Source organism: Cavia porcellus, unplaced genomic scaffold (assembly GCF_034190915.1).
Source record: "Cavia porcellus strain 051 isolate PalLab524CR breed Dunkin Hartley unplaced genomic scaffold, mCavPor4.1 scaffold_28, whole genome shotgun sequence".
Lineage (NCBI taxonomy): Eukaryota > Metazoa > Chordata > Mammalia > Rodentia > Caviidae > Cavia > Cavia porcellus.
In genome coordinates this window covers 29,207,992-29,352,170 of record NW_026947511.1, presented here as the reverse complement: position 1 = coordinate 29,352,170, position 144,179 = coordinate 29,207,992, and the positions used below count along the sequence as shown (strand labels likewise).

At 45.1% G+C, this 144,179-nt stretch overlaps 1 long non-coding RNA gene across 2 annotated transcripts; it reads left to right on the top strand.

The window, feature by feature from the left end:
- Positions 1-44,087: 44,087 nt before the first annotated feature.
- LOC134473645 (uncharacterized) lies at positions 44,088-109,924 on the top strand. 2 transcript variants are annotated; one of them, XR_010043996.1, is made up of 4 exons: positions 44,088-44,316; positions 44,683-44,773; positions 104,144-104,321; positions 104,922-109,924. It is a non-coding gene; the product is annotated as an uncharacterized LOC134473645 (long non-coding RNA). The 2 variants fall into 2 exon arrangements; XR_010043997.1 differs by lacking the exons at positions 104,144-104,321; positions 104,922-109,924 and adding an exon at positions 52,370-53,033.
- The last annotated feature ends 34,255 nt before the right edge of the window (positions 109,925-144,179 follow it).

Sequence of the window (144,179 nt, the reverse complement as noted above, 5' to 3'; positions counted from 1 at the left end):
CCTTGTTAGTGGCTGGTTTGGGGCCCAAGAACATCTTTTGACCCATATTTTGATCATGGGATATTCTAGCAGCAGGACTTGAGGATTTTTGTGTCCTTGAAACCTTTGGGCAATCAGGATTCTCATCTCACTCTGGCAGGATAGGATGGGGTAAAGGGTGTTAAAGTTCATGTTCTGGGTGTAGAAATCCCTGTGGTGAAGAGCGGGGAGCTAGCACTCATTACTGGGCTAGTGGCTCTGCTTGCTCTGAGAGGCTGAGCAGGCTTGGCTAGATTATAATTTACCTTTGCCTACAGAATTCCTTAGAAAGCAGACTTGGAGTTGGAGATTCATCTACAGAAGGCTTAGTAAGTATTTTCTTGGGCCAATTCCTATAGAAGAGAAGAAAGGGATACAGGACTTGGAAGAGGTGAGCTGAGATGTAGTCCACTGAATCCAGCCACCCTAGTGAGGTGATCTGAAACTGGATAGTTCTTAAGAGCAGGGACCACAAGTTTGGATCTCCTATGCTTGTATAAATCATTAAGGTGACTCTTCTGCTGAAGCAATTCTTGGAAGAGGCTGTTGTCATGGAGATAAGACTTCAGAAATGGTTTGGGGGCACAGCTAAGTGGCTTGTCATAAGGTCCTTCTGATGTTGTCCTGTTTAATGCCTTTTGTTCCCCTTCACTTAGCTTCCTTGAGCACTGCATTTTGGTATATTCACCCTAAAGAGATCAATCACTAGTGCTTGTCTATGAAAATGGCTTTACATTCTTGTTTCTTTTGGTTAAAACCTTCTGCGATTTGGTCCCATTGCTACCATGTGTCTAGGTGACAGCTTCTTGAAATGCAGGATGCCATTCAGAGCAGTCACCATGTTGTACTTACTTGGCCATGCTGTTGAGAGCTGAGAACCTCCATGTCTGTCATATACTTGACATCCGAGGAATCTACCTAGCCCCGGCACAGGGATATCTAAGGTCACCAAGTTCTACAACTCCAAGGGGAAGGTGGTCTTGCTATTTCCCTTTACATTATAACATGACCTTTCTAACTCTGTAAGAGATTGCCATTAGAAGCAGGTGGCTCTAATTAGTAAAACAGTAAATGCTGTGCATGTGAATAATTTGATTTCCCTTTTTCTCTTTCCTGAACTACCCATTGATACGTGCCATATATGCTATTGGCATTCTTTTTCACTTTGTAGGTATTCCTCACACCTTCTAAGTGTCATCTCTCCTTTGTATATCGCTGACAAAATCTTGCAGTAACCCCCCTAATTCTGATATGGCCAATAGACCCCTTAGTCTCTCATGACTTGATTTTTAGTGTTAATGAAGAATTTAATCTCAGGGTCAAACATTATTCTTTTTTTCTAAGACTTATGTAAAATAAACATATACAAATGCTCCTGAATTCTAATTTTTTAGGCACAAAAGCTAACCGATATTTCTGTGTATGTTGTGTGTTGGGTGGGGGCACAGAAATGGATTCTGTTCCAAGGGTGGTGGTTTCTGCAGCTTTTCCCTTAGGAAGAAAAAGAGGGATGTCTCTGACTTGTGAACTTGGGTGCAGAAGCACACTCAGAGGCAATCAAGGTGATCAAGGGGAGCATGGAAGGTTCTCTGAACTCTGCAGTGGCCCAGGGTCACAAGTTTTGAAGTCTATGGAAAAAGGCGCCAAATACTTCTCAGAGTTCTCAGTCTGCTCTGTGCTTCGGGCATCAGTAAGCTTTGCCAGGACCGGGGGCGGGGGCAGAACTCTGCCTTAGGAAGCTGCCAATGGAACAAGAAGAATCCTCTTCGTTTGCATTTACCAGTATTAAGATGCTTTTTTCAAACTTTTTTTTTTTTTTTGGTATCGAAGATTGAACTCACGACCTTGCGCTTGCCAGGCAGGCACTTGTGCAGCTAAGCTAAACCCCTGGCCCATTTTCTCAAAATTCTGTAAGGTTTTATGTTGTAAGATCTGAGGACAATGCAGGCACTCTGAGTACCAGCTTGTTCAGTCTGGAGGCACCAGTTAAGATTCCAGTCTGGGCTGTCAGTGCAAGCTTTTAAAGGTCCAGAAAGAGGTGCATTATGGGGATTCAAGGTCTTGGGAGGACAGAGTCTCTGCTGGTAAGTGAGTGCCATGTCTCCTGACCTTGTTGGACAGGCCTTGGCTTGAAGGCTTTCTCCTTTCCTTTGCTCTTCCTTCACTTTTTAACTCTTTGTTTTTTAAAAACAAAATTTTATAACACATCAATCAGGAGGCAACAATGGTACATACATTGCACACTGTCACCTCCAAATTATTCACCCAGAGCACAAGACATCTGCATTCAATTGTCCAAACAATACAGAATCTTTCTCTTCAGTGAATGCAGAAATCTTTCTCTTCAGTGAATTTTTTAACCAAACATATATGATTATGAATTGCAAACAAGTTTTTTCTTTTCTTTTTTTCTGCCTTTTGAGACAGAGTCTCACTATGCAGTTTAAGCTGGCCTTGAGCTCACTTTGTAGCCCAGGCTGGTCTCGAACTTGCAACGATTCTCCTGCCTCAGCCTCGTGAGTGCTGGGATTACAGGCATGCACCACATATCTGGGTTGCAAATGAGTTTTTTCTTTTGTTGATGCTAGCAACTCCTAGGTGACATAATTTACAATTGGAGTCAAACTGCAGAGGGTTTCTGACTCTGCCTTTTGACCAATGGTGAATGAGGTCACCCTGCAGCTTCTGCTTGGCTTGGCTGGTGGCAGGATGCTGTCTCCCTCATGTCTTCCCTGAGAAAAAAACTATTCCCATTGCAATAGTGGCTGTAGGGTTCCTTGGAGAGATAGGGTGGTTGCATTTTGGGTTTATGGAAGCTAGAAAATTGTTGAACAATAGTTACTATAATATGATTGATCCATCCAGAGATAATACCAGTAACTGGAGAATGAAGGCTTGCTTTCTGTAGTGGGAAGTTTTGAACATCCTTGCTCTTCATTTTTTTCAGATCTTCCTTCTGGGATAATTTTCTTTCTGGCTGAAATTGCTGCTGAGGGTTTCTTTGCTCTAGACGTTGTATTTTGCTGTCATTTTGGAACAGTATTTGTGCTAAATATACAGAATCATCATTTTCAAGTTGTCTTGTAGTACGTTAAAAATATCATCCTCCACTGACTTCCTTTGTTTCCCGCTGAAGTCTACACTAATTGTAGCAGCAAAGTTCAAAGAGCTAAAATTCTAATTGTTAGAACTGCTGCTTGTCTTTAGCCATCCTCAGCTACTAAGTTGGAATGCTGCAGAGAAACACGAGGCTTCTCATTTCTTTGGGTCTCAGATGAATAGCTATCAACAATTTCAGACAGTTTCAGAGTAATCTCTCCAGTTTCACAGAGGTCTCAGAAACTAATTTAATTGATTTGGCAAGTTATTGTGCGTGTGTGTGTGTGTGTGTGTGTTTGGTGCTAGGGATGGAATCTTTAAGTTACATCCTTGTGCTTTAGAACTGACTGGGTATTTAGGGCTATAGGAGTTATAGGCTCATAAGTGTTTCTCACTATGTGAAGCAGTACTTAGAAGTATACTCCATTGAAGTGAGGAGTGCATAAATCTGATTCTTTCAAAAACTTACCATTGGGTATTATACATTTTGTGTTCAAAGATCCAACAATGAAGTTCCTCTTCCTTAGAAGAAAATGAAGTTTTATGTCCTTACTCTTTAATCAATCTTATGGATGTGGCAGGCTATAAAATCTTTAATCTGAAGATTGATCAGAAGGAAAGGTAATAACTTAATCTACTTTTTCAAGCTACCGATACTATAACAATCAAGACAGGATGTCATGCCTCATGAAAGAGTTTGATCAGTTAGTTCTTATAGGTACCTAGTGACTAAAAGTGAATATAAATTGTTTTTGGCACCTTTTCACCCCTGCCTCTTAATCTGTTAAGTGAGGTAACTTATAAGTAGCCCAGAGTAGCTAACATTTGGAGATTGCACCTGTGTTTAAGATGCAGTTCTCTTGAGTAAGTCTGTGGGTTCTGTGATGTGTTATCTTTTCTGCCTCATATGCAGTGATGTCATTCTTTTTAGTGACAGAAACTTTTCTTTACATTGGAAGTGCTTGCAGCTTAGAAGCTACAGGAGACCACTGTAATAGCATCTGAAGGTTGAGTACATATGTTGTAGTTGGGTACATAACTCTTTCTAGTCTGATTTAGCTACTGTACAGTTTCTATTACTCACCACAATCAATGTCAGCACAATTAAACTTGCTTGAAAATGTGATTCTGCGCAAACATCCTGCCCGAAGATATGCAAGTTCTTACTATTCTTATTTAAAACTGAAAATTAGGTAATACAAATTTAATGAGATGTATTGCTAACACTCAGCAGGCTGGAAGTCTTATATCCCCACCCTCTTAGAATAAAAGTCAGCAAGGCTTTTCTCTAAAGGGTTAGATAGTAAATATCTTATGTCCTATGGGCAAGAGACAAAATTGAGGTCATATGGAGGTACTTATATAAGAGAATTTCCATAAAACTGTTCATTGTCCAAATTCAAAATACAATGGAACATAATTTGTCCCACAGTTCCAATAAGAACAGATTCATTTTGCAACAATGCTGAACAAGTGGTTAACATCCCTGATGCTGAAAGCGAGTTGTTTATGTTACCTGTTCAAGGTGGTGTACAATGAGACTCTAGGCTTCGTTTTTGGAAGTGTCTTTAGACTGAAAGGTCCTGCTACATACTAATTGTGTTCCTGGAAACTTATTAAAAGAAGCTGTCTTTAAAGTTATCAGTAAAAGCATTAATCTGGACTCTGTTTTACGGGTAAGCGATGCGGCTTAAGACAGTGAGGACAGGGATGTGAACAGAAATGAGGGAGCAGCAGGTACATCTTCCTGTGACGAACCAAATGGATTGACATAAGCAATCCGAAAATACTTCACAATCACTAAGATGACTAGGACAGACAATGATGGGTGTTGGTGAGGATGTAGAATAACTAAAATACTCGTATTCTACGGGGCCGTTATCTAAAATGTCAGAGTTGTGATATAATCAGAATACAGCCCTGGTGTCCCTGGCTAGCAGTGTGAGGTTTCTGCATAGCTTTCCCACTCCAAAGACTAGCAAAGCCATTATTTCCCTGAGTCACAGAGCAACCATTGGGCTGCCAGGATCTAGAAAACCAACCTAGATATGCTAGAACTTTCCAGTCTCTGATTTAGTCCTGAAAACAGGAGTTTGACAAGTTTTAGTCCTACTCTTCCAGATTGGAAGTCTTAAGAGTCCTCCTATTAAGGACCAGTCTTCCAGGTTGGTCTTGTCATTGAGTTCAAAGGCTAATCTAATTCCATGTGATCACTGGGGTGCAAAGGTGCTGTGTATGTGTATGCATGTGTGTGTGCATGATGTGTACATAGGTGAAAGCAATATAACTTGATTCTTGAAGCATAAGTGCAACTAAAATGCAAAGAGAAGTGGGAGTACAAGTGTGGTAGATCATCTGTCTTCTTGGCCATGCCACCTTCCTCCTGCAAAAGATGGAAATCTTATTTCCCGTATCTCTTATCTTCCTGTACTTTTAAGGCTATATGTGATCACATTTTTATCAACCTGAGGCTGGCTGTCTTTTGCTGGCAAATCAGGATGTAGATAGCATCTATTTGCAGAGATAGCCTAGTATCTGGTACCGGGTTGTTGAATCAGAAATTTGTAGCAGTGGCTTTCTTTTTTTTCCATGTTGTAGGTCATGGCAGAAGTATCAGCCTGGTGGACAAGATTCCTGGTGCTACTATGGTAATCATCTTGGAAGCTAGCCTAAAGTCTGTTTTTTTTTCCAGGCATTTATAACATTATAACTCTATGTTCTATTTCTGTTTGATGTCTAGATTTTTTTAAAAATCTGGACTCCTACCAATAGTTTAAGGTCATGTTAGGGATGTGTAGCCATTGAAAATAAGCAAGTATCAAGCGTCTTAAAGGTCACTCTGGTGGCAGACTAGATGAAGCTCTGTGGGGACTGAGTGGGTTGGATATATGTCAGGGAGTCAGTTAATCAGAAGTGGTGATTAAAACTGGAGACAAGGAAAATGGTGGGTGGACTTTAGACTGGCATAGCAAAAGTGTCAGATCCTGGTGGACAGTTTAACAAGAAAAGGAAGGACAAATAGGAGCAGCTAAGTACCCAGCGATCACAACTGGGACAAATGTACTCAGTTACACGAGCCAGGGAACACTAGAGGAATATCAGGTGCCAATTTGTGGGAAAGATCACCAGTTCAGCCTCGGGGAGCTTAATCTGTGCTGGTTCTGGGACCTCTGCGTGTAGATGAGCATAGATGTCTAGTGGGTAACTGGACAGCTGAGTCTGGATCTCTCCAAAGCAAGATCAGTGGCAGAGGGACAAACTTAGAATCCGCTGACTGGAAAGGAAGGCAGCAAGGAACTTCAGAATTGCCCTTGTGCCCAAATGGGGTGTGCACAGGAGCCCTAACATGATGGCTGTGTGAAAGCACAGGCATAGGTGGTAAAGGGAAATCTTTGAAGGCAAGTGTTGATGTGGTGAGGTGATGGATGGGAACACTTGTCGGTCCCACTTACCAAAACAGACAGCTGACTTGGTGTCCTCACAAAAGAGTGGAAATAGAAGCTTGACTGTAGACAAGGAGATGCACAGTAGAAGAAAAGGGTATTTCTTACTTAGAGGTTTTGTCCAGGTGAGAGTATTCACAGTGACAGGTAATAACAAGGAAGGTTGTCAAGTAGAACTGTCCTTCAGATAAGAGTCTAAGACAGCTGACTTGCCCCTTAAGCATCCATGATAGGTGGAAAGCTAGCCTTTCCAGTGGCATGAACATTGCTTAAGGCATAAAGTATAGCTTGAGGCCTGGAGGCTTGTTACAGGCAGCTCCTATCCTTGTGTGAGGATGACTTGGGTGGCCTGAGGATGAAAGGAAGTAGCTATGCTTGCTGTATTTTTTTCTACTTGCTGTCCTATTGGCTGTGGCTGCAAAGGCCAGGTAGGGTGCCAAGGGTGGGAGAAGAAGACCAAGATGCACTAGATTCTAATACTGCTTGATCCAGTAGGCCCTCTGCTCTATATTCCTGGAGGTGTGCATATGATTCTGCCTTAGATGTTTCTTGGTCCCTGACTTGTTTGGCCTACAGCAAGAGGGAAAAAATTAGGGTCTTATTATTGGAGGCAGACAGAGGAGTAAGTGGACTTAGTGGAGACAAGCCAACTTGGGCCTGGCCATTATTGACCTTACCTTGACATGTATATATGTGTGTGTGTATATATATATATATATTTTAAATTTTATTATTTTGAAGGTAGTAAAATACAACAAAACAAGATGGAACAAAGCCAATTGAGACAATGTAGTGAAATTGGTACAGAACTTCACAGCAGGTTAACAGGATAACAGTAATAGATTCCACAATATATCTCATTATCTTCACAATAGTTGTTCTTTCAGTCAGGTATAGCAAAATAAAATGAAATAAAGAACATTATAGAAATTATCAAAACAGAATATTGGAAAGAGCAATACCACTAATCAGAATAAAGCAAAACAGTGGTAAAAATATTTGCCTTCAAAGAGATGGTAGAAGGAAATCCTCCTTATTTGCTATATTGTACGTGGTCAACCTCCCAAGAGATGCTCAGATCTCTGGCTCCCATTTGCTAACAGGACGGGGTGGGGGGAGGTGGCATATTTGATTCTCAGCCCGTGCACCAGTAGGCTCACTACTGCTTAGCAGGCAGGCAAGCTGGTTGCTTGGTTTCCCAGCACCCTAAGTTCCAACATGGCGCGGATTTCAGGAGTCACTGGTGGTCTCCCCTTGGGGCGGTCGCAGCCTGCCACACCACAGCTGCTTCACCTTGACTTAAAGGTGATACTGACCTTCAGTTTAAGGTTAGAGAAGCAATATGATCTTCTGAATTTTGTTCTGGAAAGGTTCTCAGGAAAGGACTTTGAGGATGTCTAACTGGCTATCTCATGCTATAGGGTCCTAGGAACACACAGAAGGCTGTCTGGATTTTAGAAATAGAACAATAGTTGTTGGTTTTCTTTAAGCATCTCCATTTCTCAAGGATAGGATGTTATGGTTATACCTAGATGTCTCCTTCAAAGCCTCATGTGGTCAAAGGCTCATGTGGGGCTTTTTCAGAGATGGCTGAATCTAAAATGGGCGATGCTGAGATTAAATCATTCTACTGATTAGTGTGGTATAATTCTGGGTACGAGTGCTATTCACTCTAAGGGTAGATAGCCTAAGTAGAATTTTAAGGGACAGAAAGAAGCTGCTATTATCTCTTGTCACTTGGCACTTGCTTGCTACCTTCTGTCTGCTCTTCTTACACATGGACTGTTGTTTCTCCTCTGCAATGCCCCTTGCCTTGAAGCCAACAGATTATGGACTTAAGCTTTTTTTTTTTTTTTTTTTTGACTTTTTCCTTTTTTATCGGTACCAGGGATCGAACTCATGACTGCCTGCTTGCAAGGCAGGCGCTTATGCCGCTGAGCTAAATCCCCAGCCCCTGGACTTAAACTTCTACAAACTGTGAGCTAAATAAAACTTTCCTCCCTTAACTTTGAGTGTCAGGCATGTTGTCTCAGCAACAAGAAAAGTCACCTAGACACAGGGGTAACACTATTCCTACCTAAATAAACCAAGTAGAATTTTTTCAAAAATTAACTCAAAATGGATTAGATATCTAGATATAAAACAAAAGACTTTGAAACTACTGCAAGAAAACCACTTTCACTTTGCCCATTTCTGTCTTAGCTATTAAATTTTTGTACAAGATGAATGAAATCTACTTTAAAGTGTTTTACATAGGATATCCAGTATATTCCCAGCACTATTTGTTAAAGAGAATTTTCTTTTCTTTTCTTTTTCTTCTTCTTCTTCCTCCTCCTCCTCCTCCTCCTCCTCCTCCTCCTTCTCCTCCTCCTCCTCCTCCTCCTTCTCCTCCTCCTTCTCCTTCTCCTTCTCCTCCTCCTTCTTCTTTTTTTGTACCAGGGCTCAAATGTACGACCTTGTGTTTGCCAGGTAGGCGCTTATATGACTGAGCTGAATCCCTAGGCCTAAAGAGACTTTTCTACAACAATATATTTTTTATTTCTTTGTCCAGAATCAGATGGTTGTAGCTGTGTGGGTTTCTGTGTCCTTTATTCTATCACATAGAACTATGTGTCTATTTTTGTGTCAATATCATACTGTTTTTGTCACTATACCTTTGCAGTATAATTGAAAAATTGGTATTGTAGTGCCTCTAGGCTTATTATTATTTTCTTAAAGATTGCTTTGGCTGTTCACTGTTCTGAGTCTTTTTGTGCTTCCATATTAATTTTAAGATATTTTTCTAGTTCTGTGAAGAATGTTTTTGCTCTTTTGGGGATTGCATTGAATCTGTAGGTTGTTTTTGTAACATGGACATTTTAACATTAATTTTGGCAGTCTATGAACATGGGAAATCTTTCCATCTTTGGTTGTCTTTAATTTAGTGCTATGTAATTTTCATCATAGAAATCTTTCACTTCCTTGTTTAGCTTGATTCCTGAGTATTTTGGGGGAAGCGATTGTGAATGGAATTTTTTTCTGATATCTTTTTTAGCTGGCTCATTACTGGTGTACTTTTAGCACTGATTTTTGTATATAGATATTTTGCTGAATTTATTACCTCTACAAGTCTTTGGAAGAAGGTCCAAGTGTGATGGTGCGTGCTTATAATTGGGAAGTTGAGGCAGGAAGATTGCGATGAGTTTGAGGCCAGCCTGAGGCCCTATCTAAAAAACAAACAAATGAACAAAATCTCCCAACAAAAACAAAAATAAGAAATTGAAAAATAAATCTCTTGGTGGAGTCTTTGAGGGGCTTCTAAACATAAGATTGCATCGTTGAAAATATGAATAATTTGACTTCTTCCTCTTCTATTTGTACCCCTTTTTTCTATTGCTCAATCTCTCTAGCTAAAATTTCAAGTATTATAATAAGAGTATAGTCAGAGTAGACATCCTTGTCTCATTTCTGCTTTCAGAGGAAGTGCTTTTAGTTTTCCCCCGTTCAGAATATGGGCTTGGGTTTGCTCGATATATCTTTTATTACATCAAGATATGATCATTTAATATCTAGTTTCTTCAGAGAGTTTGTCATGAAAGAAGCTTCTTCTGTATCAATTGGCTTCTCTGGGTTTATCAGTTTTTGCTTTCAGAGAACAGAGTCTTTGTTTCATTGATCTTGTGTGTTCTTTTCATCTCTATTTCATTAATGTCAGCTCCAATCATTTACTTTTTCGATTTTGTTTGCTATTTTTATAAGACTTTGAGATGCATCATTGAGATTTCTTTTCTAGATGTAGGCACTCATTGCTATAAATGTTCCTCTTAAAACTGCCTTTGCTGTATCATAGAAATTTTGCTATGTTGTTTCCATTTTCATTTATTTCCAGGAACTTCTTAATTTCTTCCCATTTCTTCATTGATCTACCATGTTCTAAAAGTGAATTGTTCAGTCTCTGTGTTTGTACAGTTTCTATTGTTTCTTACTGCTGATTTATAGTTTAATTCCATTATGATCCAATGAGATTCAATCTTTTCATGTGTTAAAAACTTTCTTTATGGCCTGAAATATGATCTATCTTACAGAATGTTCTATGAGGTGCTGAAAAGAACGTGTGTTCTGTAGTTGTTGGATGAAATGTTCTGCAGATGTGTAAGCCCAGTTGACAGGTGCTGTTTTATTATAGTTGGTATGTAGATGTGCCCCTAAAGCCTCATATGGTCACAGGAAAGGCATTTAAGAGGCAGCTGGATCTAAGTGAGTGATGCTGGGGTTAAGGGTGTGTGATTACTAGATCAGTCCACTGATTGGTGTGGCATCTTCTGGATGTGGATAAGGTAAGGTAACCTGGATGTGAGTGCCACCTGCCCTAAGGGCATGCAGCCTGGCTAGAATACAAAGGACACATGGAGGGCTGCTGTTGCCTCTTGACATTCCTTCTTCTTCACTATTTCATCGTTTTGTGCCTTCTGCATAGTATGTACTCTTTCTTCTCTCAGATGCACCTCTGCTCAGCCACCCTGACAACTATGAGCTGAACCTCCATAAACTGTGAGCTAACATAAAATTTCCTCTTTTAATTTTAAGAATGTTGGGTATTTTGTTTCAGCAATGAAGAGGGGAACTAAGACAATGTAGTTTAACTGTTTCTTTTTTTCCCCTCCAGTCTGGATAGCCTGTCTATTGACAACAATAAAGTATAGAATTCTTCATGAGCATACCAATGTTCACTGTGTATACATTTAAAACTGTTATATCTTCTTAGTGGATTATTTCCTTTATTATTGTGTAGTGATTTCCATCTCTTCTAAACTTATCTTGAAGTCTGCTTTGTGCAGTATGAGTATAGCTACTCTTGCTTTTTTTGTTTTGTTTTGTTTTGTACTGGGAATTGAACTCAGGACCTTGTGCTTGCCAGGCAGGCACTTAGGTGGCTGAGCTACATCCCCAGGCTCTTGCTTTCTTTTTGGACTCCACTTGTATAGAATATTTTTTCCACCCTTTTGCTTTCAGTCTGTGTGTCTACTTTCAGCGTCTATGTCTTTGCTGGTGAGGTGGCTTATTGCAGGCAACAAAGAGTTGAGCTTTTGAAATCTGATCTTCTTTTCTTCTCTGTGTCTTTTAGCTGGAGAATCAAGAGAATTTACCTTCAAGGTCATTGTAGAGATGTCCTGTAATTTTGTTTTCTAATGTTTCATTCTTTCCTAATTCTCAATGGCTCATCTGTTTTTCATCTTCTGTGTGTAGAAATCCTTTAAGCATCTTCTGAAATGCTGGCTTGGTGGTCATGAATTTATTTAGCACATTTTTTTCTGATACTGATAGCCTTAGCCCTGAGCTGTATACTCAATCTCTCCCACCCCTTCCACTGTTCTGAGACGGGGTCTTGCTAAGTTGCTCCGGCTGGGCTCATTTTTGTGATTTTTTTCTACCTCAGCTTCCCAGAAGGCTAGGATTGCAGGTTGTGTCACCATCCTGAGCCAAATGTCTCTGGTTAGCATCTATTCTGGAAAGTCTTATCCAATTTTGAAGGATAGCTTTGCTGAATATAGCAATATAGGCTAGCAGTTAGTTATTTTCCTCCAGGGCTTGAACTACATCACTGTATGCCATCCCAGCTTCTCGGCTTTCTGCAGAAATCTGCAGTTATCTGATGGGCTGGCCTCTATAAATGACCAGTTTCTGTCTTGTAGCTTTTAAATTCTCTCCTTGTTTTGTACTCATTGAATTTTTAAGTATAGTATGGACATAGGCAGGTTGCATTCAGATCATGGCTCTTCGGGGATTCTAAATGCCTCCAATGCTTGGGTTTCATATCATTGACAAGATTTGGGAAATTTTGTTACTTCACTGAATAGATTTTCTATGTCATTAGTCTGAATTTTGCCACTCTTTGCTACACCAAAAATTCCAGAGTTCGGTCTTTTAAGTGTATCCCAGAGCTCTTGACTATTTTGTTCATGAGTTCTTTTTCTTTTATCATTGATCATTCATCAACCTTGTCTTCAAGCCCTGAAGTTCTGTCTTCTGTATGATGTCCAGTGTATTGGTAAGGTTTTCCACCGAGTTTTTGACTTGTGTTTTCCATTTTCCAAGATTTCTATTTGATAGTTTTTCAGAATCTGAGTTGTTTCTTCATATTCTGCATTGTCTTTAATTCATTCACTATTTATGTGCATCCCCTTTGAAGTTATTAATTTTAAAAATCATCCAACATTTCCTCCCCTTCAACATCACTTCTTCAGCTACCTGTGAGTTACAAATGTTTGGAGGAGTCATGTTGCCTTGTTTTATTTTTTCCGTATTGCTTTGTTTTTCTATGCTGAGATTTGTGTATCTATTGGATGGATACCTCTTCTATTTTCACATGAGGATCTTACTGTAGCTTGGGGCTCCAGTAATATTAATAAGAGGGTTTACTATCCAGTACTATTTAGAAGAAAAACTGCAGGAACAAAACCAACCAGATACTGACATCCAATAAAAACCAAATAATAGCAGCAACTAAACCATCCTTAATGTAGAAAAGACAGCAGCAATAATATAAACAAAAATCTAAAATAATACAGGTTAAGAGTTAAAAAGTAATAAATGGAGAGGGCAGGGAAAGGGAAAATGAAAGGATAAAAATCCTAAAAATATGTGAAAATGACAAAAATCCAATTAAAAGAATAAGTACATAAAGTTAGGTAACAGTAACAAGAAAAAAATCAAAGCAACAAAAAGAAAAGAATAAAGAACAAAAGCCACAAAACAAAAGGAAAAATGAACGAAACAAGTGCTCCATGCCAAGGTGACTGGATGGGTCCAGTTTTTCTCTGGGACACATGGAATACCCTACCAGGTGTGGGAGACGACAGCCAGTCCCATCTCTTTTTTTGGTACTGGGAATCCTACCGCATGTTGTGCTGGCCAGGCAGGCGCTTGTGCCGCTGAGCTATATCCCTGTCCCACGAGTCACATCTAGAGCCTCACAGGTTCCCGCCCTTAACGAGCTGTTTCTGTGGAAGTGCTGAGTGCTGCCTGCCTAGCCTGCTAGGTCGGGCCGGTCAGTGGTCTGCTGTCTGTCTCAGTGCTGTAATCACTCTAGATACTCTTAGTGTTTGTGTCCTTCTGTGAACCCCGAGCCACTGCTACGCCCAGTTAGTTTAGTGGCCTGTAGGTTGGTGAGATGTCCCACTTCAATTGCTCCAGATACCCCTACAATGTGTACCCAGGATGTGGCAAATGACCAGGAAGCATATCCTCAGACACACTGGTGGGTGAGGGAAGCAAACAGACCACTGACCCTACTAGAATGGGGCAGTGAAGGGAACCAAACATTTTTCTGGCATCCGTGGTAGCGCTTTCAGATCCAGCCTCCTCAGTGAACCACACTCACTGGGCCTGGAACCACACCACAGAGGGTTGTGCTGCTGACCTCCGCTCCCTCTGCATCCTGAGTCTTAAACTTCTCAGGGGGTCTGTGACTAGCCCTCCTCCTCCTTCCAGCTGCCCCTTGTGGCTGTCTCTTACCCAGCCTCCGAGGCAGGATGTCCTCCCCATGGACCCTGAGGTGTGGTTCTTCTGTGACTTCTGATCTCTAGAGCAGCTCAGTCTCACACAGCAAGGCCCCTCTTCAAATCAAGATGGCGCCTGCTTATACTAACATGAGAAGGTGAGTGCTGAAGTGGATTTCGTCTCCAAAGTTAGCCTGCTGGAGAGAGGAGTCCTTTCCAGAGTGAACACCCACACTGGATTTACAGTCTGTAACACCATGGGTTTTCCATTTCACTAGCACTGCTGGGTCAATGTTTATAACTGGGGCTGTGGCCCTCTCCAGGCTTACCTGTGCTTCCCCTTACCAAGGGAAGCCAGGGTTGGCTTCGTGGACTACTTTGTTCTTTTCTCTACATTGCTTTTCTGTTTCTGAGTGATTTTTCTTTATCCTTCCTGTGGGCTCTTTCTTGATTCCCAGAGCTCTTTTCTCTCTCCTTGTTGAGTAACTGTTTTCAGTGGTCTCAATTCTAGGTCCCAGAGAGACTGTGATCTGCTGCCTGCTTCTATGCCCATTAGTTTATATTTTAACTCTTTGTAAATCACAGCCGATCTGGGAGATACAAATCTTTACATCTTGAGAGGTACTACCTGACCTGTGACTTCTTCAGGGCTAAAGCCATGATAAATGCATAATTTTTAGTTCTCATATCTTGAGCAAACACTGTATGGCTTATTGGTTTTTATGTAGCAATAAAGCAGATGGGGACACTATCTTCACAGTGATAAGATAAACATATAGCAGATCTCTTAGAGGTGACTGTTCTACAGAATATTGCAGATACTCAAAAGTTAGCTCAAAGAGTACCAAGTGCTTATGAAGAAGCTTGTCAAGTGAGTAAATAAATCAGCATTAGTTTGTATAGGTCAAAGCTGCCTGGGAATGTAATTATTGACCTTTGATAAATGAAGAAGCAGGAAACCAAAACCTCCCCCCAAAGAATGCTGTCAGGCTTAAAAAGGAGGTAGTCTCTTTTAATCACTGCAATACCAGAAATAAGATTATGCCACTAGAGAGAAGCAGAGGGATGGTTCTTCGAAGCATCAGGGATATGTTGGTCCTGATTCCTGAAGTCACATCTTTTTGGCACAGACTATGTTCTACTTTATGTCACATTTGGATGTGACCATGTGCTAAGTTCTAGCCAGTAGGATATGATCTAGAATACTTCCTACTCCTAAGCTCTACAGTCTTGTCCTCTTTTTTTATCTATGACAAAGACCAAGGACCTAAAATACAGCAGAACCCCGAAGGTGAAGGAGGTTAGGTCAAGTACCAGGGTGATCCAGCCAGAAGCATCTCTGTTACTCCTTGTTGTGAATGAGTAACTTTTCAGCCCCTGAGGCTGAGTTTTGAGACCACTAGCATTGATTGCGATAGGTTACATTATTTTAGTAAGAATACTACTAACTATGCAATGATTATTTTCCTTGAAGTTTTTTCTAATTTTTTGTCTCTCAGGTGATCACTTAATCTTAACTATTAAGAGTAAGCTAGTTGTCTGAAAGCCTCAAACTAGCAGGGTGACTAAAAGGAAGAAGACAGAATTCAGGCTATGTTGGTAGGTTGGGTACACTCCAAGAGATTGGTCTCCAGTCTTGATTCTGGAATCAACTTTGTGAAACTTTGATGAATCTTGGTTTGGATATTAAGAAGAGTGACTTAGGGCCAGGGATATAGCTCAGCGGCATAAGTGCCTACCTGGAAGCGTGAGGTCGTGAGTTCACTCCCTGGTATTAAAAAAAAAAAGGAATAGTGACTTAGAAATATGCATATTTGTCTCAATAATTATCTTAAAATCTAACAGCAGAGTGGTTCCAAGCCCCATTCCATTTAAGCAGCTCGTGAACAAACATTTCCAGGGAAGAAAACGAAAAGATGTTTTAGAAAATGCCTATTTTTCTCAATACACCTTTATTTGTTTTTGTGTGTTTGTTTGTTTGTTTAGTACCTGGATTGAGCTCGTGACCTTGCACTTGCCAGGCAGGCACTTATGCCACTGAGCAAATCCTCAGCCCTCAACAGATCTTTAAGGGTTTCAAAATTCTTTCATATCTGGTCAAGTTGAGATTTTTAAAAACTTCATTTTTAATTTGTAGTAAAAGTTTACAACTTGATTTTTTCAAAAATCAACTGCAAGCACTTGTTGGTAAAGGTCTTAAATAATTGTCGAAAAGAAAGAAAGAAAACTAAAAGGAAGACTCTGGTCTATCACTTTGTAGCTGATCCAGCTGGAGGTCTTCCCAGTGAGGAATGATTTCCCCCTACTTCAAAGAAACAGTTAAAATGTGGGTTTAAACCAGATGTGGTGGTGCATGCTTATAATTCCAGCATTGGGAGGCTGAGTCAGGAGGATTGATGTGAGTCTGAGGGCAGCCTGCACTACAAAGTCAGTTCAAGATCTGCCTGAAACATATAGTGAAACTCTGTCTCAAAAAAGACCAAAAAAAAAAAAAAAAATGTGGGCTTTTATGGCCAGTTTCAATGGAACAGAGTGACAAGGTTCAAATCCAGAGATGATTTTTTTCATTAAGGTCCTCTTTTTTCCATGTCACAAAGTCATGGTCATTACTGGGGCCTTGATGTCCAGAACCCTGTAAGAGTGCCATCGCTTGTCCACCTATGTGCCTGTGGTTGGCAGGTAAGGCAGAGGGCGATAGGGAAAGTGGGGACCCAGAGGCCACTGGTCAAGGAACACCGCATTGTCCCCCTTAAAAGGACATGGAAGTCACAGGCAGATATTGAGATTGTGCATATTTTCTTTCTGGGCCTGTCTAGCATGAAGTCACAAGTGCCTATGAAGGTGGAGGGTCATCAGGTAAAGTGCAGGAACCATGTATTGGGTGTACTCACATTAAAGATACTGTCTATCTGAGACTCAAATTCACCTGGGCAGCCTTTAACTCCCCCTTTAAAGTTGACAACCCCATGGCACCACTGACCACGAGCTGTGTGGTTTCTTTTTGGTCCTTGGATGTAGGGCTGGGAGCTGACCTAGCTTCTTATACTTGCCACAATTTCCACTCATGAGGGTAACCAGAGATTTGAAGATAAGCCAGATGTTACAACTTTATTTAGCTCCTTTGAGAGTAGCTTCCTCAGTTTCTACTTGAGAAATTTCCAGAAATATACTCTTGAATACTTCCCTCTGGTGTAGTGGCTAGGTCTTGGCAGCATAATATTGATAGATTTGCTTAGACTTCAGACTTCGTGGCACTGGGTGTCGAACTTGAGCAGCTAGCAAAGGCCTGCGGAAGAATGTGCTGGTGCACGGCTTGGCTAGAAGCAGAGCAGGCATTGGTGTCTGCAGGTCTTGGCAGTCTCTGAATTTCATCCTCTGAGGATGTAGCTCTGATCTTGCAAGTCTACCTGAGAAGCTCTGCAGCTTGGTGATGCTGTGCGTCACCAGAGGCCACTGTACCTTTCAAATTCTGTTTTCACAATTTCTGTCTGATTGTAGTGGGCCTTTGGATTCCTCTGGAGTTCTGCACCTGTCCATTATGCTTAGGAATAGAAGTCCAGTTGACAACAAGAAAATGCAGTTCACTATAGTGCTGCCTTTGTCTCTGGACATTACTAAAGCTATATGAGACTATGGGGTGGAGAATAGTAGCTCACGTCAACTGATCTATTCTGGGTGGTTGATCTGAGAGCCAATCTACAGGTGATGGATTCTTGGCTTCCTAATTCAGGCTGTGGACTAGCAGAGGCTTCTCAAGCAGATGGGCCCATATTAGTGGTGCAGAGTGGCCCAGCAGGTGGAGGGCTGCTTTCGGCAGACTGAGGAAGAGAAGGTAGAAGGCATGCTCTGAGAACAGATGTAAGACCGTTACTTATCTCTCTGCCTCAGTGTTCAAAGATGACTCACATATAACTTGTTATGGATTGTGTCTAGATGTCCCTCCAAAGCTTCATGCAGTCATAGGGTACAGGCTTTTTAGAGATGGCTGAATCTAGAGGTTGTGATTGATTCATGGCCCGATGCTGGGGTTAAGGGTTTGAGTGCTACACCTGTCCTACGGTGGGTAGCCTGCAAACAATATAAGGGACAGGAAGAGCCTTGTCTCCTCTATTTTTTTTCGTTTTTCTACCACTCTGGAATGTTGGCCATTTGCCATATGTGACCCTATCTTGGAACCAGTGGATTATGGACTGAAACTTCTACAAACTGTAAGCTACCTTTCCCCCTTTAACTTTGGGTATTGGATATTTTGTCTCAGCAATGAGAAAAGTAACTAAGACAGGGCCAAATCTAGTTCCCATGCCAAGGTGGCAGACAAATCCCTGTCTCCAATGGCCAGGTGGATACTTGCATCTTCTCCTGAACATTTTGCCTCCCACCTAGCTGTTTTCTACTAGCACTGGTTGCCTGTGCTACTTACTCCTTGGTTCCTTGCTGTGCCTTTTGTTGGCCTTGGAACCTTCTCTGCTGGGTGAATCTTTGTTCCTGGTTCTCCTCCCTTCTAGTGGGACTGCTCAGTGTCCTTGGTGCTCGAGTGGCTGGCATGGTAGCTACCTCCTTGTAGTGGGGTTGAGCTGTAGACTGACCAAATATCAAATCATTCTCTAGAGAATATTTTTGCCCAACTGGGACAAATTGAACTCTTTTTCCTAGATATATCCCCATTGGCATTATTATCTATATTGTAGGTAAATTGCCTGTTTGTATCTAGGGATTGCAGTAGAAGGTATTTGGTTCCCATGTTCTCCACACTGGCTGGTGTTTCTACAGGTGGGTCTAATTTGCAAAGTTTTCCTGGCCACCTCTCCCACCTGGACTTTAGTCTTGTGTAGCAGGCTTTAGCTGCACCTATGTGAAGAGGCAATGCCTTCAGTAATTGTTGTAGATTTCCTACTGTCTTTTTTTTTGAAGTCATATATATATATATATATATATATATATATATATATATACATACATACACTGGTCACCTGCTGAGCTGCTGAGGCTGGTGGATATTAGGTGGTCATCATAGTAAGCCTCAAGGATGTTGGTTGAACCCTTGCCTCTGATCACTATTCTTCTGAGACCAGCTTCTTCAGATTCCACAAAAGTGGGATCACACACTATTTCCTTCTGTACCTTAACACTTAATATCCTCCAAGTTCATCTCTGTTGCCACAAATGACAGGATTTCATTAGTTATGGCTGGACAGTATGTGTTTATACTGCATTTTCTGTATCTAGTCATCTAGTGATGGACCCTTAGGTTGATTTCATATCTTGGCGGTTGTGGCCAGGACTGCAGTGAACATGGGAGAGTGCACGACGGGTACAATGATTTGATTTCCTGTGGCTGTGTACCTAGTATGGAAATGCAATTCTGTTAGCTTTGAGAAGGCTCCATACTGGTTTTCTAGAATGGCTGTACTTACATTCCCATCAACAGCATATAAAAGTTTCCCTTTCTTTACATCCAAACCAGCTGTAATTTTCTGGCTTTTAAATACTCATTCTGGTTGTTAAGTTTATTTCAACGTGGCTGGGATTTGCATTGCCTGGGTTAATGAAGCTGAGTCTTTTTTTTTTTTAAATCTATTTGTCAGCTACTTGGCATATCTTTTGAGAAATGTCTACTTAGATCTTTTACACATTTTAATTGGGCTACTTTCTTATCAAGCTGAGCTTCTTATATAGTCTAGATATGAAGCCCTTGTCAAATGCATGTCTTATAGATGTTCTCTCCTCTTTTTCTGTTTCCTTGGCTATCTAGAAGCTTCTTGGTTCAATGTGATTACACTGGTTTGTGTTTTGTTTTTTTCTCCAAAAAATACTTGCCAGTTCTAGAGTCCTAGTGTTTACCCATGTGCTCTGCAGACTGACCACCTCTAACTCCAAAACCCAAAATGTCCAAACTAAAACTTCGATTGCTGACATGAAGCTACAGTTGGAAAAATTCTATATTTGACCTCATGTGACAAGTCACAGACAAAACCCGGCACACCAAAAATGGCATACATTGCCTTCAGGCTATGTGTACAAGTATACATGAAATAAGAATTTCATGTTAAGACAGGTTCTATTCCCTCAGATATCCCATTATATATGCAAGTATTCCAAAATCCGACATGTAAAACATTTCTTGTCCCAAGCTTTTTGGATAAGGGATATTTAATCTGCAGTAGCTCTATTGTTTTGTATCTTTAGGGCTTACACTGATAGTTTTTGATTTTTTGGCATATGATGAGAGCCAAAATGATAGCCTCATTTTTCTATGAGCAGGTATCATTTTCTCAGTACCATTTATTGAAGCGATTGTCTTTTTTTCCCACCCGATTATACACACAAGCAAGTTTTTTTGTTTTTGTTTTTGTTTTTTGAGACAGGGTTTCACTGTGTAGATCAGGTTGATTTTAAGCTCACTACATAGCCCAGGCTGGCCTCAAATTTGCAGCAATCCTCCGGCCCCAGCCTCCAGAATGCTGGGATTAGAGGCTTGCATCACTACACTCGGCTATACAAGCAAGTCTTTAAAGGGGATAAAAGGAGCTTCAGTAAAAGGCCAATGATCAAGAAAAGGGGGTTCAGATTGTCCCCAGAACAAATAAAGCAATGGGCTTTCATAGGGTTTGCTGGGATGGGCTATTGTCCAGTAAGTTTCCACTGACTGAGGCATGATTCCAAAAGATGTTTCTTCTCCTGTGAGACTTAGTGTACCAGGTAGTCATGGTTATTGTCTTAGTTACTTTTTACTGGTCGCTGAGACAAAATACCTGATGCCCAAACTTGGGAAAGGAAAGGTTTATTTCTTACAGTTTTTGGAGGTTTCAGTCCATACTCAGTTGGTTCCAAGGCAGGCTGGCATGGCTGGGCTGCAGTTCCTGGCAGCTACAAACAGCAAGGAGGAAACAGGCAAGAGAGGAGACACACTTTCTTCTTGCCATTACATCACATTATGGCTCCACCCCTAGGCCAGTGTAGCACTCACACCCTCAATCCAAGCCCTAGACAATGAACCAATCACAAATGCACAATGCAAAGGCATGAAGCTTGGGGGCCACTGACATAAACCATGACAGTTATCTTACCCTAAGAACTGCTGAGTTACTCTTGAAGTTGTTGCCATTATCTTGTGAAAGTATTCTAGCCTTGTGGTTTGATCTGAGCCTTGTATTTGGGCTGAAAGGACTTTAGGTGCTCTGATTCTTGCAGCCGCCGAGAATAAGTCATCCCCTCCTCTAGGTTTCTTTCTCAGCAAGATTCTCTAACATCACATCTTTAAGAAATTCTAGGTATAGGGTCCAGGCATTGCTCCTCCTGTAGGGAAACCAGTGGTCACATTCCTGAATGGCAGCAGTTTGGTTTCTTGGCTTCTTGGATGTTCGTCATCCTCCCTAGGGATCTTCTAGCACCTGAGGGTCACAGAGCAACAGAGGCTACACTGCAGCCATCTGAGTCCCCAGAGCAGTGGGAAGGGGCCTGGCTGTGAATCCCAGATGAAAACTGTCTCTTCTCCATTGTGTTCTTGGGACCTTTTAAAGTTGGCTGTAGGTTTATAAGGGCTTTTTTTTTTCTGTATTATATTTTGTTGATCTGCCTATTTTTTGGTGCCAGTATCATGCATTTTGAGTTACAATCTTTATAGTGTATTTTGAGGTCAAGTACTATGCTTTCAACTTTGTACTTTTTGTTCAAGATTGCTTTGGCCATTCAGTCTTTTGCTGCTCCATACAATTCTTAAGATTTCTTTTCCTGTGAGGAATGTCTCTGGTGTCTTGATAGGGATTGAACTGACTCTGAAGACCACTTTGGGTAGCATAGATGTTTTAACAATATCCTTATCCATGAACATGGAATGTCTTTCCATCTGTGGCTTTCAGCTTCAATGTTGTTTAGACTCTTTCTAATCTGCTCTGGAGTTTTCAGTGTATATCTTCTACTTGGTTGAATTTATTCCTAATTTTTTTCATTGTTAATATGAATGAGATTTTGCTCCCAAATGGTATATAGAGATGCTACTGATTTTTTATGTTAACTTGGTACCCTGAAACTGTACTGAATCTCAAGTATTTTTCTCTGGCTTGCTTAGTTTTCTGTATATGGCATCATGTCACTAGTAAATAGGGACACTTCTGGCTTTGATGCCCTGGCTAGGACTTCTAGCACTAAACAGAAGTGGGAAAAGTGAGCACTCTTGTATTTTTCCAGGTCTTAAAGGAAACACTTCCAATATTTTCCTATTCAGTATGATGATAGCTTTGAGTTTGTCACATGTAGACCTTTATTCTACTAGGATTATTTCTTCTGTATCTAATTTGTGCTTTTATCATAAATGCCAAATTTTGTCAAAGCTCTGCATCTTTTGAAATGATCGGATGTTTTTTTCCTTCATTCTGTTAATGAGATAGATCACACTTCTTGATTCAAGTACTTTGAATCATCCTTGTGTCACTGAGGTGAATCCCAACTGATTATGATGAACATATCTTTCATGTGCTGTTTAGTTTGTGCATGGGTTTTGTTTCCAGGTATCAGAGTCTTTCAGAGTTTTGTACAGTGGAGCCTAATACCTCTTCCTCCATCATCGTACTAACATCTCACGTCTAGGTCTTTACTGTCTGTCACAGAGCCCCCACTTGTCTCACAGTCCTGGAGGCATCTACTCTGGTTGATCCTGAGAAAAGAGCTCTGGTTTTCACTGTGGGCACAGCCCTTAAGTATCTGTCTGTTGGTTATAGACAAGATGTGACACCATGTTGTACTCATGGTGGGTGTGGCCTAGATATCTGTAAGTGGGAGGCCCAGAGAAGTTTTGAGATGAGAGGCTTGGGCTTGAAGACTGTTCTAGGGCCTCTTGCTGTAATACTAGTGGTCTGTGGAGTGATGGAATGAGTCATGCTAGGATCTGTAATCTACCTGGGCCTAGGGCCATATGTGAAACTTGGACCTAAGTATTTCCAAGACCAGTCTTCCACTCCTATGCTGGGACCTCTCTTTACAGCTGCTAGTTCTGAATGTCCTTGCTTTTCATGGTGTTCACCTTGTCCTGCCCCACGTTGTCTGAAAGTTGTGCAGAGAGGATTCTTTGGTCTATTAAGACGCATTCCCTCTCCTGCCTGGTATCTCCAGCCTGGATCCCTAGAAAAAGGAGCCCTATAGCTATGGCCAGCAGTAGGAACAGAGTTGGCGCTCACACTCTGGTCTTTTCTTGGCTGGCCACAGAATCTGTTTACTGTCTCCACAAAAATATTTGAGTCCTGATAAGATCCATCTCATGGGTCTTTGAACATGCTTTCTCAGGATCTAGGCCACACTTCATTACTCATAGAATGGGTTTCTGGCATCTGGTCTTTCAAAAATGGTTCACATTCAGGTATTGCGTTCCCATCTTTCTTTAGCAAGGTGTAGCCAGTGCCTTTGCAGGGAGCTGTAGGTATAAGCAGAGCTGTTTCTTGCAGGTGTGGTCCTCCTTGCTGGATGAGCATAACAGGAACTTCCTCTCTTGGTGTCATTTCCTTCTTGCATGCTTGAATTGCTGCCACAAGTGCCATAAACTAGGTGACTCTCACAGATTTGTCTCTCAGATCTAAAAGACCGACGCGTGAGACCAAGTTGTGCACAGCGGTGCTGAGCTGTGCGGGAGAATCTAGTCCATGCTTCCTGGCTGGCTTTGGATGCTCCCCAGGCCTTCTGACCTTCCTGTAGAAGCGTCACCTCGTTTGTCTCCATCTTCACATGTGCGTGTGTTCAAATGTTTCCACTCGCGGACATGAGTCACATTACATCAGTCTAATGACCTCATTTTAACTTTATTACCTCTGTAAAAACCTTCAAATAAAGTCATATTGCCAAGTGCAATTGGTTGAGACTTAAAAATATGGTTTTCCAAGGGTGATTTATGGCAAAACTATGTCCTTCAATTTAAAGCCCAGAGGACTGCTAAGTCTAGCTCTAGCTCTAACCCAGCAATGAGTCCTAGGTACAGCAATATATTCTAAGGCACTGCTTGCCTAGGGGCTGTCCCCCTAAGGCTTTGTTGCCTAGCCAGTCTCAATTTAACTGTGGTCTGTGGTTAGTCTGTAGCTTGTTATTTGACCCAGGAAAGTCAAGCCATACAACCAGAAAATGGTGTGTGTTACATCCAAGACATCCCTGGCACAGCTGAGGGTCTGCTTGGCTGCAGAACCCTGGTGGTCTGAGCCTGGCTCACACCTTGTAGACAATGGCCCAGACCTCTAGATTAGACTGTCAGAATGGAGTCTGGGCTTGCAAGGTTTTTGTTTGGGCTTCCATGCAAGCCCAAACAAAACCCAAGAAGACTAAGTCATGGTGGCTGCCATGTACAGATATTCCCAGAGAGCTTAGAGAGTTTCTCTAGAGGCTAGCAAGAGCCAAATTCCTTTCCTACAGTTGTCACTTTTCAAAGTTGAGCCAAGGCTGCAGGACAAAAGGAAGGTCAGTATTAGGCTTGTGAGGGATTAGGTCACTTCTACGTGGAATGAGCAATTCTAGAATCTTCCCTAAGCCAGCCTTCCGAAGGACTGGATAGGAAGGAAGCAGGAATCTGGCTTGTTTCAGCTGAGCCAGCCACTCAGAGACCTTAAGTGGGATCTAAGGCCGCTGTCCTCCCTTACCCGGGAACACCTTGGCAACTAGATAACTAAATAAACCCAATTCTATTCGCTTCCCTAACCTTGGAGCTGGCTGTTAGTCAGCCTTAGTGAGGGTAACTCTGGGACAAGGAGTGTGACAAAGGAATGAACTCCTTTAACCCAGCTTGAGGAATGGTAAATGCGGGTTCTGCTCCTCCTCCCCCACCACCAGATCAGGAAGGCTTGGTTCCAAAGACCCACGTGCGGTCTTAATTGGAGTTCAGCCCTTCAAAGTGCTGTTCCTACTGCTAAAAGCATAAAATTGAATTACTGTATGAGGCCTTGTGCACCTGGGTTTGTGGCTCATGGTGGCTGTTTTTATATATAACTAGAAGCATCGGGTGGTTTTAAGTGTCTCCCTTTGCTCTTGAGTTATTGCTTTTTGTCCTCCTTTGTCATGGAAGCTTCCCGTGGACCTGCTTTGTGTGGTATGCTGCCGCTGCCGCTTTCTGGGATGCTGTGACTTCTGAGCAGAATTCAATATTCTCTCTCCTGATTCTGGGGTCCATCCCACCACTGTACTCCTTGGACATCTGGCACTTTGGGGCAGCACGTATGCCTCTGTTTCTTCTCTACCATTTTTATCTAAATGGCCACAGACAGGCTGAAGTTTCCCTTTAAAAAATATTTATTTACTGGTGCATATTCATTCTTCAAAACACTGGGCTTCATTATGGCATTTTCCTACATGTATGGAACATTTTTTATCACATCCATTTCCCCTTTCCTTCCCTTATACCCTCTTTCCCTCCCCAGTATTCCCTTCATCTTGTCTGTCTCCCTTTTATTTTCATGTCTATTTGTGATTCCATTATTAAAGAAAATATGCGGTCCCTCTCTTTGAGTGTGGCTGGTTCCATCTATTCCATCTATTTTCTTGAAATGACAATTTCAATCTTTATGGCTGCGTATGTGCATATGCCACATTTTCTTTATTCATCCAGCAGGCATGTAGGCTGACTCCATCTCTTGGGTCTTATGAGTTTCCCTGTAATAACCAAGTGTGCAGCTTTCCCTGCAGTGTGCTGGCTTTAACTGCCTTGGGTATACACCAAAGGGTAGCATCTCTGGATCACATGGTAGTTCTATCTTTAGATTTTAGAGGAACTTCCGTGCTAATTTCCACTGTGGCTGTACTGATTTGCCTTCCAACCAACAGTATTGAAAGATCCTTTCCCTGTTCTTGTCAGCATTTATTGTTCTTTGTATTCTTAATAATTAGTCTGACGAGGATGGAGATGGAATCTCAGGGTAGTTTTGATTTACATTTCCTTAATGGATAAAGGTGTTGCATGTTTTCTCCACACATCCACTGGCCATTTGTATTTCTAATGACGTGTCCATTCAGTTCACTTTGTTTGCCCATTTTTGACTGGATTATGTAGGAGTTGCTTTTTTTTTTTTTTAGTTGTCTGTACATTCTGGGTAGTAGTCCTGTGGAAGACTAACTGGAAAAGGCTTTCTTCTATTATGTGAAAAATCTTCATTCTGTTGTTTTCTTTGGTGTAGAAGAAGCATCTTAGTGTGAGGAAATTCTGTGTGTCAATTCTTGTTTTTCTAAGCTATGGAGTTCTATTCAGGAAGTTGTTGCCTATGCCTGTATCTTGAAATGTGTCCCCTATGATTTTTTTTCTAGCAGTTGCAAAGTTTTATGTCTTATAATGAGGTATTTGATCCATTTTAAGTTGGTTCTTTGTATAGTACGAGAGATGGGAATCTAGTTTTAAACTTCTACCTGTGGATAACTAGTTTATCCAGAACCATATGGTAAGGAACAATGTATGTTTTTGGTTCCTTTGTAAAGAATCAGATGTATGTGTCTGTGGAGGCTTATTTCTGTGCCCTCTGTTCTATTCTATTGGTCTAGGCATTTGTTTTTACCCCAGATAATGTTATTTTTGTTACTGTGGCTCTGCAGTATAATTTAAAATGAGGTATTGTGATGCTTCAAGCCTGACTCTTTTTGTTCAGGATTGCTTTGGCTCTTCTGAATTTTTTTTTTATTCTTTCTGAGTTTTACAATTGTTTTTTCTAATCCTTAAAGAATCCACTGGTATTTTGCTGGACCGCATTTAATTCACAGGTTGTTTTTGGTAGAACTGCCAATCAGTTGAGAGTTCTTTTGCCCATTCAGATGGAAATCATGAACTGGCAAATTGTACTTGCTGGTAGCATTCATGCTACCAGTGGACACCAGCTAATGCTAGAAACAGTCATTTGACTCTGCTGGCTGCTGGACTTTGCCACTGCCAGCTACCATTGTTCAGTGCCAGCTTGGGTAAGATGCCATCACTCAGCCCTGTTGGGTGCTGGTCACTGCCACTGCTGGTCATGACTGATCAACACTGGCTTGTGCCAGACATCATCAGGGAACTGCCAGGTGCTGATCCCAAGAACTTCAGGACTAATACCGCCCCCGCCCCATGTTTGTTTCTCTTTCTTTTAAAATGGCTTCTCTGTCTGATATGCAGGCTAAGAATCCTGAGTAGATTTATAGGGGCTTTGGAGTCAAAACAATCTGAGAAGTAAATCACAAGCTGGGTAAGTCATTAACAGGACCTGTGTGCCAGCACAGTGTGGGTCTTCCAAGACTGACCTGAGAAATGGGAAGGGAGTGCTGCTTATATATGGCTGCAGATCTTTTACTGGTCCCAGTGTAGGCCCATGATTGGTTCAAATTTGAACCTACTGATTGGTACAAATGTAGGCCTGTGATTGGTTCAAGTGGGTATGGGGCTCCAGGACAACCACAGCTATCACGGCAGCCATCCAATGAGAAGGTAGAGTGACACAGCTATTTGACAGTTGTTAGATGACTGAAAAATGAAACTGAAATTGAGGAATCTTCCAAAGGATTAGCAGTGTCCGTTACAATTTACTGGGGGTTGGGGAAATTTGGAATATTAATAATGGATACATACCCTTCCCTCCCTGATCTTAGCCACATTAGGGTAATTCCCTGACCCACTTCAAGAAGCAGAAGCTGTGCCTGGGGTAGTGGGGTGAGATAGGGCCAACAGGAGAGCTGTCAAGAGGACACCAAGGCAAGAGGCAAGTTGTCCCAGTTCATTCTGTGTGGGAGTAGGGTGGAGGGGGAAGTAGCCACTGGCTAAACCACTCTCCTCTCTGGCTGGCACAAGACACGGGAGAGTCAGGCATGTCTCATTTGTATCACTATGGCCATATTAACAGTTTTCTGCTGATCCATGAGCATGGGAGGTCTTTCCATCTTGCACTGTGTTCTTTAATTCCTTTCTTCCGTGTTCTGTACTTTTCATTGTAGTGTACCTCACCTCCTTGGTTAGGTTGAGTCTTAGGGTTTTTTAAAAAGTTATTTTGAATGGAATTTGGGTTTCTTTCTCAGTTTGTTCATTACTTATATAAAGAAAAGATATTTTTCATGTTGACTTTGGCATTCTGGTACTTTGTTGAACTTAACAGATCTAAAAGTCTTTTGGTAGAGTCTGTAGCATCCGCAAGTATAGGATCATGTCATTTAAAAATATGGGTAATTTGACTTTCTATTTCTTTCCAGTTTCTTTCTCTTGATTAATCACTCTGGTTAGAATTTTAAGTACTGTACTGAATAAGGGTGGGGAGAGTAGATATTCTTGTTTCTGATTTTAGGGGACATGCCTCCAGGCCCCCCCACAGTGTGATGTTGGCTATGAGTTTGTCATATAGGGCCTTTGTCATGTGGAGCTATGATCTAATAAGATACAAGAAATTCAACTTGTCTTTGTTTAAGACTTGCTTTCTGTCCTACCGTATGATCTGTCTGGAGAAAGTCCCATGAGCTGCTGAGGCTGTGGTTCTTGGTGTCTTCACCTCAGCCTAACCTGAGCCACCAACCCCAGACTTCCACTTCCCTGCCAAGCAAAAGCCCTGCCTCTGCTAGCTCTGTTAATCTCAGGTCAGCTGTAGATTTCTTCTTGATCAGGTTGGTATGTTTCCCAGCTGTCGTCTTTCTGGCCATGTGTTCTGTACTCTTGGGACCTAGTATTTGTGAAATCCTCTACTGGTGTATCCTGGAGCCACACTGTTTACACTTGTCTTGGTTCCTTCTCTGTCTATAATTGTGACCTTTTTCCAGAATTAGATGTATCAGTTTCTCAACCCAGTTCATAGCTACTGGGGAATAGTGGCCCTCCTTTTTATGACTAGAATGCAAGGGACCTAAAGATCAGTCCAGCCAAGGAAAGCACCGTCTTGCTATCTCTTCTCTCTTATACCCAAAACCTCCGGTGAGGTCAATGAGAATGAGCCCAGCTCTGAAGCTGAGATCTGTTGACCTAACAGGATCAGCTTAGCAGCAGGGTTAGTAACAGTGACAGACTCTTTCCTGCCTTCCAGACCTGAGGTACACTGTCTGGAAGGGAGAGCTTCAGTGGCCCTGTCCAGCCTCCAAGGCAGCGTGCCAACCCGGAGGTATAAGTCATTTGGTTACACTTGTATGGCCGCTGGGATACTCCTAGGCTTGAGATCTTAGTATCTCTGGGACCCCTATCTTTCATATGAAAGGGTTCCGGCATCTTAAAACTGTAGAAGCAAGGACATTTCTGGATATGGGACCTTATCAGAAAGGCATCATACCTAGTTATGGGTATCTTCTAGGAAAAATAAAATTTGAGGCTGGAGATTGCTGGTTGGGAGGTGGGTTGGACCAGACATTCCTGGGAGCAATCATGAAAATCTGTGTCTTCTGTAGATGGCAGCCACTTGGCTTTTCTTCTGGTTGGGGATCTGCCTGGATCTGATTGCTGCTATATACTTTGATATTTTATTTAATTTTTAGCTTTTAGATGTAGGGTCTCACCGTGTAATTTAGGTTGCTCTTGAACTTACTACATAGACCAGACTGGTCTGGTCTTGAACTCATGGTGCTCCTCCTGTCTGAGCCTCCCGAGTGTTGGGATTACAGTTGTGTGCTATCACACCGTGCTAACGAGCAAACAAGCTCACATGCAGGATGTGAGAAAAATGCGTAAGTTGCCACAGATACCTCAGAAGCAGCGAAAACCACAGCCTATTTCCGTACAATTTTGAACTAAGGACCTTTTTTTGGTCTTAATTAGTAACCACTACACTAAGGAAACCACCTGAATGTTTTTATCTTCCATCTTGTCTCCTGGGCTATATGCCCAAGGTTAAAGCACAGCCACACACTGGGAAGCCAGAGGTCTTGTGAATCCTTTCCTGTGATTCATCCAGAACATGACATAAAGAGAAGATGACAGCAGAGTTTCTTTAAGATACTTTGCTTATCTGTCATTTCCCAATGGTAGAAACTTCTGCTTGTGCTTTATGGCATTGATGCGCCCTAACATTTTCCCATGCCCCTGAGAATGAATTAAGAGGATTATCTCCCACCTATTAGCATCACCTTCTTAGTTACTTTCCTCTTTGCTGAGACTAAATACCCAAAACTCAAAGGAGGAGAGGTTTATTTCAGCTCACAGTTTGTAAAGGTTTCAGTCCATAGTTGGCTGGCTCTAAGGCAGGGTGGTATGGCAGAGGGACAGGGCAGAGGAGAAACAGTCCACTGCAGGGCAGGACTAGGCAGTGGAGAAGGAGCAGGGAGCCTGTATTTCCCTTTTATCCCATCAGGGCTAGAAGCCTTTTGGGTAGGGCTACCCACACCCAGGGTGGAGCTTCTGTTTTCAGTAAATCTGCTCAGCTACACCCAGAACTATGCTAATTCCAAACAGTGGGCTAATTTAGTACCACACACCGTTAATCCCAGGATCACACACCTAGATCCAGCCACCTCCAAAAAGCCTCACCTATGAGCCCATGAGGCTTTGGGGGGACATCTAGACACAATCCCTTACACCTTCCTATGTCAAATACAGATACACACTTGGTTCTATTTCTGAGTTCATTTTTGGCTTTTAAGATTGTAGAAATTATTCTCTCAGACAAGAAGACCACATGAGAGAGAGCGTATACACCCCTCCCCATAAATCCCTGTTTGCACATTGAATATTCTTTCAAATGTGGTTAGGAGGAGAAGTATGTGCCCTGCATTTTAATAGGATCCCGCTTTTTGGCTTGCTCTAGGCAGTCATTAGCCCGATGAGGTTTGTGAGGGGTTTGGTTTTTGTTGATCAAATAGACACTGTCCTCTATGTTAGACCCTCTTCCTAGGACCATTCTATTTAGGTCCTATTTAGGGTCTCCTGAGATACTTCCCATGACTATGGACAGGCTAGAAGCTGACCATGGGCTTCCCTTGTGGTTGGACAACTCCTGAGATTTGGCAGAGTTTGAGGTTTGGCATCTTACGTAGTACTCCTGGGCATAGTCTGGAGACAAGCCTGTGGCTGGGGAACTGAGTTTGGCATCCCTTTGGGGGTCCCTTACTGTCACAGCAGTCCTATATGAAGGGATGAGTCAGGCTGAGACCTTACTTGTAAGGATTAGATGCCATGTATAGGGTGCATCTCCAGATGTTCCAAGACCATGTTCCCCTGGAGAACTCTGTTTTCCCTGAGTTAGAAGGAACCACCCTGCCTGGCAGCAGCTGCATGAAGCATCTGAGCTTCCTCATGCTTTGATTCCTTGCTCTATCAGGAGGGCATGTCTGCAGGCTGCCGGCTTGGTCTAAAGCTATTCTGTCCCTTCTGTCATGACCGCCATCCTTAGATTCATGGCAACTTGTACCATTTGGTGCTATCTTGCTGACCTCAGGATCTGGCCCTTTCTCAGTGAGATCTTGGATCTTATAGACTGTTCCCTGTCATTAAAGTAGATGCACAATACAACTAGATATAGGGTTTATGGTGGTCAGTTACATGGCTGTCCCTGAGGAGTCACGTGGGCTGCAGGAGACCACTGACTGCTTCCTCTGGGCTGCTATTTTCCTTCTACTAGGTGATTTGCTGTGGGCTTCCCTGGAGCAACTGGCTCTCCTGGTGGGCGCTTGCCCTACTCTCCCCCTGCAAAGATCTGGCAGGAGCTTCGCCCTTTGCCCGTGTCTCATCCTGCTGCCCTCATGTCTGGGCCCCTCCAGCCCACATCCCCTTGCTATCCTGTACAATGGGCCCACTTAGGCTACTTGTCTTGGTTTCCTCAAATTCTGCCTTGAGGACCTCTGGGAGCCACTGGGCTGGTGTGGGATTGCTCTGTCTTAGTGCTGCTCCTTGTAGCTGACCTATTACCTTCTTGGCTAGGTGGGTGCGACTGTCCTTGATCCAGCCTGGCAGGTGCTCCCTAACAATGTTGAAATAGCATTTCTTCATGCTCCCTGGCTCAGTCTCTTAGGCTGATGCCTCCTAACCCTGAGTCTCTTCTTGAATCATCAGTTTTACCTTCTCCCATAGGAGACTCTCCTTCCTCTATGTTTTTTTTTTCCAGTCACAGGCAACTTTCTTTCCATGAGTCCTTATGATGTCATCTAAGGAACTTTTTTCTAGTGATGATGATCACTATCCCAAGAATAACAGATGACTACTCCTATATATTGGAAACATCTTTACCATATGACAAACATGGATATTTCAAGAATTCACTGGCTATCACAGGCTTTTCAATAATGAACATGAACTACTACAATGAAAAGAAGATGATGCGACCACTCTCCCACTACTGTACCGCTGGTCCTAAGTCTAATTCATACATGTAACACCTTAAACTATTGGCCTAAGTCTAGCTTGTACATGTAACACCTTAAACTATTGGCCTAAGTCTAGCTTGTACATGTAACACCTTAAACTATTGGCACAGTGCAATGGTAGGATGTGTGCACAGATGCGCTAACCATGTGCATTTATCCAGTTGCTAGGGAGGTATCAACCAGTGATCTTGGTTTTGGCCTCCATGATAGAATAAATATACTCACACAAATTTTTCTGTTCTACCCGTAGCTCTTTCTCATGACTGATTCTTGGAATTCAGTTGTTGGATGCCAAAGGGCTTCTCTCAAATTTTTTGATAATCTCTCTCCTTTTGATGCTGGGCTTTGCTTTTACTCTTCTGAGGAGTAAGTGTCTCCAGCTAGTGACTGTAAAACAGAGCATGGGTATCCTTTTTGCTTGTGCCCTGGTTCCTCCCTTCTGCTTACTGTCTAGCCTCCTGCAGGGCTTTCTTTCTTAGTGAAAGGCCTGCTTTCACTACCCTCTACCTGAGGTCTCAATTGTCTGTAGCTGAGAGCAAAACTGGTGACCACAGGCATTCAAGTCAAGATTATCAGCTCATGTTCTTGTTCTATGCTCACCTGAGCCTCCAGCCATCCCCAGGAAAGTCTTTAGTCCTGCTACGGCCCATCTCCTATGGACCTTTGAACATGGGATCTCATGTACTCTTCTATTTGGGGTCCAAGACTCCACTTCAATTCTTTTCCATATACAAATGATGGGCCTCTGGCCTTTGTTAGAAAAGGCTGTTGCACATGGTGCTTGGATCTGTTACTTCTTGCTGACAGGGATGACACAGCCTTTCTACTTGCTGCTTCTGTCACCTCCTGTCCCCAGTTACTAGATCTTGTCTGCACATTCTCTATAATGCAAGCTTATCCATAGGCCTTGGCTTCCCCTAAAGTTAGCTTGCAGGTCTGCTAAGGCCACTAGAAGGTAGTGGCATGGAAGTCAGGTGTCCTCCCTGATGTCTTTTGATTTTGATTGCTATTTCTTCAAGCTAACACGTGGCTTAGTTTCCTGGCCTTGTGGAACTATGGACTTGCACATATGGCTCCTCTGCCCTGGGTAGAATTTGGGCTGCCCAGCAGCAGAGCCCAGGAGACTTCTGACCTGACAGGTTGTGCCCACAAGTGATTAGGACCTCTCAGGCTACATGGGAGGCAGAAGACTCAGGGCCCCATGTCACAAGGCCCAGGCACTTGTCACAGAGACACTGAACTTCCCCAGGGCTGAGTCAGATCCAGGGTGCTTTACCGCAGATCCAGCCTCACAGAATCTGAGATAATGGCACCATGGGGATCTCGGATGCAGTCTGGATCAGGCTACACCTGGGAAGAAAAGACAAGACCAGAACCAAGTTTTGCACAGGGCACAGAACCTCTTCGCACAGGGCACAAAGGCTGCTAGGGCAGGACCTGGCTTTGACCCTTAAAGGGGACTCATGCTGACTAAGGAAACTAGGATTAGTTGTATCAAGTGAGCCCTTGGGGACCTGAGCTCCTTTGGCAGAGCAAGGCTGAGAAGTGGGGTTCTTCGGCTTTATCATGTTTACAGGGACCTGGCATGCAGATAGGTACAGAGTCCCCCTCTTCCTCTAGGAATTGTAGGATTCCTAATTCTGGGTATCTTCTCTAAGCTTGGGTGTTAGATTTACTAATCGGTCCAGCTGAGATCAACTCTGAGTCAGCGAGGCACCTGGGAGTGGGTGTGCCCAGCCAGCATGTGGGGGTTGATCTGGAAGGAGCAGGGGCTTTGGCTTCAAGAAACCCCTAACATAGGTCAAGATGGAAGCCTCTCTGTCCTAGTAGTATACTTTATATCTACGTGCAGTCTGGAATGTGGCGTAGTACTTTGAAGCCAGGTAAATTTTTCTACAGATGTCTCACCTTTCAGATGGATTTGGTTGCTACATCTTAGTATCCTTCCATCCTTTATGTCTTGAAGCCTAGAATTTGCATGCGAATGTTTCACATATTCTAGCTGAAAGGCTTGAGCTTATACTGTCAAGCTAATGTTGATATTCCATGCTGTAGCACTTGAGAAGATACCATTAGTGATGCTACCATAACCCAGTAGAAAGAGTAACAGTCTGAATCCTCTTTCTGTATCATGTAATCAGGAAAAAAACGTGACTTTGGCCGTAGCTAGTGAGTGGATGTGGAACAATAGCTACATCTCTTTCTATTGATTGACAATCCTCGCCTCGATCAGGGTCACCTTCTTGCCTCTCTTGAATGAGCAGGAGCCGTTTCATGTGATGAAACAGCTCCTTGTTCTGCCAGGAGTTTGTGTAAGCCTTCTCCTGTCAGATGCCTGGTGATGAGACCAGGTTGTTGCCCAGTGGCTTCTCTATTAAGGAGCTCATAATGGTTCTTACATTTATGATCTCACTGAGATTCCTATGGGCGCCAGCCTGGGGAAGACAGCTGCTTTGAAATAAATGAGAGCTTTCAGCTGACTGCGGGGGCCACACCCTCTAACTGTGTGGGAAGTCCTCACTGGAGCACTGCTTGAGCAATGGACACGGCAGGGATTGGGAGAAAGGTCTTCCTCCCAGATGGATGAGGACATGTGGCTGTTACAGACTTAGGAGCAGCGTGCCATTCTGACTTGTGGGAGCCAACTATTAAAGGTGGTTTTCTGAGATCCTCTTTAGACCTGCTGTGGCTTGGGCAAGGCTGACTCTGCCTGGATCTGTGGGGCTCTGAGACTGGCCCTCAGGATTGACGCCTTGGGAGTGATAACCTCTGTCTTGGAGGACGTGGGGAGGCAGATGCCTCTCATGGACAAGGTGGGCTTGGCATACTCTGATGGGCTTTGGCCTGCTGGGGACTTATCCTGATACCCTCTTTTAGTCCATCTGTATTGAAGGCTGATCTGAATGTGGGCCCCAGAATGTCCTTTTATGCTGATATGTCTAGCACTTAGGGTGACAGGTGGACGTTACCATGATTATGAGGCCATTTTTGCCTTAGTGGCTCTTCTCTCTCTTAAAGAGGTTGGTGCAACAGGTGATTGCATCTGGGGTCTGTGGCTATGGGCATCCTGGGTCCTGGCCTGCTCAATGCTGGGTATGGAGATTTGCCTTCATAGCCATCCTTCCTGGTCAGGTCTTCCTTCCTAGCAACCACAGAGACCAGAGCTGTGGTGGCGATCACCTGTCACATTGAGGTCCTCTGCCTTGCTTGTGTGTGATCCTCTAAGTTACCCAAATGCTGAGACTGGGCTGCTCTGAGACAGGTCCTTCCTGACCTGGTGTAGGCTGCTGGTGTCTCCTCTTTCCCAAGCTCAGAGACTCGCTTCTCTCATATGGGTGTCAAGGTCTGTCCACCAGCTAGGGGACGAGGCAGCTGAGCCTGTCTAGGTCACACTTGGTCTCTGATTCCTTCTAGCACTGTGTGCCCTGTTCTGGGTGATAGGTGTATATGTGATTAAAACTTGTTTCATGGCTATTTCTCGGCTGGGTGTGACTCAATTTTCTCAGTTATTTTTATTTTTCTGAATTCTCAAATCTTCTTAGGAACCGGTGGCCCCAGAGACTGGTCTAGACTTTCTGTCTAGAAAGACCTGGGGTATCTGCCATATGCTAGCTGTGCATGCATGTATGTATGTATAATGCAATTTAAAAAGGTAGATTTTTAACTCGAGGGAGACTTCCTGGGGGACTGCCTGCTATAATAACTATGGAGATAGCGGATATCAGCTCTGCCATAGCTTAGACTATAAAGAGAGTAGTCCTTGTCTTTAGGGAGCTTAGTATAATGAGTGACAGATTTCAGATAGTGAACTGGTCTCGGGCTATGACAGAGCCACATGCAAGGCCTAAGATTTGCCTGAGAGGCTTCCTGGGGCAGCTCTGCCTTGGAACTGAGATTCAGAATTGCCTGACTGCCTAAGGAAGAGTGTCTCCCAGTGGGTGGTGTTTGCTGAGAGCAGAGGTTTGTGGGAGATCTGCTTGTTCTAGGCCTGGGGGCAGAGTGGGACTTTGGCTCCCTGCACAACAGCCTTCAAGTCCATTGTGCAGGAGCTAGGAATTGTTAGAGCCATGCTGCTTGCCCCAAGTGGTGGGAGCTTGGTGCTGGGTGTACAGCGAAGGTATCCCCAGGGACCCAGGGTCACACATTTCTTGTAAAAGTATGTTGTGCATGGCAATGGACAATCAGAGGAGGCTGTGGCTTAGGTCCCCTTTCCTAAGGCCTCTCTGCTCCCCTCTTTCCTCTCCCACAAGCATCCCCTGAAATTGCTAGAGGCCAAACCAGGGTGAACTCGAGGTTTTCAGCTGCTGTGTCTGCATCAAGCACTCTGGTCCTGAAATCATGCCTCAAGTTTTCTTCCTGTGTTCCAGTATCTTTATCCCAGTGCACACATCAACTCCCTACCACCCCAAGGCATGTTTTCAGGGACCCTTTTGTTCTCTTTCACATACATGCCTTCTCTTTGATAGCTCTAAGTGCCTAGCATCCCTCTGTCTGTGATCTGGCGTCTGGGCTCCTGCCTGCATCCTATCTCCATCCTTCTTTGGTCTGGCTGCTGCCTCTTAGGATGCTCTGATCTTAACCATAATGGTTCTCTTGGCAGCAGCACCTGCCCTTTGATGGCTTGGAGCTCAGGAATCCTCTTGAGAAACATGGTCTGGTTTCATGGGCATCCAGTCATGCTCTTGTGAAACATCCTAGGCTCACACAGGAACTGTTCTTTCTATCAATGTCTAAGACTCCCTACATTTTCAGAGAAAGAAAGCAGTGTCTAGTGACATCAAGTTAGGCAGTCCCCGAATTTTGACAAGCAGGATCTCAGCTCAGCTGGCCAGTGAGCACCAAGGCCATGGTACGCAGTAGCTGGGTATGGTGGCTGCTCTTGGCAAGGGAACTGAGGAGTGTACTTATTGTATTGTGCAAAAAGGGAAGAAGATATGGACATCCCTCCACACACAGTGTGTGTGCACTTCGACCTTCAAGTCTTACACCCCCTCGCTCTCTCCTATCCATGTCCTCAAAGTGGGGAGGGAGTGGTCTTGGCTATACAACAAAGAGGCTGGGAGCCCAGGGGCTGCTAAGCATGGATATGCCCAGATAGAAGCTGATGCGCCTACAGCCTTCCAGGCTGGTGTCCCCAGGACAAGTGTGGTGGGCCTGTAGCGCTCTGGGGAATCTAAAGTCTTACTTACAATCCTGGCCTCAGATGCTTAAATAACAGGAGCAGAGGGTGTCAGCTTGGTGTGGGTGATAAGCACAAGGACGGTGGTGGCCAGAGACCTAGATCTTAAGGGATCTGACTGGCTGGATCTCAGCAGCCTTTCTGAGATCAGGGGAAATTGGAAGGGGAAAAGAGATGAAGCTGATGGTACCAGATGGTTGGTACTATGAGTTCTAAGGTCCCTCTCTGGCTCTGAGTGTTGGCCTGGCAAGAAACGGAACACAGGGCTGGCCTGAATCATGATTGTGATGATGAACCTAACTCCAGGAGCTTGAGCCAGAGAGTTTGTGGACAAGATGGAGACTGTTAGTAGGGACTGACAGCTCATGACAAACCAGCTGATCACTGTCCCTGGCAACAATTGTACTTTTAAGCACTATGGTAAAACAGACAGGCTCCTCGGATCAGACCCTCAGCTGAACAGAGGTCTCAAGCTTCCCCTCCTGACCACTGTGGACTCTCCACATCCCCGTGGGCCTGCTCTGTGTCTCGTGAAATTCTCGAGGTGGGCCCAGACTGGGTCCTTTTTACTTAGCTTGGAAAGCTTTCATCTAGACATGCCTTTTGCCATAACTTCTCCTTTTAGCTTGGTCCAATATCCAGGGACAACACTTGAAATTCAGGGAACACCTTTTTTTCTGACTCAGCTTGAGGACCCCAGAGAAATGGGAAGTATATGGGACGCTGATGGCTGAAACAAGGAACAGCTACTATGACCCATAGCTGGGCTTGAGCTGAAGACCAGAATTCTGGAGGGCTTGCCTGTCCCTGACTCCACGCTCCAAAGCCAGGCACCAATCATGAGGTGAACTGATTCGGCCTTATACAGTGGCAGCTAGGAGAAACTTCTAAGCCTTCTCTAGAAGCTTTGTCAAAGGTGCTTCAAAATGACAGTGTTTTTCTATTGAAACCACACCTTAGATTTGGGACTGGGCTGGATTAAAGCCAGGGATCACTGTGGTTGAGTGGAGGCTGCTGTTCCACGGGCCGATCCCAGGAACAGCCACAGAGGATGACTTTAACCACTGGTGGCCCTGTGATTGGTCACCATCACATCTGAACTTGGAGTGTAACTTGAGTGGTAGATTCATAGCAGCTCAGCCGTTAAGCAGCTGGAAGATCTCAGCTGGTGTGGGACTGACACAGGAGCGCTTGGTAGACTCTTGCTCACCTCTTCCCAAGAGCACCAGACTTTCTGCAAGCAGGTTGACTTGTCCCTCCATGGAAGCAATGGGTGAGAGGGGATTAGAGACTCAAGTCACTGAGAAAGATGGCATGAGCCCATGTCCAAGCTGACTAGGCCAGCCCACAGGATGGCAAAGGTCATTTGACGCTAAACTGAGCTGCCGAGATGACCAGCTACCTCTTCTCCCGCAACTGGCGGGCCTGGGTGGGCTTGTTTGTGTTACACTGCATGGGGCACTGTACTCTGAAGACTCTGAACTTGGATCTTAGACCGTGAACGTGGAGTTGAAACAAGACTTCAACCTCAGGGCCCCTGATGCATGCTTTTCAGAAGTGGCTCCTCCCTTTCGTGGACTCCATGTTCCCTGTATTTTTGAGATAACTCTTGGATGCTATCAAGGTAAAAAGCCCCCTATGCAGTGGGATTTGGATTTGTGCCCATGCTGGGCTGGTGGGCTCTGACTTGTACTCTGCAGTCCTCTGCTGTCTCTGTGATGTTCCGGGGGCATCCAGCATCCCTTTTAGGGTGGCTAGGTCAGCAGCTGGAATCGCGTCTCCACAGTAGTGACACTGGGTGCTGGGATGAATGCTGGAGAGCCCTCAGCACCTGCAGTGGGAAGCTTACTGTACTAGGAGCAGCTCCTCTGACCCGTTTTACCTCTGCCCCAGTGATTCTGGCAGAGGTTGAAGGAAAACATCTCAGGAGAGGTAACAGGAGGGAGACCCAAATTTGGCTGGAGAAGACGTCTCCATGAGCACCTTGTGTGGAGGTGGAAGACATGGAACAGGAATAAGAGATGAGGTGCCATGACCCCGAACCTGGATGAGCCTGGGAGGCCTGTAGCAAGGAAGCTGAGAGCTGTGGTCAAAAGACAAGATTGAGAGGCTTAACCTGGCAGTTAGGGCTCCCAAATGTTAACCTAAAGAGGAAGTGAAGGGCATTTTTCTCCCCACTAACCCAGCTTTCTGGACAGAGCACTAACCTACCTGGTGGTTGTGACCTTCCAGCGCAGGCCCGGGCCTGGGCACTGGCTTTCTCCTGGTGGCTGTGGTTTGGCATTAGGGTAACTTTCTCGCTGCCCCTGAGCAAAGGCATTCCCAAGAGCTACAAATGCCTGAGAGTGGCTGGAGAGTGGGCTATGTCTTTCTCTTTGCCAAGGTGAATGAGACTTCAGGGACCTGATTCTGTAAGAGCAAGCAAGAGCCAGCCCCAGGGAGATCAGGGTTATATAGATGAACCCAGCTGTGCTGGCCTCTGGGGGTACCTGGTGTCAGAGCCCCTCTGGCTGTGTTTCAGCATCCTTTATTCTAAGATTACTGGGAGTAGCACCCCTGGAGGTTACAGCAGCTAATGTCCAGACAACTCCTTTCCCAATCTCTTGCAGACTCATTGCTTAGACAAGCACACCCCAGACTTAGAATAAAAGCTAATGAAGCAGAGAATGCAGGATTTGTGGATAACAGCCTGTCACTGCTAACTGTGACAGTTCCAATGAGACCAAGCATCAGGTACTGTTGAAAATGGCCACCTGTGTCCCACAGTGTGACAGCATTTAATGTTCAGTGATGGGCTGAGGTGTCCTCACCAGACAGATCCACACAGAGACGTCAGAGACTCTGATTCCAGCTCTCCTGGAAATTTCACATGCTGCCCCAGCTTGTCACACATTCTTTTTTGCTGCTTAAATTGGCAAGACTGTTTCTATTGCCTGTGACCAAGAACCCAAGCGGCTTGCTGCACTGGCTGCAGGGAAGCATGTGTTTAGGAAAATGAGATAGGCTTGCTGGCTGTTTGGGTCCGAAGGCATGGTGACAATCCAGTTGGGGTGAGAAGTCTGAGGAGGATGAAATATCCAGCAGGCGCTCCAGCTCAGGCTCAGGTGTGTCAAAGCTTTCATGAAGTCTTGAGGGATGAGCAGGCCCCTGGAAGCCTTGGCTTCAGTGGTCAAACTAGGACAGAACCCTGCTCTGGTTTTGAAGATGGCATGTGCCACTCTTATTACAGCTTCTTCCGTGCTAACTCGAAAGGCTAACAGCTCTGTGTGACACTCAGCAAGGGGAGACGCATATTGGGACAGGATAGAGTTGTTCAGGAGCTTTGCTGTTTGGCTCCCGTGTCCCAGCAGGCCCACGTGTCTGTAGGAAGTTGGGACGCCGATGGAAATCCCTGCAAGCCCTACTAGGAGAATCTCGGTGGAGGACCAATGGTTTTGGGACAAAGCCAAGCTGCCTTCGGCAAAGAACTGTTTTTGGAAAATGGTGCTTGGCTTGCTATTTGCTTATGGTGGAAAGATGAATACAGCCTAGGTGAACCTAGGATTAGCTGATGTTCCCAGCTGTCTTTAGATGCAACCAGAGATTTGACAGCTGAAGTCCTACATAATGTAATATTACAAAAGCAGCTCTATGAGCACATGTACATCGTATGAGGACTTGTCCAACACAGTGAGCCTGTCACATTGTACACTGTCCCTCACTTCTCCTCGTGACTCACTGACGAAGATCCGAAGACTGTGTATCCTTCTAGACAACATGGGAGTATCCGCTGTACAGAGACTGCTTGGCATCTCTAGGTCTGCTTAAGATAAACTCTTAGAGACCAGGGGGAGTTGATGGGGGGACATCTTCCTAAAGGGCAGGGCACTGGGCAACTCATTTTATCTGTCTGGGAGAACTTGTGGTCTAAAATGAATATCTATGTACATGTGTGGTCGGAGATAAAGATGTGACCAGTTGGACATGGATTTGGAGGGAGTAAGATTCTGTGATTAGTGACAGAATCTATAGATGGAGATCTTAGAATGAAGACCCAAAGCCCAAAGGCCCAGCTCTGGGGGAGGTGCTGACTTAGCTGAACAAGGTGACCTAAAGTAGTTCTTGGATGAAGGGCTATGGGGACAAGGATTAAGGTCCCATGTAGGATCTGTGACTTGAACGTCTTACAAAGGCTGAGCGGACAACTACTGAGAGACACCTTGAAGGCACAGTGGTCCTAGAAAGAGCACCTTCCCCCTAGCAGGCCAGCCAGCTGCCTGATGGTGGGTTCCCTTTCTGGACTGTTACGTAATGAGAGGGGATTTGTCACTTGCCATTTCTGCAACAGCTTCTTGCTTGAGTTTATGCCTTCCCTTCTTAACAGACTTTTTTGAAGGTCCTGAACTCTCCAGGAGAGTCAGACAGTGTTCAAGTACACTGTCCCCTACATAGGACCATGTCTGACAGAGGACTTCCTTTCTCTGTGCAGGTGAATCCACGCAACTCTCTTCTGGAAGCAGCTGGCTTGACAGTTGTGACGCCTCCACCATGGTGCTGCCCTGCTCCTCTTCTCAGGGAGCCTGGACAACTGCCCTAGAGTGTGTGCCAAGGGTGTCCAGCCTGCGCCTGCTGCCGCAGTGTTTCCTCCCAGCCAGACTGCTTGGGTTCAGACACTCACAATGGAAACACGTAGGACACCTCCCACTGCCACCACAGGGGCTCTGCTTGTTAACTTGATTCCTGTTCCTGGGTTCTGCCAGCCCAGAGGCCTAGTGATTTAAAGAAGAATGTGTCTACTTTGGATCATAACCATTTCACTGAAGCAGACATGGAGACAGCCTCTGCTCAGCTTCTTCTATGACTCTGAACAGTGAAGAGGGCTCAAAGTGTCAGGTTTGGTCATGTCAGTCAAGAAGATGCTGGGTAACAGAGGCAGAGGAAGTAGAGGCAAGGAATCCCTGGAAAATGTCCCAGTGTACGGAGCAGGTCAGCAGCAGTGCCTTCCAAGGTGTCTGTCTGGGATGAGGGTTTGGACCATTCCATCAGCTAACTGGAATTTTAGATGTGAAAAGAACCAACCGTGGCCTCATGGTGGTTATAATTAAAGGGTTTTCACGCTCTACATTTGTCTTCCTTCTAATCCGTGTTTATCTCAATAAAGGGTAAGGGTGGAGGGATCTGTATAAGGGTCCACGGGGCAGGGCTAAGAGCAAGACAGACATTGCCCGCTTCTGAACCAGGGCAGAGAGAGTGAAGTCGGGTGTTCTCCTTGGCAGGGACCAGGGATGGCTGTGTTGGGGTAAGAGTTACACCACACTTTCTGGATGTATCGGAAGAATTGATAGTAATCTTCAGGGGACTGAAGTGAATATTGAGTTTCTTTGTTTTTCACTGGAGATCTAAATATTTGAAGGCTTCCATCTCCCTTGAGCATGAGTCTTGGTAAGAGTCCATGTCTTTAAAGTCAGCTTTGCTGGCTGGTCTTATAACTCGAGTTGGGGTTGGTGGGTGTGTGTGTCTTCAAGTGTTCTGAGCCAGGAACTCTCTGGGTATTTTGGCTGGGCTTTGTTCTCTGCCTTGAGTGATTATGTGGCCTACTGGTGCTTACACTCCCTTACTGCTTACATTGCAGGCTGTGTGTTTGACTCGTCCACTAGGTGAAAGCACTAAAGGTGCACTGGGTATATATTTGGTTCCCCTGATTAAGCCACTGTCTCATTCCTTGGATGTGCAGAACTTCTAGCCTCTTCCCCAGGCCAATGTTCTCACCTTATAACCTTGATACTTACGGATGGGTGGCACCATGGAGCTGTGGTTAAATTTGTTCACAAACTGTTCGTGGGTACACGATCTAGCTGTCTCCATGCCACGGACAATGTCCTCCCTCCTCACTGGCACCTGGCTGTGCTCTGGAACCGCCACCAGGCTCAGTACCATGTTATTCTACAGAAAACCTGCCACAAATTCCATGAAGCCCCTGCTGCTCTTGTCCCTGACCCATCTGGGCCTGGTACCTTGCCAGGAAGAGAGAGGAGGAGTCCGGTCTGGTCCTATTCTTTGCCTTGCAGACCTCTATCGAGGGCTCCTGGGGGCTGTGGCAGCATGGGCAGGAGGAACCGAGTACCACTGTCCTTATTTCCATGGACACCAGCTTTGCCCTGCGGTAGGTACTTTGCTTGTTTCCCTGTCACTGATGTCACCGATGACCTCACATTTCCTGATTGAGCTTGACAGCCACCATGTGGATCTGATACACCAGATTCAGATTGGATAAAGGCTGGAGAGAAAAATCAAAGAAGACCATACTTTTCAGAGCCCCAGGCGTGGAGAGTCATATATAAATTCTCTATCTGCTGTGTGTCTCATGTCTCCTCTAGGTCACTGCAAAAGCTTCCCAATTGCTCTCTGGGCTTCCATTCCTGTTCCCTTCCTATCCATTCTCCATATTTCAAGTGTAATTGCTCTGAGCACACACCAGTATGGTTTTCTCTGACAGCCCACAGCTCCTAGTAGAAATTCAGATGTTCTGTTCAGTAGAGCCCTGGTTGTCTCTGTGCTTCCAGAAATAGCTGTCTCACACTTTCATGCTTTCTTGGGCTATTTCCTGTGCCTAGAACTCCAGGGTGTCAAGGAGGCAGACAGCAGAGAGCTCGGCACGTGCTGGGCACAGTGTGGGCAACTTGATCCCCTCCTGCAGGATGCGCAGTGGATCCTGCGGAGTGGCAGCTGTCCTATGGAGAAGATGCTGCAGAAGAAGGTGCTGGATAATGTCAGAGCTAGATATTGACAGCTGGCCAGGCGTGGCTCCCCAGGTGACAACATGGACATAGAGAAGCAGGGAGATGTGAAATTGGATGACTTCCCCAGCTACAAGGTATCGCCGTGTGCATGTGGTCAGAGCATAGAATGTGCATAAGGGCTGTGTTAGTATCCTGTTGTTGCAACAAATTGCTACAGACTTGGTGGCTTTAAACCACCAGACTATGGCTTTCTGGCTTTGGAGGTTGGAAGTCTGCTGTGGGTCTCGATGGGATTAAAACGAAGGTGTTGACAGGGCTCTTTCCTGCATGGAGCCCCTAAGGGAGAATCAGTCTCCTTAACTTCTCCTGTGTCTAGAGAAGTACACCTCAGCTCCTCCCTCCCCAGAGCGGACGCTGGCACCTCCAATCTTTTCCACATCACTCCTGGTGCTTCCCCTGGTGTTCTGTTCTCACTCTCATTTCCCTCCCTCTCTTGGAAGGACTCTGGGATTCCACCTGGTTCGCCTGAACAATCAGAATGACCCTCCTATCCAAGGTCCTCGGTCACATCTGTGAAGCCTCTTTTACCAGGTGAGTTAACGCGATCCCAGGCAGCAGGGATTCGGGTGTGACTGTCTCTGGGAGGGCTGTTGTCTTATCAGCTGCAGGGGGAAGGGTGGCAGGGACCTCATGGTTATGGGAGCAGGTGTAGGTTGAAGCTCTGGGAAAAAGGAGACTTGGATGGCCTTGACTTAGGGGAACAGGCACCCAGGTCCTCCCTAGACCTTCTCTGCCGGTCAAACTCAGTGTGGAGGACACACCAGGAAGAGCTTGCAAAGTGGACTGAGGTGGGGTGAGCCTGGCTTGCAGGCAGGGTTGGGGGGCAGCCTGGGCTGAGCCCAGACCATCCCTCCCCAGGGGATGAGCTAGGAGGATGGTGGCAGGAAGACGGCAGCAGACCCCCCTCTCTACTCAGTGAGGGTTAAGACGAGTCTATTACTGTTTCCTCGTCACTCTGTCACCCATCTAATGGCCGTCAATAGTACTTGAATGAGAATTGATGGGGAGATGGATTTAATTAACCCCAGTGTCAGCAGAGGCCCGGCTACCAGTTTGTGTGTTAATAGAGAGGCTGCTGAGCCTCTCTGGGGCTTTGCTGAGAGCCCGAGGCCAGTGGAGCAATTCTGTTCATCGAGGAGGCTGCGAGGCAGAGGGAGGCAGGGCAGTGCCTCACCCAGACCTGTGCTTTCTTCACTTGAGACCTAGCAGCCACCTTGTTGGTCGTGACCAGCCATCAGGCCCTGCTCTCTTGTCAGGAGGTCTGGGCAGGGCCAAGATGAGGGCTCAGCCTGGGTCTGAGGTCCCAAGTGCAGCTCTGGCCAGTGCCCACACAGTCGCTGTTCAGCAAGCCTGGCCCTTCCTGCTCCTCGTGTTTTCCTTGTCCTGCCCACCAGCTACCCTCTCACCCTGCCCATCCGCCAGTCTCCACCTTACCTTTGCCCTATTTCCTGCTGCATACCCCTTAGGTGCCAGCCTCACCCCTCAGCCACATTCAGCTCTGAGCTCCCCTGGAAGCTTCTTGCTTAAGCCTAGAAACGTGTGCTTGGTTGGCGTTAGGACCCTGGCTCTGGACCCGGTACCTCCCACAGGACATGTCTGTCCACTCCAGCTGTGGCAGGGAAAGGGCCGTGGAGGGAGAATCCATGTCTCAGACCATTCCTCGCGAGGAAATGTTGTTCTCCAAAAGGAGACATCTGGGTCAGCTTTGGTGAGTGCTTTGATAAGAACCGACAAATGGAGCTGGGAATGGTGGCACACACATGGAATCCCAGCATCTGGCAGGCTGAGGCAGGAGGACTGCAGGGAGCTCAAAGCCAGCTTGGAACTACATAGTGAGAGCCTGTGTCAAGAACAAAAAATCTCCCCCCACCAAAAACAAAGAGAGAGAGAGAGAGACAGAGAGGAAAAATGCTCCTGCCTCACGTATCTCCTTCTTACACTCTCGCCTGGGGCTTGCTCTAGGCCGAGAGAGGCAGGCCTTGGCACCCAGTGCCACCCACTTCCCAGAGACGCTGCATCGGGGTGCACAGGGGCTGGAGGCAGATGTGCGGCAGCCCTCTGTCAGCGCCCGGAGCCCGTCTGGCAGTCTCCATCCCTGCTTCACACCTTTGCTGTCTCTCATTTTCAGCTCTGATTGGTTTTCTTGTCTTAACACATACCCCAGGCCCGTGTTGACCCCAGTGATGGATTCAGCCTCTCCTTGGGACTCCAGCTGCCAAGCTCACCCAGAGCTTCTGGGCGTGGGGGAGGGGGCCCAGTGGTGGAAATTACCCTGTGTGTTCGGGGCTGGAGGGTGGGGGATGCCCTTCCAGATCCTGGAGGCAGCTCATGGACAGCAGGCCTTGTCACACTGGGGACTGTCAGGATCTGTCACAGAAAATAGGTTCCACTCTGAGCAAGAAGATGTCATGGCTGTGGATTGCTCCTCTCTAAGGGATGGAGAGTCTGAGTCCTGAGACAAATGAGACATTGATTTCCCTTCATTACTACGATGTGCCTGCTGCTGGCCAGGCCTCCAGAAAATGACCCACACCTAGCACACAGTTCCCTTGCTCTGCCAGCTCTGGAGGGGGACCAGAGGGAGGGTGCAGACTGACCAGAGCTCCTTCCACTGCACGGTGGGAGTTGTCATAGGTAAGGTCCTTCCCGGACCTGCAGCCTCAGGGACTAGCATGGAGTTCTTGTTCCCAGGACTCGATAGGTGATAAGAATGAGCATGGTTGTACCCGAGATGAGGGAGGTGGAGCCTCCCAGGTCCTCGGATGCTTGCTATGTCCAGTGTCTGGAAGCATCACGTGTCTGGCTGAGTTGTCACTCTTCAGGCAGGGGTGTGAGATGCTGTCTTTGAGCCAAGGACAAGAAGGTTTGTGAGACCAGGAGGTGAAGCTTTGAGGGTTTATGCTCTCTCTTCCCTCCTGTTACTTTGCAGTTAATTCTGTCTTAAGTTTTAAAATGTGTGACAAATGCTGTAAGAAACGAAACAGTCTAATAATAAAGGGAGTGGTCGTTAAATACCGCACTCTCTTAAATACGCACACTTTGTCTCACACCACCATGTGTCTGTTAGGGACTGAATTTGTGTGTTGAAGGCCAGATTCCCATTGTGGAGACAGAACCTTAGAGGAAGAAATTAAGGTTAAATGTGATCTGAAAGGTGGGGTCCTGAACTGATAGGATTGGTGTTTTTACCAAAAAGGACACCAGAGAGCTCACTCTTCTGCGCACACACTGAGGAAAAGCCAGGGGTGGCCACGGGGGAGGGCAGCCGGGTGCACGCTGTGAAGCAGATCCTCGCAGGAAGCAGAGGCCGCTGCCCTTGACCTTACATTTCCCAGCCTGCAGCACTGTGAGAAATCCATTCTTTAAGTCACCTCATCTGCAGTGTGTTTCCGAGGCGGTCTGAAGTTAACATTTGTGTGGGTATGTACAGACGAACAAACTGCTGGGCCACGCATCGCCCTGTAACTTTTGTCAAGGCAATGGGAAATTTTGAGGACTTCACATATCTCGATGTTTATTTGTCAGTTTTTATTCTTATTAGTAAATGTTTGCAGTATATAATGATTGCACGCCCTGTGGGGGATCCATACCCATAAATAACACATCCCAAGTGTTCCTTTTTTTCTCCTCCTCTCTGCCTTGCTTTCTCCTCCCTTTGTCTCTTGGTCCCCCTCATTTACGAAGGACCTATCTGCCTATATACACACTTATCTTTTAGTTTGCTCTTTGTTTCTATTTTGGGTCTCTCATATAAAAGAAGCTTCTGTGTCTGATTTATCTCACCTACCACTGCAGCCCAGGAAGCATTTATCTTCCTACAAATGTCCCACGTTCATCCTCTGACGTTGGATGTGCAGTGAAGAAGCTCCCATAGGTGTTGATGCACATCTCAGCCATGGTGTATTTCCTGTACCTGCGCATTTCCATCCCCTCAACCGCATCCTTCAGGCTGTGCAGCTGTGGGGGTGACCCCATGGTTGGAGGGCAGGAGCCCGAGTTGTCCTAACTCTGCCATAGTCAGTATGGCCTTGGGCAAACAGCTGCCCTGCTCCGAGCTGTTTCCCCGTCCGTGAAGACCCTTCTGGGATTCAGTGATTCAGCATCTACAGGTGTGGCCCAGAGAAGTGTCTCCTACTGGTGTGCTGGGCTGGCCTTTTGGGGACAAAGACCTGCTACTGAAGACCATACAGAGGGGCTGCTGACAGAGCTCCCAGTGACTGAGGGGAGCAGCTGGCTTTCCTCACCTGTGTATACAGGACATGGATGCTCGTCCCCTGTTCTATTTGCCTGGAGCCTTTCACAGTCCTTTGTGTGGGATGAGCAGGGGCCTGGGACAGAGCAAGGAACTGGAAAATGTGGTGTCCTGGCTGTGCGACTTCTGGAAAGCCTCTGTGAGCCTCATTACATTCACCCTTAAGGTTAGAAGATTGGTAATGGATAACACACAAGGTGCTTATAAAAGGTGCTTTTTAGACATTGCCTTCTGACCTGAATCTTGGGCAGCAGTGTTGCAGTCCCAGGTAGGGTGGTTGGCATTGTCTCCTCTGTGCTATGGGTAGGGCATGTCCAACAGAAGCCAGGCCAATCCCTAGAGCCCTGAAGCACACTCAAACCACACTTGGGAAGGAGGGTGGCAGTGGGACTTCAGGCTGACATCTGTGTTCTGGAACCTTGATGTCTGACCCAGATCTACGTTCAAGTCAGTGGAAAGCTGAGAAGTTTGAGATGTGCTTTTCTGTGGCCCAGCCAGCAGGGACTCAAGGATGGGAAGGGTGGGGAGGCTCAGGAGTGGAACACTCGGGATCAAGCAGCTTTTAGACTCAGGGAAAGAGGCAGCACGTCTCAGGAGTGCCTGGAAATGGAGCAACAGGGTCTGCTTCTGAGCTGCGAGGAGCAACTGCTTGCTAAATCCTGAGCCTGGGGAGCCTCGGGCTTGGAAGGCACAGCTGGAACTCCTTGACCTGTCTCCCCTCCTCATCGGCCACTGAGCACTCTGGTCCCTCAGGCCCTCAACCTCAACAAAATGCACTTTTTTCTTTTAAGGCTTGACAGATCCTGTTGGGAGTTCTCAGAGTCAAGAGTAAATGGCTGAGATCACTAAAGAAATAGCAGCAATTTTTATTGTGGTAACGTATACATAAAAATTTCATTTCAACTGTCATTTCATGGACAGTTCTGCATGATTAAAGGTGATCACAATCTTATGAAGCCATAGAAGAAAAAGAAGAAGAAGAAGAGGAGAGGAGGAAGAGGAGGAGGAGATGGAGGAAGAAGAAAGAAGAGGAGGAGGAATAAGAAGGAAGAAGAAGAAGAAGAAGAAGAAGAAGAAGAAGAAGAAGAAGACCACCTTAGGAAGATGACAACCAGTAGCTAATGGCCCAGCTAAGGGCACTAGGGTAAGCTGTCTGTGGGCCACTGGGAGGGTGATTCAGAGCATAAAATTATTTTTCTCATGAAAAACTATCTGTACCTTCTGAATTTTAAACTCAACAAACATGAAAAATAATTTAACAAACCTGTTTGCCCAACCCCGACACCTGCTGTAGGGCAATATTGTGGCTTTGCGGGTGGGGTCCCTCAGAAGCTGAGATTGGGGCTGGCAGGGAAAGGTTGCTTTGATCTTTAGGACTCAGATCCTGATTGGCATAATTAAGATTTCTGAAAGCCTGGAGTTTGCAATGTTCGGAACTCCTGAGCTGCCTTCAGATGTGGTTGCTGAGTCTCACCATCACGTCACTTTCCTGGGGCCAGTTCCTTCATCTTAGGCAAGTTGTAGAACTGCTTAGCAGTGTCTGTTTCCCATGGTTAAAACAAGGGCTTTAAAACAATGAATGAGATACTGCCTATTTCACACCGAACGTGGTGTATAACTGGCACTTAACATTTAGGTTATTTATTATTTGGATTTTTGGAATGGCAGGAGTATACAGTGTCAGGATATCAGATGCTGGGTGCAGAAAGAATACAAGACTTTTTTTAGAAGAAAAATTGAAGTTTGGTGAAGCTAGAGAGCAAGAAAAGAAGAAAAAACCATCCTAAACCCCCATATCCCTCTCTAGAAAAGAGGTGGGACAGGGCCACCAGGAAGTGACTTCAGAAATGTGCAAGGACCTGCAACCAGAGTTACAGAGGCAGAGGAAGGGTGGGGGGGGGGCAATAAGCCGACAGCAGCTGCTGGAGGAGGGGGCGGGGTGGACATGGCAGAGAAAGCTGAGCTGGAGGGACGCTAGGAATTGTCCAGCAGGTCAGAAAGTACACGGTGATAATGTTGGACTTATTAAAACTGAATTAGAAGCTGGCTGGCAAGCAGCCTTCAGGGATGACCATATCCAGACATACCTGAGAGGTCAAACCTAGAGCCAGATCGAGCAGCAGAGGGGCCTGTGTCCAGGCCTGGGTTCCTTGGGTGGACGGGCTCCTGCAGGAGGCTGCTTCTGCAGGTGGAGGAGTAGCCCATAGTCTCCTATGGTGTGAGGTGATGTCCAAGAGGCAGAAGGTCAGCTTTCTGTAGAAGTCAGCTGTCTTCTCAGTTAGCCCCCTAAAAGATTCCTCTCTAAACTCTGCTAGAGGGCTGAGGATATAGCTCAGCTGTGTAAGTGCCTGCCTGGCAAGTGCAAGGGATCGAGATCGATTCCCAGTACCAAAACATAAAAAATAAATAAACTCTGCTAGAGGGAGGTTCTGTGTCCCTCCCCGTCTTTGGAGCTCAGAGAACCCTGAGAAAGGGAACAGGCAGAAAGTGGGGCCTCTGTCACTGGGCCAGTATTGGTCCTCACCTGTCCTTGGGACTCCCAGGACAGAGGTAAGGAGAACAGAATGTGCCCAGAGAGCTTGATGGTGCTGGGGGCTCAGGAGGGACTACGGGGCAGCAGGCTTGAAGCTGCATTTGTTCATGCATTTAGGGACTTGGGGGCCTGATAGAGATTGAGGGAAGCCCGCTGGAGAATAAGGGCTGTCAGGGGTCCCTAGTATTCGAGGAGATGAAGCTTTCAATGAGCTGGGAAAGTCCTCATATTTCTCTCACTCAGGGCCTGAACAGGGGACTGCCTGAGAAGATCAGGGGTTTCCTCTAGCGCTGTTCTCTTCCCAGGGCTACCCCCACCTGAGGAGGGATAAGAAGAAGAGAGGCTGAGTGGTGGCTCTGCTAGATGTCAGAATATTTTGCTGCCTTGAGTTTGTTACTTCTCCCAGGCCCCATCCTGGACCTTCACTTCCCAGACTGTAATGTGAAGGTTGTTACAATTGACATCCTCTGGCAGTCTTACCGGTCCAATTCAAGCCCAGAGATGCCACCTTGAAGGGACGAGGCCAACCCAGGGCATGGCCAGCAGCTATCTCCCCTCTAGTCACTGGGAAGTGAGGAGGGGCAGAAACCAGCTCTTCCAGGAGACCTGGGGAGATCTAGGTGACCTTGAATAGGATCCCAGAGCTGTAGCAAAGTGTATCTGGACCAGAAGGTGGCCAGGCAGCTCTCAGCTCAGGGTGGACCCTGATTCCTAGGCAGCCCACCGATGAGAATTCTCTGAGCCTCCTACACTGGCTGGAGCCAAAGACACCTGTCTGCTCTGTTCTCAGGCCCTTGCTGCTACAGCGAGGCTCAGAGTCATGTTCCTCAGGGCCTTTCCCAGGTTGAACGTCCTGCTCTGGAAACCGTTCTACAGGACCAGGATGGCAGAGAGCCCAACACAGCCAGTCCCTCTGGGGACCTAATGCTTTTCTTTAGCAATCAGGCACATCTTGAATTTGCATGTCTTTTTCCACATAAATTACTGCTTTTAACTCCCCTCTCTCTCTCTCTCTCTCTCTTTCTCTCTCTCTCTCTCTCTCTCGTTCTACTTATTCACATTCTTTCTCCCAGAAAAGTACCAGATTTTACACTTACCTTTCCTCACCCCATCTCAAGCTGTCGATGTTTTTTCCTCTCATCTCAGCTCCAATGTGCCATCGTATTAGCATTTCCTTTTAGCCGGTGTCCTCTAGAAATCTGATAGTGGCTGGCTGTGCTGTTATCCGAGCCACTGATAAAAGCATTAAACAAGACATGGCCAAGTTCAGAGAAAGCGCTGCAGTCTCCAGAGACCCCTCTAAGTTCATATTGATTCATTAATTAGGTCTCCTTTGATACAGTTGTTCAAGCAGCGATGGATCTGGCGGACACCCTTGTTCACAGGACAACCCCAAGAGCCTTTGCCAGATGCCTGCTGAATCTCAGAAGCCCTCAGTCTGTGACAGTCTTCTGCCTGTGTCCCGTGACCCTCATGAAGACAGGAACTGTGTGGGTTTGACATGACTTCCTCCTGGCCTGCAGCCACCCGTTGATGACTGGGCTCAAACTACTGGCTTAGTGATGCTTTCCACCATTTTACTTGGAAAGTAACGCAGGATCAGCTAGTGTGACATCTGCCTTTGGAATCTGCCTTTCTCCTCCTTGGGAACCTGGGATGTTTATTGGCCTTCTTCTGCTCTTCCTATGATTTCTGTTGTTTTTAGGCATAACTGCTTTTGAGTCTACAGATATCTGCTGGTTCTTCCAAAGGTTTCAAAGATAACTAATTTTCCATACCAGACGATGGACTCACTCAGGGTAGCTAGCTGTCCAGAAAACATAAAAAAAAGCATCACTGTGTTCAGTTACCAAATAATATTAAGGGTGACCAATACCTCTCCCATATTAAAAGCTAATTACAAAAATTTTTGCCATAGCTATGACAGAGGATTAATTTCATTTACTAGACAAACTGGTCTTAGAAATCCGTAACAGAAAGATATACAACTCAAGAAAAAGTGAAAAGTGTATTTATAAATAGGCTGCTTATACAAATAAATAAGAAAGGTCAATAAGCACATGAAACCACTCCATCTGTCATGATTAGCATAAAGCAATAATGGGATTATTATTGTGTCATCAGATTAGCAAAATTAAAGTGATAAAACCTAATGCTAACAAAGACAGGAGAAAATGGGCACTTGGGTATACAGCTGTCGAAAATACAAATCACTGCAGTATATTTGAAGGATAGTTTAATACCTATCAGGAATTTAAAACATATGCCTTTACCTTTAGAGATCTGGTCACATAACTCACACATGGATGTTCATGGCAAGGTTGCAAAAGCATTAGAAACACTAAAGATTTGTCACTAGGTGGCTGGTCACACAGCTGTGAAATGAACTCCTGCGCCATTAGAATGAAGAATCTCTACTGAAGGGTATGTAAGAAGGATAAGTTTTCCTGGAGGGTGGGAGTGGGGCTGGGGGAGGGGGAGGAATTCTGTTCATAACAACAGTGTCTATATGGTTTTGATTTCTTTGCCAAGTGTGTACATTTCTTTTATAATTAAAAAGAGAAGTTGATGCCTTCCTCCTTGTCCCCACCATACAGGTAGTTACCAAGAGCCCCTTGTGGCTGCTGATTGTTTTGCATGATGGAAAGGATCCCAGACAGGTTTTGAGGGTCATGCTCACCTCTCCACCATCAAGACCTCTTTCCAGGGACCCTGGGTTCTGAATGTGGCTAAAAAGCTCTTGCCATGGTTCTACGTGGTCTTGGTGGAGAGCTCTGCCTTCAATCCGTCCTCTCCCTCCACTGTAGCCTCCAAACTCTGTGGTCCATTTTTGTACTGGCTTCTTGGGTTGATTGGCTGTGGCTCCTTCCACTTGCCGGCCTCTTTGTAAACTTTTATTTGGACAGCCTTTCCTTTCTTCTTTGACATCAGCTGTTTTCCTGGGGGAGAATCAGAGCACCGGATGAGGGACCCTATCCATCTTTGCTCAGAAAGTGCCCATCTCCACCTTTCTGAAGCCCAGGACAACCTTATTCAGCACAAAGCTACTGGGCCCGGAGGTACAAGGGAGCCACAGTGCGATTCAGACAGCCCTTGAAGGGTTTGTAGTCTGCCAGGGGCAGTGTGTGTGCTGATGAGTTACAATGCAGAGGACTTAAGCCATCGTTGTATTCCATGTAATGCTTCAATGTGTCCTTGGCTTCCCTTGTACACACTGAAGTCTCTTAGGAGATAGAGAGCAAAGAAAGTGGATTACCTGGGGAGATTCTCCTCTCCTACTCCTGATCTGATTGTAGTGGTATGGAGATAGGTTTTGGAGAGTGAAGGTGTTCCAGTTCTAGTCCTTAGGAAGCCCTGAGCACAAACGGTAGTAATAAGTAGGGATCTGATTGTTCCTTTTCAAGTGGGGGTTAGAAGCAGAGTCATTAGAAGCTCCCCGAGCTTGGGAGAAAGTGTGTGTGTGTGTGTGTGTGTGTGTGTGTGTGTGTGTGCGCTCACGTGCATGTGCACATGCATGCTCACACACATGGGGAAGCTGAGAGAGGCTGGGGAGGGAACTGTGTGTTTCATGAAGCCTCAAGTGGAGGGGGTGGTGTGGGAATGTGGAGGGGAGTTTGGGGTCCCTTCCCCCACCAGCATCAAAATTGCAGGAAGGCAGATTAAGTGTTGCTGACCCCAGGAGACAAGCGGCTCTGTTTCCAAGGGAACCACATGCCTCAATCAAGGCCCCTGGAAGGGAGGGTGAGCCAGCAAGGAGCAGCAGCCCCTGCAGCAGCCCCTCAGCCCTGTGCCAGCCCATGGAGGGGCTCTGAGCAGGTCTCTCCACACCTGGCTGAGCTGTGGCTGGCAGGGTAGCTCAGAGCAGCGGAGGCCCCTTCACAGTCCTTAGGAGGGGAGGGAAGGTGGCTGGGAAACTTGACTGTCCTTCTCCCCCAGGTCTGAATAGCCTCTTGGCCACTCTGGGCATGGTTCTCCGTTTTCACAATGAAAGCACTGAGCAGAGTCTTTGCCTGTGACCTGCTGAGACCACCCCTTGCCTGCTCTACCCAGCCCTCCTGCCCCAGGTCTGAGTGGGGTGAAGAACCCTAGAAATCTATCCCGCTTCACAGTCAGCCCCTCATGATAGCATGTGGGGCCCAAGAGCCCGAAGAGTAGTCTACTCTGCAGCTTCCAGCAGCTTCTAGCAGGAGCAGAGATGGGGACTGAAGTGTCAGGAGGGGCTCTGAGGTGAGGAGTGGGTGAGAATGATTTTCTCAGCCCACAGCCTTTCTCTGGGGCTGCAGGGAAGTGAGTGGAGCCCCACCACTGTCCAGGGCATCCTGGCCCATGGGCCTGATTGCTGTCCACAGAGGCCAGCACTGGGCAGCCCATGCTTTGATTTCAGGGTCAGAAAGGCACAAGAATGTGTGAAGCAGAAAGAGCCATTGGGACCAGGTAGCTGGTGGCTCAATTCCAAAGCATCCTACCTGCTGGCAGGTGACTGGGGCAGGTGCTCAGCCCCCTGAATCTCCAGCTGCATGAAACACCCGCTTCACAAGATTGTTATGAGGATTAGAGGAGATAGACAAGTAAAATATCGAACACAGTGCCCAGCAGGTGGCAAGTGCTCAGCTAGTGGCAGATCCCTTCTACAAATAAAATAGTTAATATACATCACCTAGGTCAATGGCTCTCAACCCTAGCTGCACTATAAAATTTACCGAGGGAGCTTTTGGAATACTCCATTTCTGCATTGGCCCACAGAATAATCTAGACTGGATTCTTGCTTCAATATTTAAAATGCACCAGAGACTATTATCAGTCAGTCATGAGAGAGGAACAGGAAATGGATTCACCCTCCCATCTTAACATCCAGGAATCTGGATATAGCACAGCAGGGATCCCCAATCCTGTTAGAAACTGGGCCATACAGCAGGTGGGCAGCGTGTGAGCTAAGCCTCTGTTTGTATTTACAGCTGTTCCCATGGTTTTCGGAACCGCCTGAGCTCACTTCTTGTGCAGTAGATACCCAAGCAATGCAAAGCCAACTGTGAGCTGTGCAGAGGATCTAGTTGATCCTTCTGAAAGGCTAGTGCTTGATGATCTGGAGAGGAGCTAAAGTGGAGATGCTAGGCACTGAGGAGTGACTGTAAATCAGGTTAGCATTAGCGGGGAACTTTGACTGCACAGAGAACATAGTAAATGAATTGTGGCAGGCTCTTATCAAAACCTTGCCAGTGAGTGACAAGTGACACGCTGTATCTGGCGGCAGACTTTCTAGTGGCAAGAGAGTTGACATGCTTCAACTGTACAGCTGCATCTGGTAGCAGGTGTTCAGTCAGAACCAAACACATGGTTTAGTCCAAGCATGGCCCCCATGTTATTAATTTATTAATTTACTTATTTATCTATTTACCATTCCCATCTGCACGTCTTCCCCACACTGGGCACTTGTTTCAGTCACTAACCAAAATGAGTCAAAAACAAACATCAGCAGAGAGCTGCTTTGAAGAGGAGAGAACCGATGATGAAAGAGCAAAAGAATCTAAGACTGCCAACCACAGGAAGCTGCATGTAAAAGAAAATGCAGGGAATCCTATTCATATTACAGCTCCACTGCAACAGGTAATTCACGCTCCAAGCCCACTTTGGCAACTGGCTACCCAACAAAGCTGTAAAACCTTCAAAACTGCTTCACCACATGGAGACCAGGCACCCTGCACTAAAAGATGAATCTTTTCAGTTTTTTCAAAAGAGATAAACATAAACATGAAGAATAAGAGCTATTATTGCAGGGGACCACTTTATCAAATGTGTCTGCACTGAGAGAACCATTCTCAGTGGGTAAACGCATTGCTAAAACTCAGAATCCCTGTATGATGAGTGAAGAGTTGATCCTACCTGCTGCTTAAAACATTTATCGTAAACTTTTAGGAGAAGTTGCAGTTCAAAAGGTAGTGCTAATTCTTATTTTTGGCTAGCACCATAACTAGATGAATTGATAGAATACTAGAAGATATTACAGCACAACTGCTAGAGAGGTTTACAACAGGGCAACAATGCTTGCTTTTGTGAGACATATTTTTCAGGAGGGTGTGCATGAGGATATGTTGTGTACACTTTTGTTCCAACCAATACAGCAGCTGCAGGACTTACAGTCTTCAAATGATTACGTATCAAGAAAATGGAACTGGTCACTTTGTGTTAATATAGATATAAGTACAATACCTGCCCTCTTTGGACACTTTTCTGGTTTCACTTCTTGGGTCAAAGAGATTGCTTCTGAATATGAGTCTACGAACTATATCATCCACAGAGACATCTAGCTACCCAAGAAATGTCACTTGAACTTAACACCATTCTTCAGAATCTAATTTAAAATACATACCTTTAACTCACATTTGTTCACACAGCTCTGTGAGGAGATGTACACAAAAACACACATCTTCTCTTCTACACAAAAGAAAGGTGGCTTTGTAAGGTAGATCATGGGCCAGTGTTTTGAGTTACAAGCCCTACTTTTTTTTTTTTGTCTTTTTCTTTTTTTATTGGTACCAGGGATTGAACTCATGACCACACATTTGCAAGGCAGGTGCTTATGCTTCGAGCTAAATCCCCAGCCCCAAGCCCTACTTTTGAGATTTCTTTTACAAAGAAAAGTCACCATTGGCACCACACTTCAGTGTCACAGAATGGGTTGCAAAACTTGTTTACTCGTGTGACATATTCCACTCGCTCAGTGAAATCAATCTCTCCCAATCTGTCACTTTGGGGGAGAATGGCAACTGTGTTCAAGTTGGCAGATAAAGGGGCTGCATTGAAAGTCAAGGTGAAATGGTGGGGGTGACAAGTGACCACTGGAATTTTTTAAAAATTTTATTTAAGGAAAAAAAGAAAAATAAAAACAGAAAAAGGGTACAAGTTATACAGAATTTCAGAAAAAAAAAAACAGTAGGAAATCACTAGTTAATAGATTACATATTATCATCTTAGAAATAGTTGTTCAAGTTACAAAATTAAAGCATATAAAGTGGACATTCAAACAATGAGATTACAAACAGTTCTGTTCAATGATCCAACAAAACTCAGTAATGTGGTTATCTATCTTATATACTTAAATATATATGCAGTTATATCCTTTAGAGCACTTTCTTTTCCTCTCTTTTTTACAATGACAATTATATATTTTGGGTTTTATTACTCCCACAGTTCTTATTACTTTTTTTGAAGAGAATAAAATCAAATGTGACATAACAAAACAGAGTCAGTCAAATCAAAAGGCTGGACATAGTACATAATGTAAAAAACAGAATACAAGGTGATCAACAATGGTTAACATAATGCCTCTTGCTATCTTAAAAAGAATTGCCTATATCATCAGTTATAATAAAATTGAACAAAAGAGTATAGAACAAAACCAATAAATCAAAACATTGGAGACATTGCAGGACTTCAAAAGAAGATAGTAGTCAAACCAGAATGGGCGTCATAGTGAATCTTATTGACTTCACAGTTGTTGCCTATAGTCTCAAACTTGGTAGTATCAAGGAAAACAGAAGATGGTGAGAGCAATACAGGGTTTCAAATCAAGTTAATAGGAAATCAAAGTGGGTTACTATAATATATCCTGCTATTTTTAAAATTTTTCCCTTAATTAAAAGGATAAAAATAAAAAAGTAAATAATAAAAAAGGAGATTGAGATAAAAGAGGACATAAGAACAAAACAGCACAGGTCAAAGCATAACCATTTAAGCAAAACACTGTTTCACCACAAGATATCCCGACATAAAATTAATTACCATAGTGTCTCTTTCCTTGAAATCTTTAAGTATAACTTCGTATACTGTAGCGTCAAACATATCAAGACAATGTAAAACCACTCAAGAGAATGACAGTATTACAGGGTATTTAGAAATAACTAACAGAAAATTAAGAATGGTTTCTGTATAATCTCCTTGTATACAAAAGTGTTTGTTTATATTATCACATATAATAAAATCCAATAAGATACAACATGTGAAGACCAATGGAGACAGAAGAGAAGCTTGATGGGACTTCAAAACAAGATGATATTAAATCAGCACTAGCTATTATGTCTTGTTTTCTCCAAAATAGCTGTTCCTACCATCCAACCTTCTGTGCCTCATTTCTGTTGAGCTCTTTTTCTGTTATTACTTGTCAGTTTGTCTTCTTCATTTCGCTTTCTGCTCCATTCATTGTGGCCTCTCTTCCACTGTTTCTGGAATCTTGGTATTTTTCTTTTTTTAGAATGTCCTACAGTATTCTCTGTAGAGTTGAATTGGTGGTTGCAAATTCCCCTAGTTCCTCTTTATCCTGGAAGCACCTTGTTTCTCCATCAATTTCTAGGGACAGTTGTGCAGGATATATCAATCTTGGCTGGAGGTTATTCTTTCAAAGCTTGAGTTATTTCCCCCACACTCTTTGTGATTTGATGGTTTGTGCTGAGAAGTCTGCTGTAATTCTGATGGGTGTTCCCTTGTAAGTGATCTGTTTCTTGCCTCTGATGGCTTTTAATATTCTGTTCTTATATTGGATTTCTAGAATTTTGATTATTATATGCCTGGGTGTAGTTCTGTTTGGGTTGTAGGTAGCTGGGGTCCTGTATGCCTCATACATCTGAGTATCTTTACCTTTTGCTAAATTAGGGAAACTCTCCTGGATTATTTCTGTGAATAGCCTTTGTAGTTCAATTGTTTGTGTCCCTACTTCTTCTTTTATGTTCTTAATTCTTAAGTTATAGATCCTCTTATCATCTTCAAGCCTTTGTATTATTGCTGTTTGTTTTCTTGTTATTTTTAAGAAGTCTTTCATTTCATGCTCCCACTTTACAAATCTGTCCTCCAGTTCAGATAATCTATCCTTAGTTTCTTTCAAGCTGTTATGCCAGCTTTCAATAGAGTTTTTAGTTTCCTGGTAATCTCTTTGAACCTGCTTCACATATTCTATGTTTTCTCTATTTTCTCCATCAAACAATTCTCCCCTTTTTTTCTATTCTTCCATTCCACCATCTGTTTTTTCTTGGGAAGTATTTAGCATTTCTCTAACTATTCTACTTATACCTTGCTTTAGGTCTTTAAATAGTTCACTTTTGAACTTGTCTGTGAGGCTCCGGAGATATCGCTTTATGTGTATTGGCACCATGTCTGATATTGCATATTTTTTGGCCTCATTCTCCTTTGCATTTACCTTTCCTGGATCAGTGTTCTCAGGATTGGGGGCCGAGGATCCTTTCTTGTTGCTACCTCTTCCCATACTTTTTGTTCCTTCCATACAAGCATATATAGGAGTCCCAATTTCTTTCTTTGTCAGTTACAGTTTGTTTGAATTGCACCACCTAGGTGTTCCTACCCATTGCAGTGTACTAGGCAGCCTCTACTGGGCCTGCCCCTCCAGGTCAATCAACCTACTGAAGGCTTCACTGCTAGGGTGCACCGCCAGGCGCTGGGACCGGGTTTGGGCAAGCCTACTGAGTCTTAGTCTGCGGTGTCACCCAGACCAAGCACTCCCCACCAATCCTGCTTGAGAGGGGAATATGTGACTAAAGTCACTGCAGCGTCCTGTTCCAGCTAGTCTGCCTGGTCCCAGAATGTCCTCTGTTGGAGCCTCCTTATCTATGGAGGGGTCCTTGTTCCTCTCACTCACTGCAGGTTGATGCAGGGCTCCCCGCCAGTCCTGCTCTCAACTCGTTGACCGATTCCCACTCTCAGAGGTTTCACGTCTCTCTCCGTGCCGTGCCAATTTGGATGCAGCAGCGGTGGCAGGAAATTCAAGTCCCGGCTTTCAGAGGCGCGGTTCCAGCTTCAGCGCTGAGATTTTATCTGTTCCAGTTATAGCACCAGGATTGCATTTCCAGTTGGTTTCTCTAACCTTAGTTCATTCCTGGGTCGGCAAGGTACATCTCCCCTTGCTTAGGACTCCTCACACCACACGATTCCTGGATTCTAAGCTGGCTAAGTCAGAGGGCCTCCACAGCTGCTGTTAGCTATCTGGCATGTTCTCCTGTAAGTGACCACTGGGATTTTTGATGTGTTTCAAACATTGGCAGACTTTCTAGAAGCAGGCTGACCCAGGGCCTTTTTTTTTGCAGAGATACACACTCACCTATCTCAGTTTTGAAAGTTTGAGCATTACTTTCTAACTACTAAAGTCTCCCAAACTACAAAAGAATAGATTTATAACCTGTTATTCATAAATGTTATTCATGAATAACACAGGTGAGTTGATTTTGCCTATGTTAGAGGATCAACTACTTGACATTGCAAATCGTGGTGACCTGATAAGTGTGTCTGAGACAACTTCAAATCTCCATACATTCTTGATTAAAGTCAATACAGAATATCATGAGATTGCCATAAAAGCACCAAACTGTAACCCTTAAGACAGACTACAAGAAACATAGATGTCTCTCACGTGAAAAGGCCTTCAAAACAGCACTTACATGCAGTGAGCCTACAAAGCAGGATTTTCTGTGGTGACGGCAACCAAAATGAGATTATGGGCTGATCTGGGCACAAGCAAAAAAATTGGGGTGTCATCGTTTCCCATTTCCCCAAGATTGGACCATCTAGTCACAGGAAAACCAACTCAGGACTCTCACTGATTCTGTATTACAGTATGTAGCATAATTACTTCATTGTAAATTGCAAGGTAAGCATAGTTCTTCTGTCCCAAATCTGTCTTCCTCTTCTATTTCTGCCCATGTGATTATACTGGGCCTACCGAGATAATCATGTATGATGTCTCTACGTTAAGGTCAAATGATTAGTGAACTTTATTACATCTCCAGCGTGCCTTTTTCCTATGCAGAATGAGATAATGTATTCACATCACTGGATTAAAACATAGAATCGTCCTGGGGCCATATTCTGCCAGGCATGCAAAGAAAGAGAGTTTAGCTCAGTGGCACAAGCACCTGCCTGGCAAGTACAAGGTCATGAGCTCGATCCCTGGTACCAGAAAAAGAAAAGAAAAGAAGCAGAAAAATACAAACTATTTTAAGTGAAAACTTATTTAATAGAAATAGACTAAAAATGACAAAATTGATGGAATTAGCACACAAGGATGCTAAAACAAATATGTTTCCAAGGTGTATCCATTTTTCTGCAAATATCTCAAGTGTATCTTTCATTATAGCTGAGTAATATTCCATTATGTATAGATACTACATTTTCTTAATCCATTCATCTATTGATAAACATCCTGGCCACCTCCAGGGTTTAGCTATTATGAACTGTGCTGCTGTAAACACCATAGTACAAATAATGAGCAAATTAAAAGACTGAAAAGAGGAAACAGAGAGATAGAGCTTTTACAAACAAGAATAGAACCAAGAGACTGAAGGAGGGAGAGGAGAAAGGGATATAAAAAGATTTAAGATACACCAGATACACATACCAGCTACCCACCATGAATTTAATCATGATATGTCACAAAGATGAACTAAAAAAATATAATAATTAAAACAATAAAAATCTAGAGATGGAGGGAAATGGGTGAATCAGGGAAGGGAAATATAAAGAATCAAGATAGGTTAAGTACATGTGCCCCCTGCCTAAGATGAATGTGAGCATCTTATACGCCAGTGTATACTAATAAATGAAGAAAATATGTTGACATGCTCCATATATTCAAGAAGATAAAGGAAAACATAGATACAATGAGAAAAAGGAAGAAATGAAATGAACCTTTTAGAGATGAAAAAGTCTAATAGCTGAAATTAGAAATATACTGAATAAAACTAACCGTAGGTTAGATAGTGCAGAAGAAAAGACAGTGAACTTAAGACCTAGCAATACAAACCGTGGGGAAAAGCAGAAAAAATATACAGAGCCATGGGAGAGTCTGAAGTAATGTGAACCACAAACAGAAGAAAAATTTGAACAGATAATGATTGCAACCTTTCCAAATCTGATGAAACAAAGTCACATAGCCAAAAAGCTCAATAAACTTAAATCAGAAGAAACATGAAAACTGTACTAGAAGACATTGCAGAAAATGGTAAAATGAAAATCTTTCCTTTCCTGTGTCTTTGATTTTGGTAATCAGGATAATGTTTGCCTCACACCGCGTTGAGAAACGTGCATTCTCTTGTTTCCTGAAAAAGTTTCAGTATAAATGATACTGTTTTGCCCATAAATACCTGGTAAAGCTCATTAATGAGTCCATGTGGGTCTGAAGTCTTCTCTATGGGAAACAATTCAATTTCTTTCATAGGTACAGGAATATTCAGGGATCTATTTCCTCTCAAGTGATAGTTCATAATTTGTCTTTGAAAGAATTTTTCTATTTTTCTATGTAGTTAACTTTATGGGCACATACTTTTTCATAATATTCTCATCAACTTTTTAATATTTTTAGAATTTGTGTTGGTATCAACTCCCTGATTACTGATATTGGTCATTTATATATTCTTTCTTTTTTCCTAGTTAGTCTTGCCAGAGTTTGATAATTTCATAGGTTTTTTTTTAAAGAACCAATCTTTTGTTTCATTGATGTTTTCTATTGTTTTTCTGTTGTGTGTCTCACGGATTTCCACTTTAATGGTTTTTTCTCCTTTCTGCCTCCTTTGAATTTTATTCATTCATGTTTTTTTTCCAGTTCTTTCTAGTGGAAGCTAAAATCATTGATTTGAGAGCTTTCTCCCTTTTCCAGTGTAAGTGTTTACTGCTATAAGCTTCTCCAAGACTGCTTCAGCAACACCCTCCGAATTCTGATATGCTGTCAAACTCTGTTTTTGCAATGGGTTATTTTTAGACCAGTTTTAGATTTACAGGAAAACTGAGTAATACACAGAGTTCCGGTACGCCCTGTACCTGGTTTTCCCTGTTATTATCGTCTTACATTACTGTGCTTGCTGCAATGATGTTGATACGTTGTTAGATTTCCTTAGCGTTCTCTAATGTCCTTCTCTGTCCCAGGCTCCCATCCAGGACACCACATTGCGTTTAGTTGTCACGTCTCCTCTGGCTCCTCAGGCTGTGACAGTTGCACGCACAGTCCTTGTTTGTGCTGGCCTTGACAGCTTGGAGGCAGCCCCTCTACTCTGTCAGGTGTGTGATGCTTTTCTCATGACTCTACTGGGGTTGTGCTTTTTAAGAGGAAGGCCAGAGCAGGAAAGTGCTGTCTTGTTCACCGCATATCAAAGCAATTGTTTTGGGCTAGATAATATCCTCCCACCCCAAAGATAGGTTTACGTTTGAATCCTCAGTACCTCAGTGAGTGACTTCATTTGGAAACAGGGTCTGTTCAGAGCCACAGTAACCAGGTTAAAGAGAGATCATTAGAAATGAGATTGTCTGGCTGTCATCATCCAGGGTAACTGGTGTCCTTGTCATAGGGGAACATTGGGTGCAGGAACAGAGGGGAATCGTGAAGATGCACAGGGAGAAGACCGCGTGTGACTAGAGTGATGATCCACAGGGAGTGCCACAAATTGCCGAGAAGCGCTGAAACTCAAGGGTGGGAGAAAGTTTCTCTCCTAGAGCTGTCAGACAGACCGTGGACTTGTTGACACCTTTTGCACTTCTGGCATCTAGAACTGATAAGATGATGAATTCCTGTTGTCTTAGGCCACTAAGGCTTTGGTTCTTGCAGTAACAGCCTAGGAAGCTGACATGGGTTTATACTGTCTGTCCACACAGTGTGCGACAGCTGGTGTTGGCCACGAGCGTCAGCTGAGGTTGTGTCTTCAGGTCCCACAGTGACGCCGTGCCAGAGAAACAAGGGCGCAATGCAGAGGAGACCCTCGGGGTCACTGCCCGCGACTACACTGGCATCTAGACTGTTGCTTGGGGGGCAGTGCCATAGCTAGTGCACAGCTTACACAGTATATCAGGCACTGTGACAAACCCAGGGCTCCCAGCCTGCTCCCCAGAGGCAGAGCTGAGCCGAGGTGAGAGGGTGTTGGCAGCCAGGGCCTCCTTCCCCATAGGTGACAGGTACAACAAGAGATACTCAAGTGCTTCCTTTTAATACACAAATTGGAGTTTGAGCCAGAGGCCAATCCCTCTTTCTGGCCCAGAATTATGAGGGAGGGTTCAGGGGAGTCAGTGTGGATGGAAGTTAAGAACCAGCTTCCTGCTTCTCCCCCCAAAACAGACAGACACAGTGTGCAAGCCATCCAGAGCCCAGGGAAACAAACACTGGCAGAAACAAAGGCTAAAATAATAAACTCAGGGGTTGAAAATTTTCTTCAGTGTATTAGAATGGACCCTTTTACCCTGTATGTTCCATATGCTGTATTTATCCAACTGTTTACTGATAGACGGTAATTTTCCTGTATTTTTTTTTACTATCTTAATACAACTCTGCACATCTATATATCTATTGTTTTGGTTTTTTTTAAAAAAATCAATAATTGTTTTAATTTTTTATTAGTACATGTTTGCAGTATACGATGACCTCAGTCCTCCCAGAGAGTTGGTGCATGCACGTTACACATCTTAATTCTTTTTTATCCCCTGCCCACTCCCCATTCTCTCCATCTCTCAGTCTTCGCTTTTGCAAAAGATCTATCTCCCTATTTCCTGCATCCATTTTCTGACAAATGACTCAAGTTTATCCTTCTTTATGGCAGAGTAGTAGTATCTGATGTACCCATTCATCCATTAATGAACACACAGGCCACATTATTTAGCTGCTCTTAGCTGTGCTGCTGTAAGCGTGGGTGTGCAAACATCACGCTAATATGATGTCTTCACCTTTTAGGAGAAGATACCTAGAAGAGGCATAGCTAGGAATTTCTAGCTTTATTTTTCGGAGGACTCTCCATACTGATTTCCATAATGGCTGTGCTAGCTTACATTCCTACCAAAAATGTAGAATTGTTCCTTTTCCCCACAGCCTCACCAGCATTTGCTATTATTTGATTTCTTGATGCTGGCCATTTTTTTCTGGAGTAGAGTGGAATTTCAGTGTTGTTTTAATTTGCATTTCTCTAATGGCCGGAGATGTTGAACATTTTTGTGTGTATTTATTGGCCATTTGTACTTCTTCTGAAAAGTATCTATTTATTTCAGTTGCCAATTTTTTAAATAAAAATCAAATAATTTAATTTACAGTGCTTACCATTTGCAGTTGCAGTGTCCTAAGGACTTAGTAAATATTAACTTAATGCTCCGTAACCTATGAGATAGGTACTATTACTCTCAGTTTAGATGTGCTATAGATGTTTAGATGTGCTATAGACAAAACTTGCACCTATAATTTTCTGCAACTGTGCTGGAACATGGATTTCTGGAAGTGAAACTGCTGAGCCAGAGGGCAGGATCATTTTAAATTTTTGATACATACTGTTACTGGATCTTTTGACTCAGAGATTGTAGGAACGAGGCCAAGTCAAGTATTGCAAGCACATACACAGGGAAAACTTGAATCGGAGGGTTTCAGCTGACGGGAGCTAGTGCTGGTAAAGGGAGTCAGGCTGCCCCCACAATATAGGGATCAATAGGATTTTGCTGATTTTCTGGAGGGTGTAGAAGTCCACTTGGCCAAGTTCATGGCTCCAAAAGGTGTTTCTTTTTGCACAAGAGTTGACCTTGTGGTTATAGTCAATTTGTCCCAAAAGCTGCTGAATTTCTGTGGAGCTGGTACCACCAGTTGAAGAAGCACAAGAGTAGAGGTAGGAAAAAGAAGAGGCAGAGAAAAAGAAAACACTTTTTAACTCTAGTGGCATTCAACATGTCTCCACGCACAGCTGGGTAGAAGCTCACCCAAAGGTCAGGGCAGCAAAGAAGACGGAGGTGCCACGTCTCTTCATGCCAGCCACCCCGCAGGCATCTGCAGGATAAGGTGAAGAGTCTGCTTTCAGCAAAAGCAGCCTTTAGAGCCCTGAGAAGTAACCCAGGCAACTGTTACCAAACCCACACATCACAGGTGTGGTTACAGGAAAGGTAGTGGGGGACTAATCACCTAGGACCAGATGTGCGACCTCCAAAACTAGTGATCTTTTAAATCAATTAAGAGCAAGTGCAATTAGAGCTTTTACTTAGCTTTTCCCTTCGTTACGACTTCCTCATTTTATGCAAATATTCTGGTTTTGTGGTTTATCCGGGGTTTCAGGATGGGTTTGTTGGAAAAGTGTAAGGGTTGACAAGCAACATGCTAATCTCAAAAGGGTGACAGTTTACTGTGCCCGAGGGTTTATTTTGCTTTTTCAATTCTGCCAAATTCTCCTAAAATTTAGACAGTTTTACACTGAACAGCACTACTTTCCCCCTTCCTCATCCAACACAGGATGTCATCCTCTTATTAATTTCTCTTCTCTGAAAGGAAAGGAAGAGTCATTTCACTTTTGTTTGTTAAATTCATTTTTGATTTTTTTTTTTTTTGATACTGGGATTGAACTCACGACCTCGCACTTGCCAGGCAGGTGCTTATGCCACCCACCTAAATCCTCAGTCCTTCTTTTTTTTTTGGCTTTTTGCTTTTTTTGTTTTATTGATTTATTTTTTGACCCAAAGGTTATTTAGCACTGTGTTATATAGTTCCCAAATACTTGGACCATTCCCAGATATCCTTTTGTTATCAATCTCTAATTTAGTTTTATTGTGATGAAAGAACATGTTTTATATGACTCGAGGCATTTAAATTAACTGTGCCTTGTTTTGCGTCTCAGAATGTTGCCTATTTTGGAAACAGTCCGTGTACTTGAAAAGAGCTGGCATTGTGCTGTTGCTGGGTGGAGTGTTCTGTAAGTGTCATTCAAGTCCATTGGCTGGTAATGTTGTGAATGTCTCTTATGTTCTTAATGATTTTATGCCTGCTTGTCCTGCTCATTATGCAGAGAGGCCTATTGACTATTGCAACTGTAATTGTGGATTTCTGTACTTCTTCCAGTTTTAACAATTTTTGCTTCATTTATTTGGAAGCTATTGTTAATAGCACAATGTTTTGTAATACTACTTAATTTAGTATTAACAAAGGTCTGAAATCTTTTGTATGTTATTAAAATAGGCACAGAAGTTTTCTTTTGATTAGTGTTACTGTAGTATATCTTTTAAAATTCTTTTATTTTTAACATAATTCTGTCCATATAAAGTGCATTTCTTGTAGGCAGCAGATAATTTGGTTTTGATTTTTAACCCAGTCTAACAATCTTTGCCTTTTAATTGGAGTACTTAGACCATATACATTTAATGTAATTACAGTGATACTTAATTCACAAGCTTGACTCTTTCCATAATTATGCTCACAAACTGAGTTGGACTGAGTCAAATTCAATGGTTAGGGTCAATGCTAACCTTGCTGAGAAATTTGATTCAGTTCTCATCCTGTTTGGTTTGCATATAGGACAATAGAGAGAACTGGGTTTGTGAAGTGAGGTGCCTCTGTACCATTATGATTATATTTAAATCTATCATGTGACTATTTATATTCTAAGTGTTTTATCTGCTTTTTACTGCTTTTTGGATTTATTATTTTATGGTTAATTTTATCTTTGATTAGTTTATTAGCTATAGTATAACCTTTTACTATATTGTTTTAGTGTTTCCTTTATAATGTATAGCTAATTCTTAACTTCTCATAGTCCACCTTCAAGCAATATCACAGTTCTATTCAACTATCATCTATCTATCTATCTATCTATCTATCTATCTATCAGTTATCATCTATCTGTCTTGAAATAGTACACTACTATTTCTCCATTCCTGGACTTTATACTATGTAGTATATTTTACATAATATATGGTTATTATACTGTTGAAATAATTTATCTTTTAAAGATATTCAAATAAATATCATTATCTCCCTAGTGCAAAAAACTGAAAGAGTAAATAAGATTCAAAATGTACAATAGGTATTGTGAAAGTGAGAAACTTCTCAAAAGGAAAGAACAACTGGGATGGGTTGAAGGTGAAAAGAAAGAAGGGAAATATTATATATATATATATAAATATATATATGAAGATAATATATATGTGTATATATATATATATATATATATACAAGACAGATAATTATACTACTGATCTCTATTAGTTCATCAAAAAGGACAGTTTGTACTTTCATTGTTCGATCATTTTTACATGCCTATATTTTGTAATTTGAGCAGCTCCTTTGAAGATAACAATATACAGTGTATTAACCATTGTTAATCTCCTATTATTTTGTTTTGAAATTCTGTATTGCTTTTATTCTTTTTTGTTTTAAAATTTTAAAAAAGATATTCAAATAGCAAAAACGCTAAAATACTTCTACTCAGGTCATTACCCTTTCCGGTGTTCTTTATTCTTTTGTGTAGATCACTATTTCCATCTGGTGTTATAGTTCTTCTGCCTTAGGGATATCCTTTGATAATTCTTGGAGGAGAAATTGCTAGTGTATAATCTTTTAGCTTTTGAATGACTTCAGATGTCTTCTTTTTTACTTTAAAGAAGATATTTTCATCAGTCATGGGATTCTTGATTGACCTTTTTTTAAACATTTCTATGTCCTTTTGACTTCCACCATTCAGGCTGTAATCTCTAATATGACACTTATTCCCCTTTTTTCTTCCGGATACTTTAAAGTCTTCTCCATCACTAGTTTTGAGCAGTGTGAATATAGTGTGACTTTGGTGTCATCGTCTTCATGTTTCTTATACCTGGACTTCATCAAACTTCTTGGATTTGTGGATTGATTGGTTTTATCAAATCTGAAAAATTTTTGGCTCTTGTGTCTACAAATTTTGTTCTGTTCCTTTTCCTCCCTACATTCTTTTCCTTTGGAAGTTCTGATTACTTACATATTAGGCCACTTGAAGTTTCCTATAGCTCAATGAAGCTCTCGTCATTTTAAATAAGATGTGTCTTTCTCTATGAGTTTCATTTTTCTATTACTGTGCCTTTGCATTAATTAATATTTTCTTTGCTATGTCTAATCTGTTATTAATCCCATTTCAGGCTCCAAAACTTTCCATCTCAGACCCTGAATTTTCATCTGTAGGTATTCAAGTTGGTTTTTACAAAAACTTATCATTTATACTTCTTCCTAGCTTTCTGAATGTATGGGATATACTTACCACAGATGCTTCAGTGTCCCTGTCTGCCACTTCTAACATCTGCTGATGATTCTGAGTCTGTTTAAGTTAATTGGTTACTCTTCACAATATGGATTGTGTTTTCCTGCTTCTCTGTGTGCCTAGGGATCTTGGACTGGATGCTAGATGTGATAAATTTTACTTTATTAAGTCCTGGATTTTTAAATATTCCTATAAGTACTATTTTTCCCCCCTTAGGATTGTATAGATAAATTATGTTGGACCTTGCTATGATGATGTTAGGCAAACCTTGAGTAACTCCTACTAGGGTTAATTTTTTCCACAATTGAGGTAGAGTTAAAACTTTCTTGAATACTCCACCCAACTCACCATGAATTTTTGGGTTTTCCAATCTGGTGCATGAAAAGAGGAGGTATGACTGTGGCATTACTGTGGTTTAGATTTAAAAGTCCTCCAACTGTCTCATGCTCGGAGACGGGCCTGATAGGAAATGACAGTCACTGTGGGCATGATCGGGAAGGGTGTATTCTCATCTTTGTCTCCCCTTACCTCTGCTCTGCCCCCACCATATCACCTGTTAGGCTGTTTCCATCTTGGAGACAGCTGTCCATGGCTTAACCCACTGAAACCTCGAGTCAAAATAAACTTGTCCTCTTTTAGGTTGCAAGTGTCAGGCATTTTGCTCCGCACTTGGAAAGTGACGAATACAGGCACTCATCTTTTCAGTGTTTCCCCCCAACTGTTGAATGCTTCCTCGCACGTGTGAGTGCTGATCAGCACTGTGATCGTGGTGGGGAGGGTGCTGCACAGATATCCAGACTCCCTCTCTGTGCCACATTCCTCTTTGTGCCCTGACTTGGGAATTCTAGCACCTTCCTCTCCCCAGATGCCCCACACTCTCCCCTGAACTCAGGAGCCTGCATGCTAAGCTTGGTTTGCTCCTCCCTGTGCCAAAGCCTGCTTGGGATGAGCTGCAGCAACCGAGCAGCTTGCCTGTCTTGTTTCCTGTGTCTTGGGAATCATTCTCCTTTATCGCCTGATGTCCAGTGTATATAAGGGCTGTTTTTTTTTTCTTTAAATTTACTGTTTTGAATGGGAGTGCAAATCTGGTTTCTTTTACTCTTTCTTGGACTTATATTAACTTAACTATATTAACTTATATTCCAAGATAAAAATAATAATATGGTTAGGGTTCAAAAGAGATGTAGAAGTAACATATGTGGCAACAGTACACAAGGAGAGGAGAGGAAACAATTTATAGGATTTAACAGTGTAAGTGTATGGTATAATGCTACTTTAAGGTAGGCTGTGGTAAACTGAGCATATCTAATGCAAATCCTAGATCAACTAACAAAAAATAAAGCAAAGTTAATAAAAGGAATGGCAGCAAAAACTATATAGGAAACATAAGAAAAAAAGCAGCAAGAGTGTAAATTTAAACCGATGGTATAAATAAAACTTGAAATGATCTAAGCATTCCAATTAAAAAGGAGAAATGTTAAGAATATATGTTGCCTATTAGAAGCACATTTTATGTATAGAGATACAGCTAGGTTAAAAGTAAAAAGACAGAAAAATATGTAACAAACCTTAATCCAAAGACAGCTACTGTGGCTCTATGAAGCGGATTTCAGAGTCAGGAATATGATCAAGAACAAAGAGAGATGTTTCGTGATGACAAATGGGCCAATTAATCAAAAGGACCTTAAATCTTAAATGCGCATGCACAGAACACAGAGTTTTAAAATATACACAACAAAAGCTAAAGATACAACTAAAAATAGAAAAATCTAGGGTTGCAGTTGGAAATCTCAACATTCTTCTCACAGTAATTGAAAGGACAAGTACAAAAAAAGCCAATAATAATGGAGGAGAAGTTACCAATACTTTCAATCGACTTTACCTAATTGACATTTATAGAACACTACACCCAAAACATCGTTTTTAAGCGCTTGTAGAACATTTACCCAGGCAGAGCATATTCTGAACCATAAAATAAAAGCAAGAAGACCTAAATCACATAGAGCGTGTTCAATGAACACACCAGAAATAAACCGGTAATCGATAACAGCAAGATAACTGAAAAATCCCTAAATAATTGGGAGTTAAATGACATACTCCTAAATAAACAATGGGCCAAAGGAAAAAACCCACAAGGGAAATCAAAAAGTATTTTGCACTGAAATAAAATGAAAAAGCATATGAAAATTTGTGGAATGTGTCTCAAGCAGTGCTTAGAGGAAATTTATCAAGGAGGAAAAAAGACCGTAAATCAGTTTCATGAAGTTTACCTCAAGAAGTTAGAAACAGAAAAGCAAATTAAATCAAAAGTAAATGGGAGAAAAGTATGAGCGACAGGAGGATGGGTTTTTAAAAATAGCAAGGAAAGAGAGGGTTTGAGGGGACAGAAATAGGGAGAGAGAGGAGGGATGAGAAAGGAGGGGGGAGGAGAGAGGGGGGGGGAGAAAGAGAAACTATGAATCCCAAAGATTGTTCTTTGAAAATATTGATAAAAAGGATAATAAACTAATCAATCCATAAATTGGTCAATAAATGGGTCAGTAAAATTTGACAACTTAGGTGAAATGAACAAAGAAATTGAAAGACACAAATAACCAGTGTTTCATTCTGAGTGGTCATTTATCTGTTTTTAGTTGAGATATAATTCACAACTCTCATATAACATAAAATTTACCACCTTAAAATGCACATTTCCATGGTTTTAAGCTTATTAGAAGATTATGAAACCATCATTTCTATCTGGTTCCAACATTTATGTCACCCTAAGACAGAAAACCCATATCGATTAACAATTATTCCCCATTTCCTCTTTTTCTAACCCTTAATGTCACTGCTTTCTGTTTTATGGACATTCTCAACACTCTATGTAAATGAAATTATATGATTTATATTTTTATGTCTGTTTCGCTTAGCATGATCTTTCAAGATTCATCTCATGTTGTAGATGTGTCAGTAATTTATTCTTGATTACAGCAGAACATTCCATTGCATGGATACAGTACAGGTTCTGTTCGCTAATTAATAAATATTTAGGTGGTTTCTACTTTTTTACTATTATGAATAATTATAGGATTTTCAACGTGGTAAAGAGAGAATATAAAGTAAAATGGCCTTTATTCTAAGAACGTGGAGAGAAACCCCATGACGACAGGGGGAGGGGTCTGGCTTTCTCTGCCAGAAACGTGGTGTGGGGGGCATACATATAGTTTCCGACTGGGGTGGTGCTTAAGGTGTCATTGCTGATGCGCGAGTAGCTGATTGGAACTCTTTTCGGCCACAGGTAAGTTGCATAGGGGCAGGGAAAGTGACCTCAGGGTAAACGTCCCTTGGTACGGCCTCCCATTGCCGTAATATCCTATCTAGGGCAAAATCCTTTCAAATAATACTGCTACCAACATTCCTTCACAAAATTTTGAGTAGTCTCCAGAGTGCTGGGATTACAGGTGTGCACCACCGTGCCCAGCCGTTGTTTATGTTTTTAACACATTTTGAATTAATTTTATTGTGGTTGGGCTGAAATGTGGCCCATTCATCATTTTGCAGTGGACATCTGGTTGTTCCGGCATTTTGTTGCAAAGATCGCTCCTTCTCCATCAAATGATGTTTGTGCTCTTGTTGAAAAATTAATTGACCATTGTCATATGGGGTTATTTCTGAATTCTCAGTTATGTTCCATTGTTCTCTGCATGCCTATCTTTATGGCAATATCTTGCTGCTTTGCTACAAATTTATAAATCTGACTCAACTTTGTTCTGCTTTGCTTTTGCTGTTTTAAGTCTTACATTTTTAGATGAATTTTAGTACTGACTTGTCCAATTTGGGAGCCCCTGTCATCTTAACAATATTAAGTATTCCAATCCATGAACTTGAGATGTCTTTCCATCTATGTACAGCTTTAATATTTTCAAACAATGTTTCATCTCATTTTTAGCACATAAATCTTTCACTTCTTGAACTAAATTTAGTAAGTACTTTATTCCTTTTAATGTTATTTTTGACAGGATTATTTGTCTTCATTTCTGATAATTTTTTGTTAGCAAACAGAAGCATGATTAGTACAGATAGATCTTATATCCTACATGTTTTCTGAAGTCAAAAACTGTGTATGTCTGTGTGTATGTTTGTGTTTATAAAGAAGTTTCTATATATAGAAATAGTTTTGCATCTAATTTTCCCATATGAGTGGCTTTATTATTTTCTTGCCTACTTTCTGTGTGTAGACTCTTGAGAGCAGTGCCACAAAGAAGTGGTGAGATCTTTCTTTTGCTCCTGATTTAGGGTTCACATCTATGTTTTTAAAAACTGACTCTGTAGTCTAAAACATTCTCTTAAAGAGAATGCAAGGCCTCGTGTGGCTTAACTAAAAATTTAAGTACAAAAATAAAAATTTAAGAATAAAGTAATACAAATTCTACAGAAGCTCTTTTAGAATACAGGAGAGGAGGAACTATTTCTTAATTCCTTTTATGGGGTAAGCAATATTCTAGTACCAAAATGAAAAGCAATATAGGAAGGAAAAATCCAATATCCCACATCAACATAAAGCAAAATATCTTAAAGTATCATGAACTGCACTTGGAAATATGTGAAAAAATTAATATACCATGACTAAGTGGAGTTTCTCTTAAGGATGCAGGGTTGTTTTAGCATTAAAAAAATCAATAGAAACCTGGCCTGGTTGTGCACACCTATAATCCCAGCCGAGAGGTTGAGGCCGGAGGGTCATTGTGAGTTTGAGACCAGCTTGGGTACAAAGTGAGCTTGGGACCAGCCTGAACTGCATAATGAGACCCTGTCTCAAAAAGAAAAAAAAAATCAATGGATCTCACCAGTTAATAGACCAAAACAGAAAAAAAATATATTTGAAAAGATACAGAAAAGACATCAGAAAACATTGAGAACTCATTCATGGTTTTAAAAATATACCAAGAATTGGGTCCTACCCAGTGACCTTAAGTGGCTGGGGAATTGCCTGAGGTCAGTGGTGCAAGCCGAAGGCCTGCACAGCAAATCCCACCCAACCATGCAACCCTGGCACCTCACTTGGAACCTGGTAAGGCCCCATCCAGTGATCCCAAGCAGCTGTGGAGCTTTGGTGCGCCATGTGGCATGAGCTGAAGGCCTGCATAGTGTACTCCATGTAGCTGCTCAGCCTTAGTATACAACTCAGAACCTGAAAAAGTCCCGCCCAGCAACGTCAAGCAGCTAAAGAGCTTCACAGTAACACATAGTGTATACTGAAGGCCTGCCCAGCATACTCCCCACATTTGAGGGGCATTTGAGTGCCACTAGGGAGCCACTCAACGGGGGAAACTCCCTGCAGTACAGACAGAGGTCCTCAACCCAGGAAGCAACTGAGACCTTGCATTCAGCACCCCCCACCCCTCAAGGGAATACAGGAAAATGACAAAACAAAAGAGCAAAATGGAATCTCAAACTTCCTGCCCATTCAAACAAGCCTAGGAGACTTGAACATAGAAAAAAAATGTAAGTCACACACCTGACACATCTGAAATGATAGCAACAGAAGAAAAGAAGCAGCTCCATGAAACTGTAAAGGAAGTCAGATCAGAAAAAATCCCACAGGTAAAATGAAATGATAAACATAATAAAAGAAAATGCTGGATACATCTAAAGAAGACACAATCGAGAAATTGAGGAGCACTGCAAAAAGATGGAAACCTTGAATAAACGATATAAGAAAGAAACAGAGTGCATGAAATAGATATAAAGAGATATACAGGAAATCAAAAATTCCATCTAAAGCTAGTAAAACCACCTCAATGAAAGTGAAGGCAGAATTTCAGACCTCAAAGACAAGATGCAGCTAGTAAACAGGAAAGATCTTTTAAAAATAATAAGAAATCAAGAAATAACAATTCAACAGTTGCAAGATGGTGCAAAGAAGATTGATAGGAGTAAACAAAAAGGAAGTTGACAACACAGATGATATCAAAAGACTACACAAGTAATAGCCAGAAATTTCCCAAACATGGGAAAGGAAACTGATATACAGATAAGTGACGCATATAGAACTCCAATTAGCCCTAACAAAAATAAATCTACACTCAGGCATATAATAATTAACATCTCAGAAATTCAACATAAGAACACAGTATTAAAAGCTATTAGAAGAGATAGAGCACCTATAAAGGAAATCTGATCAGAATTACATCAGACTTCTCAACACAAACAATGAAATCAAGAAGAACATGGAGTGATGTATTTCAAATTCTAAAGGATAATGACTTCCAATCCAGACTGATGTACCCTGCAAAACTGACCTTCAAAATTGATAGAGAAATAAGATACTTGCATGACAAAGAACAGCTGAAGAACTTCATGACCACCAAATCAACTTTACAAAGAATACTGAAAGATGTTCTAGATAGACACAAAAATAACCATGCCTTCAAGAATACCAACAGAATAAAAACTACTAAATAGACTCTGGAGAACATGGCGGACAGACAACAGCAACTACTGAAGGCTCTCTAAAGGCTCGGCTCAGAGGCCAGGAATGATGCGGACTAAGGAGATACGAACCAGTAGAGATATGCTATGCTGACTCAGGAACAAACTGGGCTGAGAGAATCCAACTTGGAATACAGTCCTGGCGCTAAAATAGGAACAGAAAAATCTCGGTGTGGAGGCTCGACTCCGCGCCATTGGAAACCACGGTTTGGATTTCCCGCCACGCGGCGGCCGGCTACCTCCACAGCGGCTCAGCAAGGAGAGACGCGACCGCCGAGCTCGGGAACGGAGTCGGAAACGCGACGGACAGGAAGGAAGGCTGACTGGAGGCGAGGTGAGCGAGGAACTGACTCCCTACCGCAGTCTGACTCCAGCGGAGGATTTTCTGGGCGCGGGCAGTCCTGAAAGAGCAGGGCGCGGCGGCAACTGCAGCCGCACGGCTCCCTCTCGGACGGGATTGGTGAAAGGTGCCTGGCCGGAGGGACACTGCTTGCGGACTCCCTAGGCTGGCCTAGCCCAGATCCCAGAGCCTGACGGTGGCCCGGAGGAGCGACCGACTTCCGCGTAGGCTGCCTCCTCCGCAACTCCCTGGGGCGCAGCGGTGAGCTGGAACAACTAGCCAGCGCAATTCGATCAAGCTGTAGCTGACAGGCAGGGAAGCCGGGCCTCCTGTGTAAGATTACATTTCATGCTGGGGATTTAGCTCAGCGGCATAAGCGCCTGCCTTGCAAGCAGGCAGTCGTGAGTTCGATCCCTGGTACCGATAAAAACGAAAAAGACAAAAAAAAAAAAAAAAAAAAAGATTACATTTCATAAGGAACAGAAAATATGGGGAAGGGAAGCAACAAAAAAGGCTCCTCGACCCCCAATCCTGAGAATCAGGCAATAGTGGACACTGTACCAATATACATTAAGCGCCATTTAGAGAGCCTCATAGACCAATTCAGGAATGAAGTTATCAATGACCTGAAGCTAGAAGTACGCAGAATAGTTAGAGAAATGCTAAGCACCACCCAGGAAAAAGCAGATGGTGGAGTGGAAGAACAGAAAAAGAGGGGAGAATTGCTTGATGGAGAAAACAGAGAAAGCATGGAGTATGTGAAGCAGGTGCAAAGGGACTATCAAGAAATCAAGAAGTCTACCCAAGACTGGCATAACAGCTTGAAAGAAACTAAGGACAGACTATCTGAATTGGAGGGCAGACTTGAAACATGGGAGAATGAAATGAAAAACTTCTTAAAAATAACAAAGAAACACACAGCAATAATACAAAGACAAGAAGATGATAAGAGGAGCCATAACTTAAGGATTAAGAACATAAAAGAAGAAGTAGGGACACAAACAAGTGAACTACAAAAGCTACTCACAGAAATAATCCAGGAGAATTTTCCTAATTTAGCAAAAGGTAAAGATACTCAAATGTATGAGGCATACAGGACCCCAACTACCTACAACCCTAACAGAGAAACACCCAGACATATAATAATAAAAATTCCAGAAATTCAATACAAGAACAGAATATTAAAAGCTGTAAGAGACAAGAAACAGATCACTTACAAGGGAAGACCCATCAAAATTACAGCAGATTTCTCTTCACAAACCATCAAATCACGAAGAGCATGGGGAGAAATAATTCAAGCTTTGAAAGATAATAATCTACAGCCAAGATTGAGATATCCTGCACAACTGTCTCTGGAAATTGATGGAAAAACGAGGTGCTTCCAAGATAAAGAGGAACTGGGGGAATTTGCAACCACCAATTCAACCCTACAGAAAGTATTGCAGGATATTCTAAAAAAAGAAAAATACAAAGAACCCAGAAATAGGGGCGGGGAGGCCACAACGAATAGAGCAGAGAACAAAACGAAGAAGACAAACTGACAGCTACTGACAGAAAAAGAGCTCAACAGAAATGAGACAGAGAAGATTGGATGATAGGAACAGCTTTTTTTGGAGAAAATGACATCTTAATAGGTAATGCTGATTTAGTACCATCTTGTTTTGAAGTCTCATCTAGCTTTTGTTCTTCTGTCTCCAATGGTCTAAACAGGTTGTAGCTTATTGGATTTTGTTATGTACGATAGTATAAGAAAAAACCTTTTAAAGACAAGGAGATTATACAGAGACCATTGTTCATTTTCTGTTAGTCGATTCTAAATACTCTATAATGCTGTCATACTCTTAAATGGATTTACATTGTTTTGATATACTTAATGCTACAGTATATGAAGTTGTACTCAAGGACTTCAGGGAGGGAGTCAATATGGTAACCATTTTTGGGTCAGGATTAGCTGGTGGTGAAACACTATTCTGCTTAAATGGTTATGTTTTGATCTGCCCTGTTTCGCTGTTATGCCCTCTTTTTTTCTCAATCTCCACTCCATTATTTACTTTTTTATTTTTATCCATTTAATTACAGGGAAAAATATAGCAGGATATAATATAGTAACCCACTTTGACTTTCTATTATCTCGATTTGAAGCCCTGTATTACTCTCACCATCTTGTTTTTGACTGAGGTTCCTATATTCTGTTTTGCTGGATAGTATCAGGTTCGAAAGTTTAGGCATCAGCTGAGAAGATAATGAGATTCATTATAACGCCCATTCTCGTTGACTTTTATCTACTTTTGAAGACCTACAATATCTCCAATGTTTTGGTTTTGTCGGTTTTATTCTTTACGGTTTTGTTCAATTGTATTACAACTAATGATATAGGCAATTCTATTAGAAATAGCGGGAGGCATTATGGTAACCATTGTTGATCACCTTGTATTATGTTTTTTATATTATCTATTATGTCCACCCTTTTGACTTGACCAATTCTGTTCTGTTATGTCACATTTGGTTTTACTCTCTTCCAAAAAAGCAACAAGAACTGTGGGAGCAATGAAACCCAAAATGTGTAATAGTCACTGTACAAAAGAGAGGAAAAGAAAGTGCTCTAAACTATATAACTGCATGTATATTTAAAAGTATAAGATAGAAAATGATATCACAGAGTTTTATTGGATCATTGAACAGAACTGTTTGCAGTATCATTGTTGGAATGTCCACTCTACAAGCTTTAATTTTGTGACTTGAACAATTATTTCTAAGATGGCAATATGTAATCCATTAACTAGTGATTTCCTACTGCGCATTTTTTTATTCTGTAAACCTGTATAACTTGTACCCCTTCACTGTTTTTTTTTCTTTCTTTTCTTTTCTCCTTAAATAAAAATTTAAAAAAATAAAAAAAAAATAAAAAACTACTAAACAAGGCAAACAATTAAAAGAGGGGAAAGGTAAACAAGCAACAGTAGAAAGATAATGTGACAAAAATAAGCCAATATGTATCAGTTATAATCATTAATGTAAGTGTTCTCAATTCATCAATTAAAAGAAACAGACTGGCAGAATAGATCAAGAAACAATATCCAACCATGTGTTATATACAAGAAACCCATCTAGCCCCAAAGGAAATTCATAGACTGAAAATCAAAGAATGGAAAACAATACTTCATGAAACAGGAACCACCAAAAAGCAGGGGTAGCTATTCTGTTTGCAGACAATGTGAACTTCAAGAGTGATCAAAAGACATAAAGAAGGTCACTACACTCTAGTTAGAGGAAAACTTCAAGAGGAAGAGACCTCAATCTCAAATATATACACACCAAATACAGGAGCACCTAGCTATATAAAACAAACATTAATAGAAATGAAAACTCAAATAAACATAAAACAATTATGACATGAGATTACCTCACTGACACAAACATAGATCAACTAGATAGAAAATCAGCAAAAAAAAAATATAACAGAACTGAATCAAACTTGTGAACAAATGGACTTAGTAGATGTGTACTGAGTATTCTACCCAACAACATCAGAATATACATTCTTCTCAGCTGCACATGGGAATTCTCTAAAATAGAGAATATACTAGCCCATAGAACATGCTTAAGTAAATGCAAAAGAAACACAATTGTCCCTTGCATAATATCTGATCATAGTGCTATCATACTAGAAATTAATGACAAAAGAAACTTCAAAAACTCCATAAACACATGGAAATTAAATAATACACTCCTGCACAATCAATAGGTCACAGAGGAAATTAAAGAAGAAATTAAACAGCATCTACAAGCAAATGAAAACACAAATACAACTTATAAGAACCTGTGGGATGCAATGAAAGCAGTCCTCAGAGGTAAATTTATTGCAGTGAATTCCCACATCAGGAAAACAGAAGGAACACAAATAAACCTGATACTACACCTCAAATATCTAGAAAAAGAAGAGCAAATCAAGCCAAAAGCCAAAAGAAAGGAGGAAATTATAAAGATACAGCAGAAATTAATTCAATAGAGACTAAGAAAATAATACAAAGAATTAATAAACCAAATAGTTGGTTCTTAAAAACTCAAATTCAAGGTATAAGGAATGAAAAGGGAGAAATCACTACAGTCCCTGTGGAAATACAGAATACCATCAATACCTACTTCAAAACCCTTTACTTTCATAGCTTTGGTGACATAAAAGAAATGGACAGAGTCCTAGAAACATATGAATTACCAAAGCTGGATCAAGAAGATGCAAAACTGCTGAATAACTCAATTTCAATTAATGAAGTTTAAAATGTAATTAAAACCTTACCAACAAAAGCCCAGGTGATGGATTGACTGTGGAATTCTAAAAGAAATTCAAGGACATCTTAATTTCAACACTCCTCAAACTTTTCAATGAAGTTGAAAAGGAAGAAATTCTCCCTAACTCATTCCTGGAAACAAATGTTACCCTAATACCAAAACCAGAGAAAGACCCAACCAAAAAAGAGAACTATAGGCTAATCTTCCTAATGAACATAGATGCAAAAAGTCTCAACAAAATACTGGCAAACAGAATGCAGCAAATCATCAAAAAGATTATACACCATGACCAAGGGGGACTCATCCCAGGAATGCAGTGATGGTTCAATGTAGGCAAATCAATAAATGTAGTATACCATATCAATAGAGCCAAAGAATCACATGATCATTTCAATAGATGCAGAAAAGCTTTTGGGGATAAAGTCCAACACTCATTCATGATAAGAACCCTACAGAAAATCTGAATAGATTGTCTTTACCTCAATCTTATAAAAGCCATCTATGACAAACAAACAGCCAGCATCATATTAAACAGTCAAAAACTGAAAGCTTTTACACTAAAATCGAGAAAAAGACAAGGATGTCTGCTATCACCACTCCTATTCAGTATAGTACTGGAAATACTAGCCAGAGCAATTAGACAAGAGACAGAAATAAAAGGGTTAAGGATAGGAAATGAAGAAGTTAAATTATCATTATCTGCAGATGACATGATGCTCTACATAGAAGACTCCCAAAACTCCATTGAAAAACTCCTAGGTATAATAACCAAACTCAGTAATGTAGCTGGATACAAAGTCACACTCAAAAATCAATAGCCTTCCCCTATACAAACAAACTCACTGAGGGAGAAAGAAGAGAAGCCACATCCTTCACAACAGTATCCAAGTAAATGAAATTCTTAGAAATCAATCTAACAAAGGAAATAAAAGATCTATTCAGTGAAAATTACAATACTCTGAAAAAATTGAAGAGAATCTCAGAAAATGGAAAGACATTCCTTGTTCATGGGTAGGAAGAACAAATATTGTGAAAATGGTCATTCTCCCAATATTGTTATGTAGATTTAATGCAGTTCTAATCAAAACACTACAGCATACCTTACAGATGTGGAGGAATGATTCCTAAAATTCATCTGGAACCAGAAGAGACCAAGAATAGCAAAGGCAATTCTAGGCAGCAAAGGCAAGGCAGGAGGCATCACAATCCCTGCTTTGAAATTATATTACAAAGCTGCTGTGATAAAATCAGCATGGTACTGGAGTAAAAACAGACCTGGAGATCAATGGAGTAGATTAGAAGATACAGCAATGACTACAAACACACTCGGCCACCTTATCTTTGACAAAGGGGCCAAACGTGTTCACTGGAAGAAAGATAGCCTCTTTAATAAGAGGTGCTGGAAAAAGTAGCTTTCCATATGCCAAAAACTAAAACTAGACCCATGCCTATCACCGTGTACTAAAGTCAAGATGGATCAAAGATATAAATATTAAAATGGAAACACTAAATCTACTGGAAGACAAAGTAGGTATAAATCTTGAAGACATAGGGGTAGGCAGAGAATTCATGAATAAAAATCAAAGTTCATGGGAAATACTTCCTAGAATCAACAACTGGGATCTCATCTTACTAAAAAGTTTTTGCATGTCAAAAGAAATCTCCAACAGAGTGAAAAGAAATCTCACGAATTGGGAAAAAGTCTTAGTCAACTGCCCTTCAAACAAAGGACTTCTAACTAGAACATATAAAGAATTATAAAAAATCAGGCCCCCAAAATTCAAAGATCCCATCCAAAAATGGCATCTAAAATGAATACAAACTTCTCCACTGAAGAAATACAAATGGCAAACAAATATATGAAAAAATGTTCAGCATCATTAGTTGTTAGAGAAATGCACATTTAAAACCACACTGAGATTCCATCTCTCCAGAAAGAATGGCCAGAATCAAGAAAACCACCAATAACAAATGCTGGAGAGGCTGTGGGGAAAAAGGAACTCTCCTGCACTGTTGGTGGGAATGCAGACTGGTGCAATCACTACGAAAGTCATTCTGAAGTTTCCTCAAAAAGCTGGTTTTGGAAGTTCCATTTGACCCATCTATTCCACTTCTGGCATATTCCCAGAAGAATTGAAAACATCATACCACAGTTACACATTTGCCCATGTTTATAGCAACACAATTTGTAATCCAAATCTTGGGAACAATCTAAATGCCCATAAACTGAAAATGTATAAAAAGATGTGGCATTTTTTAATACAATGGAGTACTACTCAACTATAAAGAAGGAGAACATTGAGGATTTTACAGGTAAATGGATGCAACTTGATAGTATACTCATAAGTGAAATAAACTCACTTGTGTAAAGGCTGTATTGTCTCCCTAGTGTAAGAAACTGAAAGAGTAAATAAGATACAAAATCTTCAGTAAATATTGTGAAAGGGTAAGAAACTGCTTAGAGGGGAAAAAATAACTTGGGAAGAGGTAAAAAGAAGGAAAGGAGAAGAAAAAAGATATAAATTTGTATAATACACACTTAAGCTAAGATGATTTTGCTACTAATTCTAGTAGTTCTTGGAACAGAACAATTAACATTCATAGGATTAGATCAATTTTGCATGTTTACATCTGGTAATTTGAGTAAGGAAAATATCTATGCAAAATAATGTTTCTACCACCTTGTTTTGAAAGACTATATTGTCATTGTTTTGGACTCTTTGTTATTGTTATAATATATTTGTCTCATTTTTTGTTTTTCTCGTATTTTGTTTTTTTCCCCTTTAATACGGAAAGGATAGATGTACATGTATAGGCTTATACATGCCTAGAACCTCTCCTAAAGAGTTTATAAGAATTGATTTTGCTACATATGGTGGTATGAACAGCTACTTTGAAGAAAATGAGACATTATGGTAACCATTGTTGATTTTCCTGTTTGGTTTTGAAAGTCTGTAATCATTTCATTCTTTTGTTTTGAACAGTTTTATACTGTTTTTTCTCATTTGAATTCATTGTTTGTGAAAATATGGACAACTGTTTCAAAGAAAACAACAGACATTATGATAACCACTGTTGATTTCCTGTTGTCTTGTTTTGAAATCCTGTGTTGATTGCATTGTTTTGTTCTGATCTTTGTTCTGATGCTTTGTTCTTTTTTGTTTGTGTTATTCTCTTTAAAATTAAAAATTAAGAAAAACCAAAACCAAAAATTAAAAACAACTTCAGCAAAGAAGGAGTAGAGGAACTTTCACAACCTGATAAAGAGTGTCCATGAAAAACAGACAGCCAATATCACACTTGATGAAAAATCATATATTTTCCCCGAAGATTGAAAACAAGGCAAAGGTTTCTAAGCTCATCATTTCTATTGAAAAATGTAAAAGGTCCTAGTCAGTGCAAGCAGACAAAGGGGAAAAAGGGCTCACAGGCTAGAAAGAAAAATAAAACTGAGTTTTTTGTGCAAATTATATGATTATCCATCTGTGAAGAAAATCCAAGTAGATCAACAAAAAGCTACTAGGATTGATTAGTGACGTTGGCATGGTAATGAGAATTGAGGTTAATGTGCAAAAATCAATTGTATTGCTGAATATTGGGAATACATAAATAGAAATTCAAATTTTAAAATATCATTTAAAATAGGTTCAAAATTATGAAATATTTTAGAATAAAAATTTTAAAATAAAGCACAGGGTGTGCAAATCCTGTGTACCAAGCTACCAAGTATGACTCAGAGAAATATAAAACATAGTGAGTTATGTTATACCATGAACTAGAAGACTTTATAATATTGAGATTTAATGCATTTGCTAACAAAATCCTAGCAAGATATTTGAAGAAATTATAAGCCCACTGTAAAATTCACAAGGAAATTCAAAGGATTTTGAATAGTCCAGATAAGTTTGTGAAAGGAAGTAAGCTTAGGGATCATAAACAAAATTTCAAGATTTATTGATAAGGTACAATAAACAAGCCAGTATGATACTGGCACAATAAGAGGTGTTTAGCCTGATGGCACAGTACAGGAAGTCCACAGATAGACCCAAAGAGCGTAACTGCCCTAAAAATAGTCAGGTGATTTCTGACAAAGACACCAAGTTAATCCACTGTGGGAAAATACGTATTTGACAAATAATACTGAGAATTTGGTTGTTCATTGGAAGAAACAAATAACAAAACCTTACTCCTCATCTCACACCACACACAACTCAAAATGAATTATAGATCAAAATATGGGAGGAAAAACTCTAAATTTCTATGATTAAAATACATAAGAAAATCATGATGATCTTGAGTTCATCAGAGACTTCCTAAATCTATGATTTTGCCATTACTTCTTCTTTGATTTTTTTTTTTTTTTGTCTTTTTGAGACAGGGTCTCCCTATGCAGTTCAGGTTGGCCTTGAGCTCACTTTGTAGCTCAGGCTGATCTCACACTTGCAATGACCCTCCTGCCTCAGCCACCTGTATGCTGGTATTACAGGTGTGTGCTATCATGCCTGGCTTCTAAATCTATGATTTTTAAAAAGACAAATACCATAGAAAATTAATAAAATGAATTTCATCATTGCTTAAAAAACACATCTTATATTCTTCAAAAATAAATGATAGGCCCATTGCCTCTCTGTCACCCTAGGAACCTCAGTGAGCTACACAGGAGGGTAGAGGCCCGGCCCATCATCTCTCTGCCACCCTGCATACCTCACAGATCTAGAGAAAACAGTCCCAAAACTCATCTGGAACCACAAGAAACTCAGAATAGAAAAGATCATGGTAGGCAACAAAGACAAAGCAGAAAACATCACAATCCCTGACTTGAAACTATACTGCAAAGCTACTATGATAAAATCAGCATGGTCTGGCAAAAAAAAAAAACAGACTTGATGATCAATGAAACAGAAAAAAAGATGCAGACATAACTACAAACACATTCATCCACTTTATTTTTGACAAAGGAGTCAAACATGCTCACAGGAAGAAAGACAGACTAATAAATAGCACTGGGAAAATTGACTTTCTACATGCCAATCACTAAAACTAGACCATGCCTATCACCATAAACTAAAATAAAGTCAAAATGGATAAAAGATCTAAATATTAAATCAGAAACACTAAATTTACTAGAAGAGAAAGTAGAAATCTTGAAGACATAGGGTTAGGCAGATAATTCATAAACAAAAAACAAACTGCACGGGAAATACTTCAAAGAATCAATGACTGGGATCTCATCTATTAAAAAGTTTTTGTACCCCAGAGAAATCACAAGCACAGAGAAAAGACAACCCATGTAGTGGGAAAAAAAATTTTAGTCAACTGTCCCTCAGACAAAGGACTCATATCTAGAGCAAATAAAGAATTTTTAAAAATCAGTCCCTTCCAAATTCAAAGACTTAATCCAGAAATGGGCATCTGAAACGAATCTTCTCAGATGAAGAAATACAAATGGTGAATAAATGCATGGAAAAAATCTTCAGCATCACTGGTCATTCAAGGAATGCAAATTAAAACAACACTGAGATCCCATCTCACCCCAGAAAGAATCATCAAAAAAATCATCCAGTAACAAATGCTGTCAAGACTGTGGGGAAAAAGGAACCCTTCTCCACTGTTGGTGAGAGTGTAGACTGGTGCAACCACTGTGTAAAAAGTTTGAACTTTTTCTTCAAAGATACAAATATCAAATAAATACATAAAAAGATGCTTCCCATCATCGATAATCAGAAAACTACAAAAGAAATCACAAAGCTCTACTTTTCCACACTCTCAAAAGTGGCTAAAATGATAAAACCTGACCATATCAAATGCTGATAAAGTCATCGATAATCAGAAAACTACAAAAGAAATCACAAAGCTCTACTTTTCCACACTCTCAAAAGTGGCTAAAATGATAAAACCTGACCATATCAAATGCTGATAAAGATCTGGAGCTCCTGCACTGCGGGGAGAGTGTAAAATGGTATTGCAATGGTGAACAAAAACACTGAAATGACACCCGGTGTTTGGAGGTAGATTTATTTATGTCAACAGACACTGATTGAGATCATTCCCAAAATATCAGGCCCTGATCTCTGGTGGTCTAGGGCTTATTTGTGACAGGAAGCAAGAAATACAGGGGCAGAATGGCTTGTCAGTTGGAGACTGATTCTTACAATATGCATCATAGTGACCAGTATGCAACACTGTAACCAGAAACAACAACAACTCCTCCTCCTTCTCCTCCTCCTCTTCTTCTTCCTCCTCCTCCTCCTCTTCTTCCTCCTCCTCCTCCTCCTCTTTTGTCGTCTTCTTCTATATTTTTTTGGTACCTTGTGGTCATGAGCTCAATCCCCGGTACCAAGCACTATATCCCTGGCAGACCAGCCATTTCTAAGAAATAACAGTAACAGAAACTAGAACTGGAACTTTTACCTGGCAACTAAGAAACTGAAGCATACCAGCTGGGGCTGGACATCTTCTGCTATAATATGATGACTTTGGGAACAGTTTGGTAGTTACCTGTCAATTAACCATATCCCAGTATGACCCAGGAATCCTACTCTTATTTAATTTGTCTTAGAGAAATAAAAACAAATTGTTTACAAAAAGAATTTACTGGCCGGAGATTTAGCTCAGTGGCGTAAGTGCCTGCCTGGCAAGCACAAGGTCGTGAGTTTGATCCCCAACACCAAAAAATAAAATAAATAGAATTTACTAAAACATCGAGACGTTCATCAGCTGGTGAGGGGTTACACTGTGGCCTACCCATGCAGCCGAATAGCAGCTGGCTATTGGAAAGAGTCAGCTGCCCATAAACCCCAGCCTGGATGACTCTTGACCGCTTTCTTCTTAGCTGACAAAACCAGGTACAAATACTACATTCTATGTCATTTCACTTATACAAAATTTCAGAAATCTGTCCTATGTCAGAAATCTCAGCAGTGGCTGAGGGGCTGGCATTGGGAGGGGCTGTTAGTGGCCAGGGGCTGATGGAAATGTTCTGTGCTGAGTAGGTTGATGGGGATGTGTTCGTCTCAACAAAGCAAGTCAGCTGCCCTGGTAATGCTAATGTGCAGCCAGGGTGGAGACCACTGGTCCAGGCTGACTCCCTTATTTTATGGATGGGAAAAGACTAAGGTCCTGAGAGGGAAGCACCCATCTACTGAAGTTCGGGAGACCAGGAGTCTGAAATTAGTTCCACTGGGCCAAAACCAAGGTATTAGTAGGGTGACTCAGGAGATTTAAAGGCAGAAAACTGTTCCTTGTTTCTCTCAGATTCTGGTGGCTCTGGACATTCCGTGGTCTGTGGCCATATATTCTAACACCTCCACCGTGGTGGCCACACGGTCTTCTCTTCTCCCATCTGTGCCGAATCTCCCTCCTCATCATCTTTGTGACCATCTATTGACTGCATTTACAGCCCACACAGACAATCCAGGGAATACTACCCAATCCCACGCTTTTAATTTCAGCATGACTTCCTACAATATAAAGAAATATTCTAGTGTTCCATGGATATATTTTGGGTGTTGTTTAGACTCCACATTTTCTTCACAGTTAACCTCTATCTTTGAAACTCCTCTTTTCTTGGTTTCCATGAACCTCCTTCATCACTGGCCATCCTTCTCCTTCACATTTTCTTGGATACCCCATAGCAGAATTTCTGCCATTCGCTTGGTGACTGAGGCTGTGGACCTGTATGCATCATTCTTGATTCCACTTCCATCCTGCTAACTCATCCTCCAAAATATGGGCCAAATCTTGCACCTTTGTGTCTCTGTAACTCACTTGTATCTGCCCTGCCAGATTCTTTGTCCATGGTCCACACCACCCTCCTCTCTCATCAGTGAGCCACTCTGTAGTCCAGGAAGATAGTGGAAGCCCAAGAACCCACCAGGCAGCCTCTCAGCCTTGCTCTGATTTCAATCACAACTGCAATGTGCATTTCCATGATGGTTCCCAGCCAATATCTTATCATAAGTGCACAACCTCCTAGGTACACAGAAATGTAAGTTTTTCTTTTTGTGCCTGGACTTTTCTGACACCACAGGGTATAACACCAGAAAGAGTGCCAAGGTAACTGGGCATGGTGGTGCACTCCTATAATTCCAGCACTTGGGAGGCTGAGGCCGCCTTGAGACCTACAAAATGAGCCCAAGGCCATCTTGAACTGCATAGCGAGAATCTGTCCCAAAAAGACAAACAACAACAACAACAACAACAACAACAACAAAAGTGCCAAGGCATGAGCATGACCAGCCTGGAAGGATGGGATGGGAAGGATGAGATAGCCAACAGGAAAGGAGCAGGAGTCATTGTTAACTTCCTTCTTCCTGTGGAGAAGCAGGCTGGAAATTCCAAGAGGTTTTCCATGTCCTCCTTTGAAGGTCCCGGAGGGACCAGCCCTGGTTTCCTGTGATGGGCTGTAGCTCAGTAATGCCCTCTCATACTGGCTTTGTCTGTTTCAATTTCACCCTCCTTCCTCCTTCTCAGTTGACTTGAAACTTCCAAAAGACATGACTCAAACTTTGAACTTTGAAGGAACATTTTTTTTACCTTACCCAAAGGAGGTGAATGGCACAGACACAGTGATTAATGTCTGTTCTCCAGCGTAGTAGTTGGGTAAGCTTTGAAATTATCCTCTCTTAAGGATGAAGAAAATATTAAATGCAACAAAACTGAGTTTCTATGCTACAACCTATCATTTGCATGCGGTTTTAGGTGGCTTACAGACACCTTCTAGGCCCACTGTGCTTCATACGTAGACGTCAGCCTCCCGCCTTGATGACGCTGTCCGTGGTGCTGAAAGGAGCCTGTGGCTCTGAGGCGAGGCAGTTTCTCCTACTTCGATTTGCCGATTATGTAGTGTTTCCAAGGATTCACACTTTTTATTCTTCAATTTTTTAATGGAAGGCTTAAAAACTGTTTCAGGGGAAATAGAACTAGATCTTTACCTTCCCAATTCTCACTTTTTGAACTTTTAGCAATTCTATCATGTTTCCATGATTAAGGTTTTCCTTTTGGGAAGTGTATTCTTGGCTAGTATGAAGTGTGGCTGATTTCATTCGTGTGTTTTAGCAAAACGCTGAGTATATTCTTGCCACTTGATTGCGGGTGCTGGAAGCCTCTGAGTCATCTTCAACTCCTCTGCACCCCACGGCCTTTGACTCACCAAGGTTAGTTCAGATGTGTGCTCATTCACTTTTTTCTTCTTCCTCCTTCTCCTCCTCCTCCTCCACCACCACCATCACCATGGCCTTGGATCAAACCTTCCTCTCTGAATCACAGCAGAATCTAACACGTCTCTCTATCTCTACACTACATCCACTAACTGATGCTCCGCGCAGGTTGGAGGGTTCTCATTGTGCTTAAGTGTCAAGTCCAAACTCCCTAATGTGGCCTCTTGCCAACCAGCCATGCTTGGTCCCTCCTCCATGCCTTCATGTGTGCTCTACCTCCCCGTTTCACTTCCTTCTCTCCTCTGCTTGTCAAAGTCCTCCTCTGTTCCTGTGCTCAGTCCCAAAGACCTCTCTTCTCCGGGGCCTTTACTGACCCTTTAAGCTCCCACTGGTCCACAACCCTGCACTATCCAGGTCCTCTGCTTCCTCTCATCTCTGGGCAGGATTACAGCAGCCTCATCTTTCCATCCCAGTCTTTCCACACCAAGCCCAGTGAAATTTTCTGGATGCACAGCTGGTTGATGCACAGACTTTGCTTATCAGTTCAGCTTCCCTCAGAGATTAACCTCTCCTATGTCTACTCACCAGCTTCCCTGAGAACTTCTCCCCAGCCTTACTGGTGCTCACTGAAACTTTTAGGCTCACATAGCAGCTGTCACTCACCTTGTATCTTCTATCTTTCAAATGCTTGAACCTGTGTTTGCTTCACCTCCCAATCCAATGTGGGTTTCTCTTTCTGGGTAGGAGGATTCTAGTTACTTTTTAATTCTCATAAACTCATTAATTTGAGGACTTTGTTTTGTTTTTGTGCAGAAGCCTCTGACTAGGGAGGATGAGATACCTGTACAGAAACAATACCCAGAAGCTGAAAAATCCCAAATACTTCAGACTCTGTGCTTCTCCTGGCAACCAGGAGCTCACATCTCCCAGGATCTGTCTGAAGCTCAGCCTCATTAAATGCTCCATGAATCATGTTCAGAATTAGGAAATTAAGCAAATATTTACTTCATTCGTAGAGACGATGAAAAATTTCTCCCAGGTGGAAATGAGCCTTAACATCTCCCTGTACATATATGTCTTGTTCATTCAGACTTATACAACTCTGAGCCAGGGAACCTTTATCCCCTAAGGAGGAAGATCAATGAGGGTCAGAGCAGCCACTGCTAAGGGTGGGAGGCACATAGACCTTCTGGGCTCCTGTAGTGTGCGGGGAGAGCAGCAGTTCAAGGGTTATGGTTTGGGGTTTGAGTGGTGGACTATAGTGTGTACAGGAATTCTATTAAAGTTGGGATGGAGGGAGAAGGAAGTATTGCTGATGTGGGGTGCATAGTTCTGGGAGTGAGGCGAGGGAAGATGTGTCCCAAACAAGGGAAAGTGATGAGGTGGGTGCGAGGGTCCAGCACATGGTGGAATGGAAGGCTCTGGCTGTGAGTCGGGAGTTTTAGGTATAGGTGGAGAGGACATTCTGGATATGTGTATTGCAAATAGATTTCTTAATGTGGGATAAGGGCATCTAAGACAAAAGATACTCACCCTCTCTGGAGAGGGTGAGTTCTAGGTGTGACGGATGGGGTAGGCAGGGGTGCATGTGTCTGTGTGGCCTGGGAGATCACGAGGTCTGGAAACAGTTGGCAGACATGTGAAACACTGCAGCAGGTGAATGGTAAGATGGGAAGGACTTAGCAGAAGACAAAAGGTGAGGCTCATGGCAGAAGTCTGCTGACCCAGGAAGTGTAAGACCACCTGGAGAATCTTCCTTCCTATACGCCCTTCAATGTTCTGAACATAGCTCAGCACAAAAGGGGACCCTGTCTATTCAATCAGGTAGATACTGGGGAGGGGTGTTTCTCAGCATACACTGTGTCCTCATTCTGGGGTACTTACTTTTGGAGCACAGAGCAATTCATTTCCAGATATGTTTGAGACACCCAGAGGATAACATGACCCCAGAGAGAGCAGAGAGTACCCAGGAGACATGGCTGATGGGGCTGGAGCCGTACACAGTGAGCCTGTGATCTGAGGGCCAGAGATGTTGGAGTCACAGGAATGGGCCCCGAAGGGCAATGCACATATGTGGTGGGTGTACCATAGGGGTGGGAGGAAGTGTTGTCCAGTGGGCAGTACAGAGGTCCACATGGCACAGCACAGAGTTTGGATAAGCCTTGGAGAACTGCAAAGTCATACAGCCATGTTGCTAGGAAGGCAATACAAATGGAAGGAGAAGGCCAGAAGCGAAATGAAATTTGGACAGAGGGCTGCACACAGCTAAGGGCATCCAAGAAAAAGATACAAATCAGATGGTGGCAGGCCAAGTGAGATCTGGCCATCACCCCCACTTGACACCTCTGAGAGCACCAATTGCTTTGACTGACTCAGGGTGTATGAGTGACAAAGACCTTGAAGGCCAGCCTAGCTGAAGTCGAAGTAGAGAATTTTTTAATCATATAGGAGAGGATCTGCCAAACACCCTGGGATCACAGATTTTTCTGGAGTATTGCTCATTTTTTGGTTACAAGAAGCTAGGCACTGATTGTAGAATCAGCATATTTTGCTTGCTAGAGGACCTCTTTTCTCTCTCCAGTGGCCCTCACCCTGAAATCTCCTCCTCCTCAACTGCTTCCAGGCTGGTCTTGCTCTGTGTTCAGACCATCACGCCCTGGCCCATCACAACCTTCCAGCCCACATTTCAGAGCTGCCTCAGTCCTGCCTGATTCTTCCAGCCTTTGGTTCCTTAGGACACACCCCCCACTTCCCACAGTCCCCTAATCCTCTTGCATCCCCCTCTGGTGAGATGGGCAGAAGAGGGGCCCAGGCCCCCCAGCTTCCATTGTCTGTGCTCCTTGAAACGTTTAAAGGGATTAGGGGCTGGGGGCTGGGCCGGGGGCCTTCAGCGATGTGTGTTCAGTGGGCGAGAAGATGAGATTCCCCTTCCTTCCATCTCACTTGTCCAGAGGGTTGGCAAGTATGAGATAGATGGTGTGGATAAAGGGGCATCCAATTAATTCCAATTTAAGCCCAATTTGGTCTCCTGTATAATGAGAACAGCAGGCGTGTTTTCCTAGTGGATTATCTCTCCCAGGCAGTCGTTTGTCGTCACTCTTTCTCTGCACTGGGTCGTCCTGGTTCGCTCCGCCTGGCAGGGGATGCAGAGCTGGAGGGCCAGGACACAGGACTGAAGGTGGAGAATGCTCAGCAGAAATGCAGACAGGAGCAGTGATCGCAGAGCTTATGCTTCCCCGAGAGAGTCCTGCTCTGTGCCTCAGTTTCCCTGGCCATCTCCATGAGCATCCTGTACCTTGACAGTCTTCCCTGAGGAGAGAGGAGACACCGATGGCAGATTTGGAAGATGAGGCCATAAGGATTCAAAGGACAGTGGGAGACATGGGTACTGCTGTGTGGTCCTTGTGTGTCACTGGTCTTTGTGTTTTCCATTTTCTTACCTGTCAAATGGGAACAGTGACAGTAATCGTCATCGTAGAAGATTCAATTAGTAATGATGTCTCAAGGGCCTGACAGCTGAATGATTTCAAATGAACTCTCACATAAAAGGCCTCCACTAGATTCCTCTCCACCCCCTCCCTTACATGCACAGATTGAAGGAGAAAAGGGGTATTTTGGCCCATGGTTTCAGAGATTTCAGTGTACAGTTCCAAGGAAGAAATATTGCAGTGGAGAAGAGCAGCTCAACTCATGAGACCCTGGGAGGAAAGAAAGCAGAAGTAGGAAGAGGCTGAGGACAAGATTATACTCCTCTGGGTTACAAGCCCAGGGATCTACTTCCTCCAACTAACTACCCCTAACAGCACATTCACCTCAGAACTCACCAGGGGATTTATCCTCTAGTGAGGTCAACATCGCTGTGATCTTGGCTGAGGATTTAGCTCAGCGGCATAAGCGCCTGCCTTGCAAGCAGGCAGTCGTGAGTTCGATCCCCGGTACTGATAAAAAGGACAAAGACAAAAAAAAAAAAAAAAAAAAAAACAAAACATCGCTGTGATCCAGTCACCTTTGCAAACCCCACCTCTGTTGCTGCAGTCTTCGATACACAACCTTTAGTGGGGACACTTCATATTTAATAGGGACACACTAGACAGAAAACAGGATCATAAGAGGCCTCATGTTAGCCCCACAGGGGCTCACGAGGTTCCCAGGGGACCTCAGATGTGATCCTGAGGATTCCAGAATCCTCTTGGGAAAAACAAAGTCCCCCAGTAACAGGAACACACATAATTGAGTCCTATCAATGCCTCCGGTGGTCTCTCCATGTGCTTTTGGCAACCTGGTACAATGGTTTCTAGTCTGTGTTTTTGAGTCCTAGTGCCTTCACCCCTCACTCAACAAGGCAGTTGTCTGATCTCCCCACGATGAGGGTTCAGCTGGGAGCTCGTAAGCTGTGGCAGCGCTCATGGGGGCTCCCCACGTAGCCTGCTAGAGCCTGGGTCTCTGTTTCTGACCTATTAGCTAGAGGCATCTGGAGTAGATTAGATAATTCTGTGGGACTAGAGAGCCCTGAGGTCCCCTCAACATTTACTCCCAGTGGCAGGTAGGGACACTGAGGCTCAGAGAGGAAAAAGTCATTGCTAAAGACCAGCTTGTTCTTCAAAGGTAGAGAGAGCTCAGGAACCCTAGTTCTGATCCCATCCTGGCCTGGCCTGGCCTGGCCTGGCCTGGCCTGGGCCCAGTCCACATTTTGTACATGAGGACACCAGCTCCAGCCCTGGGCCCTGATCTATGCCTGGAAAGTCTTGTGTTGGGGCTCGGTTCACATTGATCAAGCCTGATCCTGTAGCCCAGGGCCCAGAGCCCATACAACCAGACTGCCACCCTCTCTCTCTCCCTGCTCCCAAGATCAGGGTCTTAGCCACTGCCTGCAGCCTCACAAATCCTCCCAGAGACGTCTGGGTAATTAGGAGATTCTTCATTTACCAATGACACTTCTCATTATCCAGAATGAACGCAGACTTGTTCCTTTCCCACCACCCAAGCAGGGCCGTTCCTTACGTCAGGTAGGATTGATGGACCAGGGGAGGCATGGCACCTCCCTCCCCCTCAGGCCCTGGGACAGCTGCCCTTGCCTGCTAGGGGCTGAATGCCCTACACATCGGTCCTCCTCCTCCTCCTCCTCCAAGGGGTTGGTCCCTTTCTTTGGCAGCCCATAGTTGCATGTCCTTGTTAATGTCCTTTCTCTCACACAGAAACTCTGAGAGGTCAGATGACTTTCCCAACGTCCCCAAACTTGTCACACACGCACACATACATCCCCCCATGGGATCGAATAAATACAAAAGGAAGGCCAAAACACCTTGATTCTGGAGCAACCAACTTACCCTCAGAGACAAGGGCCTTCCCCAGGGGCCTCCCCACCGGCTTGACATCGCGTCTCTGGTCTCCCAGGATGAGGGCTCAGCTAGGGGCTCCTAAGCTATGGCAGCCTTTGTGGACACGCCCCAGCCAGCCTGAGGGACCCTGGGTCTCTCTTTCTGATTCACTAGCTAGAGGTATCTGGAGTGGCTGGAATAATTCTATGGGACGGGAGAGCCCTGAGGTGCCCTTGCCGTGCTCAGCCTACCTGTGGCACTGCCTAAGAAAGTGACTGCTTAGAGACAGTCTGCGCTTCATCAGCCTCCCAGGGCAAGGTTCCTGGCCTCCACAGGAGAGTCCTAAATCTGGGGAGACAGGACAGCGGACTTACCTGCCAGAACCTCTGTACAGCCAGAAGGATGAGGCTCTGGTCTGAAAAGCTGTTGTGTTCCAAGGGAATTGCATTAACAGCAGGGTACTTTATTGATATATATGGCAATATATATATTACTACACACATGCACACACGCAGGCTTTGTGATATTTGTGTGAACTTAACACCCAGCATGAAAGCTTAAAGCTGACAAGTGAAATTTAGTTAGCAGGGTGTCCCTGATTCCCAATTTATTACTCCACCAGGGCTCTTGCAGGCAGCAGGAAGAAAGCCTGAGACCCAAGCACTGGCGGAATTATGAGCCACAATTTATAAACCATTACGTGCTATGTATTCTAACCATATTTATTGCAATCTGACCACTTGGATTTCAAAACTTGGCTTTGTTCATAGGGAGAAGTCAGGGACATTAAAATGTGTTTTAGAAGGGAGCATTTCCCAAGGCCGCCTTGGTGGCTGCAGCGCTGGGGATGGGTTGGTACCCACCCCTATGACCGGTCTTCTACATGCTCTGGGGCTCCAGCAGAGCCGCTTGAGAAACACAGTGTGTTTTGTTGCAGCAGACAGAGCCAAGGACTTCACTCTGTTGCAACTAGATTTGTAAGCGCAATGGGAAAAAAAGATCACATCTTATGTTGTAGGAGAAAAAAACAAAGACTCCGTTCTATTTTTACAGAGAAGCTCCAAAAGAACTGTGAAGGAACTCCCACTTACTCGAAGTCTTACTCTTGCACCAGGCACCACGTGCAGCTACTGTCTTCATAACAAGCCTGGGAGGGCTGCTGCCTGCTCTCCTTCAGGCAGCTGGACATCAAGGCCCAGGGAGATGGCACCCATTTATTCCAAGGGGTAACAGATCACACTGTTACTGGTGTGGGCTTGGGAGCTCAAAAGAGTGAGGATCCAATAATGTGTGTGATGTTAGGAAAGTGCGCCTCAGTTTCCCCAAATAGGGAAGATGCATGACAATCTGTGGGATGGATGTTGAGCAGGGTTCATGAATGGCCACTATTTGGAAGGACTAGTATGGTCAACAAACCAAGATGGTGAATCAGACTAAGGTTTGTGGAGTCTAGCACTTTCCACCCCATCAAGCTACCTGTCCAGTTGAGTGACTTCCAGAGATCAGGGAGGGGCACACCAGGGAGCTTAACCTCATTTACTGAGCTCTCTCCTTAAGGTCATTACCCAAGCTCTACCTTGCCACTTTCTAGGTGTGTGTGTGTGTGTGTGCCTGTGTGCATGTGTGAATAGGGTGAGGACCTCAGCTTGCCTCTCCACAGATCCTGAAAAATCCAGTAAGACCTGGGGTCTGTAATACCAGCAAGTGCTGACCGTTGCATTGTCAAATAATTTGGGGCACTCTGGTACAGCAGCACAGGTTTCTCCCCTGTGGACCTCAGAGTCTTTACTGTGCCCTGCAGTGTCTTGTGCTCCCCGAGAAAAGTGTACAAGTTTCCTAACTTATTGATCAGAGAAGCTTTTTCCAGGAAGAACCTCTAAAGTGAACAGGATCAGGAGACTATTAGGATGGATGACTTGTTTCTTGGGCATCAAGGTACAATATTTGCTTCCTATATCACTTTCTTCTGACCTTGGAAGGCCCATTTGACCTCTCCCGACTTGTGAGCCATCTCTTGGATGCATCTGTGCCAGGTGGAGAAGGAGGACAGAGGCGGCAGGCAGAGAAGAGAGGGGCAAAGCCATGTGGCAGCCTGAAGATCAGCGTCCTGGGAGAGCTGGACAGGGACCTTTCCCTCCCTGGGCCTCAGTTTGCATGTCTGTTAGCCCTGATGGTCTTGAGGGGTCATTCAGTGCAGGATGTGTGCACTTGGGGTGTCTGCAGGGAAAGAGGTCTGACTTTCCCTGGTTCTGCTCCAGGTGCCCTGGCCCCACTGCAGCCCCTGTTCCGAGGAGGGGGAGGGGAGGCAAAGGAACCACGAGGCAGCCCTGGCTTAATGTAGCTGGAGCAAATTAATAATTGATTCACAGGGAGACAAGATCTGTCTCAGAGGGATGCAAGGAAGAGTAGGAGCCGGGCTCGTGGTGGTGGAGGAAGACATTCTGCTCAGGCCAGGAAGGGCACAGGGGCTCTGGTGACCACACGGCCCTGCTCAGGCACTGGGAGGATTGGTTCCCTGATGAGTCTTGTCAGGCCTTGCCCAAGTAAGGCCTGAGGATGTGATTGTGATGATGGCTCTCAACATGGGCTCTCAGAGAGGAGTCTCAGGCAATCTGATGGAGGGGTGCTGGGATTTGCTTCTACTTTAAACCACAGGGCCTGAAGTGGGCAGATCCTCACTCCCACCCAATGGATTCTTCAGATCTGTTGGATCATCCTGGCCCAGTGTCCCCAGAGCATGGACTATAGAAAGCAGATGGACTTAGAGGACTTTTAAGAAGGCTTCCCTGAAGACTAAATTTAAAAATAGTGGCATATATTATAGTAACTTTTTTGTTTTCCTATTAACCATATTTGAACCCCAGTATTGCTCTCCCCATCTTGTTGTGATTTTACTATATTCTATTTTGTTTGCTAGTATCAAGTTTGAGGGTATAGGCAACGGCTTTGAAGGCAATAAGATTCACTATGATGCCCATTATAGTTTGACTATTATCTTCTTTTGAAGTCCTGTAAGGTCTCCAATGTAGGTTTTATTGGTCTTGTTCTATACTGATTTGGTCAATTCTATTGTACCTGATGATATAGGCAACTCTTTTTAAAATAGCAAGAGACATAATGGTAACCATTTTTGATCACCTGGTATTCTATTTTTGCATCATGTACTATGCCTGTCCTTCTGTTCTCACTGACTCTGTTTTGTTTTGTCATATTTGGTTTTATTCTCTTCAAAAAAAAGTAATCAGAACTGTGGGAGTAATAAAGCCCAAAAAGTGTAATTGTTATTGTAAAAAAGGGAGGAAAAGAAAGTGGTCTAAAGGATATAACTGCATGTATATTTAAGTGTGTAGGAAAGAAACCCATATTACTGAGTTTTTGTTGGATCATTGAACAGAACTGTCAGCAATCTCACTGTATGAATGTCCACTTTGTATGCTTTAATTTTGTAATTTGGACAACTGTTTCTAAGATGACAATATGTAATCTATCAACTAGTGATTTCTTACTGTATATTTTTCTTGAAATTCTGTATTACTTGTACCCTCTTACTGCTTTTTTTTCTTTCTTTTTTCTCTTTAAATTAAAAAAAAAAAGAGGCTTTATATAAGGAAAAAAAGGCTTCCCTGAAGTGCTGAGGGTAACCCTGATGGCTGCCCATCTTCCTGCCATTTGGGGGAGGCCTGGGCCTGGCTTGAGGGTCTGAAAGCTGAGCCAGCTCCAACTTTGCAGAATAAGCCAGGCCCAGCTCTGTGTCCCTTTGGGGCATGAAGTGTGGAGTGGAAGGGCAGGACCATGTCGTTCATCAAGGGAAGATAAGGAGGGTGTGTGGCAGGGTTTGAGTTCCCTCACTGCAACAAATTTCTGAGTGGAACAGTTTATAAGAAAGAAAGTTATTTTGGCTGATGTTTCAAGGTTTCAGTTCACAATTGGCTCTGTTGCTTTGGGCCTGGGTGCGTGTATGGCAGGGAGAGGAGAAGGTTGGGGTCCCATCATCCCCTTGGAGGGCAGGCCCCATGCTCACTTGGAGGGGAGGGGGTGAGCAGGGTTAAGCAGTAGGGGGTCTTGGCTATCCATCTGATCAATCAACAAACCCTATCACAGCCTCGAAGCCTCGGCCAACCCTCAAGAGGTGACCAAGACATTGGTTCCCAGGATTGTCATAACTGGGCATCAGTTCATGTGTCTTTGCCTCCCTCACCTATGGGATAGAACCTCAATCCCTCTGACTGGTGGGGTCCCATCTCCTCACTGTCCTTGGGAGAGGCAGGGTAAAACTGAGGTCAGGGCGGCCAGGAATTCCAGAGTCCATGCTGTGGCTGGCAGCATGGCCTTTGGCTCCCTGGTTTGCAGAGGGAGCTTTGGTGGGGAGTCTGTCCTATGCCCCCAGACCCCCAGCCTCCTGTCACAGGCCCTGCTGTCTCTCCCAAGAGCCTGTCTGGGAGGGTGTGTGGAGCGGGCTGCCTGAGCTGGCTTGTGGAATCTCCCTGGCTGCAGAGGCCGGTATGGGTGGTTGATTGCAAAGGGTTCATAGGCTTGGAGGAGGAGCAGCAATTAGCTGCTACGGTGACAGCCGAGACAGGGCTGCTAAATGGGCCCATTAGAGGGCATTAGTGAACTGACTGGGGGTGGGGCTGAGCTAAGACACATCGTCCTTGTCCTCCAGGGCTGGCTTGCTGAGGCTGGGCCTGGAACCTGGGGAGGCTAACCTGGCACATGTCAGGTGGGCCTCAAGGTGAAAGATGCTTTAAAGAGGGGGTGCTCCTTCCTGTATCCACAGCCCTCCATGGGATGTCCACCGGTAGACTCGGAGTCCACTTGCAAAGTGACGCCTGCTCAGCCGGCAGATAATGGCTTTAATGGGGTCTTGCACGGAGAGCACTTAACCCGCTTCCCAGAGCCCTGTCCAGCCATTAGCTCATTAGCTCGGGCCTCTGCGGGCCAGTTCACAGATGGGGGAGGGGAAAGGGCTAAGGAAGAGACATGTTAAAGGTTAAACAGCGAGCTGATGTGAGTAGAATCCCACCAGTGTTTTTATTCATAACCCAACCCATGTGGCCTTGCCCTGGAGATTTTTAAAAGGCACTTGATACTGAGATTGGGTTGTAATGACCACTTCTGTAATCCCAATGTTAGGGTTGGTCCAATGCGAGTGCCTTCTTTTTCTTCCTTTCTTTCTTCCTTCTTTCCTTTCTTTCTTTTTGAAACAAAACTTTGCTGTGTAGCCCAGGCTGGTCTTGAACTCATGGTGACCCTCCTGCCTCAGTTTCCCAAGTGCTGGGATTACAGGCATGCACCACCATGCCTGGTTACAGGTACTTATAAAAAGTGGTTATTGATGAAGATGAGGACCCTGTAGCAGCTGCAACCTGCAGGCCACACTCCCCTCCAGCACGGGAAGACACAGCCTGGAATCCTGTGGCTCATGGACTCTGTTGTCACACCAAAGCTCCCAGCCTCCCAGAGCCTCGAGCTCCTTACTTGGAGAATGGGGCTGGTACCGGGACCTGCTGCTAGGGTATAGTGAGGGTTAAAACACCTTGTGTGGAGGGCGTGATGGACCACAGCTCGTAGTTAAGTGTAGGGTGAATGGTGGATGGTGATCACCTTTGCTGTCACAATGACCCATTTTACCCATTTATTACTCATTTACATGGGCTTCCACAGAAGTTCTTGTCTGAACCACAGAAGTGTGACTCCCAGAAGGTGACCCAGAACTGGCCTGACTGAAAGTATGAACTTTCAGGGTCAGGCCAGCTCCAAGACAAGTGTGCTGGGCCTCGGGGTTCTCCTCCAAGTCTTGCGGGAGTCCAGGCTCAGTAGCCTCTCATCCAGCTCTAGAGGTCTCACGGCTCTGCTCAGGGAGAGGCTGACAAACGTTAAAGTGGGCTGGCACTGCTGGGTATAGGGTGCAGGTGGGAAGCCCAGGAGAGCATGCCTGTGCCAGAGAGGGCTGATAAATGTCAGGGTTATAAACATCTCCTACTTGCTGCTGTGTGTTCAGTGGTAGACCTGGGGATTGAGGTGTGAGCACAGGAACTGCCTGCCTTGACCTCAGATGTCTTCCTCAGAGTGGGGAGGGGAAGTGTGTGCAATCTCCCTGGCCTGGGGCTGGGTCCACAGCAGGAGCATTCGCCCTCTGGGCAGCTTGGAGGGAACCCAGCCCAGCTCTGTAGCCCTGTACACTCCAGGGGCGCCCTCGTGCTGTGCATGTAGAGTGGCCCAGAGTACCCACTTCCCAGTTGCTCTTGTTTACCTCCCAGGCTTGATCTCCTAGGCATCTGGAGAGACAGAAACAACAAATTCTCTAGTAAACAAAACCGGAAACCAAAGTGGGGGAAGGCCCGGTGTCTTGCATTCAACTCGTGTTCCGAGTCCTCTGGGAAGTTGGAAAGAGGGGCAGGCACACAGGAGGTGCTAGAGAGGTAGAAAATGAATGAACTGAACTCCTGCTTCCCTCCAGGGCCCATTTGTTCATGCTTTGGATATGTTGAGCCCACTGCTGCCCGTTTGCCTGTGTTCACCACCTTGTTTTATCCTGAGAACCATTCAGAGGCCAGGTTCCCACCTGGCAGTGAAGCCATTTGAAAGGAAAGGGCTGCTGGTGCGTACAGCAAGGGTGCTAAGGGCAGGGAATTGGCTCCCAGATGCTGGAGCAGCCGAGGAGGGAATGGAACAGACAGCAGTGCAGAGATGGGCAATGGCACCGAGGCCTTGCACCAGGACAAGGGGTGCAGTCTCCCAGGCATCGGTCTGAGAGCTGAGGGTACAGAGAAGATATTGCTGGGGACACATGCCCAACAGAGAGGGCGTGGAGAAACAGCCCAGGCTTCCTTGCTCCACACTCAAACTGTGTTCCCCTTGGCCTCCCTATGTGGAAGCCTTCTGAGCTGGAGGCTTGACAAGAGTTGGTCCCCTACCGTAGAGAGGAAGGACTGAGGGACAGATCTCAAGGTGAACAAGTCAGGCACACATGCCACAGGTGTCCTGGAAGCCTGGCCCTGGGGTGACCTGCTTCTGCTGTTCCTCTCACGCTTACCCCTCCCTCAGCTCCCAGAGTACCAGTCCCGGGCTCTGGACTAGCCCTGTGTTCTGCTGGGTTCAGAGGACCCACAGCGGTCAGGCTCCTGAGCACAGGAAGAGTGGCCCTGCTCCACTCAGTTCCAGCTATCCCTAGGACACAGCATGACAGCCACCTCCAGCTCTGGGCCATTCCACAATCAGTCCAGCATGCTGCCTCCTCCACCTCCAGTGCTTCACAGTGTGCCCCAATGGGGAGACCTTTCCTGTCACCCCTGGTCCTGTCAACCTTGGCTCCAGTGCTGTCCTGAACTGCAAGTTTCTTCCTTATGAGTCCATCATTCCCAGGGCCTCAGGATGCTCTATGTGTCCCACCTACTGATCACTCCTACCCCCACTGACCTGTGCTCCCCTTCAGCCATCTGAGCAGTGGACCAACCCATAGCTGTCAGCTATCTCTGGTCCACCATCCTCCAGCTGTCCCCACCTGAACTACAATGGCTTGCTGGCATTGACAAGCTCACTAACACCTGTGCGTTACTTAGCTCAGGCCCCTGTGTCCTCATCTGTCCTGTGGTCCAGCAATACATGGTCTTGCTGGTAGTTTCCTCCCCCAAGGACAGTCTTTTCCCTGTCTCCCTACTTCCTTCATCATCGCCTCTTGGGTCACCTTAGTGGACTCTGGGTGTCCAGCCTTGTGCTGTTGGAGACCCTCAGCCCCATACTGAGCTTTTCTATTCCGTCTCTACCTAGGTCACCTCATATAGTTCCATGGTTTTGCAGACAAACCCCTTGCTCAAAGCTTCCATTTGCATTTTTCAACTTAGCCTGGATGCTTGGCTCCACGTTTGTTTCTACAACACAGGTGCTTGCCGATGCCTGGGGGCCACATCCCAGTATATCCATTGTAAGGCGAAAATATAGTAAGTGAAAACATGTTTAAGGACTGCGGATATCACTCAGGGGTAGAGCACTCGCTTAGCATGCATAAGACCCTGGGTTTGATTCCCCAGTACTGAAAAAAATGCATGCAATAAACCTAACCTGCTAAAAGGTGTAGCTTAGCAGCCCAGCAAACCAGGCTGTGGGTTGTTTTCCTCCAGGGAGCAGGTGACTGACTGGGAACTACAGCACCTCAAAAGAGGACCATACCACTTGCCACCATCCTTGGAAAAGCTCAAAACTCAAATTTTAATATATATTGTCTAGAGAATGAATATTGCTTTTGTACCACTGTAAAGTAGAAAAGTTACAAGACACCAAACCATGATTTATTTATGCAGATGAATGTCCAAGTAGGCATCTAAAGCCACCATGGCCAAAGCAGAGCTCTTCCTGCACCCATCACCTCCCAGGACAGCGAACTTTGCACCCTGTCGTTACCAGTCAAGACACCTGGAGGAATCCAACTATCCCCCTCTCTATGGCCACTGCCATTGTTCCTGTCCTGGCCATGTTACTTCCCTCGCTGACTGATGGAATAGCTTCTGGTTTGTCCCTTCTCGCCTATTCACTCAGTGACCAGAGGAGATGAGTCAGGGCACATCATTACCTCCTTCACCGCCCTGGCTCACCATCACACCCAGGTGTTTCCCCAGTCACCCGAAGATGTGGCCCTGCTCCCCACGTGCACAGATGGACTTCTACAGAACCAAGGAATTGACCATCCTGTTTCCAACAATATCTCCAGCACATGGTAGGCTTTAATACATGTTTGTTAAGGGAGTGAATTCTTACCCATTGCAAGGATGACAAAACAGAGTTTCAAGAGAAGGCTGCCATTGTGGTGGCTCCCCAGCTGGCTAAGCTCACCCTCATGGCCTCTCGTCTCCATCTAGTCCACAGGGCTGGTGGCAGTGGCCATGGCCTGCTTGCTTGTGATTGGGTGAGGGGTCCTGGGGACAGGAAGCCCAGAGCCCCCTGCTATGCCCACAGACCCTTCCCATCCTGGTGACTGTCTGCCTGTGATGGATATTCAGCTTTGGGGTTTTTTTTCTTCTTTCCTCTCTTTCTCCCCACTGGGTCTTTTTAGGGAGTAATTACAGCCAAAAAGGACAATCTGTCTTTTTATTTTTAGGCTTTGACGATCAGACACCAGGCCCTGGACAGCGAGCGCTGCCGAGAATAGGTGGCTGACGCCCAAGCAGGGTTCTTTTGGGGCTGATGCGGAGCCGGCTGGCGGGTGGAGTTGATGGTGTTGATGCAAACACCCCTGCAGTGGGCTGGGGCGTGGGGAAAGCCTTTTTCAGGGATCAGGGATAGCTGACGTCTGGTCATTTCTGTTTTGTGACCTTAGGCAAATTTCCAGCCCAATCCGTGCTTCACTTTCTGGCCAGGAACAATGAAGAGCTGGGTTCCAGGGTGGAGGCCCTGGGCTGGACAGGAGGGGTTTTCCTGTCACCCATCCCTTGCTGAGAGACAACAGGAAGGAGGAGCTGATCCTGAAGAGACACCTGGATGGCCAGTCCTGCCTCTGATGAGTGATGGTCCTTCAGACCTTTCCTGTCCCCTCTACCTCTTCCGGTGGCCTTTGTGTTTTCATTGTCTCAAAGTTATATCTGGCCCATCCTTTCTCCTATGCTGTTCTCGCTTTTCTCTCCTATTGGCTGAGGACTCAGGGGACCAGACCACTGCCACAAGGGCAGACAAACAGGAGGTGCCGGCCCCGGCAGGCCCAGCTGTTTCCTGGGCTGTCCTGGCTGTCTTCCAGTGGCCCAAACCTGTCTTCCTCTGTGTGCTGCACCTGGCCATCTCAGGGACCCATCCACAGGGCCACTCACAGCCTCATTTATTTACTTAACATTTCAGGTTTAAATGAGTCTGGGCATCAGGGGCTGGGTCAGGACAGTGAGAAGATGAGCAGCCTCCTTTCTGATCTGGAAAAACAGCCACAATCACCAGAATCGGGCTGTGAGGTTTCGGAGAGACTTGGGTGCTGTGAGGACAAAGAGAGAAACAAGTGGAGCTGGGACACAAGTGGGGGTGGCCGTTTCTGACCTGGTGGCTGAGGACAGCCTCTTGGAGAGAGCACAAATGGCCAAGACCCACATGTTGGTGGAAGGTGGCTTAGGAACGTGGGATCCTGCAAACATTGGGAGAAATGCGCACCCCTCTACTCCTGGCGACCAGCTCTGGTGCCAAGAGGTGGCAAGGACACGCTGGTGGTGCAGACATGCTGGCCACTCCTCCTTGGAGCATGAGGTACTCAGCCTACATCATTCTGTCCCATTCAGGGACAAGGAAGTATCGGGAGCTTTAGAAAAAAATCTGAGCTAGAGTCCAAGACTTCACAGAGCAGAATCTTGCTGGAATGAATTGACTCCTGGGAGGAATTGGTCCCTATCTGTGATGGTGACTCCCTCTCTTTGCCCTTTGGGGATTCTGTTTATAATCCAAAAGGCCTGAGCTGGAAGCCTGCTCATGCAGGTTCCAATTCAGGCCACACAGCCAGTGAGGGATGGTGGGGACTTCCAGGTCTCCCTGCCCCAGTTTAGGGGCAGGTCCCTGGATTCAGCAGACAAAGGCTTAGGAGAATGGAAAGGGAGGAGCTCTGGGGAACATGACTCAGCTGTCGCCTCCAAGGACAGTTGGAACATTGGGTCACTGGGGCCAGCATGATGGGGAAGAGCTTGGAGATGGGACAGGCCACAATCCCATAGCCCCAGGCTTGTTGTGTCCTGGGGAGACTCCCTGATTCCCAGCTGCTGGGATTAATGAGAATTTATCTCTCAGGCAGGGTCTGGCCTCAGGCAGGGTCTGACCTCAGGGAGGGACAGAGTGGCTGGTGCATCAAGCCGAAGAAGGCGGCCCATGTGTGTTGGGGGTGAGGTGCTTAGTATGTTGGCTGTTGGGTCCCAATGTGGAGGGAGATGAGCAGAGGCCTGACCCAGCTTCCCACAGACAGGACCTGCTCATTTCTTCAGGATACTCAGGGAGCAAGGGGTTTTTTGCTCATGGGAACCCCCCCCACACACACACACCAACACAGCAGTATGAAGGCCTTTCAGTTTGCAAGATTGTTGCCGCTCACTAGCAGCTGTGTCTCTGACAAGGTGCCTATCCCATGCTGTCACAGAACCGCATGTGGGCAGGGAGGGTACACACACCCGTGAGCAGGGCTGGACAGTTAGACTCCAGAGTGAGGAGGAACCCACAGGTGGCATCCCATCCTCACCTGCTGTACTCACTTCAGAAATCCCCTCCACACTGTCTCTGACCTCCGTCTCCCAGGATGAGTCACTTGCCTCCTGTGACAGGAAACATGATCCCTCCACAGGCAGCTGCTACCTGGTGGGAAGTGCTAAGGTCAGAAGGGGCTTCCTTCCACCTCTCACAGCCCAGCCCACCGGAGGGGACAGGATCACTGCAGCCAGCCTTGTCCAGGGAACTCCTGCCACGTGAATCCTGTCTCCCCAGTGAGATGGGAGTCTCCCCAGGACAGAGGCCCCTTTTTGACACTGAGCAGTAGAGGAAAAGTGCTCTGAAGGGAGCGTAGCCCATGGTAAGAAACTGTCAGCTGTTCTCATAAGAGACACTGTTCTCCCTGCCCCGTCACCATCTGCCATAGCTGAGAGTGTGCCTCCCGCTGGCAGGCAGCAGCACAGGGCACAGGGCACAGGGCACAGGGCTGCAGGGTCTTTGCCTCGGGCACCACTACGAGCATTTAAGTGCGAAACTCTGGTCAAGTCCTCACTTTACAGGTGAATAAACTGAAGCAGAGAGAGAAAATAATTGAGATTGTACAGTGGCAGAGACAGGCAGTCCGTGTTAGTCTGTGCTCCCAACAACCCAACTACCTCGGGCACTCCTGAGAAAGATTTGACCTCGGGGGTCCACGTGACACAAGGGTGCATCCTGGAGACCTGCTCCCCGGCCAGATATCTTAGGGCTGTTGGGAGTTGAGATGTCACTGGACCCATTTTCCTGTCCCCAGGTGTCCTGGAAGTCCAAAAGTGGCTTTTTGCACACGGTGACTTTGTCTCATGTCCCCTGTCCTTCTGGCGAGCTGTGAATGGGAGGAGCTTCAGATGAGAACACATCAGTGTCATTCCTAGGAGAGGAGACCAAGAACAGAGGCAGTCCAGCTCGGGACACATGCCCCCATCACTGTGACCGCGCATCTCGCCTGCAGTCACTGCCATGTTGATGCCATCAGCAGCCCCCGACCACGCACACGCGCACATGCACAAGTGCACACGATATTAAAGTCGTATTTTTGGTTGCTGGGAAGGTTCGGTTGTCATTTCCTCTGCCCTCGGCAACCCGCTGGCCCAGCTCCCCTTTTTCTTCCCCGCCCCACTGTGGAGCACCATCCATTTGTATTTATATAGATAAATCGGCCTGCTAATTAAAGTTCTGTTGCTGGAGAGTGAGGGAATTAATAAAAGAACTTGGAAGGGAGCCAACTGAATGCTGGGGCGCAGGGAGCCGGAGCTGAACCCACAGCAGCAAAGGAGGCCAGAGGGTCCAGTGCATGTGGGAGCCGCCCTACCTCCCCCAGGAGCCCAGGGCTCAGGGCCCAGGAATGAGGACACGGCACCACACGATGAGCTCTTTCCTTCCTTCCTTCCTTCCTTCCTTCCTTCCCTCACGGTGTTTCCTGCTGGGATGCCCCGTGTGTTTTCTCTTACCCTCAGGAGGTGGCTGCAGGCCAAGCAGAGGTAGTGGGAGGAGGTTTGATTGACAGCAACCAGGAGGACCATCATGGCAGTGCTTCGGGGTAAGAGGCAGCCAGGGGCTGAGACTCAGTCACAGAACACCCACCTGTGCGTCCTGACTCTGCCACTTATAGCTGGTGGCTCTGGATAAGTCATTTAACCACTGTGTGCCTGAATTTACATCTGTAGCTATCAGGGGCAGAGGCTAGGATAGGACCAAAAGAGGACACTAAGACTGCAGCTGAGCAGGGGGGAAAGGAGGGAAGAGAAGGGACTTCGCATTACTCCCAGGAAAGGAACGATCCTGGGCTAAGTCCTGGCTGCTCTGTTGAGCAGCTGTGGGACCCCAGGAGACCCTCCTACCTTCTCTGACTCAACTGCCACAGCCGAGGCACAGAGCTCCTGCTCGCAGGGCCTCAGATAGCCTGGCATGCACAGGGCACACTCAGAGGTGTCATGGAAACAAGAGCTCAAGACAGGTTTTTCTGGGTCGCTGAGCCCTCCTTTGCTTCTCCCCTAGGCCGTTTGGGCTTCAGAGATGGGCTGCAGACAGCAAACCCTAGTGTTAAGGCAGTGCACTGGTCTGAGGAGAGCAGGAGCGGCCAGCGCTATTCTTAGCCAGGGTCCCATCACGTGTGGACAAGCTTGTCACGAGCGAGGAGGAAAGAAGGGAGGAGCTGCTGGGTTTAACCCTGAACTGGCCAGGATGCCGCAAAGACCTGGAGAAGAGCTCATTGCTCCTAGGGGAAGAGGGCGTGGCTACGCTGCAGGGCCTGTCAGACAGGCCACTCTCAGGGACACTCATGATGGACACCCATCTTTGTTATTGGTGGATGCAATAACAAAGACCCAGGAAGGCTCAGCCTGTCACTCTAGGAGGATATGCACAGAATCCTGGGAGGAATTAGGAGACCAAATTCAGTCCTGTATCTACCACACATGTGCTGTGTGACTGGGGAACAGGCAGAGCCCTTCTTTGGCCCTTGGTCTTCAAATAAGACACAACTCTGTGAACCCTCTGTTTCTGCATTTGGTGACCTGGATGCCACAGCTTGGACTCCAACAAGGCCCTCAGCCCTGGATGAACTCATGTCTCCTGCAGGCTTCCCAGGATCCTGCTTTTTCCCCATGTGCCCTGTGTGTACTACCTAGTTTTAAGGGACTAGGACATGGGATTGACTCTTCTGGTGGCACTGGATGGGATGAATCAAGATGGAAAGCTGAGGTCACCTGGACAAGGAAGAGCAGGCCCAGGAGCTACACAGGCTGAGCGCCTGTGTGGGCAGCAAGCACCTGTGTGGACACCCATGAGCTGCTCCCTGCAACTGGCTGGAGTCTCCGCCTCTGTATGTCCCAGTCTCGGGGGCCCAGTGGAGCTGTCATTCCTGAAGGCCAGGCACCACGCTCTCTCCTCCTGTTACCTCAGGATGCACCCAGCAGGGTCCCCTTGGGCTCAGCCAGGGCCTGCTCAGGGTTCAGCCATGCAGCAGAGCCAACCCTGAACCAGTCTCCACTCACCAGCCCTGGTCTTGTGAGTCACTTGTTTCCTTTGTAATTAATCACTCCTGGTCTCCAGTGGTGACGTTCCCTCCCCCAGACCATTTGCCTAAAGAAATGAATTGCATTGATGAGAAAAACCAAATGCTTCCGGTCCTATTTCTCTATTTCCTGTCTCTTCTTCCCAGGCCCTCAGAGACAGTGAGGGGCTGGGACCCTCTCTCGACAAAGGAGAGGAGGCACTGGACTGCAGGGAGACCAGCCTCAGTTTCCCTATGTTGGTCTAGTCAAGTAACTTCCACTGGGTCCTGACAGAAGAAAGTGTCTTAAGGCTCTGGTAGGAGTGAAAGTAGAGGGCTGATGAAGCCCAGGCCCTTCCGCATTGTAACTCCTGGAACTCACTGACACTCAGTGTTCCCATCTGTAAAGTGGGATGAGAGTGTCTTTACCTTTAGCATTGTCAAAGAATCCACAAGGACCTTGCAAATAGAACACTCAGCAGAGTCTGGCACCTAGGATGGGCCTCAGAAATCCTAGCTAATATTTATTATTTTTATTTATCTGGATCTCCTGTGTTGCAGTGGGGATTCAAGAAATTGAGAAAGAAAGCTTCTCAGGGTGGCCTTGAATTGATTCTAATTTACTTTTTAGAAGTAAACTCTATGCCAGCTCTGTTGTCCTGCTGTTGTGAGTGTCACTCAGAGCTCCTCCGGTGAGGGCCACACAGCTCCCCCAACCCATCAGAGATCCAGAGGTTGTGAGTCACAGCTGTGGAAAGGAATCTCTGGCCACCAGTCCCAGATCCACAGTCTTGCGTCTCCCCTGGGCCTATGTTGTATTAAGTCTGGGGTCCAGCCGTGGGGCCTGATCTGCCGCGGAGCAGGCTGCCGGACAGAAGTACTAGTCCTAAGCTGAAAGGCAGGCAGCTGGGCTAGTGCTATGCTGGGATTCTGCCCTTGCGCCTTCCTGCTCTGAGCCCCAGGTGTCCCTTGTACCCGGGGTCCCAGGTTGGAGTCTCTGGGTGCTTTAGCTCCCAGAGCCTGACCAGAGCTGGGCCAGCTGAAGAAAAAGATGCAGAGGCATTAGAGCTGGGCCAGAAGATATTCGGACAGACACATTTCTGCTGAGGAGTTGGGTCTTCGCTGGTCCTGCCCACGAGGGGCCCCGCGAGCTGCTGTGGGATCAGGGCTCTGGGTCAGGTCCCTGCACATGTCTTGGCTCTGTGGGGCCCCCTCTGCTGCTCTGCTCCTCTGTTCTCCTGTCTCTAGCTGGGTAAGTCAGACTATAGCTGCCATTCGATCCTGTCTGGTAGAAGCAGCGGAGGAGTTACAGCAGCAGGACAGAAGAACAGGGGCACAGGCTGCAGACAGAGACAGCCGGAGAGGTGGGCACAGCCTGGCAGGCAGGAGCTCCGCCTTTCTTGCTTGTAGCGTGCAGCGGTTCCTCACCTTCTTCAGCGCAGTCCAGGAAGGCATGACAGTGGCCTCAGCTTTTTAGCAGGGACCCTCTGCCCCTGGAGGAGCCTTCAGAACCATCTTACACAATGTGATAGCATGGCTGCCACCTTCAGTTGGGCAGGTCGTTCTCTGTACAAGGGTGCTGGCGAAGGAACAATGGCATGGCTGCAATCCAGTCTCATTCTGCTCACCAAGCTGTGTTCCCCTGCCTGGCGCTGGATCTGCCTGGAGCACAAAGGTACCACGTGGGCCAGTGGTGCCGACCAGGGGCTATCCACCACCTCCCTCGGTCCAAACTTGTCATCCTTCAAGGGCTGTGGGATTGGTGAGTGGTTGAGAAAATCGATGCATTGCAAGTGCTCTGCACGTCTTGAAGATAAGCTTTGTGACAGACAATGAGAAAGGCCAGAGGTGTCTGGCTCTGGTGTGGGTGTGTGACCTGAGGACACCGGCATCTCCACCTACCCTCCCGCTCAACCTGGGTCACAGCTGTGCTGTCCTCATTCCTGAGCACCTCCTGTCTCCCCTGGCGACCGAGGATCCCGAAGATCTCTCCATGTTTCCTGCCACTGGGTGGGTATGTCTGTGCATTCCCTTTGTCGCTCCCCTCCAGTCTGTCCCCGCTACACGAATGCAGGGACCCAAGAGCATATACCCAGTGCTGCACCAGGAATAACAGATCCAGGCTCACAGCCTGGCTCAGCCCCAGCCTGCAGTTGCAGTCCGTGCCTTCTGCCCCTCCCAGACCTCAGTTTCTCCATGTGCAAAGTGAGGCACTGGCAGAGACTGGCGGTCAGAATCTGTGGCCATGACGCAGAGCCCCCAGGCCCTTTGTCTCTGAAGGAGCTGAGATAAAACGGAGCCTAATCTGCACAGGGAGACAGGTTCTCTGCCCAAGAGGATGAGGGTACAAATTGGGCCGTCACGTTACATTACTTCTGCCAAGTTGGGCCCCATCATCTCACCTCCGACAGGGACAGCCAGAGGCCGACGCTCAGTGGGGGCAGGAAGCCTGGGCCCCCACCCCGCCTCCTGACTTCACCATCAAAGGCCATGAGCGAGGGAGGGGTCCCAGCCAGGGAGGATTTTTAATGACCCCAAATCCTGGCAACTCATTACGCCTCTGATAAGGCAATGGTAGCTGTCACTCCCAGATGCTGCCAAGGACTCCCCAGAGAAATTTTGCTGCCTTCTTGCTAATCTTCTTATAAACATTGTTATTTATTTTTTCTTATTTTATCCGACATGTGTCAAGCAGCCCCTGCTAAGCCTGCAACATCTCTAGGGAGGCTGGAGGAGGTTGACCAGCCGTTCCCCCTGCCCTTCCCCTCGCCAGTTCTGGGCAGCTTGGCTACCATTGGCCTGGGCAACTTTGTGATGCCCACTGGAGCTGGGCTGGAGCCAGCAGAGGATGGAGCTTGCTGTTTGTTAGTTAGTGGATTTCTGGCTGTGCTAACTTAGGTTGGCTCGGTGAGGGAAGGTTTACAGCCCTGGCATCACACGGACCAACCAGCTTACTCTGGGTGGGCTCGGTGAAACCCCATCATAGCCATCACTGTGTGTGTCATCGAAGACACCACCCTGTCTGAGCCGCCATACCCAGTGTCATTCACACCTTAGGTCTCCTTCATTGTGCATGACGCCAGTCCCATTTGTAGATGAGGAAACGGGGAGGCAGTGTCCAAGCAGGAAGGGGCAGGTTTTATGCTCTGCTATCCAATGCCCAGCCAGTGCCAAGTTGTCCTCACACTTCCCTTGACTCCTCTGAACACTCCAGGAATCTGGGAAAAGACGCAAAGCCCAGAGTCTTCTCCCTGTTTCACAGATGAAGAAATAGGCTTGGGGAGGCACACACTTGCCTAGGGCTCCACTGCGGGGACCAGGACCCACGTCTCCTGGCTTCTGGGCAGAGTTCTTTCTGAAAGTCTTAGGGCAGTTGCTGGACAGCATTTCCAGGATTTCATCATGTGTAATGCAGTGCTGAGATCTAGGGGACCTCTGTCCTGCTGTCCCTCTGTTATAGGGGCTGGGACAGTATTGGGAGAATGGGGAGACCACAGAACTTTCATAGGTACAGAGAAAATTCCAAAAGGTCCAGAAGACTCTCTCTCACCTCTAGTCCCTGACAATGATTATGATAAGCCTCATGGCTCTCTCACAATGAGATTGTTACTAATCAAGTAGGCTATAAAACAATACACATCAGGAGCCCATTTTGGTGATATAGAGTTATATTATACAATGCATACAGAGGAAGCTAAAGATTGGATTTGCTGTTTGCAAAACTGCCTTGACTTTTCACAGCCCTCTCTGCCTAAGATCAGTGTTTCAATAGTTTGGGCATCCTGAACCCAGAATAAGGTACATGTTTCTTAATAATGCTTTACTTTTAAATAACTAAGTTTCCAGAAGAGTTCAGAGATAACACAGAGAGTTTCCATGCAATGCACAGCTCAATTAGAATGCACAATAATTGACACCTTGTACAGCATCCAACCTCCCCTATCTTTCTGTTGGTCAAACCCCATGGACTTGCATCACATCATATTGGGGTCCATATAAGGTGAAGGTACTTATAAATGCTGCCCTTGGTGGCTTGTTTAAGGTGGCACCGTCTAGGTTTCTCCATTACATTAGAAGTGAGTTGCTAAGTCTGGCCCATAGTTGGAAAGAATGAAGCTTTACCTCTACTTCCTCATCTGTGAGTTCATGGACAGATGTGTAAACCACTGCAGTGATTAGTACATTTGGGGGAGATCCTTTGCAGCTATGCATGATCCGGCTTCTCCTTAAGTTTCACTCACTACTTAGAACACCCATCGTCACGTCCTGCCTGGAGCGGTTCTTATCTTGGTGCCCTCATGGTGGACTGTTATTTCTTGTTCCTTCTACTTTATTTATTGGAGTTCAATACCCTGATCATTGATTGTGCTGCTCACGTTGTTCTAGCTTTGGCCATTGGAAACCTATAGTTCACCTGCTCTGTTCTGTTCTGTTGACACAGGCCCCATATTTTTTATTTTTGGATATAAGGTGATTGTGGTGGGATTTTTCTTGTTATTTTGTTTTGGGTTTTGGTACCACCTTATGTCCTGGTACCATAAAATGCTCCAGGTTTATGGAGTAGAAGCTCAGCCCAGTCCTCAAAGCTGCCACTTCCCCATGGAGCCCTGACTCCTCTTATTGGCAAATGATTTTTAGAAATCATAGATGGACTATATTTTTTAATACAACTTTTACACCAAAAAATATCTGGAAATGAAGTGACGTCATGGGTAATCAGGTGTCCTTGTGCATTGGACACATTTATGTAAATACAGCAGCATGTCCAAGTCCCACTCGAGCTCTCAGCCATGAAATGACTACAAGGTCGCTGCCGGGGTGAGGGAGGTTCCATTCTATAGCACAGGTATTACAGCGCTGGTCTCCACTTAGCCTCTGCTACCAAATCCAACTTCTCATCTGTGCACTCAGGATATGCAAGCCAAAAATTTAGTATGTCTCCAAAATGTCAACGAACCATATGGGAAATATTAAACTGTGATTTAACAATTCTCCCCAAGTTTTGCTCAATTATAAATTTAATATTCTTGACATTTTCCTTGACTCTTAGGAAGCTTCTGAGACTCCAGAGACAGGGGAGAGAGCCCCAGAAGCAAGGATGTGACCACAGAAGACCTGAAGCCATGACAGTGGCTCACCTCTCTGGCTAGATTCCTGCTTATAAAATGGGACATACAAGCAGGTGCAAGCTTGATAAAGGCTACAATGGCTGTTCTTGTGATTTCTTACTGTTCTTTCTGCACCAAGTATGCTGGTACAGGATCCAGGTGGACTCTGATTCAAAACCTGGATCCATTCCGAACACCTGTGTGACTATGGATAAGTAGGCTCAGCTCTCTGGCCTTAGTTGTTTCATCTGTAAACTGGCCCCTAGTTCCTTCCATGAGGGGCTATCACGAGGATCATGAGATAATCAGAGTCAAGTGCTTACCATAGTACCTGGCAGGTATTTGATGATGATTAGTTAGCAATAATAACAAGTACATCAACCAGAAGGACAGAGTTCCAATGAGCAGTGTGTGGGAATGTCATTAGGGTTGTGTGGGATGGATGTATTTTTCATTTTATTTTATTTTATTTTTTTTTTTTTTGTCTTTTTCGTTTTTATCGGTACCAGGGATCGAACTCACGACTGCCTGCTTTCAAGGCAGGCGCTTATGCCGCTGAGCTAAACCCCCAGCCCCTGGATGTATTTTTCACACACATATTTAAAAGCAAATTTTATCTTTAGCACAGTTTATATTCACAGCAAAGTTGAGCAGAAGATACAAAAGTTTCCTAAATACCCATGCTCCTCTACCTGCACAAACCCCTATTCTCAAATCCATTTATTACAGTCAGTGAACCTACAACACTGACACATCAGAATCACCCAGAGTCCATTGTCTACATCAGGAGTGATTCTTGCGGTGGCATATTCTATGACAAATAATGACAAGTACCACATTTAGAGCATCTGCAGAGTCTATTCATTCATCCCTCTCCCTATCTTTTAACTGTCTCTATAGTTTTGCCTTTTTCAGAATATAATACAGCTACAAGCATATAGTGTGTAGCCTTTCAGATTGGCTGCTTTCATTAAGTAACATGCAGTTAAGTTTCCTCCATGAAACAGCTATTGCTTGATAGTGCTGAATAATATTCTATTGTCCTAGCATACCCAAGTTTGTCCATTCACCTACTGAAGACCATTTAGGCTACTTAAAAGTTTGGTAACTATCAATAATACTGCTATAAATATGTGTGGATTTTTTACAGGTATAATTTTCTAGTTCACTTGGATAAGTAGTAATGAGAATAATGGCTAGATTTCATGGTGAAGGTTATGTGCTTGATTTATAGAAACTACCAAACTCTCTTCCAAAGTGGCCATGTCAGTTTACATTTCTACAGCAATGAACAAAGGCTCTTATTGCTCCACATCCTCACCAGCCTTTAGTCCTGGTGTTTGGCCATTCTAATAGAGCAGTAATGGTGTCTTAGTTACTTCCTTGTTCCTGAGACAAAATACTTGATGCCTACAAGTTAAAGGAAAAACAGTTTTATTTTATTTTATTTTATTTTTATTGTTTTGGGGTGAGTACCGGGATCAAACTCATGACCTCACCCTTACCAGGCAAGCTCTTGAGCCACTGAATTAAATCCAGGGCCATGGTTTTATTTTAGCTCACAGTTTGTAGAGGTTTCAGTCCTTTGTCAGCTGCCTCCAAGGCAGGATGGCATGACAGAGGGGCCATGGCAGAGGAGAAACAGTCCATGGCAGAGGAGGCAGGAACCAGCAAGCAAGGGGCTCGAATTTTCCTTTTATCCCATCCGGGTTATAAGCCTGTTAGTTTATCCCATCCACACCTAGGTGGTCCTTTCCATTACCCACATCCAGAACTAGGCTAAAATGGTAAATGGAGTAACTTAATTAGTATACCCCCTTTAATCCATATTTACATGATCCGTTCACCTTCCAAAAGCCCCACCACCTATGAGCACAGAGGATTTGGAGGACATATCTAGGTACAAATCATAACAAATGGTTCCTCCATGAGGGTTTAATTTGCAATCCCCTAAGGGTACCTGGTAAGGCCAGGTAATCTGGCCTTAGTTGTTTCATCTGTAAACTGGGCCCTAGTTCCTTCCATGAGGGGCTATCATGAGGATCATGAGATAATCAGAGTTAAGTGGTACCATAAAGTGGTACCACTTACCCTTACCACTTACCACTTAAGGGTATGTGGTACTTCCTTGCCATTTGTCTGTCTTCTTTGGTGAAGTGCCTGTTCAGATCTTTTGCCCATTTTTAAATTGGGGTGGTTTTTTTTTCTTACTGTTGAATGCTAAGAGTACGCTATATGTTTTGGATACTAATTTTTTGGCAGATATACCATTTGTGAATATCTTCCCAGGATGTGGCTGGTCTTTTAATTCTCTTAGCAGTGAGTTTTATAGAGCAGAATTTTTTAATTTTAATGAAGTGCTGCTTATCAATTATTTCTTTTATGGTTTGTACCTTGGGTGTCTTGTCTAAAAAGTGTTTGCTACAAAGGTCATATTTTAGGATTTACTATTTTACTGGTTTTTGTTTCTCTCTCTGAAGGCATACATTCTTTAACAACAGGGAAATAAAAGAGGTAATGTTCTTTTAAAAAAAGAAAAGGAAAGAAAAGAAAAAGTTCTTACTATACTCAAGATCTGTGATCTGCTTTGAGTTAATTTCTTGAGGGGTTTAGGGCAATTTACAGATATGTCTTTTTATAGCATCATTTGTTGAAAAGGTCATGTTTGCTCCATTCACGTTTTTTTCATTCTGGGGTTTTCAAGAACACCCTTGAACAGAGTCTCCCACATTTCCAAATGCCCACACAACCATAGCACTGTTCCAGGAGGGAGGGAGCCTCTGTCTGAGTCCTGACAGCCAGGCCCTAAATGGGGAGGATGGTCCATTCAGGTGTTCCTTCAAAGTCAAGGACAGGCCTCAGGACTAGGCCAGGGCTGGGAGCAGGTAGTGTGTGGCATCTGAAGAATGACCAAGTCTCAGGACAGAGGGAGGAGGCCTGACCAACAAGGCCTTGCCATAACAGAGTGGCAGCCTCAGGACTACACAGAGATTATGCAGAGCCCAGGGCATGCAGTCTCATCATCCGATGCACAAGCCCAAGCATGTCTGTACACTCACACCCCTCCTTCGCCAGGAACATGGGCAGCTGCTTATCAGGCCACACCAGACCTGGCCAATTAAACCCCCAGTTGGCCACCTCCCTTTGCAGGGTTTAATTTGGGGCATCCAGGTCCTCAGTGGCCCAGGGGAAGAGGGGATGAGGATTTGTGCTCCATGCAGTGCCCAGGAAGTCCATGCGGAGATGAAGTCTCGAGATACACAGCTGCTTCCTTCCAGCAGTGTTCAGCACTCTGGAGAGGGACGCGACTCTCAGGCCTCTTGGCACTTAAGACTCAGAGCTTGTGAGAGCTGGGACTTGGGAAAAAGAAACAGGAGAGCCTCTTTGCTTCTGGGGACCAAGAGCAGCCACCAACCTTCCAGGAAGGGTAGAGGAGCTTCCTGAGATGAGAACAGGATTGGGGAAGTGGTGTGCAGGGAAGCCTGTGATGAGCATGGGGAGAGGTGAGATACAGAGGAGACCACATCCTGGTGGCACAAGCTGGCTTGGCCAGGGTGACCTGGGAAGAGTCAGGTGTCTCCCTGATATGCCACACAAAGGCCTCCAGCTTCTGGCCCAGAACAGTCTTTCTATAACTCTTCTTGATTTTCTTTGACAATCTCAAATATGCTCTGGCATCTCCTGCCTCCAGGAGGGAGCCCTCTCAGATTCAAGGAATGGAGTAGCACCCCATCTTTTGAATCCTAGGCAAATGTTCCCTCTTTTGGGGAGCCTTCTCTGATTGCCCCAACAGCCACACTCTCCACCTCCTCTGAGTTCTTGGAGGCTCCTCTGTATGGCTCATATTCTCTGTGTCCTTGCAAAGAGCTGCAGATACCTGTGATGACTATATACTTCCCAACTCTGGGGTACCTGTCACATTGCATGCTTGGTATGTTGAACCCTCTGAGGTGTGCAGTGCCTAACCTGTGCAATTATACATAGCAGCCTGGCCCATCTCCTGCCCCTAAGGACTACTCCAAGGACCCCATTGTATGCAGAGTTTAGGAATGCTGAGCATGCACATTCAGCTCTCCTTTCATTCCTGGTTTAGCCCTGAAGACAAAAGCCTCCCCTTCTGCTCAACCTGTTCTCCTTGGACAGCTCTCCTCTCTCCCAGGTACTCTTGCCCAGGCCTGAGGTTTAGGAATCATTTCTGACTCACTCATGTCTGAAGCCTCCACCTCTGCCCCAGGCTCCAGACTCACATCTCTGCCTTCTCTAAATGAATCCGTCCTAAAAGGTTGCACAGGCATTGTGAATTTACATGGCCCACACTCATCTCTCAAGTGTCCCCGTGTACTCCTATTCTGCTCTCATATGGATTAAAAACTAGTGATCAACTTAACGACCTCTGAATTGAATCAGCATGGTGCTGAGCATAGATGGTTCACCTGAGAAAAGTTGCCAGCATAAATAGAGATGTAGAGAAGGAGAAACTAGGCATTGTGGGTTTCTTTAAGTGTTGCTGTTTGAGCTGTTGATTCTCCTGGAGGAGCTCATCATGACTAGCTTCCCCAGTGTGAGTTTAACCATTGTCATCAGAGGAGTTCGGGACCTTGTTGGTGAGAGTGACTGTGGTTCACTTTTGGGGGACCTTACGTTAAGCACTGCTTCCTGGCTTTGGAGGGGAAGATGTGTGCCATTTAATCTCCAGGACAAACTCGTTATGCTGGCTTTCTGGTAAGTACTTGACTGTTCTTAGCATTGGAGGAGCTTGGGGGTCTCCATGTCGCTGAGGATGGCTGTGGTGCTTTTCAGAACAGCCCTGGTGTTTACTATGAGCGTGACTTCTCAGCTCCAGTGTAGAAACCTCAACCTACCAGCACAGCTCCTTCATCCTGCTGGCACAGACTTTCTAGCTTCCACCACTGACCTTGGGCCTTCCCAGCATGGATCCATAGAGCACACTGGCATGAGTCCTTGTGGGCTGTAGCCCTCCAGTTGGACTCCTGGGAAGCATTGTCATGGGCTCTAGGTTTTCATCTAGACTCATGCAGGACATTGCTGTGGGATTCAGGCCCTTGGATGAATATTCTGAGTCTTTAGTGTGATGGACAGATTTCCTGTACTTTCTTGTGTTATCTCTGGGTGACCATCATAAAATATTATAACTTCTGTGTCCTGATTCCATTGTTCTTCTCACAACCCTAACTACAACATGCATCTCAACTTCAGTAAATCTTGACTTGCAGACTCCAACCTCACAGAGATCCTCGAGTCCTCTTTTTCCTCATCCTCTGCAGCGAATCCGCAGCCTGTCCTGTTCCCAGATTGCAAAATACGTCTTGGATCCTCCTCCAGGTCCCTCTGTTCCACTCCTTGTCTTCCTCTGGGTTCTTGCAAGAGCAGAGCCAGGACACAGATATGGGTACAGGTCACGTGTTCGGGACATGATCCCCAGGAAATACATGAGCATATATAAGACAAGAAGGGGGAGAAGCCATTGTGCTGGTCCTTTTGGGCTTCTGGCACCAATGCTTCGACAAATGCCAAGAGCCGGGGAACTCTTATGCACAGCAAAAACTCACTGCTCACAGTTTAGAGACTGCGAAGACCAAGGTCCAGGTGCTAGCAGACTTTGGGCCTGGCGAGAGCCTGCACCCCATTGATGGTGACTTCTCATGGCTACATTCTGTTATGGAAGAAGAGTCAAGATCTCTAGGGTGTGTTTTATAAGAGTAATGGTTCTTTCATAAGGATACTGTCCTTGTGACCTAATCAGTGCCCAAAGGCCACATCTATTACCATCACCTTGAGGTTTAGAATGTCAATGTTAAAAACAAGGGCATTAATGCAGGGGTGCTGTTGAGCTGCAGAGATAGCCAGAGCAGCCATAGCTTGGTCTTGCCGGAGCCACAGGGCTCACGTCTCCCTCTCACATGTGTATCTCCAGGATCCAGCCCCTGGCAGAGAGTAGCTGCTCAGTCACTACTGTGAGCGAGTGACGGACTGATTCAGGGTCTCCCAGAAGCAGCAGGGCCTGGGGCAGGTCTCTTGGGCACCATCGAGGAGACCGGGGACAGCTCTCACAGAGCTGTGCAGAATGAGGAAAGAGGCTTAGGATTAAAATGCAAAGCTAGGCAAAGACATTGGGGTGGCTGAAGCCCCACATTCTTACCCCCTTGGGTGATTCTGCATTGTACCAAACCAGTCCAGGCAAGCATGCTGGCCTTTTGTTCCCACTTCTGGAAGAGCAGGGGTCAAGGCAGGGCATGAGCAGCCAGTGCTCACAGCAGCTGCCGGAGAGGCAAGACCTGGGAAGGGACCTAGAAGACATGGACAGTGGTCCCCTAGAAAACTTCTGCCTCCCTGTGCTCACTGCCCCCCACCCAAGGGGGCCCTGCAGCCTGGAAGTCTTGGGAACAGAAGTCAGGGCTCTGATGAAACATCACTGTGCCCAAGGGCCTTCTCTTAGCTGCCCCAAATCCTGCCCTAGCAGGTGAAGAGCTGGGAGGCAGTGGGGCAGATGGGAAGACCCAGGGAGGCCCTGGGAGGCCCTGGGAGCTGTACTGCCCACCCTCTGCCCCCTGCTGGGCACATCCAGAAGATCCCCAGAGTAGCCCCGCCTGGGCAGCAGCGCTGGCCTTGACTGACAGGCGGCAGCTCACTGACCCTGCTCTTCCCCTCCCCAGCGACTATTGACGGCCAGGCCACTTGAGTTTTTCTCTTTTCTCTGTCAGCTCTTTTAATTGAAAAATATAAAGAAAACGCCTATTGATTCCCCATAACTGATAAGCTCCCCACTCTTGGGCCTTTTTAATCAGGAGCCTGAGTCTGGCTGGCTTGAAGCCCAGGGGAGGAGGGAGGAGAGAAGAAGGGGAGGAGGGGAGGAAGGGAGGAGGGGAACAGTGGGGAGGAGAAACACTGCTGATCTGGGCTCTGGGCAGCTCCCACTTCCCCCAAAAACTGAGCACAGGCATCCAGAGCTGGGGTGAAATAACAGATTAGTAACCTTCTCCTTCTGAGGAAGTTTGCCTAATTCCTGAAGCATATAATTACCCCTAACATTTACACAACATTCTGTGTTTACAAAGCAATTTACATTTGCAAAGCCCTTGCACATTTACTGTCTATTTGATCCAGTTGTTTACTGCAGAGCTCAGCCAGCCCAGGGCTCCTCCCTCCACCCAGAACTCCACCACGGAAGCCCTATTTCTCTTGTGCTGGGAGTGAACTGGACAGAGATGCTGTCCCATTTCATTGATGAGGACGTTGAGAATTGGAGATGTTATACATTTCCCAAGGTCACACAGCAAATGAATAGTCAGCAAATGCTCCAAGGGAGATTTCTGAGCCCCTTCAGGTGCTGTACTCCCCAGGAATGAAGTCATTTGGGGTCATTTGGGTGTCCCGTGATGGGCCTGCTTATCAAGCTCCGGGTCAGTATGGATAATGATCAGACTTAGAGAAGAAATTCCTAAGAGAGGTACTTGATCATGGTAATGATCAAGATGGATGCTTTCTCCTTCACATGAATTCTGTTCCTCTCAGGCTCTGGTGGACATCAGGGGATAGACCAGGTGACCTTCAAGCCCCTTCCAGCACCAGTCCACAAGTCCCTAGAAAATGGATCCCCGTCACCTACTAGAGCACAGCCTACTTGTCTTCCCTCTGGTACATAGCGAGACACAAGTCACAGAAGGTACAGGGAAAATTTATTGCATTATCAATATTTAATATCTCCAGAGAGGTGACATCAGCAAAATTGCTTGGCCTGGTAGAGCCAACTGAAGTGGACAGTGGGACAGGCCCTTCATCTTCCTGGATGCCTTGTCCTCCCACATGGGGACGGAAGAAATTGGGCTCCTGGAAGAGGCCAGGCATTGTGGAGGGTGGCATGTAAGAACTGCCAGCCATGGCTCTCACCAGGATCACCTGCTCCAGCTGGGGGGATCCAGGAAGAAGGATGTGGCTATTTCTGAGCACCAAAGCCATAGTTTCAAGCCGTTCAAGATGCCAGTGAAGTTTGGGGTGCTCAGCACTGCCGTACAGTGGCCTGAACTGGTCCCATATCACACGGCTGATAATCACCCAGCTGCAGATGCACCCAGGACACTGATGCCACTAAAGCCAGAGAAAATCTTGGCAGGTGGCAGAAAGTCCTAAGGCCGGGAGGTGTTGCCACCTAGCCACCCACACTGGCCCTGCCTGCCGGCCTCAGTCTCCTCCTCAGCAGGGTGGGCTGTAGTCTCTGCCTTGCAGGTCTACTGTGAGATAGAAATGAGGTCCACTTGATGTGTGCTAGGTCCATCTAGTCCTCCAGTTGCCAGCCCTCTACTCTCCCCCCAGGGAGCAGGGGACGCTCAAGCCAAGTTGGGGGCAGGCAAATCTGTGGGGACTGGGACTGCAAGCGCAGAGATCACTGTACCTGAACCTGTGTTGTGTCCAGCTCCAGGGACCTCTGCCCCCTGCATTACTCCATTATTTCCAGGAGGATAAACTAAGTGACACATCCAAGTTAATGTGAAATGGGGAAACTGAGGCAGGTATAGAGGCAGTCCAGCGAGCATGTCAGAGCTCCATGAGCTCCCAGTCCTGCCCAGGTAAGGGATATACCCATTCCTGCCCAGCCCGATCCTCTCACTGTGGAACGAGGTCTCCCTCTCCAGCCCTGGGGGGCCCCACCCACCCAATCCCATGGGCACTGTGAGACTGGAGGGACCCAGGAAGTGGCTTCCTCTCCTGGGGAAACTAAACGACCGCTCCCAAATGTGGTTTCCACTGTGGAAAACAGGTTTGATCCCTGTTGGCTGCATAACTCTGGGTGGGTTCCTCACCTTAAAGCAAAGGGCTGGATGGGAATCATCTTGTGTTCTTTCCCATGCTGTCCTAGGGAGTGCAGAATCACCTTCACGCCTGGAGTTAAATCCAGTGACAGAGATTCCCAAATAAACCAGTGGTGACAATGCAGCATGTGGCAGGCTGTAAGTGCTACTCAGGGTTTTGGGGTCATCTCTGTCAGTGTAGGAGAATCTGAGCAATGGGCCAAGAAGGCCAGAAGGGTACAAAGTTTCTCTGCAGAGCTGGTGATTCTGGCAAACCCAGTTCCCACCCAGCATACAAGCCAAGTGAGGCTTATGGGACAGGGTATCTGCTAGAGATGATGAGGGAATTTGGAAAACAGGCCTGACTCAGCCTCATGAGGAGGTACAGGGGGAGGGGAGCCAGCCTAAGGGTGTCAGGGGACAAGCAGGGAGCTGTTTAGGGTGGAAAGTACCCAGCTCCAAAGTGAAGGATCAGCCAGTGGGGCTGGGAGTGGCCAGAAATGGAGCTCAAGGCCAAAGCAGCAGCAGATAAGGGAGCTGAGACCCAGTTCTGAGGTGAGGGGCTGGTGTGGGTAAAGTCCAGGATGAGCTGAGACAGACAAGCGGCTCCAGCTGTGCAGAGAGGATGGCCGTGAGTTTCCTGGGACTACTATGACCAGTTACCACAGAGCGAGCTAACAGCACAAGTGAAACCTCCCACAGTTCAGAGGCCAGGAGTCTGCAACCAAAGCGTGGGCAGGGTCTGCTCCGTCAAGGGCCTGGAGGAATCCTGCCTTGTCCCCACCAGCTTCTGGAGGCTGCTGGCTGGCCATCCTTATAGTCCTTGGTTTTAGCTGCTGCTTCTGCTGCTTCCGTCTTCAGTGTCCCGTGACGCTCCATGTGTCTCTGTCCCATCCACATTTCCCTCCTCTTACCCAGACATTGCAGTCTGTCTGGGGTTACATCTGCAAAGACCCTGTTTCCAGGTAACATTGACAGGCTACGGGGAGGGGCAGGGCCATGAATTTAGAGGGCCATTGTCAGAGGGCTGGCAGGGTGGCAGCCAGACAGGACTGGGCTTTGCTCCGGTCTATCTGGGGTGACCCCTCACATGCCCCTGAGAAAGGGGCTTTCTGGTGTCTGACGAGGCCAGCAGGTCTGGCTGGGTCAGTGGGTGGAAGAGCCATTCTCTGGAACTGTCTCAGAGCCTTGGGGCCACTTATTGTAAGGACACTTCCACACTGTGACTCCAGTCAGGGTAGGAGAATCTGATCAATGGGCTAAGAGGGCCAGAAGGGCACAAAGTTCCTCTACAGAGCTGGAACTAATCCTGGTCCTTCTGCAGTTCTGTGGGACCCTAGAGTGATGGCTTTTCCTCTCTGAGCCGTGCTATCCTCATATGAAACATCAGGCTGGCCAAGCTGACCACCGCAGGGCCTTACAGCTGGAGGACCCAGGACAGGAATGTCAGCCCCAGGGAGCCTGGGATCTCCCTTAAATGTGACCCTGGGATTGTTCACTCTGAAAAAATGGGCAGACTGTGTCCTCAACCCTCAGCCACAACAACACATGGCCAAGCTCACGGTTGTTTTCAGTGGGAAATGAGGAATGGGGGGCAGGGTGTGAACGGGAGTGGGTAGGGCGGGATTGGGTCTCTCCTAGAGGCTCTGGCTCTGCACCTTGTGGGCCTGGGGACCTCAGAGATAAGCTCTAAATCCATGCGGTGTTAAACACCTCTCACATAGATCCTTCCTTGGTGTCAAGCCAGAGCCATATGGCAGCATGGAGCACTCTGTGACACACCACGCCCACAACCCTGCTCAGTCACAGGAGGCTGGAATGGTCTTGTCTTCCCTCTGCACCAAGCGTGGCTCCACTCCAGCCTCCTCCTTAAGGGACAGTGCCCTGCCCTGCTGCTGATCAGCTCTGGTCTCTGCAGTGGCGCCAGGGCCAGAGTAAGAGCCTCAAAGCCAGGAACCCCTTGATCCTGACTCTGAAAACACGACCAACACACAGCGCTGCATTTCCATATATTCAGATGCCCACGTGCCCACCATCCACCATTGTCCACATTCATGTGTGTCCCCAGCTGGGAGTTCCCAAGCCCCCAACCCACAAAGCCACAGTTCAGACTTCCTATGGACTCCAACGTGAGCCCAGAAGGGCAAGTCTCATCTGTCACACACTACAAGAAGGGACCCTCTTTGCTCAAGAAAGACGTGTAGCCAAGTGGCCTCTGAGAGGCTTTGTTTCTCTGTCCTTCCTTACCCCTCACCCCTATGCAGGACACCAGGAGGACCGACCTTCCCACACTATCCCCCAGTCTCTCCTTGGGGTCCCACACAAGCAACCCTGAGATGAGCCGAGGAGGTTTGTGCAGGATGTGAGGTGAGGAGAAATGGGGGAAGTGTACGTGGGCTTCCAGCTCTGAAGATGGCTCATCCATTGAGTGATAAGGTGGTGCTCACAGCTCTAGGAGCCCCTAAAGCTCCCCAGCCCCATCACTTGGCTCTCGGGTTCCAGTGCTTGGCTCCCACCCAATGTATCAGCCACAATCTTAGGCTTTAAAGCTGGAGACTCCCCAGACAGACAAAGGGGCGGCTGCCAGGTGGGAAAGTCTTGGGGGTGCCAGCCCAGGTGTGTGGCGATTATCTGAGAGGCATAATCAAGGGGCCCTGTCCCTAGCTTTGCGAGTGAATGATTGCGCCCCGCCCCTCCCGCCACTTCCCCCATGCTGGCTGCCAGGATGGTGACAGACACCTGCTAGGCCATGGAATCCTTCCCTCCCCAAGCTGGCCTCTTTTTGTGCTACCACAAAGGAGACCACCTGGAGAGGGGGAGGCCTCAGGGCTCCCTGTTTCTCAGCTGTGATGGTGCTGAGGTACAGGTTGGTGGGGGTGGGTTGAATGCCAGAAAACCAGAATTTTGTCCTGAGCAGGGGCGATGAACAGACAGACAGACGGTGGTCTGGGATGAACTGCAGGATCAGAGGGGCCCATCCTGGAAGCTGCCCAGTTAGATGCTTCTGGATGTGGGTGCACAAGACCACAACCATGTTGCTCCCTGAGCTGGGTGCCATGCCACACTCCCTATGGACACTGTCCTCTGTCCCCAAGGCCCAGGTGGGGTGAACAGTTAGACCAGCCTCACCTTTTACAGAAGCAGCTGGGGAAGAACAAAGCATTGAGAAACTGGAGTCAGCTGTGTGTATACCACAGGTGGACCCGGACCAGGCTGGGATACCACCCTCCGATGCCTGTCTTGCTGTTCGGGGCAGGTTGCCGTCTGCAGGTTGGGTATGTGGACCTGAGGAGGAGGAGGAGTTTAGCAGAAATAGGATGGATTGGCACCTGCTTGGGTCAGTGGTAGGCAAACCCTCACTTTCCATCCCCCCTCCTCTTCCAAACTGTTTCTGAGCCTGCCCCGTGGCAGGACTGCCAAGCACATACAGTATGGGTGCTGTGGGTATCCAACATGGAGGACCTGAACTGTTCCCTGGTAGCTGGGGTGAAAGAAAGGAGGAGAGAGACAGAGAGGTAAAGAGAGAGAAAGAGAGACAGAGAGAGAAAGACTCACACAGAAAGAGAGAGATCCCCAGGTCTCTGCTGGACCTTGGGTCTCCCCTGGAGAAGAGTTAGAGACCACAGCACACAGAGAGAAGCTGGCATCTCTGGTGGAGGTGCGGAGTGCTGGAGGCCGGCCTGATGGGCTCATCGCATGCTGGCCATTAAAATGAGCCATGGCTTCCCCAGGACCATCCTTCAGAGTAGGGGATGCTGGCGAGGGGAGGGAACCCATTATTCACAGCGAAAGAAAGACTCATTCCTTTGCACTAACCCTTGGTTGGTATTGAATATACCATTGCTCCCCTCCTAACAAATGGCTTCTCAAGGGTTTAATTAACTTCTTAGCACCTTCGGGCAGGCGACCTGGCCCCCACCTCTGGCAAAGCCTGAGTCAGCCATAGTGAAGGCCAGAGATGGCCTTCGGGAGTGGCCACACCTGCCTGTGTGAGGAGAGAGTGGGGGTAGGAGTCTATGTCCTGCTGGCCTGGACCAACCCGGCCCTGTTACAGATGGGAAGGAGGAGGCTTGGAACGAGGAAGGCCATGTGGGCACCGTGTCCAAGGTTACCCATCAGGAGGCAGGAGCAGGCCTGGAATCCAAGCCTTGTGCAGGGAAGCAGAAGGGCCCTTTCAGAGCCTTAGCCACACCTTCCTCAGCAGCCACAGTGAACACACAGTGCAGAGCGAGGCTGTGGTTACTGGATTAACTTGATCAAGACCCCTGGCAAAACCCATGACCCATCCTAAGTGTCAGATGAGTACCATCCCACTTACTGCTTGTATAGCCTCCACGAGGCTGGCGTTTCCACCCTTGCTTTTTAGATGGGAAACTGAGGCCCACAGGGATTACATAATGAACTCCCCAAAGCAACTTGAAGCACTAGGCTGTTCTCGCTCTCTAGAGAGCTTGTGTCTTTGAATCTATTCTTTTCACAGACAGGGACCTGAGAACTTACCAGTGGTCACTCGGTGCATGTGTGGACTCAAACTGCTGGCCTCTGATTCCATGCCCAGTGGAGGGCATCATCTCTGCTTCATTATCCAGGACTTGACGTTCTTTCCCTGTTTGGGGACCAGGCCCCCAGCTTCCTGAGCAGGTCTGACAGACCCAGGGTGACGCCTGCTCTGTCACCGTGTGTGGTCCTGGGGAAAGTTCCCTGCCCCAGCCTCCATTTCTTCATATAAAGATGTGTCTCCTAGGACATTTGGGAGAATTAAATGCACGCTCAGAGCACTTAACCCACTCCGTGTCTGGCGCATCACAGAATGCATTCTACAGCAGTCCCATTAGGACAGGGGTGTGACCTGGCCTGGAATCCCCACCTCCTCCCGAACCCTCCCAGGAAGGCTTGTCCAACACCTCCCCCAACTAGAATTGGGACAGAGGAGCCCTGGAGGACATCAAATGCCAGAAGAGAGCCCTTCCCCAGCTAGGAGCAGCACAGGCTGCCTCTAGGGCTGCAGGCTAATTAATTGTGAGGGGCTGACAGCAAGAGGGGCTGGGCTTCTTGCCGGCAAGCCCAGAGCAATGATGGAATAATGGGCTCTAATGCACTGGCCTTCTCCGGGGACCTGTCTTTCATCCCAACAAAACTAATTAATGATAGCAATAAATAACCCAAAGCAGCCCTCCCTGCCTGGAACAGCAGGCTTCTTTAAGAAAAGCCTGTTGCTGTCTGACTGGAGCGCCACAGCCCAGTGTCTTCGGTGGCTCTGGAGGCCCTGTGACGTAACTCGGTGGAGCAGGTGGGACTGGGCCCAAGCGAGTCACTTGATCCCAGGCTGAAAACACGGGAGCTGTGAATTCTAACACTAGTCATGCCCTCACACTGCCCAGTAACTGCCCATCCTGAGCTTGGAGATGTTAATCCCTTTAAGAACAAAAGCATAGTCTATAAGCCAATCGATGAGTTGTTACCTCGATGGCTTAATCACAGTTTAAGAATGTCCCAGTCCTGGGCCTCAGGTCAGTTAATGCACAAAAAGCACAGAAGTCAGGGGTGTGGCTCAGTGGTGGAGCACTGGTCTCGCACTCAGCAGGCCCTAGACTTGACCCCAGTGCCGTAAAGCAAGGCCACACCAAAACCAGAACCACACCCAACCTAATCAACCATAACTGAAAAGTCTGCCAAACACCCACCATCAGTGGCTCTAAACGTTGAGCAGACTTTAGAACTCCCACAGGACTTGAGGAAGTCAGGCCCGTGGGCCCTGCCTCAGCCTCTTGGAGTTAGCTGAGCCTGAGAATTTGCCTTCCTGTTGTTTCTAGGGGATGTAGAGGCTGCTGGTAGAAATTTCCATTCAGGGCCAGTGCTTTCAACTAGGGGTCAAAGATGGATTTCCATCCTGCCTCTGCTTTTGGCTGGCTCAAGATCCTTGGCTTTCCCTGTCAAGGCCTCCATGTCCTCTGTCTATAAAGTAGGGTGCATACGTGCGAGTGTGTATGGCAGAACAGGACTTCATAGCTCTGGGGTCTGCTGGAAACATGTGACACTGGACCATTTCACATGTGCGTCTCCATCCTCTGGGCTAACTGCTTCCATGGAAGAAACAACAAGGCCACAAAAAAATCAGCACCTAGGGGCTGCAGATTTAGCTCAGCGGCATAAGCACCTGCCTTGCAAGCAGGCAGTCGTGAGTTTGATCCCTGGTAGCAATTAAAAAAAAAAAAAAAAAGAACTAGCACCTACTCAGGAGCCCCCACCCCCATGTAACCACACGTCTCAGTTTGTGTGGGAAACATTCCCCCTCATACATCATCTATCTCTCCTTGAACACCTCCAGAAACAGGGAACTCACTGTCTCCCATGGCGGGGTGTCCCCTACCAAAATCATAAAGAGCAACTTTCAGTTTTTTGTTTGTTTTTGCTGCAACTTCAAAATCTACCTCCTCATGATGTACTCCTCTGTTTTGAGTCTCAGTTTCCTCAAAGGTGCCACCCAGCATTGATGTGACACCTAGCTAGGAGACCAGTCTCTACCACCCACTGCTGAGGGGCCTTGGGAAAGCCAGTGTGCACCTCTGAGTTCCAACCATCCTCGGGGATGGGCAGAGATGAGATAAAGAGGTGAACACAGGGAGCTCAGTGTAAAGGTGAGAGACCCTAATTATATCCGTGTGATAATGTGGTCTTGCCCAGGTAGGGGCAAGCAGGAATCCTGTTTCCTCACCAGCTGGTTCCTAGGCCTCTGTCTGTGAGGGAAGATGTACTACGGCTCCTCGCTGAGTGCCATCCCCGGCTGTGTTTCAATCAGAAGCCATCCTCTTTTCTCAGCACTTTTCCTGTGGCCAGGGCTCTGGAGCCAAAGCCAGAGGACCAGCTGCCTGCACCCTCAGTGTGCACACCCTCAGTAGTGCGAGTCCTGGCTGTAGTGTCTGTAGGTAGCAGCTTAGTCTGCAGGAATCTCACGGTGACTGAGCCCAGCGGCAGGTTCCATGGGGACTCTGGGACCCTGTCCCGGACACCCACCATGCCCTGGCTTCTCCAGGGTCTTGCTGCTATGCAGCATGGTCCTTCTAATTGGCAGGCCCCAGGTAACAGGTTTGCACACAAGTTGCAAAGGAGGCTGGGAAAATGAGAAGCTGAATTTTTGGCTTCTATGGCAACAGGAGTGGCAATCTAGAAAAAGACCATGTGTTTCTACACACCCTCCATTTGTAGAAAGAGAGTTCAGATCTAGGGCAGGAAAACAACCTAGTGGCCACTTGCCTTTGGCAGGACGAGGATAAAAATCACTACTTGCCCTGAGTATTTGCTGTGTGACAGCCATGCTTTTGAGAGTTTGTCAAAAATCAGCTCATCACCCTTTCTCTGCTTTTTTTTTTCTTTTCTCCTTAAATAAAATTTAAAAAAAAATTCTTAAAAAAAAAAAAAAAAAAAGTAATAAGAACCGTGGGAGCAATGAAACCCAAAATGTGTAATAGTCATTGTACAAAAGAGAGGAAAAGAAAGTGCTCTAAACTATATAACTGCATGCATATTTAAGTGTATAAGATAGAATATGATATCACAGAGTTTTATTGGATCATTGAACAGAACTGTTTGCAGTATCACTGATGGAATGTCCACTTTACAAGCTTTAATTTTGTGACTTGAACAATTATTTCTAAGATGACAGTATGTAATCCATTAACTAGTGATTTCCTACTGTTCATTTTTTTTCTGCAAATCTGTATAACTTGTACCCTTTCTCTGCTTTTTTTTTCTTTTCTCCTTAAATAAAATTAAAAAAAAAATTCTTAAAAAAAAAATCAGCTCATCTGAGTCTCTTCACATCTTCATAAAGGAGGTACCTTTATTTTTATCATCTCCATGGTTTCATCAATGGGGACGCTGAGGAACAGAGAGGGTGCCTGCAGGCACACAACTAGCAAAAAGCAGATGGTGTCAGTCAGTTTTCCATTGCTATAACAGATGCCTGAGACTGCACACTTAATAAGAGAAAGGGTTAATTTTGCTCACAGTTTCGGAAGTTTTAGTGGCCCTGTTGCTTTGAGCAGATAGATAGAAATCATGGTGGAAAAGCATGGAGGAGCAAAACTGTTCCTGTCATAGCCAAAAAGCAAAAGAGAGAAAGAAGAGACCAGTCCTATAGTCCCCTTTGAGGGCACAACCTTGGAGACCCAAAGATCTCCCACCAGGCCAGGCCTCCCAATAGTACCAATCTGGGGACTGAGCCTCTAACACATAAGCCTTTGGAGAATAATCCAGATCCAAACTATAGCATAGTCCCTGGGCTTGAACCTGGCTACCTGGGCCTTGGGCTTATGGTCCTGCAGCTCTTTGCTCTTTGTTTTTTGTCTTAAGCAAAGATGGCTCAGCCCTTGTCCTCAGGAAGCAGAGGAAGCATAAACTGGAGGAAATACAAGGTTGATGGTACCAAGGACCATAACCACTAAGCAGTCAAGACCTTGGGCATAGTGGTGTTCACTGATACCCCTGGGATGCGGGATAATGAGAAAGAATCTTGCCTGAGCCCAAATTGCTGATGGGCTTTCCCAGCCCAGGGACCCATATGACTTCAGAGACTCACCTGCAACAAGGATTCTGTGAGTGCTGGGAGCTGGCCACCCCTTCAGTGTTTCTATGGGACCTCATAAAGCAGGACAGAGCCAGCCCTGGTCAGCCAGTGCAGCTGTCTCTGTTCACCAGAGATCATGACTATGTGGGATCCGGGGCTGGCCTGGGGGTAGGATTTCTATGACTGCCAGTCCTGCTTGCCAGTAGAATCACCCAGCAGACAGCAAGCAGATTATCTGTGTATCCATGCTTGAATCTCACTCAGGGAGAAGGACTCATTCAGCCCGTGGTGGGACTTGGCACTGGTGGCGTGAATATTCCCTGGTTGATCTGAATGTGTTTCCAGGATGGACACCTCCTGGGCCTGGCATTCGGGACCTCCGCTAGGCTGGGGGAGGCTGGGAAAGGACTCCTGGCTGTGCTCCCTCCACTGCTGTGTCTCGGGGACAGGTGACCCCAGTCAGAGATGACTGGATGCCATCATCATGTGAACTCAGAGCAGGAGGCTGGAAAATAGAAATAAATCCAAGGTACCCAGTGCTCCAAGACAGCCTGGAAGGAAATGCCAAGCTGCCAAAAGGAACCACAGACAGGAAAGTTCTGAACGCCACGACCTCCTAGGAGGCCTCTGTGCCTGACTCAGAAATACTGCCCCTCGGGGCTCCTCACTGTCTGAGTGTATGGTAATAAGAACTGAGAAACTTCTGTTTAGACAGCGCAATGCTCATGAACCTCCTGAGACTCCTCGTGGCCCTCAGAGTAGAGTTCAGATACCTCAGCCTGGTGTCCAAGCTTCTCCCAGCCAAGAATTCACCACCGCCTACATGTCACAGGCCATTCCCTTCACATACATGGGGAAAGGGCCAGGTGGCTGTGGGTCCCCGCAGACTCAGGTGCCCAAGGGGACTGCTGGCAAATTTAATAATGTGGAGGATTTAAAATACCCATCCCGGGTCACGGTTCAGAAAGTGGCATCACCATCATCACAATCATCATCATCATTCCCAGAGTCTCTGTCCCCAAGCCTACATCTGTATGGCAATTCCTCTCCTGTCTTAGATGATAGCACAGACCCAAGACCACAATCTGGGTTCAAGTCTAGATTCTGTTCCCTTCTGGGCATATGACTGGCTGCACCCCACCCTCTCTTTGGGGGCCTGGGCTGTCTCTGCATGGACACTGACACATACACTGATTCTCAGCCAGGAGGGAGAGGTTTGGCCCTTCCCAGTGTCACTCTCCTCCCCTCCTGCACTGTAGATGCTGCGTGGTGAATGAGGGCCCTTATAGTGATCGAATTGGCCTCCTTGCCACCCAGAAAGGTAACAGTGGTATCTCTGTGCTGGGCTGGCGGCCGAGGCACACCCCACCCGAGGAACTCTGCGCTCCCTCCCGGCTGAGAGGCCCGGAGCCCAAGCTGTGAGTTCTGCTGCTCTTGGATGAGAGCTCAGCGCTCTCAGCCCCTGCGCCTGAGGGAGGGATATTTACGGTTTAATAACTGGCCTATTGATTCTCATTTATATGCCGCCAATGGGGCTTTCCAAGGAAGTGAAGGCGAAAGGGCCGTGTTTGTAAATAAGTCTCCGGTCAGTTGGCCCATCACTCAGCCTGCCAGCCCGGCTGCTGAGCAGGAGCTGAACTGGGTTGATACACTGCATGCCCTCTTGAGCAGAGTCCGACCTGCGGCCATAGACCATACCCCGGGCCCTCCTGGGCCCAGACCTTGCTGTGCGCTTCCAGTTAGCAATGCACTTCACCATCTATGATCACTTTTCACTGTCTCCTTAGGAGGAGGAAAGGTGGAGTGTAGCAGCTCCACTTAACAGACACCGAGGCTGAGGGCCTCAGGTATGCTGGGCAAGGGTGCCAGCACTGAGCTGGAGCCACCCGTGCGAGACTGTGGGCTTTCCAAGGATGCCACCAGGACTGTATATTGGACATTTCTAGGTGACTCCGTTCTGCATAACAAAACACAAGATGCTGTTCTCCTGGAGATGGCCGGGGCCCAAGACAGGAAGTGGAGACACCCAGCTGTCCCTATAAGCTCCTTCATGCATCACGTTTGATAGCAAACTGGCCAAAGTTGAAGGTCAGAGGGCACCACTTAAGGCCATAGGTACAGCAAAGAATGACAAATACAGGCCTTCAATGCAGTGGTAGATCTGCCATCCTGACCCATGATCGCTGCCCTTCCCACTGTTTCCAGCATGCTGCCTTTCCCTCACACAGACTGAACACACAGGAAATCCTTTCGTCTTACCCGAGTCTGGGTAGCAGGTCAGTCCTCTCGGGAAATACAAAGCTGGATGTAGGAGGCACCAGTACACAGCACTGAGATGTGAAGCTGAGGGCTTGCGGTGTGGAGGGGATTCCAAGGCCAACATTGCTTCCCAACAGAAACGGCTCCTTCGAAAGGTACTGAGCTCTCCGTCACTGGGAATGTGTAAGTACTGATAGGGTGCAGGTTGCATGGGTCTAGGAGGGCTTCTGCTCCCAAGAGCCTGGATGCAAACCAAAGAAGCCTCAAGATCCCTTCCAGCTTTGTAAGTCCAGGTGTTTATAAGAGTGGGCCAATTACTGCAGACCCTAGCCAAGGATTGCCCTATCCGGCCCTCCCCTAGTCTCCTGATTGGCCCTAGGCATCGCAAGTCCCAGAAGTGAGCCCAAGAGGCAGCTGCTTTCTAGCAGAGAGCAAAAAGCATGAGAGACAGCAGAGGTCTCCCCTCCGACCCTGTGGAACAGAAAGGGCTTGTGAGGCTGGGAACAGAGAGCCCTGGGCAGCCCCAGAGAGGTAGCCAGGTACAGGGAAGCATGGGGACATGGGAGCCTGGGAAGGATGCGCCTTAGCCAAGTGTTTTCTCTCGAGCCCCAGGGGCCCATCTAAGAAAAAAGAAGACGCCACCTTTCAGGAAGCTTGGAACTCGCCTAGGAGCAAGCAAAGGAGCCTCCATGCTCCACGGGGAGACAGTAACCGGGTCTCTGCTGATGAAAACAAGAGCTGACGTAAAATCCACCTCTCCTGCTGTCAACGTCAGTGCATCCTTCCTGCTCCTCCAGAGGGGGGCAGCTTAGACTTCGGGGTCCGAGTGGGAGGACATAGGGGTCCCAAGGGAAGGACAGGGCCATGCCCGGGAAAGGAGCTCCTGGCCAGGACCTGCTCCCACCCCACTCCTCAGACTGGGACTGACTGGAACAATCTACCCACTTCTGCCCCCCTCGAGTCCCAGCCTCCAGGAAGCACCCCTTTCTGTGGCAGGAGCCTCATTAACCGAGAGAGATGGGAAGGAAGAGGCAAGGAAGGGCTGCTGATGGCCTCTTCTTCCTTCTGGGGAGTTGAGAGGTTGCTGAGATAATAATAGCAACAGACCTGCTGCGGAACAGGTCCCAGAGTTCTCCCCAAGTCCTCTGCTTAGTGCAGATGTGGAGCTGCTCCTGTGGCGTCCATCTGGCCAGCTGCCTGGCTCCCAGCTACCTGCTGATGAACCAGCTGACGGCTGCAGTGATAGGGTGACTCAGAAGCATCTGACTGGCAGGCCCGGGGGTTGGTGGGCCATCTCATGGCTGACCGACGCAGGAAGGGTTTGGTTAAAGGTACACAGTGACTGAAGACTGTTCACTGACTTGCTAATTCACTGACATGGTTCCAGGCCCATTAATCGTCTGACTGATTGATGTCACATCTGACCAACAGACTTACGGGTTGTCTGACTGAAGATTGTCTTGCTGACACAGAGTGACATAGAGAGACATAGAGAGCAGCTGGTTCCTGCCTGGCTGTTCTATCACAAGCTACTTGTCTGACTGACTCACTCACTCCTAGACGTTATGATGGACTGACTCACTGACTGACCGGTTCACCGGCTGATATGCAGATGAGTGACCAGGCACTGACAGGCCTTTCACACGAATCTTCACAACCAGGACTGTCAGTGGAGTTGGGTGCATAATAGCTAACTGCCTGACAGCCCTGACGGAAAATGCGACTGAGCCCCTGACCACCATACTAATAAACCCACGTGCTGACGGCTTGGAAGCAGATGGGTCTGTGGTGACAGCCAGACTGACTGGCCGGCTGATGGACAGGCCACTGCTCAGTCACCGAGCCATTGCCTGGCTGACCTAGCCACACTGACAGATAGCTGACGGACCGACCAACAGCACAGCTGCTGCCTGCTGTGCCAGCTGACAGCCCCTCCGCCGCGACAGGCGTCCTGGCTGATGGATGGAGGTATTTTAGGATCCTTTTTGGTTTCTTTCTCTCTTCCTCTCCCGACTCCTTCTCTCCCTGTTTGACTTTTCCACTTCTCTCTCCCTTTTCATTTTATGTGTGTGTGTGTGTGTGTGTGTGAGTGTGTGAGATATACATACAACAGGACACAGCATACACACAGGAAAGCCCTAGGTTATTAAAATAAAACGGATGCTCATGTAACCCCAGCCCCAGAGGCACAGCCTCTGCCTGCTGTGCTGTCCAACTACCTGGGCACCTTGCCAGCCTGGGCTTCCCCCAGGGCTGGTCTGGAGTGGGGTCTGGGTAGTTTTGAGGTGCTCCATTGTGATTCTGACCCCCGGCAAGGGCCAGGCATCCTGGCTAGACTCCCCCCCCCCCACCGTGTCTTCCTTAGCCTCACTCCCTGCAGCGTGGTCTGGACAAGTGACATCAGTCTCTCCTGGAAGCTTGAAGAAAACACAGACTCCCCGCCCCTGCCCAGGGACACCAGAGTCTGCTCCCACGTGCACACTAACATCTGACCAGCTCAGCCTCAGTTAGTACATCACACCTCCCTCTTTGCAGAGATGACCCTTGTCTCCAGGTTGGCTCTTTAGCTTCTTTGCTTTCTTTATGGTGGCACCACACGTGTGTCCCCTAAACCATTCATCTCCTGCTCTAGCTCTTTCCATCAGTGACATCCCCCTGAGAACATTCCCCTGCAATACTATTTGGCTCTGGGGTGTATTTTCTAGATGTAGCCACATGGGCAGCCACAGGCCTTTATTTTTCACTCGTGAGTAGTATTCTAGTGTGTGAATTTACCACCACGTATCCATTCTGAAAATGGGCTGGTTTAAATTGCTATTAGGGGTACCCTGGGGAGTATGTACATGTATACAACACACCTTAATCTTTTTGTATTCTCTTTCCTCCTCTTTTACCCCCATTCTCTCCATCTCTTGATCTCCTTCCCTTTTGCAAAACTTCTATCTTCCTGTATGTTATGTTTCTCTCAGCAGCCCTGTGCAAACATTGCTCTGGGGGTGGCGGGCCACTGGGGCACTGTATCTGGTAGGATATGCAAATGTCTAGTGTGTTCAGTTGTCTCAGACTGTCCCCTGCACATGCATGCAGTGCCTTGCTTATCCTCCCCTTGTGTACCTTCCACCTGTCCAAAGGGACAAGTACAACTTCAGAGAGAGAGTGACTGTACTCAGGAGGCTAGGAACAGTGTTACAGAGAGGGTTACATTTGAAAGTGCCTTTCACAAACAATCACAAACTCAGTGTTTAAAATAACAGCAATATACTCTCACAGTTCTGGAGGCCAGGAATTCATGGCATTGGCAAGGCTGTGTACTTCCTTCAAGGCTCTTGGAGGAACCTCTGTTCCTTGCCCTCCTGGCATCTGGCGGCAGCTGGCAATCTTCAGTTGTGGCCACATCACTACAATCTCTGCCTGTGAGGGCATAGTCCCTCTGTCCTTGATGTTGAGTCTCCCTCTGCCGCACTCTTAGGAGTCCAGTGACAAGTGCCATTGAATTTAAGGCCCAGCCAGGTAATCAAGGATGACAGCCACATCTCAAGATCCTTAATGACATCTGCAGAGCCCTTTTCTCCAAATAAGGCCACATACACAGTGCCCAGGTATGGAGGACCCTGAAGCAGCTGAAGGGGAGCACCTTAGTGCAAATGTGTACGGGCTCCGTCAGGAATGGGTGGGCACATGGGGAGACAGTGAGGCTGGAGCAGCAGCTGGCACAGGCAGCAGGAGCCCTGTTGGCCCGGTGGAGATGTGTGGGCATTTTCTCTCTACATACTAGTCAGCTCAGGCAAGTTTGTGATATGGTTAGGCATATCACCTACCCATGCTTGGGCGATCATATGGAGGGTGGGCCTGAGGCCAGGGCCAGTGACAGACAGTGAAGACAGAACCTGAGAGATGCAGAAAAGAAGATGCTAAAAATTTTTTTAAGTGCAAATTAAAAAGAAAGAAAGAGAAAGAAAGAAAGAAAGAAAGAAAGAAAGAAAGAAAGAAAGAAAACAAGATGCTTTTGAGATCTCTTCCACGCAGAGCTGTCTATGGAGAGATGAGCAGACAGCCAGGTGCATTCTGGTTTCTGACTTAGGGAACAAGATAGATGGGGTGCATGGAGGAGGGGCTTGTGACTTCAAGGACAGAAAGAGACCTTTCTGTGGTGGGTTGGTTTTGAGGCTTTCTAGCTCTGTGTATGTGAAGTGTGATGGTGGGAAGGGCACCATCTATATGAAGGTGATTCCTATTGAACAAGGAAGACAGGCCTGGATACCGGCCTGGAGCTGCTGAGGGGAGGGGCGGGCAAACCTGCTAGGAGTGCCAGTGTGGTGGCCCCGAGCTCAAGATGCTGGCTTCCAGTGTGGATCCTTGTGCTGACTGGAAGTAGGGCCGGGGCCCTCCTGAGCCTCCATCCCCAAAGAGGCTGCCAAGCAAGAAGACATGGGGACATTTATCACCTCCTACTGTGGCTGTGTCCACTGCCCACCCGCAAAAACCCAGAATGAGTTCTCTGGCAGCTGTGATCCTACAGAGGACTTCCATAAAGGAAAATAAAGAAGTAAGAGAAAAATGGAGGAAAAAAAGAAGGAAATAAAACAAAAAAAAAAGATAAAAGGGAGGGAGGATGTGGGGGTAGCCGTGGAGCCTCAGAGGAGCCAGAGCCCTGGCTCCTGCTTTCAAGAAGCTTCTGTTCTGATTTGGAAGCTCATGGTGCATTGGTAGAAAGGCCTAAGCTTTGTTGCTAAGCAACAGGTGAACAATTTAGCACAATTGTCCCTTGATTGGGGGATGGGTTCCAGGGCCTCTGCAGATCCAAAACCTGCAGTCCAAGTCTCTTACACAAAATGGCACAGTATGTGCATGTAACCCTAGCACAGGGTTTTGTACACTTTAAACCGACCCTAGATTACTTATGCTGAGTGGATAACATGCTGTGTAAGTAGGTGTTATATCACATTATTTAGGGAATACCAAGAAGAACGTCAGCACATGTTCAATGCAGACACTGTTTTGCTGAACATTTTTTATTCACATTTGGTCAAATAGGATAAGGGTTCTGTGGAGGGGGAGACCAACTATTCTCAGGAATGCGGCCATCACTGTCTTGATTGACTCATTTGAGAGGTTTTTTAAAAACTTTATTCTACTTTTAAATTATTATACAATAAAATTGGCATACAGTTCCATGACTTTTTCCAGTTTTGTTGAAGTATAGTTGACAATTAAAATGCATGTATTTAAGCTGTATAACTTGATAATTTTATATATATATATATATATATATAACTATTTTACAAATTCTAATGTATATATAGACTTGTGTAAACACCACCCCAATCAGGATATGGAGTTCTTCTTTCATTCCCCAAACTCTCTCATGCTGTCTCTTTCTATGACATCCCCATGGCAATCACTGATCTGCTCTCCAACAGAACAGTTTTGTCTGTTCAACAATGTCATAGAAATGAAATGATTCAGAAGGTAACCTGATGATCCTGACTTTTTCACTTAACATAGTCCTACAAATCATTACACGGTGTTTGAATATTGTTCCTCTTTATTGCTGAGTAGTACTCCACTGTATGAAGGAATCTACCAGGATTTTTTTTTATCCATTCACCCACTCAGGGATATTTACATTGTGTCCAGTTTGGGGCAATTATGAATTAGCTTCTGTAAACATTCATGCATTTTTTTCTGTGAAACTTAGTTTTTATTCTCCAGTCCCAGGAGTTGGATTGCTAAGTCAAATGGTAATTGTTTGTTCAACTTTATAAAAAAAAAAAAAGACACCAAATCAACTTCCACAGTGGCTGTACTATTATACATTCTTATTAGAAAATGTTTTACATCCCTGCCACAATTAGACTTAGTTGTTGTTGTTATTATTGTTTTATTCTAATAGGTATGTAATTTTAATTTGCATTTCTTTAAGATATGCTTAAGATATTGAACAATGTTTTAGCCTCTTATTTTTTACCCTCATACCCTCTTTGCGATGTGTTTGTCCATTTCTACTTGTTGGATTACTGTTGAATTTTGGGAAGAGTGGTTCTGGAGATTGAACCCACAGCCTTCCGCACGCTAGGTGCTCTGCCACTGAGCTATACTGCCAGTCATTTCTGGGTTTTTGTTTTTGTGGTTTATTTTTAAATGTTATACTAAGTTGACCAGACTGGCTTCAAACTTGTAAGTTTCCTGCCCCAGCCTCCTGTGTACCTGCAATTACTGATATGCCCCCCCATCACCCATTTTATTGACTCTTAAGAGCTTTTTATCTATTCTGAGTACCAGTCCTTTGGTCTCTTCTAGTCTGTGATGTGTCTATTCTTACACTTTACATAGTGCCATTTAATTTTGGTGGAGTCCAACTTATTTTTCCTTGGTCCTATTTCTGATGACATGTTTAAGAGCTCTTTGGATGAATCTCAAAGGCATTGTGCTGAGTGAAATTTCCAAATGAAGCTGGGGATTTAGCTCAGCAGTGTTAGTGCCTGCCTGGAAAGTGCAGTTCATGAGTTTGATCCCCAGTACCAAAGAAAAATGTTCCAAATGACACAGGTTTGCTTCCATATTTTTTCTAGAAGATTGTGCTCTACATTTAGATGTGTGATTCATTCAAGCTAATTTTTATAGAACTGTGTGGTTCCGAATAAGTGTTCAATTATTATAACAACTCTTGTTGAGAAGTCTATCTCTTCTCTATCTAAGCATTTTCGAATTCTTGTCAAAAAGCTATTGGCCATATTTATATGAATGTGTTCTAACCTCTCAAATGTTTCATTACACTATGTAGCTATTCTTTGACCACACTGTATTGAGTATTGTAGCTTTATAGCAAGACTTAAAATCAAGTCATATAATTCCTAAAACTTTATTCTTCTTCTTCAAAATACTTTAATTATACTAGCCCCATTGCCTTTATATATACATTTTGTTGGGTTTTTTGTTTTTCTTTTTTTAATTTTTTAAAAAATTTTTTGTATTTTTAAAATTTTATTTAAGGAGGAAAAAAAACAGAAAAAGACTACAAGTTATACAGAATTTCAAAAAATAAACAGTAGGAAATCACTAGTTAATAGATTACATATCATCATCTTAGAAATAGTTGTTCAAGTTTCAAAATTAAAGCATATAAAGTGGACATTCAAACAGTGAGACTGCAAACAGTTCTGTTCAATGATCCAATAAAAACTCAGTAATATGATTATCTATCTTATACACTTAAATACACATGCAGTTATATCCTTTAGAGCACTTTCTTTTCCTCTCTTTTTTACAGTGACAATTACACATTTTGGGTTTTATTACTCCCACAGTTCTTATTACTTTTTTTAAGAGAATAAAACCAAATATGACATAACAAAACAGAGTCAGTCAAACCAAAAGGATGGACATATTACATAATGTAAAAACAGAATATAAGGTGATCAGCAATAGTTACCATACTGCCTCTTGCTATCTTAAAAAGAATTGCCTATATCATCAGTTATAATAAAATTGAACAAAACAGTAAAGAACAAAACCAATAAAACCAAAACACTGGAGACATTACAGGACTTCAAAAGAAGATAATAGTCAAACCAGAATGGACATCATAGTGAATCTTATTGTCTTCACAGTTGTTGCCTATATTCTCAAACTTGGTACTATCAAGCAAAACAGAATAGAGTAAAATCAATCAAAACTAGATGGTGAGAGCAATACAGGGGTTTCAAATCAAGTTAATAGGAAATCGAAGTGGGTTACTATATCTTGCTATTTTTTATTTTTTCCTTAATTAAAAAGATAAAAATATATAATAAAAAAACTGAGATAAAAGAGGACATAACAAAACAGCACAGGTCAGAACATAACTACTTAAGCAAAATAGTGTTTCACCACAAGATATCCTGACATAAAAGTAGTTACCATAGTGTCTCTTTCCTTGAAATCTTTGAGTATAACTTCATGTACTGTAGCATCAAACATATCAAGACAATGTAAAACCATTCAAGAGAATGACAGTATTACAGGGTATTTAAAACCAACTAACAGAAAATGAACAATGGTTTCTATACTATCTCCTTGTCTATAAAAGTTTTTGTTTATATTATCACATATAATAAAATCCAAAAAGATACAATATGTTAAGACCAATGGAGACAGAAGAACAAAAGCTTGATGGGACTTCAAAACAAGATGATATTAAATCAGCACTAGCTATTTAGGATGTCTTGTTTTCTCCAAAATAGCTATTCATATCATCTGACCTTCTCTGTCTCATTTCTTTTGAGCTCTTTTTCTGTCATTAGTTGTCAGTTTGTCTTCTTCATTTCGCTTTCTGCTCCATTCATTGTGGCCTCTCTGCCACTGTTTCTGGAATCTTGGTATTTTTCTCTTTTAGAATATCCTGCAGTATTCTCTGTAGAGTTGAATTGGTGGTTGCAAATTCCCCTAGTTCCTCTTTATCCTGGAAGCACCTTGTTTCTCCATTAATTTCTAGGGACAGTTGTGCAGGATATATCAATCTTAGCTGGAGGTTATTGTCTTTCAAAGCTTGAATTGTTTCCTCCCACACTCTTCATGATTTAATGGTTTGTGCCGAGAAGTCTGCTGTAATTCTGATGGGTGTTCTCTTGTAAGTGATCTGTTTCTTGTCTCTGATGGCTTTTAACATTCTGTTCTTATATAGGATTTCTGGAATTTTGATTATTATATGCCTGGGTGTAGTTCTGTTTGGGTTGTAGGTAGCTGGGGTCCTGTATGCCTCATACATCTGAGTATCTTTATCTTTTGCTAAATTAGGGAAATTCTCCTGGATTATTTCTGTGAATAGCCTTTGTAGTTCATTTGTTTGTGTCCCTACTTCTTCTTTTATGTTCTTAATTCTTAAGATATATATCCTCTTATCATCTTCTAGCCTTTGTATTATTGCTGTTTGTTTCCTTGTTATTTTAAGAAGTTTTTCATTTCATGCTCCCACATTACAAATCTGTCCTCCAGTTCAGATAATCTATCCTTAGTTTCTTTCAAGTTGTTATGCCAACTTTCAATAGAGTTTTTAGTTTCCTTGTAATCTCTTTGAACCTGCTTCATGTATTCTATGTTTTCTCTATTTTCTCCAACAAACAATTCTCCCCTTTTTTTCTGTTCTTCCATTCCACCATCTGTTTTTTTCTTGGGTGGTGCTTAACATTTCTCTAACTATTCTACTTATATCTTGCTTTACTTCATTTTTCATGTCAATCTGAGAGCAACAATGGCACATATATTGCACATTTCATCCCAAAATCATTCACTCAGAACACAAAATATCAGTATTCAATTGTTCAAAAAGTACTAGCACAAGTCTTTCTTTTCCATGAACTCAGAGAAATCAGTAGTATAAATACCTTAACTATTTTATATACACATATATAAATACATATACACATACAATATTTCTTTCAGCTTCTCACACTAGTGAGACAATATAATGTTTATACATGTGCCTAATTTACTTCATTTATGAGTATGGTCTCAAGTTGATTCATTTACCTATAAAGTCTCCAGTTTATCCTTCTTGGTGGCTGAGTAGTACTCTGTTGTATTTTTTTTTTATCCATTCTTCAGTGGATGGGCATTTAGGTTGTTTCCAAGATCTAGCTATTACAAACTGTGCTGCTATAAA